This window comes from Gastrolobium bilobum, unplaced genomic scaffold (genome assembly GCF_033153095.1).
Source record: "Gastrolobium bilobum isolate Gb01-03AN ecotype WA unplaced genomic scaffold, APGP_CSIRO_Gbil_v1 utg9213, whole genome shotgun sequence".
NCBI classification, from domain to species: domain Eukaryota; kingdom Viridiplantae; phylum Streptophyta; class Magnoliopsida; order Fabales; family Fabaceae; genus Gastrolobium; species Gastrolobium bilobum.
Genome location: NW_026898495.1, coordinates 260,144 through 382,039, shown reverse-complemented (window position 1 = coordinate 382,039; position 121,896 = coordinate 260,144). Strand labels below are relative to the sequence as shown.

The 121,896-nt window shown below is 33.9% G+C and overlaps 9 protein-coding genes and 1 pseudogene across 13 annotated transcripts; 7 read left to right on the top strand and 3 right to left on the bottom strand.

Annotated features, from left to right (window-relative positions):
• Positions 1–11,224: 11,224 nt before the first annotated feature.
• Positions 11,225–19,842, top strand: LOC133316845 (disease resistance protein RPV1-like). 5 transcript variants are annotated; one of them, XM_061518634.1, is made up of 9 exons: positions 11,225–11,809; positions 12,192–13,263; positions 13,368–13,670; positions 13,911–15,496; positions 17,721–18,219; positions 18,332–18,493; positions 18,627–18,783; positions 19,096–19,266; positions 19,567–19,842. In XM_061518634.1, the coding sequence occupies exons 1-4, from the start codon at positions 11,325–11,327 to the stop codon at positions 15,387–15,389; spliced, it is 3,339 nt and encodes a 1,112-aa protein (XP_061374618.1). In that variant the 5' UTR covers positions 11,225–11,324; the 3' UTR covers positions 15,390–15,496; positions 17,721–18,219; positions 18,332–18,493; positions 18,627–18,783; positions 19,096–19,266; positions 19,567–19,842. The 5 variants fall into 5 exon arrangements, with proteins under 5 accessions (XP_061374618.1, XP_061374615.1, XP_061374614.1 ...); XM_061518631.1 differs by having other exon boundaries at positions 13,368–13,676; positions 18,103–18,219; XM_061518630.1 differs by having other exon boundaries at positions 13,368–13,676; positions 18,040–18,219.
• On the top strand, positions 18,111–19,631 carry LOC133316838 (DEAD-box ATP-dependent RNA helicase 20-like). Its single transcript, XM_061518622.1, has 6 exons — positions 18,111–18,219; positions 18,332–18,493; positions 18,627–18,783; positions 18,835–18,842; positions 19,096–19,266; positions 19,567–19,631. Exons 1-6 carry the CDS (start codon positions 18,111–18,113, stop codon positions 19,629–19,631), a joined length of 672 nt encoding a protein of 223 aa, XP_061374606.1.
• Positions 19,843–21,620: 1,778 nt separating the features above from the next.
• Positions 21,621–25,042, top strand: LOC133316852 (uncharacterized). The gene is made up of 3 exons (XM_061518641.1): positions 21,621–21,769; positions 21,864–22,037; positions 24,339–25,042. Exons 1-3 carry the CDS (start codon positions 21,724–21,726, stop codon positions 24,638–24,640), a joined length of 522 nt encoding a protein of 173 aa, XP_061374625.1. The 5' UTR covers positions 21,621–21,723; the 3' UTR covers positions 24,641–25,042.
• A 2,343-nt stretch (positions 25,043–27,385) lies between these two features.
• LOC133316854 (3-epi-6-deoxocathasterone 23-monooxygenase CYP90D1) lies at positions 27,386–32,359 on the top strand. Its single transcript, XM_061518643.1, has 8 exons — positions 27,386–27,761; positions 28,091–28,415; positions 28,960–29,109; positions 29,193–29,438; positions 30,071–30,160; positions 30,247–30,432; positions 30,514–30,635; positions 31,971–32,359. Exons 1-8 carry the CDS (start codon positions 27,547–27,549, stop codon positions 32,053–32,055), a joined length of 1,419 nt encoding a protein of 472 aa, XP_061374627.1. The 5' UTR covers positions 27,386–27,546; the 3' UTR covers positions 32,056–32,359.
• A 1,502-nt stretch (positions 32,360–33,861) lies between these two features.
• On the bottom strand, positions 33,862–39,566 carry LOC133316855 (calcineurin B-like protein 10). Its single transcript, XM_061518645.1, has 9 exons — positions 39,511–39,566; positions 39,251–39,422; positions 39,022–39,104; positions 38,492–38,551; positions 38,246–38,354; positions 36,772–36,824; positions 36,384–36,464; positions 36,180–36,292; positions 33,862–34,416 (listed from the first exon to the last, which is right to left on the bottom strand). Exons 1-9 carry the CDS (start codon positions 39,538–39,540, stop codon positions 34,329–34,331), a joined length of 789 nt encoding a protein of 262 aa, XP_061374629.1. The 5' UTR covers positions 39,541–39,566; the 3' UTR covers positions 33,862–34,328.
• Positions 39,567–47,626: 8,060 nt separating this feature from the next.
• On the bottom strand, positions 47,627–50,571 carry LOC133316859 (phospholipase D alpha 4-like). Its single transcript, XM_061518650.1, has 4 exons — positions 50,482–50,571; positions 49,811–50,371; positions 48,540–49,734; positions 47,627–48,060 (listed from the first exon to the last, which is right to left on the bottom strand). Exons 1-4 carry the CDS (start codon positions 50,569–50,571, stop codon positions 47,627–47,629), a joined length of 2,280 nt encoding a protein of 759 aa, XP_061374634.1.
• An 8,071-nt stretch (positions 50,572–58,642) lies between these two features.
• Positions 58,643–59,185, top strand: LOC133316837 (PRA1 family protein F3-like). Its single transcript, XM_061518621.1, has one exon. The coding sequence runs from the start codon at positions 58,643–58,645 to the stop codon at positions 59,183–59,185; it is 543 nt and encodes a 180-aa protein (XP_061374605.1).
• A 4,554-nt stretch (positions 59,186–63,739) lies between these two features.
• LOC133316850 (uncharacterized) lies at positions 63,740–67,486 on the top strand. Its single transcript, XM_061518640.1, has 10 exons — positions 63,740–64,016; positions 64,106–64,168; positions 64,536–64,617; positions 64,884–64,958; positions 65,221–65,287; positions 65,446–65,485; positions 65,714–65,817; positions 65,980–66,049; positions 66,850–66,932; positions 67,037–67,486. Exons 1-10 carry the CDS (start codon positions 63,837–63,839, stop codon positions 67,065–67,067), a joined length of 795 nt encoding a protein of 264 aa, XP_061374624.1. The 5' UTR covers positions 63,740–63,836; the 3' UTR covers positions 67,068–67,486.
• A 1,089-nt stretch (positions 67,487–68,575) lies between these two features.
• LOC133316846 (inactive protein kinase SELMODRAFT_444075-like) lies at positions 68,576–72,931 on the bottom strand. Its single transcript, XM_061518635.1, has 9 exons — positions 72,603–72,931; positions 72,119–72,273; positions 71,943–72,037; positions 70,753–71,786; positions 70,177–70,337; positions 69,828–69,904; positions 69,590–69,737; positions 69,245–69,394; positions 68,576–69,030 (listed from the first exon to the last, which is right to left on the bottom strand). Exons 1-9 carry the CDS (start codon positions 72,784–72,786, stop codon positions 68,788–68,790), a joined length of 2,247 nt encoding a protein of 748 aa, XP_061374619.1. The 5' UTR covers positions 72,787–72,931; the 3' UTR covers positions 68,576–68,787.
• Positions 72,932–107,681: 34,750 nt separating this feature from the next.
• LOC133316860 (ABC transporter C family member 8-like) lies at positions 107,682–116,604 on the top strand (annotated as a pseudogene).
• Positions 116,605–121,896: the final 5,292 nt, after the last annotated feature.

Below are 121,896 nucleotides of genomic sequence, written 5' to 3'. Positions count from 1 at the left end.
CAACTAGTGGTGGCAAATTATGACACGTCAGCTTTTTCCTGCGAAAGTGTGCCACGTGTCAAAAAATCATTCGCGAACATAATATGCTACACAAGGTAGCGAATTACTACCTGCTTGACACGTGTCATTTTTGCTGACTGTGCATTCTGACATTACATAATTTGCTACATTGTGTAGCGAATTATTTGCAAGCATATTTCGCTACACAGTGTAGCGAATTATCTCACGTGACATTCTGGGAAAATTTACTGTTGACGTGGTAGTCTGATAATTTTTTTGACCAGACGTGATAAAAAGGTCACTGTTCCGATGACACGAGATTGCATAAATATAATCTAAATTAAGTTCAATTCATTTCTTTTTAGATTCCATAAACTTTTAATACGTATCAGGAGGAAAACATTTTCTCTCAGGCTCCCTTCTCTAGTATGATTCAATCTTAAATAGCAATGCTGCAAGAAACTTCACCAGCTCAACTTGTTCTTGTATGCAGTTCCATCTATTTTTGAGTAGCACACTTCTTGGTCGGGTTTAATTGAAAAGTGACTTCTATCTTTTTTGGTTTGTGGTATGCACTTTTAAACGAGCCCGGATGGTAAAATTATTTTTTTATGATTAAAAGAGTACGAGTTCAAATTGAAAAAACAGTCTTGCATAGTACTATGAAGGAAGAGATTCTTAAATACATTAGGTGCTTAAAAAACCTTTTGTGTGGTACATAATATAACGTGTAAGAGAATTTATTTGAGGAATCAAGTAATAATGATTGAACTCGTGAGTTCTTGATTACTGGCTTTGATATCATATTTTTTTTTTACAAAAAAAATATATACGTAAGGGAACCATCTTATCTTAAACCAATATACCTAAAACTCTCTCCATAAGAGGAAACAGACAGATTATCTGCTTATTCGATGGGAATGCCACTCATTTTTTTGGGCCCTATATTGTAACATATCCAGAAAGTTTTGGCAAGTTGGTGTCCTCCCATACCTGATCCAAATGAACACCCCTGCATTTACTACTTCAGCAGATAGCATTCTGGGCCTCTTTTTGAGTCATTATCCATTTGCCTTTGCCTTATCCATGATGTTGCTGTCATGGTCTATCATTCATCCTCTTTAAAGACCTTTGTGGATAAAATTTAATAAATTAAATGTATTACGCATGTCATATCCAAAAAGAGATAGTTTATTATAGTTGTGTCCCTGCAACTGACTAGGTGCACTTTGATTTACAAAGAGTTTGGAGGGGAGGGGGGAAAGAGAGGTATTGTTCAGAACTTGTGTTAAATCTACCACATTTCTCAATAGAAGTCTCAATTTAGCATGTAGAAGCATAGATTGTCCCAGGCAGAAGCAAAATAAGAAAAACTGAAAAAATAAATAGTTTAAAGTTAAATAGAATTGATTATACGACCCATATACTATTCTTTACCGCAACGTGCATATATCCTTTGCAATGTTCATAAACACACTATCTAAATGGTAGGAGAAGATGTATATGAGTTAAACTATATATTCTTTGGGTTTGGATATCATGTCTCCACCTAAATTTTAAGGTCCCTACAATTGAATAGATACTAAATTCTTGGTTCTTTCCCTATATGTATCATGTCTAGCCCATTCTTTTCTAACTCGAGACTTTTTCATCGTTCACACTTGAATTTCCAACTATCTTCCTCTCAAATGTGAGTTTTACAACTGACAATTTCTCCTCGAGTGGAAGCTTTCCAACTACCATATTCAAATTCTAATATACACATATCAATCAGTGACTCTACTGTGGGTCTAAGCAACACACTCAACTAGGAGTGTGACACTAAAACTCAATTTAAAATCATAAGACATTGAATTTATGAATCTTTTTATTTATATGTATCATAGTTAGTCTATTATTTTTTGATACAAAACTTTTTATTAGTCACACTTAAATTAAGTATCAAATATTAAAGGGTCACTTATAAATCAGAACCAGTCCTAGTTTCATAGCAACTACCAACTACCTTATTGGTTTATCTCATTTTAGAAATATGCATAACGACAAAGCACATTGCTGGTTTCAACAGGCGAGTTTATCTCGAAAGACTAGACAAAGAAATTGAGAGAGAGCTAATGGCAAATTCGTGACTTCATGTTTAATGATTTGGCTTATAATTACAGGCAGCAGTCTTCTTTGAATATCCTAATGATGCCGCTTTCATGGAACAAATATTTTTTTTTTTTAAAACATCATGTTATGGACTATAAGTTTAAAATATTGTACATGCAACAAGTTTATGGACTTTGGCATGGGTTAGCTTGAGCCCAAATGACCCAACAAAATGGTGATTTGGGCCTACAAACAAAAGCCCAATTGTTTGCTAGAGAGAGAAACCGAAAACGCTTTCTTCCTCTTCCTCTTCCCGGAGCAGACCCTGCTCCTGAAAAGCATCATGAGCCGCTACGACAACCTCTCCGGCGACCCCACTTCCTACCGTGACCGGAGGAGGTAACCGCCCCCACCGTTTTATTTCCAGCTCCAATTCTCTATTCACTCATTTTCTGCTCTTCTTCTGGAAACAGACATGCCCATCTTCTGTTCTGATTAAATTTGTTTTATTTATGCTTAATCTTTTTGTACAATGCCTATTTTTGTATAATTTGCATGCCCATTTAGTCATAAATCCACACTCTCAGCTCTAGTCGACATTGACAATTTCAGTAGTTAGGGGTGTGCAAAAAAAGTCCTAGCCCTTGATCTGACTTTGATATAATCCATACATACCTATTTTTTGAACTGAATTTAAATACTGACCCACTTTTATTTGGGTCCGTTTTAGACCTGACTTGTTTTAATAATGATTCATTGACCCAAAACTTGATCCATACCCATTATATGAAAAAAAAAATCACAATTACATTAAAAGAAAAGTTTTAACGTAAAACAATTACGTCAAAATTTTTTTACAGAAAATATTTCCATCAAAATTCTTCGCAAAATTTTTTGGCGAAAGATATTTTCATCAAAATTTGTGACTAAATATAATTCTGTAAAAGAATTTGACAAAAAAAAGTTTTTGTCAAATTTTTTTACGGAATCTAAATTTCGTCAAAATATATCACAAAAAAACATATTCCTCAAAAATTTCGACGAAACATGTTTCTATTGAAATTTTTTGACGGAAAAAAATTTCATCAAAATTCTTTACAGAATTCAAATTTCGGCGAAAGTTTTCGACGGAAACATTTTCGTTAGATTTTTTGACAAAAATTTTTTCATCAAAACTTTTAGCGAAACATATTTCCATCGAATTTTTTTGACTAAATATCTTCGTCAAGTTTTTTGATAAAAAATATTTCCATCAAAATTTTCAACGGAACACATTTCTATCAACAATTTTCGTAAATTTTTTTGACAAAAAATATTTTCATAAAAAATTTTGATGGAAAAAATATTCTGTCAAAATTCTTTAGAGAATCTAAATTTCGTCGAAAGTTTCAAATAAAACATTTCCCTCAAAACAATTTCTGTCAGAACACATTCCCATCGAAATTTTAAACGAAAAACATTCCGTCAAATTTTTTGACGGAATTCTTTTTTCGTTTAAAACATTTGATGGAGGAAATCATTTTCGTCAAAACTTTTGACGGAAACTAAATTTCGATAGAAAATTTATTTTTGTAAAAATTGTCATTAGAGAAAAAATTCCGTCGCTTTTCGACAAAAAGCATTCCGACGAAAAAATAATTTTGTGACGAAATTTTTGTGGTTTGCAACGTAGAAATTTCGACGAAATTTTGTGACAAAACCAAATCAAAAACGGATCAGGTCAGATTTGACCCACTTCAGAAACCAAGTCAGACCCACTTTAGAAACCAAGTCAGGTCAGATCCGAACAGGTTCTGAACTAGTTCAAAAAAATCCAAACCAAGTCAGACCTGACTTGGATCAAATTAAACCGGGTCGGGTCAAAATATCTGACTTATAAAAACCAAGTTGGGTCGAGTTAGCACAAAAACCTGACCCGACCTGACCCATGCACACCTCTAATTTCAGTGATCCTCAAATATAAATTTCCCAGTTTTATTTCCAAATAAACATTTTTTTTGGTTCAACTGAAGCGTCCTTTTTAGGTTTATCCATGGGGAAACTTCTAAAACTACCCGTTTAGTTCATGTAAGGTCCAATGGTATCTTAACTGAATGGTCCAGTGTCAATAAACTCAGTGCATGAATCAATCGCGATGTTAATTTCATTTTCACGGTTGTTTCTTAAGGATTTGTTTGAGAGTTTAGAGGAGAAAAGATCGAAGGAATGAAGGGAAGTAAAACCAAGACTATTATTTTGAGAGTTTTGAGAGTTTGAGAGTTGTAAATATTAGGGGTGTTCGCGGTCTGGATTGGATCGGTTTTGGAAGCAAAACTCATCCAATCCAATCCCTTCAGTTTGATCATGTAATCATCCATTCGGTTTAGATTTTTTTTCAAATCCGATCCGATCCAATTTTTTTCGGTTTGGATTTGATCGGTTTTCGGTTTTTTGAATATCCTAAAATTAGTTTCATGATTATTGTGCAAATAACATCTTTTGTATATATTGGCTTTGTAAAAAAAAAAATTGAAATACAAAAATATCAGTAAACAATACTATAGTTGATGAGACGTGACTAAGTTTTTTTTTGGGTTTAGTTAATGAGTTAATGGGTCTAGAGTTTAGAAATTTTTGGGCTATGATTGGAGAAAGGACAAGTAAGTAGAGGATAATTAATATATTGGATCGGTTTGGATTGGATCAGTTTTTATCAACCCATCCGAAAACCGATCCAATCCAATTAAAATTTGCGGTTTTCTTTCGGTTTTCGATTTTTCGGTTTTCAGTTTATTCGGTTATCGATTTTTCGGTTCGGTTTTCGCGGTTTGAATCAGTTGATGAACACCCCTAGTAAATATAACCTTGGGAGGTATATGTAAGGCACTCTGACACTCAAATTAATAGATATCTTAGATAGTTAAGTCTGAATAGAAATATGATCATACCTAAATTTAGTGCTTCTGTTTATATAGTGGTTGAGCGTCCTAGTTTTGCCATTTTATTATGGTGATAATCATTCTCATTGATGGACAGGAGTGGCCTTTGCAGGTCACACGTGTGCGAGATGTTTAATGTTAGGCTATGTTCTGTAGATGTATATGCATGTGTCTGTCCTTTAGCCATTAGCTATCGAAGAAGTTGTGGAGTCTTGAGTTGCTAATGTCATGTAGCTTGCACAATTGCCAAGGTACGAGGAATGATCATATTTCCTTCTCCTGAAAGTCATAGTCTTTGGACCTATTAGGCTTTTCACTTATTGAGCCTTAAATCCCATATGAGATAAGTGTCCTACGAGATACCTACTCCCCTGCTAAAAAGGAAAGGAAGGATATTTTTATGGGATAGGTCTCTTTCTTATTTAATTGAAATTTACTTTTCATTATATTTTGAAGCATTTATATATATGTAAATTCAACCCATTAAATGGGTTAGAAGCCAATCAAACACATAAATTTTCTAACCCTTCTACACATTAATCAAAAGTATTTGCCACTATTAGGGGGTGTTTGGTAGGAGTTTTATTTATAAATACCCACCCAAGTGACAATGGTATTTCAATTTGTCCATGTTTGATATAAGATTAAAAAAAATTCTTCCATAAAAATGATTTGCCCAAAATTTGTCTTTTGTTTGGAAATTGTGATTAAAAACACTATATAAGAATATCACCTAGAAGATGGTTTTTTGGATTACCGACAAAATGCAAAAAGAAGAGTGAAATAGCTTATGAAAATAACCTTCTTCTTCATGTACTGTGCGTGTTTCCCATTTTATTAGTATGAATTCTACCAGAACTGGCCTTTCGCCTTGATTTGATCGAAGAGTCCCTTTCGCGCTTAGAGGAAGAATGTCTTAACTCTCAAGATTAACGCCTTCAAGCGTGAGCTTCCTCTCTGCATGCAACTCCTCACCAATGGTATACCTTGAAATCATCATCATTCTTTTGATAAACATGCATACCAAACATAATTGACAATGTTCCAATAAACTAAATGCAAAAAGTGCAATTTAATCTCCCTCATTTTTTCTTCTTCTTGTTGGAGCAGCTCTAGAGGCTTCAAGGCAGCAACTTCATGCTTGGATATCAAATCAAGGCGAGAAAGGCCAGTTCTGGAAGAATTCATACCAATAAATCTGACAAATATTCAGATTCAAAATCAGTCTTTAGCCAAGGGTTATTTTTATAATTTCATTTCATTTTTTCAGTAATATTTTATCTTCAATCAAATATAGAGTCAGAAAACTGAAACTAATTTTTTCGGTACCAAATAACTCCTTTTTAACCTTCCAAGAAAACTCATTTTCCCACCATATTTCCAGTAATTGTAATTCTTTGTTAATTTTTTTTTTCTTTTACCAAACGCTCCCTTAAAGTCCTTCCCCATGCATGTTGAATTTTCTTCTCCAAATTTTTTTCTTGTTGTCGTATTAATCCGTTGTGACGTTAGGACAACTAGCTAAACGCGTTTGCTGTTCCTAATATTGATTTATGACGCATACGCAAATTTAAACTATAGTCTATAAAAAATTGTAATAAAACTGAAATCTGGGCATAATCCCTATTTTCTTATAGAACTTATGCATAACGAAGTATAATAATGAAAATTAAAGGTGGCAAAATGGGTCGACCCGCTCCGCTCCGCCCCTGTGTCAACCTGCCAATAACGGGTTAGCCCGTCCCGCCCCGCATTTTGATATGGGTTGAAAATTCCAACCCACCCCGTTTTGTGGTGGGTTGGCGGGTCAAAAAGAAAAAATAAAAAAACATATTTTATTAATTTTATAATGTTTCTTATTTTCATTTCAGAATCCCTTTAAGGAGCGTTTGGTACAGGTGAAATTTTTTTTTACCAGGGAAATGTAATTACCAGGAATCTGCAGGAAAAATGAGTTAGGTAGGAAAGTTAAAAAAAAATTGCTTGATTGGGTAAAATATTACCAGTCAAATTGATTAAAGTTTTTGAAGTCTATGTTTGGCTGATGATAGAATATTGATGGATAAATGGTATAAAATTACAAAAGTAACCTCTTATTAATTTTTTAATGTCAATACAAATATTTTTAATATCATTACAAAAGTAACCTATAATAGAAAGGTAGTTCTGTCAAATCCTTCATTCTATATATCCCATTTGCCTAGTTATCATACAATACCACTTTCAAAGTGGCATTGTTGGTATGTGTTTATTGTTACATTTTGAAATGTTGACCAAAGAAAAAAATCAAGGTACTTCTCAAGGAAAAGTTAAGTAAGTTGAAAAAGGAAAAAGAAAGAATGGTATGCAAAAATGCATTTCAAATGAGAAAAGAAAGAAAACATCTGCAAACAAGGAAAGAAAAGAAAAAGATAGTGAAAAAGGGAATAAGAATACCGAAATGATGAAAAGTGCAGAATTAAAAGACTGAGAAGAAAGTATTGTCAAAAATCTCAGTATTTCATTCTCTCAAATTAATCAGCCTCTTTCCAAAGATTCTTACCCCCAAACCAGGCCAAGTTATAACCTATCCAAGACCTTTTGATCGATGTATGCATGTCAAATGAGTTCCTCAATCTTAGGAATTTGAGAATATGATCAAGCCTATGGAATTACTACTACACTGATGGAATGAGTGTGAAACCTTCAAACACTAGAGTGATGAGAGTTACATATTTATCTAGTGAGAAACATTTAAGTTATGATATGAATTTCTTGATAAAACTGAAAAATATTGTTTAGAGTTTTTCAACAATGAAGTTATACATGCATAGTGTAACGCCTGGCAACTTGCAAGGATCAACGACTGTCCCCACACACTAACACGAGACTTTTCAGCGTGTTTTGTCCTCACTCGCACACTTCCCGGGAAAACTTCCCAGAAGGTCACCCATCCTTGAATTGCTCCAAGTCAAGCACGCTTAACTGTGGAGTTCTTCCGATCCGGGCTACCAAAAAGTAGATGCATCTTGTTAGTATAGGTAGTACCAATTAATTCTTATAAGTCATTCCCAACTGTACCGTCCCATACCAGCACAGTCGCTGGAATCCCTCTTTTTCGGGTGTTGATTCGATTCATTCATGTACCCCCGTCCCTAGAAGCCTGTCAGGAGCCGCTCCTTGTCCGTGCCCTTACGCACCGGCGATCACTCCCCGCCCTCGTCAGCGCCCGGGATGTTACACATAGCAGTCTGATCTCTTAAGGTATTTGTATTCCGTGTTTTCTCTCCACAGAATTCATCCTTGTTTCTACTTTGATCTAGTACATAGCTGATGATAGCAACGTTCAAATCTGGAAATTGTTTGATATGCCTCCAGCATATATATGATTTTAAGCCAAAAAGATAAAGAATCTTGATAAATCTTGGATAAAAAGGGTTAGAATTTTTATTAAATTGAAAAATCTCAATCAGATATCTTGCCACTGATTTTCTTATATTTTTGTATGAAAAAGTACAAGAAAGGGGCCCAATTGAGCAGCAGAGAAAAAGACAAGATTTGAATTAGAGGAGATTGAAATCAAGAGATATGATCAAGATTTGAATCAGACTATATCAGGAAAGATTGGACCCAAGATATACAATGAAGATTTGATCAAGATTTATGAGCAAGGCACAAACTCTATAAATAGAGACTCAGGGCCTCATAGCAAACAATCTTTGGCTGGAGAGAATTGTGAGGATTAGAGAATTGAGAGAATGCTTGGAGACTCGCGCTGGAGATCAGGATTCCGACGGAGTTGAAAATCGAAGACCATTGATCTTCCCTCTTCTTCTTCTTCTTCTTTTCTTTTTCTTTCATGAACAATTTTTATTTTAATTTGTTTAAGCCAGACATGAATATATCTGACTAATTTCTTTTTGTAGTTGGGATCACGGATCCAATGTGAATCCTTTATATTTCCTGTATTGATATTTTATAAGTTTATTAGTTAGTTTGTTTTATTCTACCTGTGTTAATTTTTTTATATCCTGTTTAGAATTGGCCACTCTAAATTATAGGGCTTTGAGGTTAGAATTCACAATAGACATATTGGAGTTTTAATCTGGACAAGGGTAGCATAACAATTTGTATATGATCTAGACATAAGCTCACATAAATTGCAGACTTATAATTCATTTGCTTAATGCTTAATTCAAGAGGGATTACTAAGACATTAGAATTCTGATTGGATTAAAGGGTTGAAATCACTAAGACATTATGGTTCAACTATTTTATAGGAAAATAATGAATTGTCTGAGAAAATCAATCAATTAATTATAAAATACAATATAGGAATATAAGGGAGGATCAGAGGTGAAGTGCATCCTGACTACATCCTTTTTATAAATTTTTCATTAATATTTTCTTACGTTCTTGATCTTTTCTTGCATGCGTTCAAAATCAATTGTTATTAATTTTCTGTTTTAAAGTTAATTGTTTTTAAATTCTATTTTGAAATTCCAAAATCAATTACTTTCACAACTGAAACCAATTTTATTTTTCAACTTAAGGGGAATAGTTAAACTAGTACTTGGTGCATTAATCCTCGAGGGAACGATACTCTACTTATCACTTTATTACTTAAAACGAACGGTATACTTGTCGAATTCGCAACATAATACAAAAAATAAAAATAAAAATAAAAATGGGACCCACTAAGAAGAAAAGAGAAAAAAATAGTAAATTTTACCCACTTTTATGTATATATGAAAAATATTATCTCATGCAATATGAAAAAATACATTCCCCATATATTGTATTTGGATTTGAAGCATTCACAGTCTCTTTGTAATGTTGTCTACATGTTTTGCAGTAAGTCCATCGCTGAATTGCAGAGGTTTTGATTTGATGGTCCTCACTTATTTATTTTTAATCGATTTGAGACTTCACTACAATATTTCAAACAACAAAGTTATTTCATTTGATTAGGTTTTTCACATTTTATAGAGAAAATGAACCGCCTAAGTATTGCCGCCTAAGAAATCATAATTTTATCCTAATTTCATAAATTAATATAATCTAGTAAGATAAGAATAAGGTAATAATTGAAAATTCTTCTAGGTGGTGTTTGTTTGGGAGCTTTTCAGTAGATATCTATGTTTATCAAGTATGACTATTAGAAACACCATGTTTGTTTCAACGTATTTTCACCAAAAATCTATCTATCCAATTTGTATGGATTTATGAGAAACATAGATATCCACACTGTTTAGAAACCCAATTTGAAGGTGGGATTTTTTGAAAAATCGGTTATCTAATTTTTAATGCACTGTTGATTTCATAAAGTTATCTAATTTTTCCAGTAAAGTTTTTTTCCCACCAATCAACTTTTTTTTACCTTTTTTACCTATCTCACTTTATGTATCTTTCCAATCATTTTTCTATCTATTACATTTCTCTACTATTCCAAAAAAAATTTCTCAACCAAACGCCAGTTAGAATATCCTAATTAATGCTGCCATAAGATTGAGTTTTTATTTCGTGTAGTAGGTGAGAGCCATTAGATGAGGAGTGAGTGGCTATTGTTTGCTGAAGGACAGGCTACGCAAGTTCGAAGAAGCTGCTCCGTAACTTCCCTTCACATTACTGAATATGAGGAGTGAGAGTGGCTATTGTTTGCTGAAGCACAGGCTATGCAAGTTCCAAGAAGATGCTCCGTAACTTCCCTTCACATTACTGAAAATTCATTTTGATTCTTAAAAATAAGTAATAATTCTCATTTTAATTGTTTAGATTTATTTTACTTTGTTTCTTTTAAAATTTACTTATTTTTGTTTTTGTTTTTCAAGTTCATTTTTTGAAAAGAAGTGTGTCTCATTTTGAAGGATATAAAATTGTGTTATTTTAAGTGAGAGAAATAAATAGATAAAGGAGGAGAGAGTGTGGACCAAAAAAGTAAAGATGCGTGTCCCATTTCTTTGTGAAAGTGAAATGATACAAATTGTGTCATTCAAAAGAAGGAGATACACTTTTCTCTTGAAATATATACTTTCGAGTTAATAATATTTTTCAATCTTCCCTGTAAAGAGAAATCAAAATATAATTAAATAATAAATACATCTCTGAATGTTAAAAGAAAAAAAAAGAAGTATTTGAGGAACCAAACCAAAATAACAATAAATACATAAATGAGAACGAAATCAGCTATTCAAGGCGTATGGTTCTTCTATATTAATACGCTGCTCTTGATCTGTTTTCTTGTATACAAAAATCGAAGGAGAGAAAGGAAGAAGAAAAGTGTGTTGGTTTTCCTTAGCACTCGCAAATCGCAATAGCTAGTCAGTCAGTCAGAATATGTCTTCTTCCTCCTCTCCCAAAAAGTACGATGTATTCATTAGCTTCAGAGGTGAGGATACACGAACCAATTTCACTAGCCATCTTCATAATGCTCTCTGCCGCGAAAACATCGAAACATACATTGATTATGAGCTTGAAAAGGGAGATGAGGTTTGGACTGCACTTGAAAAAGCAATCAAGGACTCAAGTATATCCATCATCGTTTTCTCAGAAAACTATGCTACATCAAAATGGTGCTTGGAAGAACTCGTCAAAATACTCGAGTGCAGAAAATATCATGGACAGGTAGTTATACCTGTTTTCTATGAAACAGATCCATCACATGTACGTAAACAGAAGGGAAGTTACGAGAAAGCATTTGCCAAACATGAGAGAGATTTCACGAATAGTGGATCTAACCAAGACAAAGTGTCTGAGTGGAAAGCTGCACTCGCTGAAGCCGCCAATATATCTGGATGGGACTCTGACTCTCGTACCCATAGGTAACTATTATATATATATATATATATATATATATATGTTCTTATTTTATACAAGTAAATTTTTGAAATAGTATATTTCAAAAATTTACTTGTATAAAATAAGAACATATATATATATATATATGTTATGAAAAAAAAAGGCTGAATTTGTTATGAACATGATTATTCAAGAGGCTGAGTAATTTTTACAAGTCATCTCTCATGTTGTAAAGAAATTAATTAATAGAGATCTGATGGTATTATTCATAATATATCTTCAATTTAAATTTCAAAATATAGCAAGGTCAGACATGAGTAAATTAAAGCACTCGCACGATATTGAATTGTTCCTCTAATTTTGTTCTTTCTTAAAATCTTATTATTTATTTACTTTTTTGGCCAGGGATGATTCTGAATTCATCCAAAACATTGTGAACGATGTTTGGCAAAAGCTGTCCCTGATGTATCCTAATGAACTGAAAGGCCTTGTTGAAATTGATGAGAGCACTAAATCCATTGAATCATTACTCGATCAAGTTCCAAGAATTGGTATTTGGGGCATGGGCGGTATAGGTAAGACAACCATAGCTAGACACATGTTTGCCAAACACTTTTCACAATATGACAGTGCATGCTTCCTGGCAAATGTAAGAGAAGAATCAGAGAAGTTCGGACTAACATTTACACGTGATAAGCTTCTCTCTGAGTTACTAAAGAAACCAATTACAACATCTCATGTCACTGGATCCACATTCATTAAGAGGAGGGTCAGTAGTAAAAAAGTTTTCATTGTACTTGATGATGTTGATAGTTCTTCTCAACTAGAAGAATTATTGTGTGGACAACTAGATGACCTTGGCCCAGACAGTAGACTCATTATTACTACGAGAAATAGGCATATGCTTAGTGGAAGAGTTGATGTGATATATGACGTCACGCAATGGAAGTTTCCAGAATCTTTAAAGCTTTTTAGCTTAGCAGCCTTCAAGGAAAACCAACCTAAAGAAGGTTATGAGGATCTTTCAGAAAGAGCAGTTGCATGTGCAGGAGGCGTTCCTTTAGCTTTAAAAGTATTGGGTTCACATTTTCATTCCAGAGATACTGAATTTTGGAAATGTGAATTGAATAAATTTGAGAGCAAGAGGGAATCCTTTAAGGAAATTCAAAACGTGTTACATGTGAGCTATAATGGATTATCAGAGCTAAACCAGGCAATATTTCTGGACATTGCATTCTTTTTCAAAGATAGAAATAAAGATTACGTCATAAGCATACTAGATGCGTGTGGTTTCTTCGCTACCAGTGGAATACAAGTCCTTGAAGACAAAGCCCTTGTAACTATTTCACGGGGCAATAGAATACAAATGCATGACTTGCTACAGGAAATGGGTTTGGATATAGTTCGGAGAGACCCAGGAGGACGTAGCCGACTGAGGGATATTGGAGATGTTCGTGATGTACTTAACAATAACAAGGTACGGAAAAGCGCTGGCCTTTTACAAGACTTGAAATTTTGAGATAGAAATTATAATTAATTTGCTACAGGTTAGGTTTATTTAATTATTTCTTATTTTGGTAGGGAACTAATGCAGTTGAAGGCATGGCAATAGATTTGTCTCAAAGAGTAGATTTACGCATAAGTGCCGACACATTCAGCATGATGACCCGTTTAAGATTTCTTCAATTATATGTCCCCTGGGGTGAGGAGAGTTCTGCTGTCGTGAACCTTCCTCCAGCTCTTTTGCCATTTTCGGATAAATTGAGGTACCTTGAGTGGTATGGATATCCTTTGAAGTCTCTTCCATCACCTTTTCGTGCTGAGCTGCTTGTTGAGATTCGCTTGCCGCACAGCAATATTGAGTATCTTTGGGACGGCATGCAGGTGCGTGTATGTGTGCGCATGTATATTGTAAAGAAAGTTAGGATACACCACTCCAAGCTAGTTCAAACCAAGCTAGTTCAAAGGGTGGGAGTGTCCAAGGTCTTATAAACTCCAAATTAGTTAGACATGCAACCAATGTGAGACTATATATCTCAACGTATATGTACACTTATTATTTCTCAGTTTTAAATGAAACTTTAGGATATTCTATTTTGACGTCTCCTTTTTGAATTGTAACAGGAACTTGTGAATTTAGAGCTAATGGACCTAACTGAATGCAAACAGTTGATGAAGCTCCCGAATTTGTCTGGCGCGTCCAAACTCGAATATCTGGAACTCACCAATTGTGCAAGTTTATGCGATGTTCACCCATCTGTTTTTTTTAACGACACACTTGTTACTTTGCTACTTGATGGATGCAAAAAACTGGAAAGTCTAATATGTGAGAAGCATTTGAGATCTCTAGAGGATATCAGTGTTAGTGGCTGCTCAAGTCTGAAGGAATTTTCATTGTCCTCGGACTTAATTGAAAACTTGGATTTAAGCGATACAGCAATCGAAAGATTGTACCCATCAATCGGTCGTCTAAGAATGCTTGAGGAGCTCGATCTAGAAGGTTTAAGACTTGAGAATCTTCCAAATGAGTTGTCTTTCCTACAATTGATTACGAAGCTTTGGATTTCAAGCAGCGACATAGTGACTAAACAGAAGTTACATGTACTGTTTGATGGTTTGCGATCTTTAAAAAAACTATATTTGAAAGAATGTTGTAACTTATCTGAACTCCCAGACAACATCAGTGGGTTAGCATCATTAGAGGAATTGAGACTAGATAGAAGCAGTGTGGAGACGTTGCCTGAAAGCATCAAGGACCTCTCAAATCTAAAAATTCTGTCCTTAGAGAATTGCAGGAAGCTTCAATGTCTGCCAGAGCTTCCTCAGAATATAAAGTTGTTTAATGCAGATAACTGCACATCATTGGTGAGAGTATCCACTTTAAAGACTTCTTCAGAAACAATGTATGTAAAGAAGAAATGCTTTTGTTTCAAGAATGCTATGCAATTGGATGGACCTTCACTCGACTGCATTGTTGAAGATGCTCTATTAACAATGAAGAGTGCTTCACGTGGTAATATATCCCTAGACGAAGACAGTTGGAAAATCATCTTCTACAATTATAACTCTACTGAGGTTTGTTTACCAGGAAGCAGAGTCCCAGAGCAGTTCAAATACCGAACAACACATTCCTCCATAACTGTTGGAATTGCTGGCGGCTTGGGATTGATTTTTTCGGCAGTTGTTTCTGCGTCCTATGGAATGGAGAAGGACTATAATGGTGCTAAAATCGAATGTCAATGCTACTCGGAAGATGGCAGAAAGGTGGGATATGCATCAAGGCCTTATTATATAAAAGTTTTCGATTTGAACTGTGATCATATTTATGTATGGTATGATGCAAGCCATTCTCTGCACATTCTCCGCAACGGTGAATCAAAGGTTTGTTTTGAATTCAGTGTTAGAACTGATATTGGGGAGCGCCATGGCTTGTTCCGTGTGAAAGAATGTGGGGTCCTTCCTGTGTACTTGGAAAGGGTGGACTCGGAAATGGAAATTGAGTCAGAAACAATTGACGGATTTGATGAGAGGAAAGGCAAAGGAGTAGAATCTGTTGAAAAAGAGACACACAATCAGTTAAGAAAGAGACGCAAAATCAGTTGAAATCCATTGATTTCGTCTTTCCACCCATCCCGTCCAACTGGAATATAGAAGAACAAAACACAGGGTTTGAAAGATATAGTCTCTCTATTCCCTTGAATGCATAAAAGGTATCAACCACCTCATCTCTCTCTCTCTCTCTTCATATAGCCCTTAAATTCTACAAGTGACATATATAGGTATTTGTAAAAATCTTTGAATCACTGGCTTGTGTTTGAACCCATTTAGATTGCAGTTGTGCTATGTTTGACTCAGAAATTGACTTTGGTGGCATTTCTTAATGCTACTGATGAGTTGTTTGTATCTTTATTTTCTATAGGCATCTATCTATATTGGAGTTCATGTTTTCTCAAACTCCACACTTTGCGACCTCAGTACAATTGTATAGTTGACAGGAATATGAAGCATTTAAGTTTGCATGTGTCTTGAAATTTTCCATGTCACTAACTCAGCTTCATACCCTCTCCTCTCCCCATCCCCTTAAAAGTAGCAATACTACGTCTCCTTAGTTATCTTTTTTTTCTTCCTTTTTTTTGGGTATTTCTCCACCTTGGTTTTTTCTTTTTTTATTCTTTTAAATAGTTCTCTGTGCTGTCAATTTTTCCATTTAGATATTTTTTTTCATAGCAAACTATTGATATCATGTTCCAGCTTCTATCTTGCTGATAAATCACATTTGTCAGCTATGCATCATGCTATGTACAAATTTTCATATATCGGTTGAATTCCTTCTGCCATCTGATCCTAGTTGAATTTTCTTACCCTTTCTGCAGCATTGAGTGTGAGAGGTCAGTTAGAAAAATAACTTACTCGTGTCATGAACTTTCTTACGAAGTTCTGTTCAGTCAGCAATTTTAGATTTTTGTATTAAACACTGCAGGCCACCTTGCATAATAAGGAAACAAAGAATGTAACATTAATACGGGGAACTATATTGTAACAATCAAGTTGTGTTACTGCCAATTAGGGGTGAAACTGGGCCGGCCCGGCCCACAGGGGCCTACGGCTCGGCCTACGTCAGGCCAAACCTGACCTAGTATATTTCATAAAATAGGCCGAACTTGGGCTTTGAAAAAGCTTGTTTATTAAAAAGGCCGTAGGCCCACTTTCACAAGGCCTGACCTATAAGTCTATAGACCGGCCTATATTGTACTATTTATTTTAAATAAAATAAAATAGAATAAGTATGGCTTGAAAAAAAACAAAAGATATAAATTTAATCAATTGTAATTATTTATAACTTAATTATATTCGATTATATTTTAATAGAAATCTAACTTTATTTCTTATATAAGAGGAACCAACATATCAACATGTTAAATTGTGTATATGAATATATGAAAAGGTTTTTGAGAGAGATTATACTTACTACAAACATCATGATGTGTTGTTGGATTCATGTAATTATTTTAATTTACATAGTATGGATTTGTTTGTTGGATCTGATGAAATATTTGTTATTTAGTTTGAGCATTTTGTTTTTGAAAATGACTTAAATGCAGATTGTATGAATTTTTTGTTGTGATTCATAATTCTGTTTGGATGTTGAAATTATGATTTTTGGTTTAGCAACAGAATTTGAGTATTTTGTAAAGTTGATTCATGGTTCTGTTTGGAAGTTAAAAATTAACAGGCTAATGGGTTAGGCCAGACTATTTGTTTTTTTTATAAACGGGCCAAGCCAGACTAACAGTTAGACTCGTAATAGGCTTGGGCCAGACCAAATTGAAATTTTTTTGACGTAGGCTTTGGCGGCAAAGCTTGGCCCAGCCCAGCCCACTTTCACCCCTACTAGCAATCAATCTCACTGTTACATCGATTGGCAGTAACTTGGTAGTAACACAACTTGTTTGTTACAATATCCTTCCCCCGTTAATATAAGTTTTAAAATATCGTGCATGCAACAAGTTTATGGACTTGGGCATGGGTTAGCTTGAGCCCAAATGACCCCACAAAAATGGTGATTTGGGCCTGCAAACAAAAGGCCGATTGTTTGCTAGAGAGAGAAGCTGAAAACGCTTTCTTCCTCTTCCTCTTCCCGGAGCAGACCCTGCTTCTGAAAATATTGATCTTAAATGATCTCTTAGGAGTGATATTTATATTTCATAATTTGTTTCCTTATTTAATTGGAATTAGGAGTTTGGTATTAGTAAAAATAAGGACTTGTGTATTCTATTTTGTAACACACCATACATCAAGCAGGATTTGTTATTATTAGGATTATTGTTCAGGTTTTGTTCTCTCTTTCCCCTAAATCCCTATAATTTCAGCTGTCACAATCTTATCTATATTTGTTTAAAATGTTTTGCTGAATTGCTTTATTTATTTTCTTAGTGATTCCGGGCTAGGTGCACCTACAGGGTTTGGTGGTTCTATACAAAACTCTTCATCAAGCAAAATAGTATGCTAAAAGGATTTCCCTAATGGTTGAGGATTTGGTTGGCTTATTTTAATTCAGAAGATAGTTTGTGATTTCATTAGGTTGAAGTGTTCAAAACTTCCTGTTTGGAGAAAATAAGGCAAAATAAAGGAGAAAATCATTTTTTTTGGAATTAATTGACTTGTATGAATTATCTTGCAAAAGTTTCAACGAGAAAGAATGGGATGCCATGTTTCAAACAGCTTACTGATTTACAGCCTTGACTTAATCCAGAGTATGTAATGCAAGAAATTACAAAAGCTGGCTTTACTGAACCTACACCCATTTAATCTCAAGGTTGGCCAATGGCTTTGAAGGGGCATGATCTGATAGGAATCGCAGAAACAGGATCAGGGAAGACACTTGCGTACCTGTTGCCTTCCATAGTGCATGTAAATGCTCAGCCAATTCTAGGTAAGGAAATATGGAAACGACTGAGATGGTTAGGTTTCATGTGGAAGGTGCCGTTCTTTGTCTTTGCTACCTTTTCTTTTCTGTCTAATAATTCCTTTAACAATATTTGCAGATCCTGGAGATGGACCAATTGTGTTAGTTTTGGCTCCAACTCGGGAACTTGCTGTCCTCATACAACAAGAGGCTACTAAATTTGGTTCATCGTCAAAGATTAAGAGTACCTGCATCTGTGGTGGGGTTCCAAAGGGACCTCAGGTGCATGATCTCCAGAAAGGTATGTGTTGAAGTGAGGATACAAAGTGATGACTTTGGTTAAATAACTCAACTACGATTGTTACCTCTTTGTACAGTTTTCCTTTTTTCGTAATTATGAGTTTGGTTATGCTTCTGTTATTTTTTGTGGTTAGGTGTTGAAATTGTAATTGCCACTCTGGGAAGGTTAATTGATATGCTCGAGTCAAATCATACTAATTTGCAGAGGGTCACATACCTTGTATTGGATGAAGCTGATAGGATGTTGGACATGGGGTTTGATCCTCAGATACGGAAGATTTTGTCTCTCAGGTTGGCTTTATTCTATAATGTGATCAATATTTTGAAATTGTAAAATTTCAGGAAATGGTGTAATACTGTATTATAAGTATTGTTTGTCATATTCAAGTTGCTGTTCTTAATGCTTCATGCACTCAGTTTGCTATTCTTGCTAAGTTGCTAGTCCATTACCAATAAGGGATGCTGCTACTTGATTACTAGTTAGATTTTGCATTCATTTGTTGACATATTATAACCTTTTTAATTGTTATTTATCAGATAATTACTCTTTCCTATGCATGCAACCATGAATCTTGATCCTTTCTATTGTTTGGTTACTGTCAGATGTGAAGGATGCGAAATATGTGATAAATTATGACTTCCCGGGATCAGAGGACTATGTTCATTGCATTGGGAGGACTAGAAGTGCTGGTGCAAAAGGAATTGCGTACACATTCTTCACAGCTGCTAATGCCAGATTTGCAATGGGATGCGGTGCACAACGTCCGCCTTCAGGTTAGTCGAATGGACCCACTTATAACATGGGCTAGCATGTGCATATACATTTATTGGTTCCCTATCCCTCTTGATTTTTAGTTCAAGTCTTGAGAGGGTATGGTTTAGTTATGCCTGGTTGACATGGGACTATAGCATATAAGTTGATACTTATGTGTAGTTATCCAAAGGGATTTATTTTGTCCTTGGCCTCTGGGGCTCTCAAAATTCTAACATGCTCCAATTGTAGAACTTTGCCTTGTTTGCTGCACACTTTTGGTTCTTGAAATCCTCCTTTATTTTTGTACTGCAATGAATCAGGTCACCGAGGTTTCCAAGACCGTGGGAGGGGTTATATGGCAGTGCTCGTCCATGGAGCTGATTGATTGATGAACGTTAGGAAACTCCAAGAATCCTGTCCTTTATGTTGCTGCTGACATATTATGTTGTCCTACTTGTAAATTAGTGTTAACTTGTAAGAGTAGTGGTAGGAATTCAGTGTTCTTGTTAATTTATTTCGTTCAAGTGTCCATATAACATGTACCATCAAACAATTGTGTATACATCATAGTTCATACAACAACAATTCATTTTGCAGGAAACAACAATAATTGTCAGTTAGATTACCTTCATTTTCCTTCTTATGAACCACACGTTGTTTAGCAGAACTAAAATCTACTATCTATCTACCTATATATATATATATATATATATATATAGTTGCATTTTGCAGTTGGCTGTCTCTGTATTAAATATATTGAAGCTGAAAGTAAGTTGAGTACCAAACAGGTTCTTTTTTCTAGAAAGTCAAGCTAATATGCTACAATGAAAGAATTAGCTACGAATTGATTTTTTTTATTTAATTTTTTATGGGGTTCTTATAAGGTAATATCATTCTTTGATTATGAAACTTCAATTCTAGCCAAGAGAATGAGTTATGCCTCTCCATATAGATTGTCACAAATAATCAAAATTTACCAAATTATAAATAAAATACGGGTAGTTGGCACTCTAACTTTTTTTTTTTGGAAATACAATGAAAACTAAAGCAACATCAAAAAAAGCCCTATACTGGGCACAATCTTGGGAGACTAACTCCCCTCAAGTCATTACGAAGCTATTCCAAACAAGCCGTTGGAGGGACATCCAACACAATCAACAGTCCATCCTGATGAGGTGCATGAGTAGCAAGCAAGCCAATCAGCAACAAGATTGCTTTCTCTATAAGTATGACTAAGCTGAATAATCCAGTCTCTTTGAAGCATACTACGAGCTCGGATGATTAAAGCAGAAAGAGGATGACTTACGTCACACCCTTTTCTATAAATTCCAAAGCCACCTTGGAGTCACCCTCCACAAAGACTCTCTTAAATCCTTTATGCCAAGCCAGATTCATATCTGTCAAGAACCCCTAAATTTTCGCTGAAGTAGAAGTACCACTCCCAAGAAATTTTGTAAAACCAGTTAACCAGTTCCCAGCAGCATCCCTTATGACTCCACCACATGCAGTCCTTTGCCCACCGTCTATGCTGGAACCATCCACATTAAGTTTAACATAACCCTCAGAGGAGAAATTCCAGTGAATAAGACGTTCCTCTCTTCTAAGCTCCTGATGACCAATCTTAATAAGAGTTTCATTAGCCAATTGAATATTACCACAAGTGTAGGTAATGCGCCTAATGAGACTATACTTCGAAGTGCTAGTTTGATCAAAGATCGTCTTATTTCTTTCCCCCCACAAACACCAAGCTATCACCCCAAAATACAAAGGCCAAGTTCGATCAGTTTGAAAAGGACCTTTTAATCCTAGATTTGTCTGAATCCATATGTGAAGATCCGTGGAGAAAAAGTCACTACGGTTATCAGAAGGAACCCAATGCTCCCATAATTCTCTGGCATCAGGACAATCTCTACTGGCCTGTAAATTATCCTCAAGATTATAATGACATCTCAAACACGCTGCACTCTAACTTTCTTATCTGCCTGAGCTAAATTAAATTTGTTAGGATTACGAAAATTTGGATAATTAAATCACATAATTTGTTTCTACAAAAAAAAAAAAATCACATAATTTGTGAATTACTAACCTAAGAAATGTGAATAATTAGTTCAATTCAAGCTCCATTTTTATAATTTGAATTCGAAATCTCTAATTAAGGAAAAATGTACTTATTATTTGAATTGGTTATTAGTTTTTACGTAAATTTCTTGATACATATGTGTGTTTATTATTAAAATAAGTAATTAAAAAGTTAATCTGAAAATAATATCTAAATCAACCAATAATGGAAATAGATATTCAAAAATTAAAAAAGAAAAAGAAAAAGAAAGGTGTCGTGAGAAATAAGAAAAGAGAGATTGGCATAATAGTTCATGGTTTTGCATTGCGTTTGCGTAGAAGGAGAGAAAGGAACTGAGTGTGTGATACTGTGATATAGTGAATGGTTGAATAATAAGGTAAAAGGGAAGAATAGAAGAATGAGTGAAGGTGAACCGAAACTTTATACCAATAAGCCCCGAAAAGGTGAAAATCTCTTCTTTTTTTTTTTTTTCATTCTCCTAAGAAAAATTGTGAAAATCTCTTATTTTTGGTTCCAAGTTTGTGTCTTTGGTAACAGGGCAACACAAACAATTACAGGGGCAACAGAAATCCAACGGTTTTTCCTCGCCGCCGGCGATGGGGACCCACCCCACTGCTCCGCCTCCGTCGCCGCCTCCACCCAAGGAACCCTTTGTTCGCCGCTACAAATTCCTTTGGCCTATGCTCTTGGTTGTAAATCTCGCTGTCGGAGGTGATTTTTTTTTTACCCTAACAACATTTTTTTTTTCAAATTTGGTGTTTTGTACTTTGTTAATGATGCGGGACTTTATGAAATCAGGTTTGGGTTGGAGATTTTCAATATTTATTATTTGTTTGATATTTATTTTTCTTGCATTAGTATTTGTTGTTACACTAGATTGTTGATGTTGGAAAGGAATTAAAGTTTCCTTTTATTTTTACATTCTGAATAGTGATAGCTTTATATTTTGTTTTAGTTGATACTTATTAGTCATATGGTAGGAGGAATTTTTTTTTTTTTTTTTTTTTTTTGGGGGGGGAGTGGGTTTGAAATTTCATGGGTTGGATTCATTGGCATATTTGATTCCATTTGCTGAGAAATGGGGGAGGCTAAATTGACTCTTCGGGTTTGGTGTTGTTTGGTTTGGCCTACCAGTGTTTATTTTGCTCCTCTTATGCGCAAAATGCTCCCTAAAAATTAATGTGCTGATATCGGTTAATGAGGGCAGGATGATACTGCATTAAGCAGCATTTGACCTTTGACGTGTTGATTCATTTGGGTGGTGTGTGAGTGAGATCATAAGTTCTGCAGTGTTGTTTTCTTGGGGAGGGTATTTTTGGTGATCTTCAGGTTCTGCTGTACAACATCCAGTAGGGTGGGAAGTGATTGAGGTCATAAGTTCAAAAGGATGGTTATTTTTTCTAAAGGCCAAAACACAAGTGGCCAAGACAGGCTACCTTATGACTTTATTGCTATGATAGTATGATGCATGCTTGATTATTATTTTCTTATATGATAGTTGAGTTTGCGTGGTAAAAACTGTTCTTTTGTGACTGAAAAGTCATTGATTCAAATTCGGGAAACAATCTTTTTGCATATATGCAAGGGTAAGACTACGTACAAGGATTGCTATCACCCTGCCTTTGCTAGTCGGGGTTTAATGGGGAGTGGTTTTGGTTTTATGATAGTTTGGGTTGCTAGCAACATCATTTCTAAGGTAAGTGTGCTAGTTTCGTATCATTGTAACTTTTAGGTTGCATTTGGAACTGAAGATTTTATGGTTTTGGCAATTATTTTAAAATTGTATCATTTTCTTTGTATTGATTCATTGAATCAATGTTTGACAAACAAAAATATTTAATCTTGTTGAGATATATAGTCCCACATTGGTTGTATGTGCAACTAATGTGGAGTTTATAAGACCTTGGGCACTCCCACCCTTTGAGCTAGCTTTTGGGGTGGTGTATCCCAAGGTTCTTTACATGGTATCAGAGTCTCGCCGCCCCCCACTTTCTCTTGTGGCGTTTCTTAGCACAGGTAGGCTGGGCCTGTTGCATTGTCCACTCTTCAAGCCCTATGGGCTCTTGTGTGAGGGGGCGTGTTGAGATATATAGTCCCACATTGGTTGTATGTGCAACTAATGTGGAGTTTATAAGACCTTGGGCACTCCCACCCTTTGAGCTAGCTTTTGGGGTGGTGTATCCCAAGGTTCTTTACAAATCTCTTACCTTAATCATGTTTAGGACTAATTTCGTAATTTATCAATACGTCATCCTATGTACAGATTTGCAAAAGATCTTTAGCCTTATACTTTTTAAATTTTGCTGAAATAAAAAATATTAAAAACTAAATTGTAATACTTCTCATCAAATGGAACATTACAGTTATTGCCACAGATCTTATGGAAGATGACTGATTGGCTTGTGTCTGTTTCTAATCTTAGTGAGAAACGATATGTGCAAGCCATTTCTCCTCTACATGATTTGGTAAATAAGATAGAGGAGAAAAGGTCTAAAGATCAAAGATATAGAAACTTATCTTTTTGGGTATTATTTTATATATATTTTATGCTGCAGTACTGTTGCGATAATGTGGAATTTGAAGTTAGTTTTATAAGTTATCAGTTTTACGAGCATTCTTTTACAATTTATGTTTTGATGGCTTACTTGTTAAAATGTTTAGCTACAAGTAGGAGTTATGGACTTTAAATCACTTCTTGCATTAGTAACTAGTTTATTCTCTAATGATAATTTAGCCAAAGTCCGCTTCTCAATTAAGTACTCTCTGAACAGTAATGTACTGAAAAATTATTGTCACACTCATTCAATACATTTAACATGAGAGGGTAGTTAATATATTTTGAACGAGTAACTACTCTGCTCTGTTAGCATGCCATAATTTTTGGTTTATTAGATCTTACTCATGCTGTTTTTCTGACCCCAAGCCTATTGTGCTTGACTGAATTTCTATTGTCAAAGTCTATCTTTGTTCTTGTCGCTGTATATTGAACTCATGATTGTCTGAACTGTGCAGCTTATTTGTTTACGAGGACAAAGAAGAAAGATACTGGTGAGGAGGAACAAGCTGCAACTCCCATCTCAAAAAAAGATGCTACAGCTCATGTTGCTGAGACCTCTGTGTCCTCACCGCCCATTACAAATCCTGTGATCAAACGTGAACCAATCCCTGAGGACCAACAACGGGAACTCTTCAAGTGGATATTGGAAGAGAAGAGAAAGGTCAAACCAAAAGATGCAGAGGAGAAACAGAGAATTGATGAAGAGAAAGCTCTACTTAAAAAGCTTATTCGGTCAAAATCCATCCCAAGTATCTAATGATAATTTCCTCTTAGCTTTATCCGCAGGAAGATAACAAAGTTCCTGAATTCGATGTTACTTGAATTGATTCCTCCAATGCTTTCTTTTTTTTTGGTATGATGAATTTTAGATTGTACATTTGTTGGGATATGAGAGTTGAGTCCCCTGATGTCCTAATATGTCATTTGCAATATTAACCTGTGGCTTTCTGGTTAGTGGTTAGATAGTAGTACGAGAAATTGATAGCACTACCAAATGATGGTAGCTCAGTTGACATATGAGAGCTGAGCAGATGGGGTTGAGAACTTGTGTTTGATCTTCCCAGTACTATCTTTTGTGGTATTGGGGGGGAGGGGGAGAGTTTAAAGCTTTAATCCTGGATCCTTCCCATTCCCATGGAGGATACCTGTGGTTTATCCAAAAAGAAATTGATGACACCTGATGTGTATTACCTGTGTTCTTTACTCATAGATGCCATTTTTGTTTTCAATAAATTTATTGGTTTTGTAAATAGAGCCAGATTTAAGTTCGAGCCATCACCACATGGCAACTGGAGAGGTTGGTGAGCAGATTTGCTTAGGTAAACCTAAAACATTAAGATCGGGATACAAAATTTTTTGTGCAATTGCAATGAACTGTGGTTAAATCTGAGTATTCTTACTAGAGGTTTCTTTCATAACAAACGTTCTTCAAGAATATTGGCATATAACATAGTCATAATCAGGTTATTCCAAATGAGCTGTTGGAACACACCATTGTTTTAGAATCTCAGATCTACACTTTATAAATAATAGAAGAGTGGGATATTTTTTTATATATTCCAGCAGCTTTGGTAGGAGGATCAATTTTCTAAATAATATTCTTATGGTTGAGCTAGTCTATCATTTCATGGATAATAATACATTGGAGCTTTTTATATCATCAATTTGTCTTCCTTCAAAGTCATTGTTTATTTCCAATTTCCAAGCCAAGCATATTCTCCATTTTTTGAAGTGGCATGATATTCACCATGTTGAGGCTTGAGAGCTGTGAGTAGAGAGAGAGATTCACATGGGCTTAATGGAAGCATGCACAATTCCCAAAAAGGATGTGGACATAGCTCTGTGCAGACTGGCAGGGTTCCCACAACATGCATGCAAGCAAGCCTCCATCAGGAAGCCACCCACTGAAAACTATATGTTATTTTTATCAACTATTAGATATGTGGATTTCTTTGTAGTTGATGGTCCAACTTCCACAAACTCCAAGAGAATATACAAATAGAGAAAGAGAAGAACAGCGCCGAATAATGGATGTTGATATAATGATATTAAAAGTATGAATGTTGAATTAGATGCCTAAATCCATGTTAGGTAGTTTAACTTTAAACTAAGACATAAAAGCTGAGCTGATGAGTTGAGTTTTAGCATTTCAAAAACTGCATAATCTAGAAATCAGCCACCGTGGGAGTAATATTAAAATAAAAAATAAAAGTAAGAATTGTTTGACTACGGTCAAAGAGAGGTTTATAAAAGCTTAATCAAAATTGTGTAGGCACATGAAATCTTCAACTCGGAGGACACATGCTTCATTATTATTTTTTATTTGATGAAACTAATTATCTTTATGGGACATGTTAGATCCTTTGGATATCCTAGAGAAAGGGCCTACATAGTAACACGATATTAATCTTGAGTCGAGCAACATGACAATTATTTGGCTCTAATTCATGTTTTTTTTAGGGTTTGTTCGATAATTCAAATTCAAAACTACTAATTAAGCTGAAATAATCTTGCGCTAGTTGATCCACGTGCTTGGTGGTGATACTAGCTCTACTACAAAATTGGCACACTTATTTTTTCTTGGTTCAATTGAAAGAATATACTCCCACTGTCCCAATAAATTTTTGAGTGATTCAAATAACAAAATAATATAAGTAATTTTATACAGTATAAGAGAAGTAAAGGTAGATGTGGTCTCTAGTTAGTATATATATTATGAGAAAGGATGGAAATGATGATAACGTGAGAGGTTGGAGAAGATTGGGATTGATGAATTTTAAAGAGAGAAAGATAGAGAAAAATACAGGAGTTATGAGGCGGGGGATGATGATGTTGATGATGATAATAATAATGATGGTGGATGAATGTGGTTGGACTAATGGAGTTTCACATGAAGGCACGAGGTCACCCAACTGCTACAGCCAAAAGAAAAGGAAGGGGGGGGGGGGGGGGGACGCCATAATCCAATGTGCTGCTTCAACAACAATCATGCCCTTTTGTGGGGTACTTCTCCTTATATATTCTTTTCACTATATAATTTGAAACAAAACCATAAACTAAGCAATACAAGACCTGCATTAACGGTTAATATTTCATGATCTCATGATATCAAAAGCTTATTTTTCTTACTTTACTACCTTTGATAATTTTATTTTTTTTCATACATTCAAGTGTGATGAAGTTTCACATTGGTTGATAACAGACTAACTGAAGACTATATAAATGAGATGATTCATGAATCTAATACCATAAAGTTTTAGATTGAGATATGAGGTCGGACACGCTTGTTACAATTCTAATATATTATCAGTGATAGTCTACATAACCTACTGATCTAAGGCCGACATTCCAAACCCGATGTCAGAGCTCCATAAGGAAAATGTTGACGGTAGCACTAAAATTCTCTATGGCTTGAAAATTAAATAATTGAATACTATGCTTTTCTCGATGCATATATAATTATTCTCCCTAAGGCAAAAAAGTTAGCTCAGATTTCACAAAACCTCTCTCCTTCTCCCTCTTGCACGCGTACACACACATGCACATTGAACTCTTTCATAAAGAAAAACGTGGTTATGGCTATGGCCACCATATATATAACTACGCATATTTAAGCCAAAGCTTGTAGTAGTATTATAGAGTGTCTGCGTGTGCGGGAAAATAATGGATAGTATTTGGATTGTGTTTGTGACAGCATTATTTCTCTTGTGTACTATGATCCTTTGCAAGAACAGGCCTAGACTTATGCTCAAGTCAAAACATAGAAATCAGCTTCCATTAGGCACTCTTGGATGGCCTTTTATTGGTGAAACCATTGAGTTTGTTTCTTGTGCTTACTCTGATCGCCCTGAGACTTTCATGGACAAACGACGCAGCTTGTAAGTTCATCTCTAATGATTTTTCATGCACCACTGATTTAAGCATGCAGTTCATTTTACTTGAATTCAGGTTAATTCAATGCTAACTTTTTATGAAACTTTTTTCTGTATTAACTATTAACAATTCCACTCAACAAGTTTGCTTGAGGTTCTGCCATGCCAACTTAAAAGTGTGATGCTGTGACTCTGTGTGTGTGTGTGTGTGTGTGTAACTAAGTAAAGCTTTTTGGGTTGTTAAAAGCTTCATCATCTCTTGGTTTTGTGGACAGGGTTGAATCTATCTAGTTATGTCGTTTTTTACAAGGATTTGGGTGTGTTGCAACTTGCAGGTATGGCATGGTGTTTAAGTCACACATATTTGGAAGCCCCACAATTGTTTCAACTGATGCAGATGTGAATAAATTTATACTGCAAAGTGATGCAAAGGTTTTCGTTCCTTCTTATCCCAAGTCTCTCACGGAGTTGATGGGGGAGTCTTCTATTTTGCTCATCAATGGAAGCTTACAGAAGAGAATACATGGACTCATTGGAGCTTTCTTCAAGTCTCAACAGCTAAAGGCTCAGATCACCAGAGATATGCAGAAGAATGTTCAAGAATCAATGGCAAATTGGAGGGAGGACAACCCTATATACATACAAGATGAAACAAAAAGGGTTAGCTCTGTTTCCTTCTCTTCTTTCTATTTCTGCAGTGGTGTTTGAGTGTGTGTTTGTGCCTATCTTTGTGTTTGCCTCTCTCTCCCACGTGGGGTAGGGGTCAGAATCTATCTCCAAAGTCTGAACTCTTATCTTTACCTGCAATCTCACCGTGACTTCTTGAGAAGAGTTCCATGCAACAGACACAAGATACAACAAAAGATGCCCCTTCTCTTAAATCTATATTTGACATCTTGTTCTACGTTCAAGTTGTTTATATGAAAGAACCTACTCAATGGTTGTATGACAAAGTGACCCTCACTTTCACCTTATGTTTTTGTATGAGCTGTGAAAGTAATACTTGGTGATAGAGTTATCTCTTTGACAGTCTGGCTCCTACTTATGTTTCAAGATGATATATATAACTATAAAGTAAAAATCCTAGTCATCTTTATGGGGTTCATAATCATTTTGCAGGAATTATGCTGCATTGAAAATAAGATTTGCAATTATAATTTACTCTTTTCCAAGATACCAACAATTGCTTCTTTTTTGTTCCCAGATTGCCTTTCATGTACTAGTCAAGGCATTGATTAGTTTGGAACCAGGTGAAGAAATGGAACTTCTAAAGAAACATTTTCAGGAATTTATCTCTGGCCTAATGTCTTTACCCATAAACCTACCAGGAACTAAACTTTATCAATCTTTACAGGTAAGTCAATTAATTAGAGATTGCTTTTTTTACTGTACATACTATGCTTGGCCTGGCAGTAATGACTTCACATTTGGTTTCAGGCAAAAAAGAAAATGGTGAAAATAGTTCGGAGAATTATCCAAGATAGAAGAAATAGTGACAACTCCAAAGTTCCAAAAGATGTAGTGGATGTGCTTCTTAATGATGCAAGTGAGAAATTGACTAATGATTTAATAGCAGATAATATTATTGATATGATGATTCCAGGGGAGGACTCAGTGCCCGTTCTTATGACTCTAGCTACAAAGTACCTATCAGAATGTCCTGCTGCTTTGCAACAATTAACAGTATGCAATATCTTCTCAAACTACTATAATGAAATTCACTTTACCACAAATTGCTCAATTCAAAGTGGTCTCATTTTGTTTTGTTTATTTAATAGTTATGCACAGGACTGCTAATGGTCTAGAAGTAGAATAACATTTAGTTATTTTATTATATAAAAATCATGGGTTCGAATTCAGGAAACAGCCTATTTGCAATTATGCAAGGCTAAAGCTGCGTACAATGATTACCTGCACTCCACACTCGCTAATCGGATTTAACGGAGAGTGTTTTATTATATAAAAATCATATGTTGTGAATGACCATTATGCTTCTTTTCCTCTATGTTATCAAAGATTTTGAATTTTACTTGGACACAATTGGCTAGTAGTGATAGGGTTATGTCCTTTCTATACTAGCTATTTGACTATGAGTCCTCAAAAGAGAGACTAACATCACACTAGTGGAAACGTATGGTAAACAATCGAACATTTTAGTGGTAGATACGTATGGATTTTGTCCTCCCATTTACCTAAGCTTTTGAATAATCTCAGTGGTTGTGGTATATCATATAAGATTGCAACATGTGGCCTTAAGAAAGTCTTCGAAGTAATTTCCTGATTAGCTTTTGCAAACGACTTTTGATTACTCTCAGGAGGAAAATATGAAGCTTGCCAAACTCAAAAATCAGCTTGGGGAGCCCTTGTGTTGGAGCGATTACTTATCATTGCCATTTACTCAAACAGTAAGGAAAACATGGCTCCTCATCAAAGACAAACAAATATAAATTCATAATCTTAAACTTACTTATTTTATGTTCTACTTATACAGGTTATCACAGAAACTTTGAGAATGGGAAATATTATAATTGGCGTTATGAGAAAGGCCATAAAAGATGTTGAAATAAAAGGGTATTTAATACCACAAGGGTGGTGTGTATTTGTAAATTTTAGATCAGTTCATCTAGATGACAAAAACTATGAGAGTCCATATCAATTCAATCCATGGAGGTGGCAAGTAAGAGAAATTCTCTACTCTTTAGTTTTATTTCATTTTTATGTTATTTGTTTAGCTTAAGTTATGGATTGAGGACTTCAGGACAAAGACATGAGCAATTGCAATTTCACTCCTTTTGGAGGGGGACAAAGGCTGTGCCCTGGCCTTGACTTGGCTAGGCTTGAAGCTTCCATCTTCCTACACCACTTAGTTACTCAATTCAGGTAATCATTCTTCATTTAGTTCTAATAAGTGAACACTGAGTCATTATTAAATGTTATCATGCCCAAATTTAGGACCACCTTCCCTTCATTAATATCTCCTTATGACATTGGAACCAAGGCAAAATCATAACAGACATGAAAATTTCTGCCATTCTAAATACCAAGTGGCGTTTACTTGAGCTTTTCTTTTCTTTTAGATTTCCACTCATGCTTTTCTCTTTTCAAACAAAATTTGATAGCAGAAAATCATAGATTCCACATATATGTCTGGGTGGGGTCAATGGCAGAAATGTCTCTTTCTAGCATATGGACAAAATGAGGAATCCAAGTTGTAAAGTTTATGGGGCCAAAAGGCCTTAACATGCTACATCAAAATTCCGAAAAGCCATTTGATCCTAATCTTTGGTGTATAATAATAATGTGTTACTGTCAACAGACTTCTCATAACAATCCTAATTGTGAGGAAAGCTATGATGCTTCTTGAATGTCATGAACTGCTAGAACACGTAACATGAGTCATGACTTGCTAAGCTAGAGGATTTTTATAATAATAATTTTGCAATTTGACACTTACTTTAATGGCATACACAATACAACTAATTGACTGGTGAAGTGCCCGCAATCCAAGTGTTTGTCTTCTAGTTAATGATGACAAGGGCTCACAATCTCCAAGAATCCATTAATAAAAGGGAAGATATACAAGACTGGACCAACATAGACACAAAGAATGTTATTTCATTAAAGAAGTACATTCCACTACTGTCTCTTGGCACTGTTTATTCATTTAATTATTTATTTTCCAGCTTGAAGCAAAATTACCTGTTGTTGAGAACCAAATTTTCATAGCATTATTATTAGGGAAATGATTCGTTTACAATTTTTTTTTACAAATTACAATAAGTATGACCGGTCATACACTCTTGATTGAAGTATAACCGATCATACTTAGTGTAGTTTGTAAAAGTTTGTAAATAAAAAGTTTATAAATATAACCTTCCCCTTATTGTTATATTGTTCCTTAGGACTAAAGGTTTTGAACTCTTATTGGCACATGCTTCTATGAAGATATAGCCTAAAAAAAAAAAGATGCTATCATAAGGAGCGGTGCTGGTAAAATCAGATTAGGTCTACAAAGCTTTTGATGATATCAGTCAGTCAAACACCCTAAAAATTGAGGTTTGCTAGGTCTGCATAATATACAATTCTATAATGCATTTTTATGCTTTTCTGACTGTTAGCATGTTTCAAACTTCTAATTCATTGAAGAAAAAATATTGCTAAGTAATGCCATGCAATGACAACTTCACATACTAAAATTTAATGTTTCAAATGCAGATGGTATGCTGAAGGAGATACTATAGTGAACTTCCCCACTGTAAGAATGAAAAGGAGGATGCCTATATTAGTAAGGAGGGTGTAACCTTGAGCTGCCTTGGCCTAAAAAGTATGAAGCCACTTCTACATATTGGTACAGGACAACCATTATATGAAAAATACAAAATGCCAAAGAGGACAAATGGGGGGGGGGACCCCAGAAAGATTGGCTAATGTGGACACACGTGTGGAGGGCTTCATAAGCTTTTCTGTCCCCTTGCTTTAGTCTCTACACATAAAAACAATACAAAGTTTCGACTTTTGAGGGACCCTTGAATTAGGCATTTACTTTTCACCTATTCTTCTTTTCCCATTTTACCTGCTATGTAAGGGGAAAAAAGGTTGATTGTAAGGGAGGGCACACTTACATCTTGTTTTTGAATCAGAGTTTTTTTTTTCTTCCCCACTTTTTTGTTCTTTTTCCTTTTCCTCTTTCTCCTTTCTTTAGAAGAGGAGGGAGGGATGATTGAATAGGATGAATAAGTGAACGTGGACAATAATTGTTTGAGTTTAAGGGTCCCATAAATTAATGATATTCACAGGGCAACTTTGCTGAAAGTTCATTTTAAATATACATTTATTCGTACTTTAGATTGGAATAATTGAAGAGGGAAAGAAAAGTGAGTAGTATATACGAGGTCCACCGCCTTTCAGTTTGATGAATGAAGTGAAGCAGCTACGCCAGAAAAGGCACTAAAATCAATTATGGGTTTAAGATTCTTGATCCTCCATGAACTCCAATTCGTTCTTGACAAAGTGTACTTTAAACCCAACCCTTCTTTCTTTTTTAGTTCTTATCTTGTTAAGATAAAAAAGAAATAGTTCATAGATTAAATAGAAAACTGCATTACCTAAATGAATTTATTAGTTCACTTTATCAGTTGATGTTAAGTAATATGGATTTCGTTATGAATGCTCTTATCTTTAGTTTTGAATAATGTAATCGGCAGTATACCACTTATGTTGGATGGAATAATTCAGACATAATCTAATATATGGGGTTAGTAATTTAGGTTCATCTTGGCTGCTATGACTGATAAATATATAGTCCTTTTCCTCTTTTTTGTTTTAAAAAAATAAAATAAAAAAGTTAAGGAGGAGAGAATTTTCATTCTATAGTTTGGATATATCCAAAGCTTTAACAAAAGCATATAATAGAACTTATAAACAACTTATCAACAAAAGACCAAAATTGAATTGAATCCAAGACTGTATTTTATTATAAGTTGTCACAAAAATATTTTCATTTTTTTTGTTTGACAAATTTTTTTTGCAAGTTGACATGCAGGTCAACTCTTGACACAAATACACTAATTCGTGTTATTTACCCAAACCTGCACATGACCCTTTTTATCTCATGGGTTGACACAACTCGTATTTTGACGTGTCGTGTCATGAGTCAACCCACGGATCATGACACATTTTGCCATCCCCTAAGATATGATAAGTTATCGTAACATATCATTCTTATCGAGTCCATCAAATGAGCCTTTAAACTATTTTATATTAAAAAATCAAAATTCATTTTTGTTCAAAATAAATAAACATTTATTTAAAAATAAAATTTAGGTACGCTAAGAGGAGCATATCTTTGGTACTACAGGAATAAATACTCTTTTATTAAAAATAGAAAAATATGGGGATGAAAAAATAACTATACAAAAATGGATAAAATAAGAAAATCAAACATATTACTTTTTTCTATATTTAGTAAAAGATGCATCGAGTCTTTAGTATTCTTGTAATTCTGAAGATATTTTCCACTACGAGGATGAACTCGAAAGATCACTGGACTCCAGGCAAAAAAATAAGCTCGCAAAGATATAAGGATTAGACTACCTTCTTTGCCATTTTTATTTACGTAATCTTAAAAAATAAAAAATTAACAATTACAATAATTAATTAAGATATATATTTTTTTTAGATTTATGGACTAGCCCACTGCCAAACCCATTGCAAATCAACTTTGGTCAGTCAAATTGGACCGAGTTGTGTTATCTATTAACATTTTAATCATGATAATAAATATATTTTCAATGTTTCAAAAATGGTTTCCTGAACTGCACAAATAAATTTGGTACCCCGCACCAAACCGAGATGTACAGGAAACATACCAAACCAAACCAATCCGTAATTTGATCCAATTTAGTCGGCTTACTCGGTTTGGATCAGATTTATGAACAACACCACTTGAGGGGTGGTGGTTTGGTCCACTTTCCATAATTTTTCTCTGGTCGGAATGAACACTGGGAGAGTGGAACCGCACAATCAACTTCTCAGAACAGTAACCGCTGATGCAACAGAACAGGCTTCCACTCCTTAACATTTATGATTGACATTGTATTGCCAGTGGGAATCCTCAACTTCGGTGTTGAAAATGAAACTGGTATATACTGTGGTGATGTCCCTGCTCAGTGACCAAACAAAAAGGGAAAACTTCAATTAAGTTCCAGTAAATGCAATGCATACCAAATTAAAATATAATCCAAAGTTTGGTAATGTTGTAGAGAGTTGTTTTCGACTAAATCACTTTCGTTCACTCAACTCATGTCGTAAGAAATTCAACGATTAACTCTAATCACATGAGCTCAAAAGAAGAAGAAGATGATAGATGAGCAGAAGAAGAAGAAGAAGAGGAGTCAAATGAGGACAAATTAAAAGAGAAAGACCTTAAAATAAAAAAATAAATATTATGTTTTACTGGGATTATTACAAAATGGTAATGTCTTTTCGATCCCAGTCACGACGTAAAAGTTTTATCTCCAGGCCATCACCAAACTCTTTAGTCTATCTTTTTTTTTTTTTACTATATTCTTTCTCACATCTCTTATTTTCTTTTTTCTCCTATAGTTTTATATAGTTTATAATGCTTGTGTAGTCAAAGTTGATCATTGAAACTTTAGGAGAAATTTCATGCCCGACAAGTTAATGGAGATAAAGCAATTAAGAAAAATAATTTCATTTAATTATTGACATTATAAAAAGTGGTTCCAAACAAAAGACTGTAGGGGTATCCGCAGATCGAGTTCATGTAACGTTAACTTCGACTCAAAGGTCAAATTGTTAAAACCGAACATTATATATTTTTGTTTGTGGGTCAAAAATTGAAAGGTCACACGAATTGATTGCAAAATTTAATTCTTTTACTAAAAAAATTAAAAATAAAAATAAAAATTTGAATAAAATATGTGATTGACTTATAATCTGCAATGAGATATGTCAAAATTCATCAAAATTTCAAAAAAAATAAAATCATTTTGTATGATAAAAAAAAAATTGACGGATTGACACAATGGTCACGTGGGTCAACCCATGACACTAATTTGTGCCATTTACCCAAATCCACACAAGTCCATTTTATGCCATGGGTTGACACAACTGCATTTTGACGTGTCTCATGGTTCATGACACTTTTGCCACTCCTACATAAAGAAATATATAGGAAATTGAAATAAGAGTGATTCCTATTATAATGACCCAAGTCAGTTTGTGGGCAGGAAGTTAACTTTTCTTCCCCTCCTATATACCTATCTGGAAAATTGCAATCGCAATAAAAAACTTAACATTGTTTAGAGAAGGTATAAGGTAAGTTATCAAGGTGATTAAACTGATTAATTCAAATGTTATGATTGAGACTGCTAGTTTTCCATTCTTTTTTTGTCCCCTGCCTCCTACAGGTCTATCATGTATTTTTCTCTATTAATGTGCAATAGGAGTAAGCATTAAACATTAGTCTTAGCAAGTACCAATTTCTCAAAATTTTCGGATGGTTTGGTCTGATTTTTTATTTTTGTTTTTTTTAATATATTTTCACTAATAATTATAAAAAGAGATATGTTATTCTACTTACCTTTACCTACTACTTTCCAATATAATTAGATCAGAATCTCAACTACCTTTATTATTTCTCTCTTCTATTAAGATTCTGATTTAATGGTATTGGAGAGTAGTAAGCAAAGGTGGCAAAAAAAAAGTAGGTAGAATAACATATCCCAAGAAGCTACTTGTTTTCACTTTGTTTTCTATTTTTAAGAATTTGCAAAGGTGAAAACATTATGTCTAATTCTCAATATACTATTTGCTGATTGATAGACAATAGTGACACGACGGAAAATCAATTATGATGGAAAAAGATATTAGTGAAAGAGGTAAGGCATAGGAGTAAATTACTTCAGATAAGGAAGAGTCAGCGGCTTCAATAGTGTTGGGTGCTGAACAACAAATGCTCTCCACTCTTCTTTGCTTATCCTACCATCCTTGTCAGCATCAGCATCTTGAAATGTCTGATAAATTTTTATTTTTATTTCAAAAGGGTTACTTGAACGATCCAAAATTCCATCAACAAAGAGGGAAAACGTTTCTGCAAACAACTACCTTATCAATAATGGCTTCGAGGACTTCATTTTCCAGATCCATCCTACATTCTGACATAATAGCAACCACCATTTGCTTAACCTGGAAAAAGTTGCAGGTTAACAAAACAGTTCCAAACATCGGTAAACAGGAAAGTGCAGGGCCAAACAAGTTATACAAATAGCAGGCGTTCTCATGGTTATTGAGTTTAATATATTATTCAATGGACATAATAAGATTGTCATACATTTGGACAAGCAGAAACCACCTCCACCACTTTTCTTTATTAAACTTGCCAAATCAAATTGATATTGAACTAAGAGAACTCTAATGCAATATTATTCAATGATAACAAGAATATATTTAAGCCAAAAACATATACATAACCTGGACATGCCAAGATACTCACTTCTTCTCGCTCAATATATCCAGTCTGTCTCAAGTCATACAATCTAAATGCAACTGCAAGCAAACCAATAAAAGGAAATTGATATTTTATTAATACTAATAGCATTAAAATGGATTATATTGTTGAAAATATAGAGATTTAGGTAATGAAGGAAGAAAAGAGAGAGTAAAGACTTAATAATCTGAAATTGATATTGATTTGATTAGAAGGATTTATTATGATGTGATACAAACTACACATCACTAACCCTAAGAGATCATCCAAGATATTGTAGACTGTTCTAAGATGCAATCAAAATATTACGATTTATGAGATACTTTTTATACATGCCAACCCTCCCCAGTAAACTAAAACTTATTAAGCTTTAAGTTTGTTACAAGTGAATTTTTAAAAATAAATAAATAATAAACTAGCATTATAATCTAGGCTCCACAAAACATAGTTGGAAAGGTGCTGGTTGAGATGTCAAAGAGATGAGTATTGCTGGAAAGACAACACAACAAGATGGTTGAAATGATCGTTAACCTGAATAGATGGTCAGAATGTTGCATGACCAAAGAAAAAGAGACTTGGTTGGAATCATCCGTGGAAACTAGATCAGAATCTCAACTGTACACAACAAGAATTTGAACTTCTCCAAGTTTGTCAAGAACAACATTTGGAAACTTCAAGTGGCAGAAAGCTCAGGAGAACCAAAAAAACTGAAATTGAAACTGAGGCTAGTGTGTATCACAACCATTAGGGATTCAATGCTGGCATGACTCATTAGTGAAATAGAAAAAATCAACATCAATATGATTCACAATGGAAGGCTGGTATGAATCACAGACAATTCAATATTAATTCATTACAAAATGACTTATTAGTAAGAAAGATGTCATTGGAAAAGTCGTCGAACGATGAGGTGAGGTCGGTTCAGGTTGAAACCACAGCGAATGGGCTGATATGAAGGAAAATAGTCTGATAGTGTGGTTGTTGGCTGAAAAACCGTCAGAGGCGAGAGATGATGGAGAGGGGGCTGCCAAAAAGACAACACGGCAGTGGGATGAAGTGATAAATGATTTCGGAGTATATGGTGGCAGTAAGAAAAGCCCACTGACTAAGACAGAAACAACACTAACAGCAGTGGAGTGGAAAGATAAAGAGAGGGTGCTGGAAGGAAAATACAGAAAGAGGGACAACTAATTTGAAGGAAGAAAAAATACAATATAGATTGAAAATCTGAAATTGATATTCATTTAATATGAAGAATGTATTATGATGTGATTCAAACTACAAAACACTAATTCATATTTATATTAATTAGACTCCAAATCCTAATTAAATAAGAAAAAAATCATGAAATATAAGAAAAATATGGAAACTTATCTTAAGAAATCATCAAAGGTACTCTTAAACTATTTTAAAATACAAGGACATTTTATATATTCTAACATATAAAAATACAACTGCAAAACGCTTGCTGAAGTCTTACAATCAATTTTCTTTTCCATAGGAGTATAAGGATGAAAGATACAGAGCGCATGCACAAACTCCTCAAATTCTATAACGCCATTTCTTTTTTCATCGAAGAGATCAAACACCTAGAAAAGTTTGCAAACAATAAATGGACTCAATTATACAAGTCAAAAAGGAAGAAAAGCAGTAAACAGCAGATCTTTCTGCAAAGCAAGTGTATCTTTGTGTAACCAAAACAGATAAATTGTGTAAATTCTTATACCCTATCAAGGAAAAGATTCTCGCCAGCTGTGGTATTCAATAGTGCCAATTTGAGCTCTTCCTTCATACCAGCAACAAAAAAGAGTTAAAGGATGCAATCTGACCATAAATTCAACATTAGTGCTGGTAATTATAAACCTAACAGAGTAAACAGCCAACATAGAATTTAGAATAAAACCTTTTTGGATCCCTAACAAAAAATATTGTTACCACTTTCGTCCCTTACAAAAAAAAAAAACCTATATTAGTCATTTTTTATGGACTAAATTGGGTCTTAATTGAATTTACGAGGGATCACATTTTTAAAGAATTGGGATTGTAAAGGGACCAAAAGTTAATTTTTTTTTTTTTTTTGTAAAAGAGGAAAGTAGAAACCGTACTCTTTTTGTTAGTGTACTCTATGATTTTAAAAACAAAATGCACACTACAACTACCACATAGTTAAAAATGGATAAAAATGTCAACTTTTCTAGTACGAAAAGACAATTTGAGAATCAGAGGCAAAGAAGCAGAAATTGCAGCAGTAGTTACCTTGTGTATGAGGCCATCATCAATGATTGAACTACTCAACTTCTTGAACATCTCACGCAATGCCTCAATTTCATTAACAGTAACTGCGTCACCACATTGCCAGAAATCAGTTTTTCAAAAAAAATTAAAAAAACAAAAAAATAAAATTGGCATTTCCAAAACAACACAAACTCAAGGCAATGAATCAAAACATTGAAAACGAAAAATTAAACAAAGAGAGGAGACGAACATGGAGAATCCTTAGCGAGGTTGATAATATCATCAAATGTAGAAGAATAGATCTTCTTTTTAGGACGATAGAAATCGAAGCAACCAGATAAACTGAAAAACAAGGCTTCAGCTATTGCAATCAATGGTATGAAAACCGCACACAGCGTCTCTCCAAACGTCAAGCTCGATCTCTGAGAATCAAAATAATAATAATAATTAGAATTGGTTTTCTCGGTAACCAAACAGAAATAGAAATCGCAAGTAAGAAAATTCCCTTACCAGAGACAGAGAGTTATCTGGGAAGTCCATGTCATTGAAAACTTTCCAATGCAGACCCTAAATTTTCCCAAATTTTTATTTATACCACTAAGCTCTCTAATATAAGAGAACAAAGGTAACAACAAATTAGCGGCTAGTTATTCTCCACGCGGATCTCGTTTTCCTTTGATTGAATCGATGACGTCAAATTGGTATTGATAGTTTTTTTTTTTTTATATTATTTATGGTTTTCTTTTTTTTAAATTAACTTAACCTTAATTATCTTTTTGGACGAGTTGGTTCACTCTCTCGATATCATTACAAGTTTTGACTCTTTGAGTTGGCTAGGCACTAATTCGGCTAGACCCAAATCATTTTAAGTTTCGAGGACGAAACTTCTTTTAAAGAGAGTATAATATAATATCTCAGAAAAATAATAATAATTTATAGTACAATAAATTAATAATAATAATAAATTAAAAATTAGTAGTAATAATAATAATGTGTGTGTTTATTGAATTATTAATTGATTGATCATTTATGCATTAATGTTTGATTGATAATGTTTGATTAGTAATTTGATTAGATATGACAAGTCAGTACTGAGTCAGTAATGAGTTAGCAATATTTTGAGCCATAAAAAATTAAGAATCAAAAGAACGGTTTGTTTTTTCTGATGTTATTTTAGATAACTTTATCTAATGTTCATCAAAACGACGTTGTTTTGAGACGGAAATCATGGTATTTTTATAATTTTAATTTATTTCAGGGTTATAATAGTCTTTATCACTTTAATTTTTTAATTTTTCAAACGACGTCGTTTCGATAAACATTAGATAAAATTTTCTAAAGTAACATCAGAAACTTTTTTTCCTAAAAAGAATATAGTATATGAAGCCAATATCTGAGTCAAATACATTAACGAAGAATAAGAAAATAATTGTACGAAACTCCTATCTGAGCCCAAAACTTCAACTATTAATAGAGACTTAGCTTAAATCTCACCAAAAGTGATATATGTGAATCAAATTGAGACATTTTTCTTTTCAGTTACTTAGTTCTATTGTTATTAACTGAGTTATTATTTACGGTTTCATCCTTTATTTGACTGGTCCAATTCTAATTAGATAGAATGATATATGCCGCAAATTTTTTTTATTAAATTTTAATACAATTGCCTTCTCAGCAACTCGAGATTTGATTAAGCTGAAATAATAGTTGATCTACATTTTCTAATTGGTATTGTCGTGTGAGACTTGTCTAATGAATACGTTAAAGATGAGTACGTTATTCGGTTGCTGCATTTGACTGTATTCAAAATTATGTTAACGAACACGTTTTTTAAAAAAAATTGTTTCTTTACAATTTGTTTTAGCGTGTGGGAGCAAATAACGAAGCTGGACTAGAAAGGAACAAGAACAACCTCAGACCCTAATTAGGTACGAGATTAATTAATAGGTTCTGGATCAGTATTGGGTACGAGATTAATTAATAAGTTTTTGACCAATTATTAGCCATTAAATAAATAATGTGTTGCTTAATTGACATCTCTATGACTCTATCAACGAGTGGGCCGTGGTGACTTTTAAAATAAAAATAAAAATTAATGATCATTTGTGCATTACTTAACTTCAAACTCAAGTAAAATTTAAAAAATATTTAAAGTTATAAAAAAAATATGCATAACTAATCTAGATGAAATATAAAAATTATAGAAAATATTTAATATTGTAAAAAGTATAAATAACTAATTTAAAAATTGTAAAAAAAAAAATTAAGAATGGCATGTTCATTTTTTAAGAGAAAATAAATGAAAAGATTAAATTACTTTGAATAAATCAAATTTTAATTTTAATTTTTTTTCATTTTCTATTGTGTGATTGTTGCACCAGAGAATCAACCGTCCAAGCTCCCTCTAAGAGTAAACAATCGCATGCCTCAAATAACAAAGGTAGCCACAATAAATTGATGCGCCAACGTCATAAAATTATTAGTGCAGACAACAACAACAATAATAATGTGCATCCGAGTAGCTTGTGCGAAGAGGCAAATATATAATACGAAACAATATTCCTAATTAATAAAAAGAACATTTCTTGGTCTTGGTATCCAGCTTTACTCGTTCATCTTTGGAAATATGTATAAAGGATCGATTTTTGAATACCATCGTATGTTCATATTTTGTCTTTCTATCCATTTAGACTTCTTTTAGGATCTCTCCTTCTAAAGGACTTGAGGGTGATAGATTTATTAGATCGATTACAGTCTTAAGGAGTTTGGCATGTAACAACATACTTGAGACTCGCTCTTCCATGGTCCGTTCATCTTTTCGGTTACACCATTCAGTTGATGCGTCTTTGGAAGTGTCTTCTCCAGCTTTATACCTGCAGTACATCTCAAATGGACCTAGATATTCTTCGTCGTTGTTAGCTCAGATGACCTTCAGCTTCCTGCTAATCTCCTTTTCAACCTTTGTATGGAACTCCTTAAATGCTTGAAGTACTCGGTCTTTCATATTTAGCAAGGACACTCACTCTTCTTGTGTTATCATCGCTGAATGTAACGAAGTAATGCGCACTACCTGGATGTTTTTTTGACATATAACACACGTCGATATGGACAAGATCAAGAACATACCTTATTCTTCTAGGCTAGTCTAGTCTCCTAAAAGAAACTCAATATTGCTTGCTGGCTAAACAATGTGTACATATCTCTAGGAGTTTACCTTTCAAGTTCGACAGCAGTTCCTTCTTGGTGAGAATATGCAGACATTTCTCACTTATGTGTCTGTGTAACACCCCTTAAATTTCTAATAATTTTTAAAATATTCTTATAATATAGAAATTGCCAAAATTCACAATAAATTATTTTTTTAGGATCTTATAAATATTGTGAAAGCTAATCTAAACTAATTTGGAGAAATGTTATTGCCGCACCTGTACAGGAACAAGTGCAAGACTAGCTTTATTACATTCATAAATATTAAAATAAAACCAAAAACTATGTCTTATACATAAAATTTAAGACTAGCTAGAAATATCTGAGTCATTGGTCTTACTGCTCACTACTAGTCCCATGCTTTACAACTTGTTTCACTGAAAATTTACTCCCCCGAAGGATCATTACAGCTAGGGATGAAACTAGGCCGGGCCGGCCTACAGGGGCCTACGGCTCAGCCTACGTCAGGCCAAACCTGACCTAGTACATTCGTAAAATAGGCTCGGCTTGGGCCTTGAAAAAATTTGTTTAATAAAAAGGTCGTATGCCCACTTTTACAAGGCCTGACCTATAAGCCTACAGGCCGGCCTATATTGTACTGTTTATTTTAAATAAAATAAAATATAATAAGTATGCCTTGAAAAAAAAAAGATATAAATTTAATCAATTGCGATTATTTATAACTTAATTATATCCGATTATACTTTAATAGAAATCTGACTTTATTTCTTATATAGGAGGAACCAACATTTCAGCATGTTAGATTGTGCATATGAATATATTAAAAGGTTTTTGGAAGATGTTATACTTACTACAAACATCATGATGTGTTTGTTGGATTCATATAGTTATTTTAATTTACATAGTATGAATTTGTTTGTTGGATCTAATGAAATATATGTTATTTAGTTTGAGCATTTTGCTTTTGAAAATGACTTAAATACAAATTGAATGAGTTTTGTTATGATTCATGATTCTGTTTGGACGTTGAAATTGTGATTTTTGGTTTAGCAACAAAATTTGAGTATTTTATAAAGTTAATTCATGATTCTGCTTGAAAGTTAAAAATTAACAGGCTAATGGGCTAGGGCAGGCCAGTTGTTTTTTTATAAAGGGGTCAAGTCAGGCTAACAGTTAGACTCGTATTAGAGGCTTGGGGCAGGCCAAATTGAGATTTTTTGACAAAAGCTTGAGCTTTTCAGGGCAAAGCTTGGCCCAGCCTATCCCACTTTCGCCCTAATTACAACACACAAACACAAATACAAACAATCAGCAAAAGCTAATATTCCTAATACATAACACAATGAGGATAGTCATAAGTTAATCAATAATTATAATCAACCCAAACATCAATCAAGGCAATTTTTTTAGAATAATTATATCTCAATAAACCAGCATAATCAACTCAATGATATTTTAATAAGGATAATCATCAACTAACATATTCAGGTAATCACATTATTACATAGATGATAATAATCACAACTCAAATATTCATTATAATCAAATCAAGTATCAAATCGTGTTAAAGTTCATTTAGTGTATTTAGTGGGAAGAGAACCATGATAGACCTAGAAAATCCTATTGTCAGTCTACCTCGTGACCCGGGAAACCCTGTTGCCAGCAACGTATAATCAAAATTGGTCTTCATCAAAATATCAAATACTAGTGTGCACACCTCTTCCCAAAGTTGCTACTAATACCCCAGAAAATCTTGTTTTCAGATACCATTTTAGGAAGAACGGATAACAACATTGTCACATATCAAATAAATATCAAAGAAATAAAGCTCAAATGTTGTGTTCATCACTTTCAGGAAGTACCATCCCAAAAGCTATCTTCCCACCATTAGTTTATTTCAAACACACACAATTAGAAAAATTCAATCTTGTCACAATGACCATATTTGGAAAATTTCTTCTTTGAGTATTATATTTTCTATATCAGTTGCTCAAGGGCATCGTAATTGTTCAATTATACATAATTTTCCAACATCTATCAAAATTAAGGCCCAAATCATATCAATTATCCATCATTATAATTTTCCAACATCTATCATATCAATTATCTTTCATCATAGTTTTTCCAATTTATTCAAGAATATCATAACTCAAATATCCAACATCTATCACAGAAAACCCAAATCTACTCATCATATCAATTATCTTAATTTTCCAAGGTATCAAAATCATAATTTCCGCAATTATTCAATAGGATCCATATCACGCATATATGGCACATAATTAATTTTTCAAAAGATACTATAATATTAATTTTTGAAAATTTGAATTATTTCCCAAAAATATTATATAATTAATCCCATTATTTTCTAGGATTTAGAACCCAATAAAGTTTCCAACAGTATAATTAACCTAAAAATTTAATCCAATAATTTTCATATAATTAACCTATCTCTAGGGATTAGGATTACTTATTTTCACACACACACACACACATATATATATATGTAAGAAAAAATGTTTCTGCAGTTACTGCCTATGAAGCACCGACACTTCGAAAATTCTAACGTGTCGTGTTCGACACTTCCCGACACTCTCCGACACTTCGACACTCCCCGACACTCCAACACGCGTTATAGAAATTCAAAAAAAGTTTGAAAAGTTGCGATGCGTTGAGTTTTTAGTTCCAACTATTAGATTCGTTGGATTATGATTATCATTTTATTGAGTTTAATATAAATATTTGGGATATCTTATGTTTCTTTGCAAAATTGATGAATATTATAAGTTTAGTTTTATTTTTTTATTAAATTATTGAATATTAAATATAATATACACTACATAAATTAAAAATATTATTTAAAATCAAAATGTGTCCTAACGTGTCGAAATCTAACATTTTTTAGAACTAACGTGTCGGAGTGTCGTGTCATGTCGTGTCACGTGTCCCGTGTCGGTATCAGTTCTACATAGGTTACTGCAGATAAGTTATCTGCATTCTTTCCAAAACAACGTCGTTTTGATATTGAAATCTTAAAAAATTATAAATATAAAGACTATTATAACCCTGAAATAAATTAAATTTACAAAAATATCATGATTTCCGCACCAAAACGACGTCGTATTGAGCTTAATGCAGATAACTTATCTGCGGTAGCTGCAGAAAAAGCGAACCCATATATGTATTACTCCCTAAATATCAGAATCACCCTATCAAATTATCTCCTAGAATTGGGATTACATATAATACATTTCACATAAGACAACCCTATGATATATAGGATTAATTACATTATCAAAATTCATATAAAATTAACCTAAGGCTTTTAGGGACTATGATTACATGTACTAAAATTAATAAAACTAATTTATTACTCCCTATAAATCAGGATCATAACAAGTTTCTTTAAAGTAATTTATTATTACCTAAAGATTTGGATTAGGTCAATCAAAATTTATAAAATTAATATATTATTCCTAAAGGTCAAGATTACATTAGACAAAATTTTATATAAAAATTAATTTATTATTTCTAGAGGATTAGGACACACCTAATAAATTCATGTCATTTACACCTTATGATATTTATTTGTTTTTAAATAAATTCAATTCCTACCGAATTTGACTGTTGTCTTGTGGGTTCACTAACTAGCAATGAAATAATTACCCCCTAAATGGTACATAATTTAATTACTTACCTTTCTTTTAAAATAATCAACAACAATGTAGAATAGGAAAAACCAGCTTTTATCATAAAATAATAAAACTTAACTTTATGTTAAAAAATATATATGTATGATTAGACTATTGTAAAAATTACATAGTAAGATATTATCTTATTTTTTAAACCTTTAGTAAAGAAATAAATAATAACTTAAGAGTCTTAATTTAAGTGCAATCAAGTTTGTAGGATTACATAATTTCATATTCAAATTCCACTAAAAGTTCGTTTGGATGTCTGATTTAAAAAAAAAAAAAGTTACAAAGAAAACCAAAAATTTATTTTTATTAAAAACTAAAAAATTTAGCTTCTAAAAAAACAAAAAACAAAAAACAAAAGCCAAATATTTTTAAAACTCAAATATTTTTTAAAAATCTAAATAGTTTTAGTTCTTATAAAAATAAATTCTAAAATAAACAAGACATAAAAAACACTTTTTTCATAAGTTTATCCAAACAGGTCCTAAAAATGCCGTGTAAGAAAATGAGTAACTACCAATTGAGCCTTGATCAGATCAAATCTTTACAACTGGGCCAATCATGTGATCTTCCTCTACACAAAGGCCTGGAACCTCCTTGGGTCAGAGCATCTTGTAGTTTGGAGTTTGGAGCAGCTTTAACCCATGGGTCTTCTATGGAACGCGACGGGGGTGTACCTGCAAGACACTCTGACGCTCAAATCAGATATGGTTCAAGCAGGTTTTATTATGTAGAAGAAGATGATGTACCTTAGTGTTGATACATGTATTTATAGTGGAGAGATGAACAGCTTGGGGGATGACCAGCTTTGCAAGTGGTGAGACATACTTGGAGGTGAAGTATTCAGACAGATAAGGTATTCAATATTGATGAGCTTGCTTTAATATTGAGAAGCTTGTTTGTCATGTAGCCATTAATGTTAAGGTGCTTGCTGAGATAGTCTTGGTGCTAAAGAGATGAGATAGCAGTATGTATTTATTATGGTGGAGCTTGCTGTCATGGAGTCTTCAATATTATGCAGCTTGCAGCCTTCTTGGACTAAAGTTTTGCTTTATTGTGAAGGCGTTAATTCTGGGCCTTGTATTTGTATAATATTTATCCAGATCAAGCCTATTTATATCTTTAAAGTGAATTTAATTATCAATCAATTTTAATCAAGTCAACCAAAAAATATGTGCCCTTTAATTTGATTGTATATATTTTTTAAAAAATATAGTTCCATCCCTACAGCCTAACAGCAAGGCGAAAAAAAACCTTATATATTATTTCCGCAGTTTCATATTATTATCACCCAATATATATTTTCGTTGATTATTATAAAGAAGTCTTTGTACCCCCAAGTTAAAGAGGAAAAAGAATAAAAACTCCTTTTCAGAGAGAGCAAGCATTAGACAGGAATTTAAAAATTGGTACTGTTAAATGCTTTTTATTTTTATGTTGAATGATTTATAATTTAATTGACATTTTCAAAAAAATTAATTAATTTTGAATAATCTGCTTCTCTGAAGCAATTTATGTGTCCATTTCCATCTCCCCCAAGCCTTGAAATGACAAAACTCAAATTCCATCACCTAAAGCAAATTTAAGTAGAAAAAAAATGAAAAACACTTGAATTCAACTCCAAATTATGTTTTATTAAATTCTTTGTCTATATATCAAATATTGTTGACACCAGCACATGCACAGTGCTTTTATATTATTTAGCTTCCATGTATATTAGAACACTAGTGTGTTTGTGTGGTAATATCTCAACTATATGTCTAAGTTGTTAAGTCAGGGGGCAACATTTTAGATCTCTTCCCCTTAACTAGAGAATTTGTATCAGGAAAATGAATTCCATCAATCATGTCCTTGACATACCCTTCTTGTGTAATCCTCACAGGGTATGTTACAAGGTGAACACCTTTCATGTCCACAATTTCTTCACTGTTGTAGATTTCCCACATTTGATCTCCTATTGAGCGCATCCTCTGCACACATTCCAAACATTCTGGCTTTAAGAACAATTCTTGGGCACTATTGGTGTGCTCATACCATAGTGACATTCTGTATGCATGAATATCACCAAGGCTCATTTGGTTATCAGCTCCATCTTGAGACTGGTAGCATCCTATGGCAATCTCAGTGTCCCTTTCCCCGTCCATGGATCTTTGGTTCACATTAGCTGATCCTATTAAAATGTATAGGTCGTCCACTGATGGCACATGCAAGAAAACAATAGTTGTCAACCAAGAACAGTAATAAAACTTCTACCATAATTCAACAATTGCACACTTCAATTGCATAGATGTTCATCCTTTTATAAATGAGTCATAGAATAAACTATTAGGCAACAATGTTTTTTTTCCGGTAGATAATCCCCGTATAACCTACTTTAGCCACCTTGTCGTTGGAGTATGATCCTAAGAATGACTCCTCGTTAAAATAGAGGATGTATTGAATCACTGTAGTCGAAGGAAAGGTGAGACTAATCTCCCTTCGAAAGAGAAGCGATTTTCCTCTAACCGTAAAAAATTCAAAAAAATTGCTTTGACCAAGATTTGAACTCTGTTCAAAGCAAACCCTTAGGCGCTCAGCTTGAAAACTGAGCTACCCACGGGGGTTACATTGGTATCTTAAATGATAACAACAGGTGGAAAAGAAAATAATAATCGAAGAACAATGCAATAATACCTATCATGAGCTTGGAGTGAACATAAACCATGAATCTCCTATTTTTTTGAGCATTCCAGTATTGTGTTTCAGGATGTGGAAAATCTGGAGGAAGATACTCCCCTTGTCCCTTTTGCTCCCTATTTGCAAGGCAGAAGAAATTCAAGTAGTCTCTTGGGTGTCCTGGTTCCCCACTTTCTTGTATTGCTTCTCCAATCAACCTATACATCATTTCCATTGTTTCTCTAGTCCAATGTAGTATATCTTGAACGGATTCACTTTCAGGCACTCCTTCTGGCCACATTGGTATGACTATGTACACTGCAAACCTCTTCTTTGCTTTAATCTTATTAACCACCTTGAGTGCAATTTCGATGGGAATTAGATTTGTGCAGCCACAATGCCTATCTTTCTCCCACCAATGGCATCCCCCAATGAAATATTGGTTTTCAATGTATATAAACCTTTCAGCACGCCTAATTGCTTCCACATAAGCTTCATGGATGCTCCTCTCCACAGTTAACTTTCTAAACAAGTCACCAGCTGAGACATGGTCAATTGACCTGTATACTTGAACTTTCCAATCCCTTTCTATTGAACTGCTTGTTCTTGTCCTAGGCATAAGATTTGCCAAGGTGCTAGCAGGAACTAGAAGAGAAGGATCACACTGCTTTGTCCATCTTTGCTCAAAATTGGTCAACACATCCCCAGCAGCCTCACCAGTAACACAAGCATGAGCATCATGCCATGGCACTCTTGGCCCTCCTTTGTTGAGGCTAGCTCCTCCAATGTTTGTTTGGTAGAAGTCATAACAATGAGATTCCCTAATGAGTGTTTGAAACAATGAATGTTGCTCTGTGTCATATCTGCCATCACACAAGTCTAATCCACCCACAAAGCTCGTGAGTTCTCTATCATTAACAGATTTGTGTGCTTTGGTGTCCACTGTTATAGTCTTCTGATGGTGAGCAAAGAGTGTGGGAAACTTGTGGTGTAACCTGGGACACTTTCTGCATATTACTTTTGTGTGGTTGAAATAAGCAAAAGCATCCTCATCATGAGTGTTCATTACCCCTTTGTTCTTAATTAAGGGCAAAGAAGTTTCATCATCCCAAAGCATAACCCTCACAGCCACTCCTTCCTCTGCCTTCTTATTCAATAGCTCACCAAACTTTATTCCTCTGGCATGTGGGATTTCTGTATTAGGATCTCTAACCTGCCCAAGGATCATATTAGCTTCTCAAAAATGTTGATCAGAATAAAAAGAAGGTATGAAATGGCATTATATTTACCAGAACCATCTTGGGATTGAAGGACCAGCCTGCAATATAAACTATATACTTTGCACCCTCAATGGCTTTATAAACATCCTCCCATAGGTTTTTTGGAACTCCACATAGATCAAAAGGAGGTTGGAAAGCAGAAGAATGATGAGCATCATGATAAAGTTTGACCTGACAATTGGACCTTTGTGGGAATGTAGCATCCCTCAGCCCTTGAAATTCATCATTGCTTAGTAAATTTGCCCAACTTGGTTCCAGTTCTGCTGGCTTGAAGCATAATACAAACTTTAACTTAAGTTTTGGGTTTGGTTTTCCATTTTCCATGATGAGAGGGAAGAACCCATTGATCAAATTTCCTTCCTTTAATAGTTGCTGGGCCTGGATATGGACTTCCCCCAATATGGAAAATGATGTTTTCAGTGTAATGGTGATAGTTGAATCAGCTGAATGAGCACATTGAATCTTAAAGGTTTGGTTCCAGACACGATCACTTTCTTTGCTTGTTTTTGCAACCTTCTTGTTATCTATCTTGATGGTCACGTAAGCAGGCTTTCCATTGGTACATATGCACTGAAAAAGAAAAGGAAATAAAATAAAAATCCATACATATACACATAGCTATACACACATATATACACATATGCACATACATATTTGTGTGCGGTGTTAATCGAACTCACATTGAAGGGAAATAAAGGTGAGTAAGGTGAGGAGGCATTGAAGATGGTAGCTACGATTGTTCCATGGAGGAGCCTAGGCATTCCCTCCATTGGCTAATTAAGCTTCAAATATTCACAAGGAAGAAATTGGAGAGACAATGAACTATCGACTTTGCTTTACCATATGATGGATTTCGTGTCTATTTACCATTATCAATTATCATGTCACATATTTATAGGAGAGTAAGTTCATTGTTGCATATAAAGAAGCAAAGGGAACCTTGGAATGCAATTGAAAGTTATCAACTTGAGAAAACTTGTATAACTTTGCACAATCCAACCTTCAAGTATTTGCCATCATAAGTTTTAGCTTAAAGTTAAGTTTCTTAAACCCCAAATCTTACATAATTTACCGTAAGTAGTAAGTACGAATCAAAATACTTGATCTCGTATATTCTCAAAACATTACACCATATCCCCTTGCTTTCACATATAGGTTGTTTGACCTATGCTCACTTAACTCTAAGCCACAACAATTCTATTATTATATGTAGGCAAAACTATTTCTGCCATTGTTGAAGAAATAGTTTTGTCTGTTATATATACAAAAAAAAGTATTTAATTAAATTTGATATCGGATTCAAAAAATAAAAAATAAATAAATTAGTGAATCTTATTTTTTTTTGTCTGAGACAGACATCTCTTCTCTGTCACTGCAGAGAAAAACAGGATCCTTATATGTATTATATGTAGAGCATTACTTCTCTTATGTAATATGATAGAAATCTTGTCCGTAATTGACTCAAAAAAATGAGGCCCGTTGATTTAAAAAAAGAAAAAATAATTTGACACGTTTTTTCATATGTCTATAACATGAGATTGCTTTCTCCCGTTGTAGGAGAAAATAATTTTAATTAAATTGTAAATCTTATTATATGACTATATAACAATTTGAACTATTCAATAATAGAGTCAACATTAAAAGAAGAATAAAATGGAAAGGAAGCTACATGCAATATATAATATCTTTTTGGGTTCGTTTTTTTTTGCAATTACTGCAGATAAATTATTTGCACTGAATTCAATACGACGTCGTTTTGAGACGGAAATCATAGTGTCTTTGTAATTTTAATTTATTTCAGGGTTATTATAGTTTTTATAATTAAATTTTTTAATATTTTAATCCCAAAACGACGTTCGTTTTGAAAGTAATCTGATGTAACTACAGGAAATATTTTTCTGTATCTTTATTTGACAAAGCCAAAAGAAAATTCAGAAAGAGTTGGCAACTTTTACCAGCGTGGAGACGTGGCCTTGCTGGCATGGACCCTTCTTAAGTCGTTATTACGTTGTCGTAGCGTTATGATTTGCCGTCCCTACAAGCTTTGTATGATATGGCCTTAATTGTCCCCTGAATAGTTCATTTTATTATCCCTTTAAGGAGGTTAGTTGCAAGTGCGGGATCCTTCCACGGATATAAAATAAAAGCATAGCTATGTTTTTGTATCCCACTATCCTATGATTCGCCATTTTTAGTCTCTGTCATTTTCAAAACAACAAATACTAAAAACCAACTTGGCTTGAAATGAAACATGGAGTTATGAAATTGTTCTCCATGAATATGATCTTAATGTTTTTTGTAATATCCCGTTCTAGAACCGGATTGTTATTATTGCGTACGACATTAAGCGCAGTTACAATCACCTTGGTTCAATTAGAAAACCGGATAAATTTTTCCTTTTTAAACGAGCCGGATTCAAATAACCAAGTGCGTGATCATAACTATATATACTTCGCGGAATAGTGGGACTAAACTTAATATTGTATTCCCATTCTACTTGACAATACGTCGTTAAATGTCTTCATCACTTTAATTATCAAATTAATTCTAAACTCCTTTTATGATTCCCATCTTCTACTATGTTATAGTATTTTTCATTAGCTACGCGTGGGTTCAAACCGCGTTCAAATCGGAGCACCGTAGCCAAAGTTATGCATTTTCTAATAAAAGGGTGCGAAACCTCCAGAACCCCCGCGCCCGGAGCGTGAGATCCACGCCCAGAGCGTGGGAAAACAGAAAGTTGACGCCCCAAGCGTGGATCTGGCGCCCCAAGCGTGGATGCTACTGTCTGATCTCGTAATTTGGCGCCCCAAACGTGAATCTGGCGCCCCAGGCGTCATCCATAGGGCTGGGTGACCCAAAACAAGGTCATTTAACCTACCTATGGTTTTCCACTCATAACTTGAGTTATACTCACTCAAATTATACCATTTTGGTCTCTATGGAAAGCTAAAACTTCCATAGAGACATCAAAGTCCAATTCCATCACATTGGGTATGAAAATTGGTCAACCGGACAGGATGTATTTGTTTTCTCAACATTTCCCAATTTGAACAAAAGGTACCTAATTTAGTTTCCAGTTCAACAATCCAACACTTAATGAACATACATATATTAAACTTAAAGTACTCATCAATATACAAATCATACATCTATCAATGGTCTATGAATTACAATCCTATACTTGTGAGCTACAAAACAACATGTATAATATCAAAATATAGGATCCTCATGCATATGCTAATCCAAATATGGCCACTTGCCACTGGTGGCTCCTGCAGCATCCTTACCTGAAAGGGGGTCCCCATAACACGGGGTGAGATATACGAATATATTTAGTAAACTAGGGGTCCTTGGAGCATCTCTCCACCCCACAGTTTCATATCAGTGTAATAGCAATAACAATAATAATGCAGTAAATACATATCTATGCAAAGTGCAATAACATCTCCAGGAGAAATCCCTCGAGCTCTCAAGCTGTCCTAAGGAAACTCATATGCAAATAGTCCTACTGGCCATCTAACTACCAAGTATGATTTACGCATCGTCATGCAACATACCAACATAGGGAAACACCATCTTATGCCACACCAAATGCATACACATACGTATAACAAAGCATTACACTATTTTATTGCATTTATATACACTATAATCACCACTACCCTTTCAGGGCTTGGTGGAACAATCAAGGGAATTACACCCAAGGTCCGAAGGCTTACCTCAAGCTTCAACTCGACCTTTGTTCACCACCAACAGGTTCCACAGTCAGTCAATTAAAATACTCCACTTCTCAAACAAAACCTACACAAGGTTTAATGCAATTAACACATATTGCATCCAATAACATCTCATAGCTATCAACCAAGCTATACTATTCATACCAAACATAAGCATGAACTTACCTATCCAATGGAGCTAATCAAGCTCCATAACTTGCTCCAATGGTTGATCACTTACGGTTGGTCCAAATGTCTCAATCCTAGACATCACAAGGACACAATCATCAATCAACCATATCAAACCATTGATCTTAGTTGCAAGAAAACTCTTCAACAAGCATGATAATCTTGCAATATACCAAGTATAGTCATTTAACTAACTAGGCTCATTTTTACCGATTAAATGACATTCCTAGCATTTTCCATAACATGCTCTAAGCCCCATTCTTCCTAGAACATAGCTAATTTAACAACATTTCATCAAAACCCCAATTTACTATTCATTGAACCCTAACTCATGCAATTTTTCATGAAAATAAGGTTTAAGGGGTAGAATCTTACCACCAATGGTTGCACAACCAAGGATTGATGGCTCCTCAAGCTTCAATGGAAGTAGAAACTCTCAAAACCCCAAATTTCACCAAATGGGCGAATTTTTGAGAGCCAATATCCCTCTCCACAATGCTCCCCACTCAAAACAAAGCTAGGATTATGAAAGAGGAGGAGATTCTAAGCGATTTAGGCTTTTGAATCACTCAAAATGGTTGAGATTAGCAATCTCTAGGCTTTCCCTCCTTCTTCCTCTCTTCTCCCTCTCTTCTCTTCTCCTCCTTTCTGTCGACGGGTTTCTTGGGGGGGGGGGGGGAGGAAGTGGGTTTTTTTGCATTTTATCACTTAACATAAGTTAAGTGGTAACATGTGGTTATTAGTTCGTCTATCTATTTAACTCCAATAATCACCAAACTTTACCCAAAAGTCTGGAATATTATTCTAGGAATATTTACAATTTTGTTTTTATATTTCGGGTTTCTTGGGGGGGGGGGGGGGAGGAGGAAGTGGGTTTTTTTGCATTTTATCACTTAACATAAGTTAAGTGGTAACATGTGGTTATTAGTTCGTCTATCTATTTAACTCCAATAATCACCAAACTTTACCCAAAAGTCTGGAATATTATTCTAGGAATATTTACAATTTTGTTTTTATATTTTGGGCACTTTCGCCAGTGCCCAATTATACCCCTTAATTTTCACTAAGTACACTTTTTAACTCCAAAGTGACACAGATTCATTTCATTAAGCCTTATGCTTAATTTTACTCACTAAAACATGCTTAATTATTTAATTACATGTCATTTGCTAATTAATTAGGTTAGGCTATTATATTTTTCACCCCTGCTTCAATAGGGCATGGTAGCTAGATTCAGCTTGGTAGAATATGTGATTTAAACAAATGGAGATAGTTCACTTGTCGCATGACATTTGAGTAGGTGATATGAGAGCATGTGTTCGATCCTCCCAATACTATCTTTGGGAGAGATTTAAAATTTTAATTCTAGACCCGCCTCAAATCAGACTAGTCACGAAGTGATAAACGGATAAAATATTTTCAAAAAAAAAAAAGAATATATGTGATTCATCCTATAATTATAAATTTAAGATGTGCAATGAAGAATTCTAACCTATATTAAGCAAGGAAGAAATCGGAATAGTAAAGTTAAAATGTATCACCTTCATCTAACTGTGATTTTATGTTGAAGTAACTACACTTGGTTATGATAGCAAACCACAGTTAATCAAGTGGCTAACAATGCAACTTTTGCCTTTCTGAATAAAATCTCGATAATTTTATTACAAATCGAATCTATTCGAACAATTTCCTTGTCATTTCAACCACCAACAATAGTTGGTATATGGTAATCTGATAAACTTTTGTTTCTCCTAAACGTAATATACATGGAACGAAAATAAATTCCCCCAACCTTCCAATTGAGGTTGTTAATTTCTCCATATAATAAAGCTAAAAATGTATGTCATTTTAAAGGATGTAAAGTTGTATCATTTTAAGAGAGAGAAAGAGATAGATAAAGGAGGAGAGAGAGTTGACAAAAAAATATAAAAGTGTGGATCCCATCTCTTTGTGAAAGTGAAAAGATGTAAGTTGTGTCATTTAAAATTATAAACATTTTTCCCTATAATAAATGTCTCCCTAAAGTAATTATTCAAGTACAAATAGGGTGGAGCCACATAGGTTGGAGGGGCAATCACCTTCTTTTACTTTTCAAAATTAACTACTAGTATTACTAATAGGGGTTTACATTTCTACATGTTGTATATGCAGTAGTTAAATATTTGCTATATATATATGTGTGTGAAAATATTAATTGTGAGGAATCATAACTATATAAAAAAAAATATTAAATATAAAAAATTATAACCATACATCTATTATTGTTGTACGTAAAACCGACATAAAAATAATTTTACCTTATGGTGTTTCAGCTTATGTTATTAAACTCGTACTCGTACTCGTATTCTACCAAAAAAAAACTCATACTCGTACCGAATTGGTTGGTGTCAGGTTAATAGGTAAGCTGAACTGATTGAATTGAAATTATATTAATATATCCAATAAATACTATATAACTAAAGGGAAATCATTTTCTTATGTAATAGGAGATAGTTTTCTCATGTTGTGAGACATCGAAATTCGTACTATCTTTTTAGTTTTTTCTTCTTTTTTAATAAGTGGTGGGCTCCACCACTTATTGTGTCTATGACATAAGAGATAATATCTCATGTGACATGAGAAAAGAGAAGCGCATGACTAAAAGTAATATTACAATTCACAACTAAAGTGGTGTGACTTAATAGTTAGCATTTCACTCCTCTTCTTTTAAGTATTAAGTTCGAATCTTAATAGTGATAAAAATAGTTGAATCACGATTTGAAAATTGAATAAAAAATAGATTTAAATATGATAAAATTAATTTTATTTTCTAACCAATCTCAAATAAATTTGATATCTATCTAAGATTCTGAATATTAATATATAATAAATAAATACTATAAGAAGAATAAAATTAGAATTTGAAAATGTATTACAAAATAAATTTAAATGTGCTAAAATTTAATTTATTTTCTAATCAATCTAAATTATATTCGATATCTATCTAAATTTGTATAATAAATAATTTTTTTATAATAAATTCAATTTATTTGAGTATTTTTATTAATATTGAGTTATATTATATTGTGATTATGGAGTATGATTTATATATTATGAGTGTTCCTATTTAATTGAATAATTTTTTATTTTAATTATAAATTTTATAGGTAATTGAAAGATTCCTCACCCCATAAATTGTGAAATAGCTTCAACATTACAACCCAACTAAGAAAGCTAACGCCAACGCCCACGTGCCCAAAATTTGCTTTGTCCAGAAATTCTTTGGTTTTAGAGAGAATCTCACATTTCCTCCAGCGAATTATCTCATTCTTACTTCAGTGTAGTATTATTCGTCCAATGCACCTTTTACGGCTTTTTTACTCTTATAACCCTTTATTATTAATTAATTATCGATTTGACCTTGATTATAAACTATTTCAAAAATTTAACCCTCTCAAAAAACATAACACCAATCTGCCCCTGTTTGACCGTTGACCACCAAGCCTACCCGGGTACACCCCTCTGTACTCGGGTATTTTTTGAAAATTTTTGTCTACCCGGGTAGGGAGGCGTGTACCAGGGTATTGTTCTTCGCACCTGAGAAATTGCTTGAATTATTTACCCGGGTAGAGAGGGGTGTACCCGGGTAAATCTTCGACCACCCGGGTATGATTACTCTTTGGATCTCCCATGCACTCTTCTTCTCCAAGCTTTGAATATGGAGGCACCCACTATCACATGCTCCGCCTCTGCAACTTTTTTGGGTCTGTAAAGCACACAAATATTTTTCAATGATTATTTTAGAAAGGGAATTCTCAGTTAACACTATAAAAGTAGACCCCATCATAATCGATACGAACAGGGACCGCTTTGATGAGCAGTAAAGTGTTGATGTATGGAAATTCCAAATCTATTCTCAAAGCTAAAAGCTCTTCAAATTGGTTAGGCATGCTTAACTTGATAATACTGATCTATCTCATTAGCTGTAAAAAAGAGAGAAAAAAAAAATTACCATGAAACAATTAATTACACATCCGCAAATATAATTAACTTGTGGTAAAAACAAATAAATCATATATGTTCTTATATCCATCAGCTACAAGTTGCCCCAGTTATAGCAAGTACCAAATGGGTGGTCGAAGATTTACCCGGGTACACCCCTCCCTACCCGGGTAAATAATTCAAGCAATTTCTCAGGTACGAAGAACAATACCCGGGTACACTCCTCCTTACCCAGGTAGACAAAAATTTTCAAAAAATACCCGGGTACAGAGGGGTGTACCCGGGTAGGCTTGGTGGTCAACGGTCAAACAGGGGCAGATTGGTGTTATGTTTTTTGAGGGGGTTAAATTTTTGAAATAGTTTATAATCAAGGTCAAATCGGTAATTAGTTAATAATAAAGGGTTATAAGGGTCAAAAAGCCCACCTTTTACTGTTTCAAGAAATTAAGCTAACACCAACCTCCTTCCAAATTTGAAAAAAGAAAAACCTCAATACTTTTATGTCTTTACTCGTTTGGAAACTACATATCATATCAACTATCAATTATTAAATCAACGTCTTCTTTGATTTATCACTCCCAATTTGCATATTCAGAATGATACACTCAATCATAAAAGATCACGACTTAAAACCCATAATACACTCATAAAAGTAACACCACCTTGCACACCGTAGGACCCAATTGCACTGGAAATTATTGAATTCCACTACACTATTTCATGGTGTCACGTTCCCTTTCGAAGCGATAAATCTTTGGTAGTACAGCTGTACCTAGATTCAGTGCATCTTATCAATCAGAGCATTACACATCAACACATCAGAGGAGAGAAAAAAAATTTAACTGACATTTTCATTGTTGGAATGTACTGAATCTTGGTATATTAAAACCAAAGTTCCAAAACCTCTTTATAATTTATAACCCTCGTTATTCATCACTTTCTATTCTCAAACATGACAACCTACGGCACAATCCCAACCTCGCCAACCCCGAAACTCGAGTACATCCCACGCGCCAAGCAGAGGATCAAAGCTGGCCTCGGAACTCGCCGGTCATGGAAGACCATGTTCGACCTCCGATCATTCGGGGTCCCCTCCGGCGGCGTACCCGTCGCTGTTTCACGGGTTCGGGTCAACGTGGCGTATTTCCGCATGAACTACACCATGGTGGCGCTTCTCATCGTGTTTCTGAGCATGTTGTGGCACCCCGTTTCGCTCATCGTGTTCCTCCTCCTCATGGCGGCGTGGCTCTTCCTCTACTTCCTCCGCGACGAGCCACTCGTCCTCCTTGGCCACCTCGTCGACGACCGCCTCGTGCTGCTCCTCATGGCTGTGCTCACGGTGGTCCTCTTGCTCCTTACTGACGCCACCCTCAACATCCTCGTCGCGGTTCTCGTTGCGGTGGTTGTCGTGGTGGCGCACGCCGCGTTCAGGAAGACGGAGGATTTGTTCCTTGATGAAGAAGAAGCCGTTAATGTTGGCGCTGCTGCTTCTTGACACTTCTTCTTTTTCTTTTCTTTTTCTTTTTTTAATCATGATTTTTCTGATTTAGTGAATTCTGTAAAAAAAGAAGAAAAAAATGCTTAGATTTGGTTTTTTTACGGTTTAGAATTTTGTGTTGTTTTTGTATGCTTAATTTATTGGGGTTTGATTTTAATATGTTAGTATGAGAATTCATGTTGTGAGTCAACTAGTGGTGAGATCCATATTTATTAAAACAAAAACAAAAAAAAGTTTTGCACGCAAATCGAAGAGTCATAACATGAAAATTGAATTCTCATGTAACATGAGAAAATATTTTCCCTAGTTTATTATATGCTAATGAGTTGTTCAACAAGGTGTCATTAATACTTTGAAGCGAAAATCAAAGTATTTTTGTAATTCTAACATATTATAAGATTATATTAGTCTTTATCATTATAGCTTTTTAATCTTATAATTTTAAAACGACATCTTTTTGAGCACTAGAGATCACTTTATTTCCAGTAACCGGAGAAATACTTTTCTCAATAACAATTCATCATTAAGCATATGGATCAATTGATAAAAAATTGTTCTAACTTGGCTAGTAGTCTTAAATTCAAATGTAGAAGAAGGCAAATTTATTAAAATTTTGTAGGACTTTAATATTCAAAACAAAGAAAGAAATAGAAATTCAAGATCTGATTAATCACAGCTGAATTTAAATTCAAATAAAATTATAAAAGAACAAATTTGATTGTAATTTATTTGGTAAAAAAATAAATAATAAATTTAACGTGATATGTGATTTAAGATTTGGAATATGTTTTGAATAATTTAATTATAATTAATTATTTTAATTTTTAATTTTTGTATTTTTGAAAGGTAACTATCATTATATTTATGTTTAGAATTTTTTTTTAGAATTTTAAATTGATTTATATCTAATTTATAAAGGGATGTTTACAAAATCTTATTATGACAGTTGACTATTTTGCTATTTTGATAATAGAAGAACCAGCGTATGTATATCTCTTTTATCGAATCATAACTTTTTATTTTCTTTTTCATGAAAAGAAATCTTTTATAATTTAAGAACTATATATACACACTTGACACTTACAGTATCTTTATTGTATTTTTTATGTAATGAGTTAGAAAAACACATATTTTAACACTGATTTTCTCTTTATCTTTTTGCTTTAAAAAAGAGTAATGAGTGAACTCATTCAAATCGATTTTTTTTTTAAAACAAAAAAACTATTGAATTGATCCATCCTGGCGTCCTGGCATTTGGAACATGCAACCCACACTACTGAATTTATAATTTAAGTTGTATAAACAGATTTTACGCAATTGTTAAATAATTTATTATCACGTTTTTATCCTATCTAGTAATATACAGTACGTTATCAAACATTGAATGATATTATCCTATATAATATATTATCTTATACAATATTATGTCAAACATATTAAAATTTAATCAGATCTTATATAATCAGACCTTATACTATTAGATCTTATCATATATTGCCTTGAACGCAATCGAACTCATGAATTTATATGCAATTTTGTGACGTACTGTTGGTGAAGTCAAATTGCGTAGTTATTAGTCAGCCTCTTTTATCTAGTGGCCATTTAATAGAAATCCAGCAGACATGACCCGTTGAAAGTGGATCAAGAACAAGTTTTAAATCCTTTCATTTACGCAACAGTAGGCCTTTTAAGGACAATATTGCTGCATGATGCTGGCCACCCTTCCATCCAAAACTTGTTTATATAAGATTTTGCAAGTCTCTGAAGTGAAGACTGAGTTAATGATTATATCTTAATAGGAATGGCGTATTATATTTATTCTTTTATGCCTTTTTTTTTTTACTTCTTTTCACATAACTTTCACATTTTCTATCTCCTCCGGTTGTTAGTTAAAATTACTACGATCTAATAGTGTATAAAGAAATAGATGAAATAAAAAATAAACATAATATCTTTAATCAGTTAAAATTGGTTTGAATTCAACTCAATATGACTTTAAGAAAAGGATAAAATAGTCATTTTATATTTAAAAAGTGCTTTTTTATTTAACATTCAAATGACATTTTTACTTAAAGTACTCTTGAAATATTGCATCCAAATACAAAATAACTTTGACTTTTAAAAAAACTGAATCGTAAAAAGTTCTTTTTTCAAAAGCCTATCCAAACTGCTTTAACCAATAGGAAAAAACAAACAAAAAAAATTGCTATAACCGATCGAGATAAAAACAAAAAAGTGAGATGTTATTTTATTTACGGGAAAACTCCTTATCTCCAACAATCTCAAAAGATATTATTCTAGGGTTTAAAAAAAGGTTTTAACCATCCCGAATCGGATTAGTTGCGAAGCAATGAACCGATTGGAATATTTAAAAAAAAAAGGTTTTAAACCCTCAAGAGTAGTTTAGTTGGTAATTGAACTCCCAAGGATTTGTTTGGGTGGTAAAGCTCGATGCACCATCTGTTCCAATGAGAAAGTAGCTTTTGGGGCTATATTCTGAATACAAGGTGACTGGAGGAGGTTAAACGAGGATACCTCCAGATTCATACCATAAAAAATATTTAAATATTTCTACAATACATGTATATAAGTTATCTACATTCACTTCCAAAACGACATTGTTTTGGGTTGAAAAATAAAAAAATTATAATAATAAAGACTATTATAACATTGAAATAAATTATACTTATAAAAACACTTTGATTTATATCCCAAAATGATATCGTTTTGGGCTCAATGCAAATAAATTATCCGCATTCATTGCAAAAAAAACGAACCCTTAAAAAGAGGGATAAATACTTCTCATGTTGTTGTAGAAATATTTTATCTCCCACTGACCCATAAAACATGTGAGGTCTGCCACCTAAAAAAATAATTGAGTCACAAAATTTGATGAGACATAACAGGAAGTGTTTTGCTCTTAAAAAAATGATGAATATTCTATTATATATATATAGGTAAAATCATTTCTACAGCCGTTTTACGTACAACAATGACAGGTGTATGATTATGATTCCCCATATTTAATGCTTTCATCCTTTGTATGGTTATGATTCCTCGTATTTAATGCTTTTAAGTATATATATGGCAAGTATTTGATTGTTGCACGTACAACAGCTGCAGAAATATAAACCCCTTATATATATATATATATATATATATATATATATATATATATAAGGAAAAATATTTGTCATTTTAAGAGAGAGATAGACACAAAATAATATTTATTTGTTTAAAATTTAAATTAAAAAAACCTTCCACTTTCTCTCTTATGATTTTCATTTCTTGTGTCTTAACTTATGTCATTTAAAATGACAAACTCTTATATATATATATATATATATATATATATATATATATGAGTTTTCAAATAGCATGAGATATATTTATCTCCGTCCAATTCAAAACTACGTCGTTTTGTTTATTTATTTCCTTATATCAATTGATTGACCTTTGAATGGTTATAATTTTCTTTTTCTTTTTCTTTCTTTATCACCATTAATTCATCTTTGTACAGTTATGACTTAGTAGTCAGAGATAAAGTTATCTCAAGCAACTTGAGAAACGATAAGTCATATATATATATATATATATATAATATATATATATATATATAGACAGATTATTCTGCTTACTCCCATTTTTCCTACCTTTACCTACCCCTCTCAACACCATTGGATTACAATGTCATCCAACGGTTCAGATTCAAAACATAAATAAAATCCCCTTTACTCTTTTCTCTCTCTCCCCGATTCAAATCCTTTATATCTCTTCCCCTGCCTTGTGATCAATGACTTTATCAACTATGCTTGCATAAAAAAATCATTTTCAACACATCGTTTCTAACATATCATGCTTATTAGTTATCAAATCACCAAATAAAAATACACATCTAAGACTTGTAATTGGAGATGTAATATGAATGAACCTATTAATTTGACCATAGATAAAAATGCAGCAAAATGTCGACTATGGCAATCACATAAATGGCAACTTTTGTGGCCTTTTCACTTGTCCTCCTCGTATACATATACATTCATGAAACGAGTCTAATCTTGTATGGGAAAGATAGTTCTTCACTTTAATTTAACCATTGCACGCTGTAACATCGCATACACAAACAATATTTCAAGGTTGTAAAGACGACGTCTTCTTTGTCGCAAGGGAGGAGATAGAAAGGATCTGAATCATGGGGAGAGAGAAAAGAGTAAAGGAGATTTTATTTATGTTTTGAATCTGAACCGTTGGATGAGATTGTAATTCAATAGTGTTGAGAAAGGTAGGTAAATGTAGGCAAAATGAGAGTAGGCAGAATAACCTCTCTCAATAAAAATACCTTTATTTAAAGGGTAAACATTTACGATTTTCTTATTTATGTATAAATAAATAAATAAATAAAAACGTTTACCTATTTGCATCGATACATGTCGTTTAAGTTGCTAACGACTTCGTTTAAGGGGAGAAAAGCGAAGACGGTAAACGACACTGACACTATGAACGACGATTTCGTTTCGTTCGTACAAAACAAAAGCTAAAACCCCTTTCTGTGGCGTTCTCATCCTCCGTCCTCGTCTTCACACATTCAGGTCAAGTCCTTCTCCGGCCACCACCATCGCAGCCGCAGACGACGGCGCTCACCGTCTGAATGGCTCAGCAGCTGTTCGATCCTTATTACCTGTACCAACAAGATGAGAGGAGCAACATCAACACGCTCTTCGTCTCCGGCCTCCCAGACGACGTGAAGGCGCGTGAAATTCATAACCTCTTCCGCCGCCGCCCCGGCTTCGACTCTTGCCAGCTCAAGTACACCGGACGCGCCAACCAGGTACTCGTTTTCCGTTTGAAGCAGTTTCAACTGACATCGAAATTCGTGAATTTTGAAGATATTGAATGGAAATTCGCTTTTCTTTGCAGGTCGTTGCATTTGCTACGTTTTTCAACCATCAATCAGCAATGGCAGCATTGCACTCCTTAAACGTGAGTGCCTCGGGCTCAAATTTTATAATCCACGATGGACATTGAGAGTTTGGAATTTAGTTACAGATAGCTTGATTTTTATGATAATACTGTTATTTTTCGTAATTATAGTTCCTTAGAATGAACATTTTGGTATCATCTTTCGCTTTTTTTGACTAAAATGATATTGCAGTGACTTAACACACATACTCAAAAGGAAATCCTAAAAGTTAGTGGATTCTATGTGCTTCTAATTCGTTTTTCATTTTTAGTGGTCTGTTAGAGAATGAAGTAATATGAGTCATATTTAATGATAAGATGTTTACACTTTACAATTTCTAGAAATTGGTCTTCTATCTTATTTCTTTTTTGCCTTGATGATCATCAGGGTGTGAAATTTGACCCTCAATCTGGATCTGTTTTACATATTGAACTTGCCAGGTCAAACTCTAGGAGGAAGCGTAAACCAGGTATATATATTATCCGTGTTTGGTAGAGATGAATATGATATGACGTATAGAAGAGGAATGGAAAACATCAAAGTATCAACTATCAAGCTATAATGCATGTATAGAATAATATATATGTCTTCTCATTTTCATTTCTGTTCCATTCCCTTTTTACTTCAAGCAACTTTTTCTTCAATCCCCCCCCATGAATTCTGTAGAAATTCAATGTGTTTTACTTTTATGGTTTTCCGCTTCCAGGATGATTATTGGACTTTTATTTTTTGCAGGTGGTGGAGCCTATGTGGTTATAGATAAAAGGTCAAAAGGGGAGGCTGATGTTCAGGAATCATCAAGTGATGATGGTAATGTTACTTTGATTATTAAGTTCAAGTTAAACTAGATATCTTATATTATGAAATGACTATGATCCAGCTTGTTACTATTATTTTGTATGAGTCTCGTGTGATACACCCAGAGCTATATGTCCCTTTCTTTTAATTTAAATTGAGTTAGATAAGAAAGGGGAAAAGGGGGGAGGAGTTGGACAAGATCACAAGAAAGATAGTTTTCATATTCTTTCCCCTTTTGTTTCTTTGGGCTCACCTGCACATCTTTCACATTTAGGTGACAGTGACCCTGATGAACCATCGGAAAGTGGTGACAACCATGGTGATTTAGCAACCACGAAAAGGTTGAGAATACAATTAATTTTAATAACTGTTTTCCATAGTTCAAAGTTCAAAGTTTTGCAAATTGTTGACAAACAAAAAATGAATAAATAAAAGTATTCAACTATTTTGAATATTGTAGTGCTTAACTAAGTCTATTATGTTCTCTGCTTCTATGCAGTGGTGAGACTACTTTTGGTTCTGACAACGCTGTACCTGTGGTAAGTTAACTGAAAACCAGCAATGTGTTGGAGTTCTTCAACTTAGTGCATTTGTAGAAACCATTCAATATTTCCTCCCACATTATATTCAGCACATAGAATTCATTCTCTGTGTTTCAACCAGATCATTGACATAAAACAGATGAAAAAATGTGTAGTTTGCGACCAGTGCTGCTTCCTTTTACCATTAAGAACTTCTGTACTATAATCTTTTCAAATTGGCTGCAGGAGCAATATGAAAAGCGTGGTAATGGAGGACCATGTTCCACAGTCTTTATCGCAAATCTTGGTCCAAACTGCACTGAAGATGAATTGAAGCAAGCTTTTTCTGTGTGAGTTGCTGCTTCTATCTTATTAATGAATCTGCTAAGGGTCTTTACTCTAGCATTGTTATTCAGACTGGAGCAGTGCTGAACATGCTGGTTCTTGTTATATCTAGATCCTTCAGTGTTCATCATATACCTGATTTTGATGTCTTCAATCTGTTTTTCCAGATATACTGGATTCAACATGGTCAAAATGCGTTCTAGAGGAGGAATGCCTGTTGCATTTGCTGATTTTGAGGTAAGTCACTGTTCTTGCAGGAAACTATAGGCATCATTGATAGAATAGTATGCATTTTTATATTCATACATTGTGTGCGGATGTCAAAGGGGAGGGAGAAGAGAGGGGGGGAGGGGGTTAGTAACCTGTAGCAATTTGAGGGTTACAACATTAAATTTGTTTTCTTCTACTTATTTCCACAAGTTCTTATGTTACTGTCACCAAATTCTTTTCTTTGTGAGGTGTTGGATTCTTTGAATAGAATAATATGATAATATGATAATTGATCATTGTCTTCAAGTCATTTCATCAGTTTTAAAGCATGTTTCTCGAAAATCTAATTTTCATATCAATGTCAGTTTGAGGTAAGAAATCCATCTGTAAACTATACCTGTACATCCTCAGCTGACCATAAATGTCTAGTGGAACTAAATATGATCAAGGGGAACTCAGTGCACACAAATATTAATTGGGCAATCTTGTGCTGAGCTGTTATTTTCTCATTATACCTGAACGATTTTCTGTTAATTAAAAATATGAGAACATCATGGCATAGGCATACTATTAAATGGGACAAGGTTGTTCGATGGGTTTTTTCAGGTCAAAATATCTTCTATTGCTTTGCTAGTTGGCATTTATTAACAAGAAACAAGATATTGTCAAACCTTCTCTATTGACTGCAATTACCTCCCATACACTCATGCCCCTCTTCAATGCTTTACCACCAAAGTATAGTTACACATACCATATCTATCAAACAACCTTGCCCTGAATTTTTATTCATTTACTGATGATCTTATCAACCTTTCTTCTTTTGACAGGAAATTGATCAAGCTGCTAAGGTCATGGAGGAGCTTCAGGGCAGCTTGCTGCCATCATCAGATCGGGGTGGCATGCACATAGAGTATCTCCTAACCTAATGGGTTCTATTAATTTTTGTTCTTCTATGATTGGATTTTTCATCTAACTTTCTCTTCTTCTTTTTATCTCTCTTACCTGTGTCTCTAGATATGCAAGGTCTAAAATGAGGAAGCATTAGAAGAAATGGGAGCTAGATAAATTCCAGATAATTTGGTTGTTGTTGTAAATGGAAGCATTGTGTTTACTCTCGACTAATTGCAACATTAAGGGAAAGGTTGGGAAGGTGTCCCCATTTTACAAAATGATTACAGCAGACATTTTTTTGTCGTGCCTGGAACCATGTAGTCTGATGGAATTTCTTGCAGAGCACTTCTAAGTTTTCAACAGTCTAGCATACCCTTGTGCTTTACAAGTTCCATTCGCGGAGAATCATTACAAAAAGATTAGTAAGTCTAGAGGTTTAGTTCCTTGCAAGTGGAACAAAGAAGTACGTGTCACCTTTATTTTTGGAGAATGCAAGACATTTAGATTTTGATGATTGCAAACTTAAAAAAGAATAGTTGAACAGATTAAGCGAGAACAAACTTTCAGACGACTTTATGCAAAAAAATTATAGAATTGAGCTAGTGCATGCTTCATACTGATTAATATTAAGTTTTTTTTTTTAAAAAAAAAAATCTAAAATTTTGTACACAAAATAAACTAATTTAAAAGATCCATTTAAATAATTGAACCATGATACAGAGCTATGGTGGTGTAGCCAGGAGAGGCTTCGGACAATGTAAGATGGATGCGTGGACACTGGCGGTGCCTATGATTCTCAACAATTAAGTTGTCCGAATAGCTTATTATTTCAGCATATAGTATCTAGACACCCATGTTTGGATGCGGCCTTCAAACATTTTTTTGATATAGTTGTGGTACTGAGATTCAAACTTTGTTATCTTATACAATTTTTTCAATTTCCTTAACAACAACTTAGTTCTATAGCTTTTCAAACTTGTTTTATCTAATAGTATAATATATACCATTACAAATGTACGGAATTGTTTAGATGATTGAACTGAAAAGGAATAATTATAACCAGAAGCGAAGTCAAGATAAAAAATCTAGACACACGAGGAGAGAATAATACGGAGGTGTAAATAATGTAAAAACATAAATTAGGAAGCATCAAAATAAATAAAGAATTAGTGCCCTCTGGCCGCTAAAATGACAAGTTTGTGAAAAGTATAATAGAGGCTAACATAACAATGGTATTGGTGGAAGACTCAAACCCATAGATTCTGCAAAGATTTTTGTTGATGTTGATCTATAGTAAGATATATGGACAAGAATCAGACACGGATGCCCTCGGGATAAGGTATGGAGTCTCTTTGTTTATTACTTGCCAAAACATAACTGATGAACAAGACACTTGACATGTCTCTTGATCCTATTATGTCTGAATCACTCAGCCCCTGTCATCATCAGCCAACCAATAAATTTGGTTTTACATGCTTCAAAATTCAAGAATTCAAAATAATGACATTATCAACATGAGCCAACCAAGGTGATTGACTTTATGTGCATCATAAGTTAAAAATTCATTTGAGAGAGAGAGAGAGAGAGAGAGAGTTGAGACCACCTTACAAGAAGCTATTTCATTTTCATCCATTTGAAGAACATAGACAGCTCTCAAGTGTGATCAAGGTCATTTAGGCACTAGTTTACATAATTTCCCAAAAAAATTTCAAAAGCTTCTATATATACGTATCCTACTTTCACTCTGCTATACATACAGATGTAAAACTTAATCCCATTGCAGAAAGATAGAAAGGAAAACAACAAAATAGAAGGGGGCAAAGCAACAAACATATTTAGCATAACAAGAATGCAATTTTTATCATCAACCACTTTTAAATGTTATCTTCACATGGAGCCCTCTTAGTCCTAGCCTTGTCCCTATCCCAATAGGAAGGCTTGTATTTGTCAAGAGATAACTTCCCACTGAATGAGTCTTCTAACAAGGGACCACTGTAATGTTGCTGTCTCTGTAGTGGCTCTGACCAGATTCGACCACTCCTGTTTCCCACATCATAACCTGGTGTTGAAATGTAATTTGTGTCCATCACCATGTCACCCTCCAGTATTCTAAGAACCTTGAATAAACAACCACAAGTATGCCATAGATGTTAGGTGTGGGAACCAAGGTACAAAGCCTTTTAGTCTTCAGCATATTATATTAGATTATTAGAAAAACTATTGTCACTAAAATGTGTTCCCCAAGACAAGCCATTGAACTTAGCATTTAATGGTAATTGCAACAAATTATTTAAATATCACACATCCCTAAAGTAATATCAAATTATTTACCTGTGACATGCGTGGTCTAGAATGAGGATCTCGTCGTATGCATAATGATGCAGCATGCAGCATGCAATAAACCTCATGTTCTAAATAGTGGTTACCCAGCATTGGATCAATCAGTTCCTCAATGGCATATTCTTCTAACAGTGGTCGTGCCTGTTTAATATCCAAAGGTTTACACAATTAGTCAAGGATAGGCATGAACAACAAAAAAAGAAATTCAAGCTCTTTTTTTTTATCAATTGGAGTTTCATTTTTCTCATGAATGTTAACTCTTGAAATGGTGCCAATATCAGACAATTAAATATCATAACAAGTTAGATGTTATCATACTATAAAGTCTTAACTTACCCATTCAGTAAGGCACTGCTGTCCCTTGGGCCTAGTGAGATCCACAGCTTTTCTACCTGTAACAAGCTCTACTAGTACCACCCCAAAGGAATAAACATCTGCTTTTTCAGTGATTTGGCCGCTTTGAGCATATTCAGGAGCCAAATACCTACACAGAAGCAGCATAGCTTAGTTGCAATTTCATATTGCACAGATTAGTTTGACAGTGAAACTAATTCAGGATCAATACAAAACGTACCCAAATGTTCCAATTACTCTAGTTTCCACACCCGTGTCTCCATCAGGCTGCCATCTTGCCAAGCCAAAATCTCCAACCTTGCATAATTCAACACAATACTATATTGTTAGAAAATGAAGCTGCACCTAAAAACACACTTCAGGTTGTGACCATAGGAAACTAAAAAAAATCCATGGCCTTTATCCTTTCGTAAGTAAACTTTTAAAATGTTAAAAGAGTCCACAATTATTTTAATGAGCTAGAAAAAAAAAAAAGGACTGTATACAGATGAATATGCAAATAATGAAGTAATGGTGCCTTTCATTGTTATGGAACTGCATTGTACAAAGGAGGCAAAGTACTACCCTACCAGAGGTTCAAAATCATGAGTTATGAGAATGTTGTTTGGCCTCATGTCACGGTGGATAATACAACCCACTCTGCACTCTTCATGAAGATATCGTAATCCACGAGCGGCTCCGACAGCAATTTTTTGCCGTGCAGACCATTCTAATGGATCCCTTTGTCGCCCTGAAATACTTCAAAGTATTAGATCAATTTACAATCAAGTCAGTTTCAGTATTGCAATCATTGAATGTAACATGAAAATATCATGATATTATCATACTCTGCATGAATATAGCCTTCAAAGACAAGAATAATCCTACTTTATCCCATGGTTTTAGTTGGCATATGGATTAATAAAGCTGACAACATCAAATTATATATACAAGTAAGTCACATCTAATAGTCTCATTAGTTTTACAAAAATGATTTTGAAAATATTCATTCCCATTTTCCAATTGTTTAATGACACTTAGATATATGATAAACATATAAGAACTGAGCAGTTTATGGACCATATCAACATTGCATGCTGAATGTCTTAATTAAGTTAATATATTTCTATGATGAGATAATTTGGTGTGGGAGAAAGAGAAATCACCATATAAATGTGAATCCAATGATCCATTGCATATGTACTCATAAACCAATAGTCTTCTCTTATCCTCTATACAAAACCCAATCAGCATAACAACATTTCGGTGCTGAGCACAGCTCAGGACTTCTACCTCTGAGCAAAATTCAACATCACCTTGAGAACTAGCCAATTTATGTTGCTTGACAGCAATGACTTGTCCTTCTGGTAGAACCCCTCTGTGAACAGATCCAAACCCTCCTTCTGCCAAGAAGTTGGCTTTTGAAAATCCACCAGTTGCAAGTTCTAACTCAGCATAGCTGAACCACCTTGGAGGTTTTCCAAAAACAGGTGCCTTGTGCTGACATATTGAACACAATGGAGGTGGACCAGGTGGTACATTTCTTGATAATGCTATTGCTTCTCTCAAATTTCCACTGAAATCCGAGTCAGTTCTATAGGTTGAGATTTGAATTCCAGTTCCTCCATCATGCCTAGAAAACTTTTCTAGCAAACCTCTGGTGGTAGATGCTTGAGGCATGTCATGAGATATCTCTGATCTTTCTTCATTTTGTTGAGATGATTGTTGGTGTAAAATTAATTCTGTGATCCATGGCTGGAATCTCAAGCTTGCTGAAGATGTGGACAGACTTTCACTTTCTGTGTCTGAATTAGTATCACCAGGTTCTTGATTTTCCATGATAGTTTCCTCTTTCTTTGACTCACCATTCATCTCTGAGATAAAGAATGGTGAAGTTCCCGGATCAGAGCTTGAAACTGATGAAGTACCAGCTTCAGTTGCAGTGAAGGGTGTCCCTAGCTCAGGGCTGCTAGTTGGAGTCACAGCAGGTCCTTTGATGGAATTCAAGTAATCAATCTTCTTTTTGGTTCTCTTTTCAGGCATATCATCTTGCTCAGAAGGTGATAAACCTGCTTCTTCAACACCCTTCTTTTGTGGTCCAATCAAATTCAACCTTAGTACTTTGGGTTGAGAACGCTTCATAACCACAATGTTACATTGCAACTCTTCCATGCATCGCTTTTCCTCATGTTTGAGCTGTCTACAAAGAAAGCAACACCAAATACCAACAACACAAACTGAATTATAATCACATATCAACAACAAAATAATAAACCAGAAACGGAGATCATTAAGTATCATAGTTACAATAGCATGCTTTTCAGTGGGGAAAAGATAAAGAGGGACTATTACTTACTTGTCTAATACAACCCAGTTGGCTTGTGCTTTCTTGGCTTCTGCAGCCACTGCTCCACACGGTGATCCAGAAACAATTTTAATCCTGACATTTATCTGTTCAACAATTGGCATATATAAGGATACAACCTCAACATTCAAATTTGCATGAACCTTTCATACACAAAGGCTACTAACCTTATTTGGATCATAGACATCATGAAGCTGAAGGATCATCTGAGAGCAACAATCTGTTATATCACTCTTCTGCTCTGAAATTGTTCCTGGAGGGTACTTCTTCATACCACTGGCACAGTCACCAGCAAATCTCGGAAAACCCCATAATCTTTTGCCTGCGTATGAGTAGAATAACAGCCAATTACACGATAGAGTAGTGAAGGTTCAAATGCCCCATGAAACAAACACTAACAAAGTCCAGAGTTTGTCAATGCAAAACTACACTCATTTAGAATCAAGGGACTTAAATAATGCACTCAGAATGCAAAACCAAAAAGCAATCACTATATGGTAAAAGAAGGGATGATATATATGGGAAACAACTGACCATATCACATCTGAATCAGAGGAATCAAATCACCATTTTTCCAATATGACAGAAAAACAATATCTGACGAGAAAAGAATAACAAAACTAAATAAAATGCAGAAGAAAGATGAATCACCTGAACTTTGTGAAGGCACAACCACAAGCAGTGTAATGCAATCTCCAGGTTGAACAACATGAGTAAGGGACCAAACAAGAGCAGTCTTTGGAATTTCCCTTGATGCCTTAACGGCAACAATAACCTTCTCAGCACCATCAGAACCTTTCTCTTGCTTCCCCCGCTTCTGTAGCTCTCGACTCATCACCACCGATAATAATGCCACAAAAACTACCTTGCTCAAATTATTCAACTCTCAACAACCATCAAAAGCATATATGTTCCTAATTCCTATGTAGGAGAAAGTGAAGAAACACAAGAATGAGTTTCAATAATATTAGCCTGCCCCACCAGTACAACTATCATTTATCATCAACATGCTTGCACATTCCACCTGGCAATAACAAAGACAAAATCTTTTAACCAAATTCAAACCTCTTCCTAACGTTCACAGAATCTTGTTTCCTTTTTTTGTCACCAAAAAGAGTGATTCTACAAGGAAGTTGCCAAAGTAGTATCAAATCCGTGAAGAATCAGATACCCCTTTTGTGGCTCAGAAAGCAAGACGTTGTTGCAGAAGCCCCCAACTCAAAATGCAATAATATGCATTTCAAGCCTTTCTGAAATTCAACAAGATTCAAAAGCACTGCACACTGCTTAGTGAGAGATTTAAAAAGACAGTGCCAAAGAAGACCCTTCACTCCACTAGCTGTGCTTTCTGTGCCTTCAAAATCACCTACCAAGTCAAAATAGTTGAAAAGAAACAGCTTCAAAAAAGGTAAAGGGGGGTGTGTGATTTGGATCCAACTAGTTGGCTCTACTATCGAAAAACACTTTGAAGGAAAACTCCACCAAAGATTCCTCTACACAAATATAGTATCTTGTCTTTCCCACTTCAACAGAAAACGATCCAATCACCACTGACATGACATATATGACTTAAGGTATTGTTTGTTTATCTCTCTGGCTCCTTGAAAGTTCAGCAGCAATTTTTTAACCTGCACAGTCCCAGATTCAACGTAGATCAGAAAATGAAAAATAATAATAACAACACTGCAAAGTTAAGTGTATGAAACAGAAATGCACAACAACAAATACATGTGCAAACATAAGATATGATTCACTAATCACTTGCAACCGCCATTTTGTTGGTTTAGAAGGTCAAAAACATCATTGGAGACTAGAAAACAAAGAAAGATAAAGGGAAAGCCGGAATAAGATCCAAACTTCCAAAGTCCAAACCTTTCATTTTTTTTTTATTATATTTAATTATATTATATTTGTCTCTCAATCAATCTCTGTGAACAAATGAACATCCAGCGAAAAAACAACAAAAGGGAATAACAAAACACTTTTTTTTTTTTTTATGTTTTTACTTACAATTATTGTCATCAGATTCTTAAAAATTTGATTTCCAGCAAAAATCCAACTTCAATCAAAACGCCTCCTTCCCAATAAAATATGAAAATGAGGTGTCTAAAGGCAAGCACAGTGTAACACCAAAAATGAAACAAAGTTGGGGACTTTAACAACAAATAAGCCAACCCAAAAGGAGAAACCAATGTTGTTTTTTTTTTTTTTTTAGTACAAAGAGAAACCAATGTTGGTTGAGTGGAAAAAGAGTAGTAAGTACAAAAATAGTTTCTGGGAAAGAAAAAAGATATCAGCTTTGTTGTGAGTGAATGGATATGAAGATGGAGATGGAGACAGAGACAGAAGAGAGAACAAAAGCAGACAGAACATGGATTAAATAGTAAAATTTTAGTCTTGAAATATATACCGTATTAGTAGTAGTATTTGAAAGATACAAAAATAGCACATAAGCTTTTGAAATATATATTCTGTCAGGTTAAATTTATTATTATTTTTAATTACCAATTGTCCCAAAAGGTCCCTTTAATTTGATTTTAAATTTGAGTCTTTTTATTTTTTGAACAGGTCAAATTCTGATATCTAATTGAAATATCTCTATACCAACAATTTTTTGGGTGTTAAATTAATTTCTAGGTTATGATATTATGAACTAGTTTAATTGACCAAATGAAATTATATAATAATGTTAATCTTTCACAAACTAATATCACTCATGTTATATAACTGGGATACTAAATTGATAATTTACTTAAAAACAAAAGTTATAAAATTAAAGAAAAAATATTTTAATATTAGTTTTCTTTTTTAAGAAAAATAAAAATTTTGAGGGAAAAGGCAATAATGTTGTTCCTCTTTGGTTTGGGGTACATAGTACAATGTAACGTGAAATGCAGAGACCTCAGACTAAGGCAACTCATCTATCAGTTTTGTTTTTGCAGTGATATCACCTTTGAGGGGATTAGGATATGGATATGCCCCTCTTTTTTCCTTTTAATTTCGGAAATGCCACTGAGTTTTTGTTATGTATAATGGACGGTGTCGTTTGAGGTGTGAATGTGATAATGAGAATTTTTAATTTTTAAATGTTGTTGCTTGAGCGGGATCTTAAAGAAAAAATGGTGTCAAAATCTATAATGGTTGCTCAGTTCTGCACGGCGGTGACAGTGTTGTTGTTATTTATGACTTATGTCATTAATAAAGGGCAGTGTCGTGTTATTGTTATTGTTATGGTTATTATGACAAATGAAGAAATGGTCATTTGGAGCAATGGGGAACATGATGGTGAGCTGGGTGGGCCTACATGATCTTGTAGGATTTGTTTTTTCTTTTTCCTTTTTTCATCTTTTGTGATATCATTTTAAATTTCAAATTAAAGGGTTTTGTTTTGTGGTGATTCGAATGTGCTAAAGTTTGTTTCTTCCTAAAGTTGTATCCCAAATGAGACCAAAATAATTGGGAGGGAAATCTATGTGACATCAACTCAACTGAGATGGCGTGGTTTTGTGTACTTTTTATGATGTATTTTGATCGGTCTCATCATTATCGAAATTAAAAATTAAAAGGGCATACAACATTGTTATTGTTCCTTTATCATATCTTACCTTCATGATTTAACTTATGATTGGTTTCATTGCCACGTCAATGTTATGAATGGCATCTAATTGACATTTTATAATCGTCATATCCATGGAATGATTAAAAAAATGGTTAGAGAAAAAAACACATATAGGATCCACTTGTATTTTGTGTCTGCGTAAGATATAGTTCTCTTATATAGTAGGAAAGAGATATAACTCTTAAAAAAATCAACACATATTCTAAGTTTTATGTAAAAATGAAAATCAGTAATTACATGGGATAGTCTTTATTTTTTTAATATTATTTACTGATTTTTTTTATTTTATGACCATAATTATTCTTTTTAGGGCGAATTAGATCTCTCAATACCCCCATAATCCATAAAAAGAAAAGGATTCGTACATATATAAAATTAATCTCGAGTCAAACGATATAACAATGATTCGGTTATGAAAAAAATATTCCAAAATTTAATAAATCCCTGCTCTTTTAACAATTTTTTCTGGCTCATATTATCACTTGACCGAACTAGGAATTCTCTAACTCGTTTTTTAACATGAAATAAAAAAAAAAATCGCTTTTGTTTATAAGAAATTTTCATCTTTACTACTTAAATGAAATCCAAACGAAAAAGAGAGAAGAATCCTTTTATCTAAGGCAGAAGCACGGAGTGCAAAAGCAGTCAAAGAAAGGTCACGAAGTTCTAAACGGTAATAAAAATTGCATTAACTGTTCTGTGGCATGGCCAAGTGTGTGTTCTGTGTGATTGTGAGCAGAAACAAACGACATCCCATGATGGTAAATAGCTCAACAATGTTGTCGTTTTTCTCTGATCCGATTCAATGATTTTGGACATTGCCATAAATGCTACAGCGGTTAAACTTTTAAAATGCACCGTCACGTCACCGTATGCATTTAACGGTTCATCTCTCGCTTAGACGCTTACAATTTTCCTAACCACTAACCAGGCCCCCACTCGCTGTTTCTAACACAGGTCACAGGTTCTTCTACATGTTCACATGGATTAAACTCCGTCTAATAAAATATTAATATATTGTATTATTTTAAATTACACTGTATAATTATACAAAGAAATATTATTTTAAAATAATTATCACTTTCACAATTTTAATATATTTAAAAAAAATCATTTTAAATTTTGGAAATACATTAATTTTTAACTTTACCTTTATTTTTAGTGTTCTTAATAAATAAGTCGCTGGTGACAGTTTCTTTTTTTACTTTTTCCAGCGCTAACATGCAATTTTTCTTTGGTATTATTGTTGCACCCTATGCTTTAAAATATTTTAATGATGATACAATTAATATAATTAAATTACAAATCCTAACAACCTTATTTGTTGATCAAAAAACAGGATGATTTTTGTTGGGTGGTTACAGCATATCAAAAGATTGTTGAGATTCCAAATCTGAAGATAAGATAAAGCTTGAAGTTGTTGCAGTCAATTGAAGATAAATGGCAATCAAAATTTGAAATTAAGAGATAAGGATAAAGTCTAAACAGCATTATCATGGGAGCAAAAGTTTATGAAATTTTTTTTACTATATATATACCCATGCTCCAATAGTCTTATAGTGAAGAAGCAAATGAGATCTAAATTTTTAGCCTAAGACTTGTGTTCTTTATTAACTTTTTTTACAAGCTTAGGTTTTAAGTGCTTCATCGTCACCTTTTAGCTTTTCTAGAAGTATTAGTAAGGAGGTTCATTTTAAGTTGATTTTTCTCCGTGTGTGGAGACTTGCTATTGTTGGTAGTAACAATAGGTGTGGGCTTATCGGTGGATAAGTGTAAACTTTGATTTAAAGGGTTGAATCAAAGTAGTGTGCCTCAAGAGTAGATTAGGATCTACTTGTACTTGAGTATTTTGGCAAATTAGTGAAGTTTTTTTTTTAAATCCCATTGGATTGAAATCCAAGTGGGTCGTGGTTTTTTACTCCTATTGAGTCTAGGAGATTTTTCCACGTAGAAATCATTGTGTTTTTTTTATTTGTGCATCATTCTTGTGATTTCCTTTTATTAGCAAAAATTAAAAAATTATATTAAAAATTATATTTAAATAAAAATAAAAAGAGAGATAGGTGCTACTACTCAATTCAACCCCCCTATTGAGTACCACTGGGACTAACAATTGGTATCAAGAGCGTGGTTCTCTTTATTTTACAGGTAATTCCTGAAGAGTAGATCCAAAAATAGAGTCAATCCGAAGAAGGGTACTCAACTCAAAGGCCACCGCTTTTTGAAGAAAAATTCTTCAATTACTGGAAGAATCGAATGGAGATTTTCATAAAAGCCGAGAATTATCAAGTCTGGAATGTAATCGAAAATGGTGATTTTGAAATCACTAAAATGAATGACAAGGGAGACTTGATACCAAAGCCAATCAATGAATATATTGATGAAGACTGGAAAAAATTAGAATTCAACGCTCAAGCCAAAAGACTTCTTCATTGTGGTCTTGGCACACAAGAGTACAATAGAATTATGGGTTGTCGTACAGCAAGGGAGATGTGGAATTTATTGGAAGTTACCCATGAAGGAACAAATGAAGTCAAGCAGTCAAAAATTGATTTGTTGATGCATCAATATGAACTTTTTTCCATGAGCCCCAAAGAAAACATACGGAGCATGATAACACGATTTTCAAATATTGTCAATGAACTTGGTGCATCGGGAAAAATAATCCCAACTGATGAGCAAATTAGAAAAATACTACGCAGTCTACCTCATGAAGATTGGAGACCAAAAGTGATTGCTTTACAGGAGACAAAAGATTTTAAAATATTTACACTTGAGGAGTTGACTGGATCACTAATGACTTATGAGATGCAACTTTTATCTCATAATGAAACACTCAAAAAACACGACATTCAGCTTACACTAGTAGGCCTGACATTGTGTTTAGTGTAGGCTTATGTGCACGTTTTCAATCCAATCCCAAAGAATCCCATTTGAAATCTGTTAAACGGATATTAAGATACTTAAAAGGATCTGATAACTTAGGATTATGGTATCCTAGGGGTGCTAATTTTGATCTAGTGGCATATAGTGATGCAGATTTTGCAGGTGACCTTGTTCATAGAAAAAGCACTTCAGGTATGGCTCAATTTCTTGGTCCTTGCTTGGTTACTTGGGGTTCAAAGAAACAGAATACTATTGCATTATCCACTACTGAAGCTGAATATATTTCTGCTGCCCTTTGTTGTGCTCAATTGTTATGGATAAAACAACAGTTAATTGACTTTGGAATAAATGTTGGTTGTATGCCTATCCTTTGTGACAACTCAAGTGCTATAAGTATATCAAAAGATCCAGTGTTGCATTCAAGAACAAAACACATACACATTAGGCATCATTTTTTGAGAGATTGTACAGAAAAATGTTTAATCAAGTTGAATTTTTGTCCCAATGAATTTCAAATAGCAGATATTTTCACTAAGCCGTTAAATAGAGATAGGTTTGAAAAATTGAGACTAGAACTAGGCTTGATTAGTTCTACATAAGGATTTATGTGACCCCCAATATGGATGCTTGAATTAGAACCAAAAATTTGTTGTCCCGTCTGCATACTTATCATCACTTCTATATTTTTTTTTAAAAAAGACCCTATTCCACTTCATAAAGACAACATCACCTACACAAGACAAACTCTAGGTCCTTCTGACTATACACCTAGATTTCCATAGCATTTGGTGACTGTGTGGAGCATGATTCAATGGATGTGGTACTGTTATGCATACTCATGAAAAAACATGTTAGTTAGGTGACCAAGTTTTGAGTGAAAACACTACTGAGTGAAAAGGTACTTCAAAACTTGTATAATTGATCTGCTTCTTTTTGGTGGAAAAGTGCATTCTGATTTATTGATTACTGTCATTCACTTTTTTTCCCATTACTTTTTCTAATCTCTATTTGACATCATACGAACCATTCATGATCAGAAAGATAATTCTGCATATTTTTGTTCCACTAGTATTAGCAGAAAACTTACATCATATTGTGAAGAGTATGTCCAGATATATATCCTATTTATCTTTGATCCACATGTCAAGTTGAGGGGGAACAACAAAAAAAAAGGAGGAGGAAGAAGAAGAAGAAGGAGAAGATGATTAAAAAAAAAAAGAAAAAAAAAGAAGGAGAATAAGATGAACAAAAAAGAAGAAGAAGAAGAAGATGATAAAAAAAAAAGTAAGGAGAATAGAAAAAAAAAAATTAAGAAGAAGAAGAAGAAGGGGAAGAGGATTAAAAAAAAAAAAGAGAAGAACGAGAATAGGATAAAAAAAAGTTATAAAAAAAGGGGAGAAAGCTTCAAATGTTAATTGTCTCATGGCATAATACAACATCCAAACAAATGTCATTTTTTTGTTGTTCTTTGCAACCTGAGTCATCTTGCCAATAACACTCCCAGCTTCTAACAACTAAGAGAGTTCTTTAATCCTTCCATTTTCTATCATCTTTTCCTTCATGCTTAAATTTTTCATAAACTTTATTCTACTTGCACTTTTCTGGTTAAAAGGATTCCTAGATCATGAATTACAAGTCCATGAAGCATCCTTGAAGGTGAATAAATTGTGAGTTAAACACTTGAGTGTCTTCTATCATGAATATTGCAAAATACACCATGCCATTGCAAAGTGCTCTGCTGCTTCCCATTTGCTTTACTCTTTCTCATACATCTCTTGCTCCATTATGCCTAATATTTTCCAAAGTTTGATGATGTCAAAAAGGGGGAAACTAAGATGCCTTATTTGAGTTAATTAAGTGTTGGTTACTAGTTGAATTTGTCAATATTATCACTGTTTAATTACTATTGTTTAAATATCTGGTTTTGGATTCGGTATCAATTATTCAACTTGATCACGTGACATGCTACATTGTTGTTGTTGTATACAAAACTAGCTTGTTGACTATGAAAATAGTTTGTTATTGCTGAACTTCATTGTTGGATTGATCTGTCAAGCTACTTGGATTTCTAAGGCATCAATTGTTTGTCATCATCAAAAAGGGGGAATTTGTTGCACCCTATGCTTTAAAATATTTTAATGATGACACAATTGATATAATTAAATTACAAATCCTAACAACCTTATTTGTTGATCAAAAAACAGGATGATTTTTGTTGGGTGGTTACAGCATATCAAAAGGTTGTTGAGATTCCAAATCTGAAGATAAGATAAAGCTTGAAGTTGTTGCAGTCAATTGAAGATAAAGAGCAGAATCAAAATTTGAAATTAAGAGATAAGGATAAAGTCTAAACAGCATTATCATGGGAGCAAAAGTTTATGAAATTTTTTTTACTATATATATACCCATGCTCCAATAGTCTCATAGTGAAGCAGCAAATGAGATCTAAATTTTTAGCCTAAGACTTGTGTTCTTTATTAACTTTTTTTACAAGCTTAGGTTTTAAGTGCTTCATCATCACCTTTTAGCTCTTCTAGAAGTATTAGTAAGGTGGTTCATTTTAAGTTGATTTTTCTCCGTGTGTGGAGACTTGCTATTGTTGGTAGTAACAATAGGTGTGGGTTTATCGGTGAATAAGTGTAAACTTTGATTTAAAGGGTTGAATCAAAGTAGTGTGCCTCAAGAGTAGATTAGGATCTACTTGTACTTGAGTATTTTGGCTCATTGAAATTAGTGAAGTTTTTTTTTAAATCCCATTGGATTGAAATCCAAGTGGGTCGTGGTTTTTTACTCCTATTGAGTCTAGGAGATTTTTCCACGTAGAAATTATTGTGTTTTTTTTATTTGTGCATCATTCTTGTGATTTCCTTTTATTAGCAAAAATTAAAAAATTATATTAAAAATTATATTTGAATAAAAATAAAAAGAGAGATAGGTGCTACTACTCAATTCAACCCCCCCTTCTTGAGTACCACAGGGACTAACAATTATGTGAGTACCGAATTCAGTACTTTCGTTTTCTTAAAAAAAAAAAGATTTTTATCCTTATTTAAATCAATATTTTTATCTTTATTTTCATCTAAATTCTAATTTTTTACTTTTGTTAACTAGATATATAATATTACAGAAGTATCAATGATTTGTTCGCTAACATGACAACATGTAGGATGAACCAAACAGTGGATTCGATGGGTTAAGGGGGTGATGTCAGCTCAACAATTTGTGAATGAGACAGGTTTCGTGGGACAAAGAATGCGCATACCTAAGGATTATGACTATGTTAATAAATGTATGTCTCGTAGCTTACTTCAAACCTATGAAACCATATCCTAAGAGATTGAGCGTGAGCTTTTGCATAAACATACAGGTAAATCACTTACAAAATAAAATATAAAATGTTTTTTAGATTTTTAACGGGTAAAACTAATCTTATGTTGCTTGTTGTAAAACAAAATCAAGGTAGGTTTCATCTTAATTTTTTTTATTTTTTATTTTAGTGGGTCCCACCTTAGATTTTGTTTCACAACATGAGGTACACTATTTTATGCAACATAAAATTAGTTTTATCCATTTTTAATATATTAAATGTTTGTACCATTTATATAATTTTTTTTTTTGTTTCTTAACATGAGCCATTACCATTACACATTACCAAAACCCATAATGTATTTATCAACTTGTGTTAGTTTGAGTGAAAGAGATCTGGTCCCTTAAAAAACCAAAAGGTGAATAAAACATGTACATGCTCTAAAATTATTACTTGGAAATAACGCATAACAAAGAGTGAATTCTAAATGCATACTAAAAAAATGATGTCTCTATTTATATAAGGATACATAGGTTTATAATTGCATTTGTCCATCATAGTGTTTTATAGTTTAATGAGCTTATAATAAGACGTGCAGTTGGTTTCTCTAAGAATGAGCCCGTTAGATTAAGGTAAGAATAAGATACACAATGCACAATTTTTTGGAGTGGTTTAAGACAATAATATATGACTTATATATACACGCACAGGATAAAATATTGCAATTCGTAATGGAGTTGGTTTCGCTAAGAATGAGCCCGTTAGATTAAGGTAAAAATAAGCAAAATGCACAATTTTTTGGAGTGGTTTAAGACAATAATATATGACTTATATATACACGAACAAGATAAAATATTGCAATTCGTAATATTTATATTTTATGGATTCATAAATATTATTGTATTTAAAATTAGTATAATTTATTGGGGTATGCGCTAAAGACAGTGATTATACGACGACGTCTTGGTCTACTCGATTTTGGCGCCACGTATCCCGGATCGTGTCCTGTAGTTTTCGAACCTGCGAAACGTTTTTTTATTTGCAACCTCTGATTAAAAAATCATCATTCAAAATATAAACAAAAGATATATATAGAGAGAGAGAAAAAAGGCAACTAATACTTTTAATAACCGTGATAATTAAAATAATGAGTAAGCAATTAACTATTCTCCTTTATATATTAGGAGTGTGGAATAATATTTTGGCTTAAGCGGAAAACAAGTTAAGGATCATATAAAACCAAAATGAGCATGCTGAATTAGCAAGCATAAGAACGTGTCAGTCAACATGTTTCTGCTTTACAAAGCCATGATATTTTTATATTAATCTATATTTATGACTAAAATGTAATTACAATTAAATATGTAGCACATGGTACTTTCATTTTGGGGAATCGTGCTCAGTTAGTCTTTGTTTTGTTGTATGTTTATGTGACGTGAGATGGGGAGGAAATGATAAATTGAAATCGTTAATTAATTAAAAGTTTGGGAAATCGTGTTTATTGTTTAAAATATTAGTTTTAAATTTTGTTCGTTCCCGAAACAACAAGTGCATGAAAATTAACAATACTAGTGCATGTTCATAGGCGTTCCTTGTTATCAATGTTATAATGTTTTGTCACTTTGTGAAGTGTGTGTTTCGGTCATTTTTTGTAAATTTAATTTTAGATAATTTTAATTTATAAAATTGATTTCAGTTAAAAATGTGTTGCAATTAGTGAAGTGATTTTTATTTGAAAATCTCTATGCTAAAAACAAATTTATAATCAAACTTAGTATACTATTCTAGACCCGACTCAAAAGTTATATATATTTTTCCAATTTTAATTTAACATGTTTTTAGAAACAAAAACAATTTAACTTGAAAAATGAAAACAACCAAATATAAAAAGAAATGCACAAACTATATATGTTCTTTTTTTTTTGAGACTACGCTTTTATTTTGAAACACACATTAGAAACTTAATCGAACCAAACATGCAAAGCGCGTGTTTCAAATTTAGTGTGCAAAAACCACTTAAATAAATTCTTTCATATTAAGTATCACTATAAATGTCATTGATCACTTCTCTATCCAGAACCCATTAAACTAGGTTAATAGCTTGACTGGCTTAATGCCCCCAACTTTTTATGCGAATTATTAGATGATATTATTTAATCATTGGTTTCATTAATGATTTGATTCATATAATTTCACTCAAAATTCAATTTAGTTCTTCTAATTTAAAATCATTCAAAAAAATCCTTATTATTTTTAAACATTACGAAATGGTTTTTATTTGTTGAAATTATTTCTTATCCATCCTTTTATATTAAACAAGAATTCGGAGGGAGATTAAATCTTTTAGTATATTATTCCTTAAATAATAATACCTATATTTTACTTTTGATTAATTTCTCTCTCTCTCTCTCTATTTTAAATTCAAATTCTTTTGAATTAATTATACATATCTTTTACATAATCTTAAACATTTTTCCTATATTCTTTTCTTTTAATTTATATTTTATATTTTATTTAAATTAAAAACATACTTATATAATTTACTAGATACTTATTATTGGTTTAAAGTAAATTTATAAGAATCTAATTATAAGGACTATTTTGTATTGTTTAAAAATTATAAGGAACATTTGACATTGTTCGAATATCAGAGAAACTTGTATAGACAATTTTAAATTATAATGACTAGATTAAATTTTAAGTCGTGAAATTATAATAATCAAATGAATACTTTAATCATTATTTTGTTAAATTATTTAAAGCATAAGGAGTGAGGTATCTAATTCTCCCCTGGCTTAGTTTCGACAAGTGCAGGAATACATAAATAAAAAAAGTGTTAATGTCTGTTTGCAAGATTGTTTAGCATTTAATTTGATTTTTTATTAACAATTTTTTTTTTTTTACTAGGAAAAAAAGAAAGCTCTATAAATGTAGGGTTTTATAATTCTCATTTAACATGAGAATTCAAATTTTCCTACACACCATTCGATTTCCGTGCTAACATGGGTCCTACATATAATTTTTTATAACACCTGAGTCCCACATGCTTTTTATCTCTACAACATGAGAATTGAATTCTTATTTAACATGAGAAAATCAAACCCCATAAATCTATCATTTAATAGAAACCTGCAGACAAAGCGTGTTCTAGACTCAATGACAACAATGTACTAATATACGTATGTAACGAGGTTGATCCAACCCTTTTTCTAGATACACTTGTCTAACTTGAGCACCCAACTATACATTATTAAAATAAAATAGTTTGTCTAACGTCTATAGTATCAGCAATGCGATGGTGATAATAATAATAATTTGCACTTTGCACACAACTCTAAAGTGATAAACTGTCTAACGTCTATAGTATCAGCAATGCGATGGTGATAAGATTTTAAGTAGAAAACTTAAATCCGTTGCCATGCCATGCCATGCAGGGCCAAGGTGTCTGCTATTCTTTATTCCATCGCATAAACAAACATAAACCCTCAAAAAAGACAAAATGGTCTCAATTTCATAAATATTATTTTAATTAAATTCATAGTCCAGAGTACGTTAATCTTAAGTTTGTCCAGTGCGCTACTCATACTCCTAACCTATGCATAAATTTTTTAAACTTTTATAAGTTTATTTTAAAATGTTAATAATTACTTTAAATATATATATATATATATATATATATATATATATATATATATATGTGTGTGTGTGTGTTTTTGTGCATGAGAGGGATTAATATAAGAATAAGTATACGGGTGTGACAGAAATTAATTTCTCTGTCACTGATAAAAAAATAAAAAAAATAAAAGAGAGATAAGAGAAAAATTCACATCAGAGGAATAATTTCTGCCGCAAGTGCAGAAATCATTCTCCCTAATATTAATAATTGATTTTACTTATATTTAACTGGGAACAGTGATCATTGTATCACTGTTCCAAGACAAATTTACCTAAATGCCACGCCAAAAAACAATTTTACCAAATTGCCACGAGAGCAAGTTCGCCTAGCGCGAACTTCGTATGCTGATGTGTCAGCTTCCTGGTGGTGTCAGAGTTCGCTTCTGACACAGGCGACCTCTGCTGCATGCAAGCCATGTGGCCTGGCAGTTGAGGCATTAATTTCAACCGAGGTCGCCTGTGTCAGAAGCGAACTCTGACACCACCAGGAAGCTGACACATCAGCATACCAAGTTCGCTACTGTTCTGGGCGAACTTGCCCTCGTGGTAGTTTGGTAAAATTGTTTTTTGACGTGGCATTTAGATAAATTTGTCTTCTAACAGTGGTACAAAGGTCACTGTTCCTATGTAAATTTTCATTTCTATTAAATTAAATTTATCAGATACAAGCAGAATTAATTAATGATTAATAGTAAGTATTTTTATTTTTATTTTTACAGTAGTATAAGTTCATCATCCTATTTAAATGTATGTATATAGATGCACATAGGGTGCTAATTATTGAATTTGAATCATTAATTTGGTACGGGGTGCTGAAAAAGGGGTCCAAACTGCAAAATTTCACTGTATGAACAACTTTTAAGGCAGGCATTGATTGAACAATTATTTTAACTTGTTGGACATCGTTTTTCGTACACAAATGACAAAAAGGATTAGATGACAAATTAGGAGCTGTTTCAAGGAACATGTTAGGTGAACTAGCATACACTAATTAAGGCTATTTTCGTTTACTTCACTATGCTGCGGTGTGTGCCCTACAATTGTACAATGCTTCTTATCTGATGCAATTGATGCTGGTTCTATCATGTGTTGAAAATACACGATTGTATGATTCAACTGTGTAAAACTCATTTTCATAAGAAACTCATTTGCAATTTATACCTGGTTTAGTACTCCATCTGATAAAGTGGGTTGGACTTGTTAATGTGAAAATTGATGGTGTATCATATGAGAAAAAACGAGCTTAATCATGATTTAGCTACCAATTTGACTGATCTTAAAGGGAAAAGGGTAATAATAACAATAGTAGTTAATTCATGTTGATAACTGATTGATGAGTGATTGGGACAGCTAAATTGTGTCATTAGTTAGTTAATTCCATATCAATTGGTTCTTATTAGTAGTTTGAATCTTTTGATTTGGTAAATGCTTTGAAAGGGACATGGAATAAAAAAAATATTAGAGAGACAAAGGTCCCCAAGGCTTTATGGGTTTGTGTTCAAGTGTATCACAGACTCAATAAGTCAAGCCCTCATGGGTGGGCCAATTATGTTCACATGAAATTTCTCCCATGTAGGGTATTGGACATGTTACATCTACCATATGTTTCACCTTGTTCTATGATGTGATGAGAGGGTTGGAGGGCCCTTATTGCTACCTGCATTGCATTTAACTGCTTTATGTCAGTCTCAATTCTGAGATAATGATTTCATGGAAATAAAAAAAAAATGAGAAGATACATGCAAAAATTGTTGCCTTGTAAGATTTTGCCCATGCTGGCTCTTTGTGAATCCCAAACCCAATAGCACATAAAAGTATCAAACCTTGTCTGCTTATTATGATTATAAAATGTCTTGATTCCTATCCTTCATGACATCTAGGGATGGCCCTTTTCTTTTCCTTTTTTTGGTTGGATTTTTCCTTATCCATCTCTTGTTTTCATGTGATCAATATAATATTTTGGCCATCATTTCACTATTATGTACTATATCAATTGAGTGCAGACTCTGCTAGCAAGACAAATTTAGCTCTTTAAAGAGACAAAAACATAAAAAAAAAGTATTTTGCAAGTGTCCCTAAACCAATATTTTCCCCCGACGTTTTTTTTTTTTTTTTTTTCATTTAGTGTATCATCTGCTTGTTTTGTTTATCACTTATTTGAGTGACACTCTTTTCCATAAAACTCTTCACATTTTGCAGTTTTAACTTTTAACAGACTACAATTTGATTCAGCAAAAATGAAGGGAAAAAAACTCTATTTCCTATGTTGGCAAACCCTTTTGACTAAAATTGATAATAGAAAGCAAGAAATAATAATTTGATGTGTTAGAGAATGTGAGGTTGGCCCAAAGGAAAATCATTCAATCACCCTCTTCTATCAAAATATGAAGTCTCTTAGTTTGGGACGCTTGAGAAATGCCGGCAAAGTCAGACCCAAAAACAGAGAAATAACGACAGTTAAGCATTAGGCCCAACTTCAATTTTAATGGGCCGTAATTAAGGAAGCCCTGCTTAACTTTCCATTTATTGGTACTTTATAAAATGCCAATCCCCCTCTCCCCAACAAAAATAATAATAATAATAAAATTATTTTTAGCTTTCCATTTTTACTTTTCTCTTTCTCCTCTACATATTTTCTTTTAAGAAATATTATATTTTTTTTCTACAAACTCAACTATGTATTTCTAGGAATACATTCACTCACATTGGTACTCCCCATAGTTGATGTTGTAAACAAAACAAATTGTAAATTTAACGACCTGGAACGGAGAAGCAAAAAAAATTTGATTTTTTTTTCATTTCATCGTAGGAATAAAAAAATAAACCGATTTTACCAAACGAGTTTTTTTTATCCATTTCCATTCCCGAAAATAAAAAAAAAATAATAATAATTCTAGAAAGATTTTCATGCACACCCATATAAAAATTCACTTTATCAGTAAGTCCTGCATTGTGCATAAATTTCAAATGAGAATGATTGTTTATCATTTAAACTAGTCTTATTAAAAATATTCAAATTTTGGTAGCAACTAAGAATCAAACTCAACTCATTGGAGTAACTGTTCAAAAATTGCAACTAATGGGGCTTGAACCCTTAGTTATGGGTATATATATCAAGGGAAAAACAAGTATAATGTTGTAGGAAAATTTTGTTGTCATGTTATAGAGATAATTAGTGTGGGGTCTACTATTTATAAAATAAAAAAAAGAGAAAAGAAAGTACAACACAAATATCGATGTATGTGTAGGAAACTTGACTCTTGTCATGCAACATGACAAATGCAAAACCCATTTATCAAAGTACTCATCACTAAACTACATTGTGTTATTTTTTAAATTGCATCATTTAAAATATTTATTATATAATTAAGTATAAAATTAAATTTATATCTGGTCATACAATTCAATCAATAACTCATTGGTTAAACCATTAACCTAGTAACTCAATACTCCGACTGAGTCAATAACGAATTCGGTTATGATAACATTGATTCAAACACAAGATATAGATAGAACCATGTTAGTTAAAATTCTGATTTAAATATGTGATTTTATGATTTTACAATTTTTTTAATCAAAACGATTTCATCAAAATTTCAAACACTTTTACAATTTTACAATTTTTTTTACGTTAAGATTTTACGTTTTATGATTTTTATCCTCTTTTCGATTTTAGGTAAGATCCCGATTTTAACTAACCATTTTACCTTATATGTGAAAAATTCGAATACAACCAACAACATCAGAATCTCTGTCTGTCCTAGTAAGTCTAACGTTATAGCTCATGACCAAGCCTATTTTATTCCTTTTTTCGTTTAACCTATTTTACCCCTTTTCTTACTATTTTTTTTTACCTTTATTTATTTATTTTTTGAAATTTAAAAATGATCACACCACATTCTTTATTAATGCTCTCTGTCTGTAAAATGTAAACTTAATTTTCAGCATCTAATATCAAATCAATAAATGAATAATAGTTTGTGCACAAGTTGAAATTGTTCACTGCATATAACACGAGACCTTCACCTACCATGAATTTTAAATGGGAATGATTGTTAATCATTCAAACACAACATAGATAAGAATAGAAAGAAATAATTTACAATGTGTGAAATTCCAACACAACCAAAAACAGCAGCCAACAATCTCTGTCTGTCCTACCATTTAGCTTCGTCATATGATTTGTCTGATTCCTTGAGAATTATCTGATCCATCTGGAAAACCTTAATTACCCTTTTCATTTGGCTTCTTTCATATAATGTGATATGCCAATTCCGTAGATAACCTGTTCCGGTGGCAATGAGGTCTAACATTACGGCTTATGACCTGAATTATTTTATAGCAATGACTAGCATCTTAATCACATTTCCTAATATCTTCAACTTGTTCTATCATCCCTAGCAATAAAATATGAGGTGGATATAATTACTATTATTTTTTCTTCCTACCTTTTACTATTAACGGTTGCAAAATAACATCAAGTGAAAATCATTGATTTAATTTTGATCAAATGATAACAAATTTGATAGTAAGAGGTAGTAAGAATATGTATTTTAAACCCACTCTTTTAGCTATCACTGTGTATACACCCTACCCTTTGGCTATGCCATTAGTATTATTGTGCACAATGATCTGCTACCTTTAGAGGGCACATAAATCCTACAATAATATCACCAATATCTGATTGAACATATTTGTCATCATGACAAAACACATGCCATTTGTTTTTTATTTAGGGTGTACATCACAACAATTTTGTAAATTGGTTTTATTTTTGAAAGAAAGAAAGAAATATTTATATTTTTAGAATAAATTTATGAAAAAAAAATTTGATAACATATTTTATTTTTGTACTTGAAGAAAGTATATTTAATAAATAATATTTTTTAAAAACATTATATATTTAAGGCTTCAATGTTTCTGTAGTGAATGTAAATAAGTTATCTACATTCAAATTCAAAATGACGTTGTTTTGAGTTAAAAGATTAAAAAATTATAAAGATCTAGATAAAGATTGTTATAACCTTGAAATAAATTATAATTACAAAAATACATTGATTTTAGCCTCAAAATGATATCATTTTAGCCTCAATGCAGATAACTTATCAATATTCACGGCAAAAAAAATAAACCTATATTTAATGTTGATAACACATTAATACTTGTATTTAATGATTTGTGTGTAATGAAACTAAAGAGAAAAAAAAAGTATTTCTTATTTCTAACTATTTGTGTTTGAGGACAATTGTTTCATAATGTGAAACAGAAAAATAAAACGGTTTTAAGAAATATTTTTTCTAATTATTTTTATTGCTCAAACTTAAAAAAAGCATTTTGAGAAACATTGTGATGCACACTTTTTGAGACTAGTTTGTATTTGTGATTAATTATGGCGGAACTAAAAAATTTTGTGACAGGGGATAAAAGATACAAAATTCACGCCAATTAATACGTTGGTGTCTCGGATACGTAATCAAATTAACAAAGATCAAAGGAGACAGATTTACGTTAAACAACTTGTTTTTTTAATTTTAATGTATTCTAAAAAAAATATGTAATAAAATTGAAAGGGATTATTGTCGCTCTAATATAATTTTAGAATAAATTAAAATTATAAAAATATTTTTTTAACTCCAAAATAACATCGTTTTGAATTTACTGAAAATAAATTATCTCAATTGATTGGAGATACACTAAATCCTTTCTTTGATACATGAAAAATACACAAACTAAAGGAGACAGATTTATGTTACACAATTTTTAATTTTAATTTTAATGTATTGTAAAATAAATATTTAATAAAATTGAAAGGGATTATTGCTGCTCTAAACCCTTCGTGCGATGACACCCCTTTCACCGAAATGTTAAAACCTACTATGTATTGACATTTCAAAAAATTGATGTATCGTTTCTGACATTTCAACATGCATTGTAGAGACTCAAAAAAAATTCAAAGGTTACGTTTTATTGTGTTTTTAGTTCCAACTTTTAATTAGACTTGTTGAATTATGATTATCATTTTATTGAATTTAACATAAATATTTGTTATATCTTACGTTTCTTTGCAAAATCAATAGATATTATAAGGTAAACTTTATTTTTTTGATAAATTATTAAATATTAAATATATTATATACTACATAAATTAAAAATATTATTTAATATTAAAACCTGTCCTAAGATGTCAAATCTAAGATGGATTTGCTCTGAAAAATTTAAAACCTACTATACTACATAAATAGATATTATAAGGAGACATTTTGGATTAATGCTTCGGAATGACATAGAAATGTTTATAGGATTGCTCTGAAAAGAAAGAATAATTTGCATGCAAGGATTAGGGTATTGATAGATGTCTTAGTTATCAATACAGTCATAGCCTTGAGATGTTGCAAAAGGATCTATGGAGGGAACTAGACAAGATTTATCTTCAAGAGGAAATCACTTGGTTTCAAAGATCGAAATTAAATTGGTTTGCTCTTGGAGATAGGAACTCGCGTTTCTTTCATTTTGTGACGGTTGCCAGACGTAGGAGGAATCACATAGATACGTTGAAAAACTCGGAGGGAGTTTGGATTGGTGATCAGCAGGTTTTAATGGAAATGACTGTTTCCTTCTTTGAAAATCTGTACACAAAAGATCCATTACCTAAACCGGCTTTTCCAGTTCGTGGCTTTTTTCCAGTTATTGAAGCGCATGCTTTAGACACGATGAGTATTATGCCCAACAGTAAGGAGATCAAAGATGTAGTCCTCTCTTTTGGTCCATACAAGTCGCCTGGGAAGGATGGGCTTAATGCTCTTTTCTTTCAATCTCAGTGGGATAAGGTGAGTGAGTCAGTTATCTCTTCTGTGAAAGGTGTGTTCCTTCATCCGGATAATATCAAAGAGGTTAACCAAACTTTGATTTGTCTGATTCCTAAGATTGATGTGCCTGAATTACTTAAAGATTTCAGACCTATTCGCCTTTGTAATGTTATTTACAAGACTGTAACTAAGATTGTGGCTAATAGGCTGAAATATCATATGGCTCACTTGGTTATGCCTAATGAATGTGGTTTTATTAAGGGTAGACAAGGAGCGGATAATATCATTGTGGCTCAAGAAATCATCCATTCCATGAATAAAAAGAGAGGAGGTAAGGGTTGGATGACTGTCAAAGTTGATTTAGAAAAGGCTTACGACAAGATTTCTTGGGAGTTTCTGAAAGACACGCTTGTGGATGTTGGTTTGCCTGAGAATATTATTTCTCTGATCATGTGTTGTGTCTCGTCATGTACAATGAATTTGTTATGGAATGGATCAACTACGACAGAATTTTCTCCTAATCAAGGTCTTCGTCAGGGAGATCCTTTGTCTCCTTATCTTTTCATCCTTTGCATGGAAAGACTTGCTCATTTGATTAATGTAGCAGTTCAGGAGGATGTTTGGAAGCCTATCGGATTGAATAGAAAGGGACCACTGCTTCCCCATCTATTTTTTGCAGATGATCTTCTGCTCTTTACAGAAGCCACAGAAGGGCAAGCTGTTATTATTAATAAGATTCTTGATTGTTTTTGCAGGTGCTCTAGTGAGAAGGTTAGCAAGGAAAAAACAAAAGTCTTCTTCTCCAGAAACGTTAATCATACCCGAGTGCAGAATCTAAGCCAGTTGATGGGCTACTCTCCTACAAATGACTTGGGTAAATACTTGGGTATTCCTCTTCGTCATAGCTGTGTTACAAAGAGTACGTTTGGCTATATCTTAAATCGTATGCAAGCTCGTTTAAATGCCTGGAACCAAGATACTCTTTCATTTGGCAGGAAGATCAACTTTGGCTAGTCAGTTCTTACTGCAATTCCTCAATATCCTATGCAAACTTGTATTATTCCTAGTGGTACGTGTGATCGTATTGGGAGTGTAACTAGGAATTTCATTTGGGGATCATCTTCTGAACGAAGGAAAGCTCGCCTGGTTTCTTGGGAGACGGTCTGTTTGCCGAAGAATGTAGGGGGCTTGGTTTTCGTAAAATTAAAGAGAATAATATGACTTTTATCATGAAGCTAGGTCACCGTATCATGACTGATCGTAATTCATTATGGGTTCGGGTCCTTCGTAGCAAGTATAAGGTGGAGGAGACACTCATGCCAAGTATCTTGGCTTCAGCAAATGATTCTGGTTTATGGAAGGCTATTGTTAAGTATTGGCCTCAAACTCTAGAGAATTCTCGTATCATTTTAGGGGATGTGGTTCATACGTCTTTTTGGATGGATTCGTAGGTGCCAGGATGTCCTCAACTTGTTTCTCTGGTCGTTCAACCTATTCCTCCTATTATGACCCATTGGTCTACGTCTCAATTTGTAACTTGTTATGGTAATTGGGACTGGCCTTTATTCCAGCACCTTCTTCCTACTTCAGTATTAGACAAGATTTGTAGTGTGCTCCCTCCTACAATGGATCCTTCTCCGGACCGTGTTATTTGGGCAGGTAGCCAAGATGGGGTTTTTTTCAGTGAAATCAGCTTATGACTATCTCATGGGTACCTCGCATTATCATCAGGATAGGATTTGGAAGGTAATTTGGGCTTGGCCTGGTCCTGAATGTATTAGACAATTCTTATGGCTTCTCTACAGAGGTTCTCTTTTAACTAATGTTCGTACAGTGCATCGTCACATGGCTACAGATGCAGCGTGTCTGAGATGTCATTATAATCTTGAGGATAGTTTACACGCCATTAGAGATTGTCCTGGTGCCAGGGAATTATGGGAGCATTGGGTTTCTTCTGATAACCGTAGTGACTTTTTTTCCATGGATCTTCACCTATGGATTCAGACAAATCTAGGATTAAAAGGTCCGTTTCAAACTGATCGAACTTGGCCTTTGTATTTTGGGGTGATAGCTTGGTGTTTGTGGAGGGAAAGAAATAAGGCGATCTTTGATCAAACTAGCACCTCAAAGTATGGTCTCATTAGGCGCATTACCTACACTTGTGGTAATATTCAATTGGCTAATAAAACCCTTATTAAGATTGGTCATCAGGAGCTTAGAAGAGAGGAACGTCTTATTCACTGGAATTTTCCCTCTGAGGGTTATGTTAAACTTAATGTGGATGGTTCCAGCATAGACAGTGGGCAAAGGACTGCATGTGGTGGAGTCATAAGGGATGCTGCTGGGAACTGGTTAACTGGTTTTACAAAATTCCTTGGGAGTGGTACTTCTACTTCAGCGGAAATTTGGGGATTCTTGACATGTATGGATCTAGCTTGGCATCAGGGATTTAGGAGAGTCTTTGTGGAGGGTGACTCCAAGGTGGCTTTGGAATTTATAAGAAAAGAGTGTGACGTAAGTCATCCTCTTTCTGCTTTAATCATCCGAGCTCGTAGCATGCTTCAAAGAGACTGGATTATTCAGCTTAGTCATACTTATAGAGAAGGCAATTTTGTTGCTGATTGGCTTGCTACTCATGCACCTCATCAGGATGGACATCTGATTGTGCTGGATGTCCCTCAAACGGCTTGTTTGGAATTGCTTCGTAATGACTTGAGGGGAGTTAGTCTCCCAAGATTGTGCCCAATATAAGGCTTTTTTTTATGTTGCTTTAGTTTTCATTGTATTTCAAAAAAAAAAAAAAGATGTCAAATCTAATATTTTTAAAAATTAACGTGTCATAATATAGACTAAACCTAAAAGTCACTTTTTGGTTAAAAAAATTCAAAATAGGATAATATTCTGTACATACAGTCACACACCATGATTTTAGCACTTACGGGGCATATTCTTCCATTTCTACCCGTAACAAAAAGTAAAATTATCATTTCATTTTTTTTTTAACTTATAATCATGAGTCCTTTTCAAGTTTGTGATGTGAACTAACCAAGATGTTAAAGTCACTCTTTGGCTGAAAAATTCAAAGTAACATAATAGTTTTACTATGCATGTTCTGTTCATACACGAGAATTTTAATATTAACTTCATGTGCATATAATTGTACGAGCACATCAATTTCTTTAAGAATGCATAAAAAAAATTTAGGCCCAAAAGATTTAGTGAGGTAGAATTCAATCAGTACCAAAATTGTATTATTTTTAAAATAAACCTGTTAAATAACGAGAGAGAAGAGAGGAACATTTGAAATAATATTGTGTGTATTAAACTGATGAAGGATGTACAATATATATAGACAAACTAATAGGCTAAGCCCAAACCTAATATAATCAGACCTAATACAAAATAAAGAAACCATAATTACAATATATTTCTAACACTCCCTCTCAAGCTGGAGCGTATAAGTCATATGCACCAAGCTTGTTACATATAAACTCTATTCGAGGACCCCTCAAAGATTTTATAAACACATCTGCTAATTGCTCATTAGAGGGTACAAAGCTAGTTTTAATTTCACCAGCAAGAACCTTTTCTCGAACAAAGTGACAATCTATTTCTATATGCTTGGTTCTTTCATGAAACACTGGATTTGATGAAATGTGCAGAGCTGCTTGATTATCACAAATAAGAGTTGTCTGTCCAGTGTCTCCAAACTTAAGCTCTCTGAGAAGCTGTTTAAGCCAGATGAGCTCGCAAGTCGTAGTCGCCATGGAGCGGTATTCTGCTCCTGCACTTGATCTGACAACCACACTTTGTTTCTTACTTTTCCAGGAAATCAAGTTGCCTCCAACAAAGACACAATACCCAGAAGTAGATCTCCCATCAGCTGGACAACCAGCCCAATCAGCATCATAGTACCCAACAACTTTATCATGACCTTTATCTTCATATTCAAGGCATTTTCCTGGAGATGCCTTGATATACTTAAGAATACGAATGACTGCATTCCAATGTTCTTGACATGGAGAATTAAGAAATTGACTGACAACACTGACTGCAAATGAAATATCAGGCCGAGTGACTGTGAGGTAGTTCAATTTTCCAACCAATCTTCTATACTGCTCAGGATCTAAAAAGGGCTCCACCTGATTTGGTAGAAGCTTGATACTTGGATCCATAGGAATATCAACAGACTTTGAATTTAACAGAGCAGTTTCTTCAAGAATATCCAGAGCATATTTCCTCTGCGATATCACAACGCCAGCTTTAGATTGGGCCACCTCGATTCCCAAGAAGTATCGAAGTTTCCCAAGATCCTTAGTCTAAAAATGATGACATAAATGTTGTTTTAATTGAGTGATCCCATGCCGATCACTAACTGTGATGACAATATCATCCACATATACCACCAGGTAAATAGATCCAGAAGCGGAATGACGATAAAAGAGAGAATGATCAGCTTCACTCCGAGTCATGCCAAATTGTTGAACAACACTGCTAAATTTTCCAAACCAAGCTCTTGGAGATTGTTTGAGGCCATATAGAGACTTACGAAGACGATAAACAAGACCTGACTACCCCTGAGCAACAAATCCAGGAGGTTGCTCCATATAAATTTCCTCCTCAAGATCACCATAGAGAAAAGCATTCTTGATGTCAAGTTGGTAGAGAGGCCAATAGCGAATATCAGTCATGGCAATAAAGAGGCGAACAGTAGACATTTTCGCCACAGGAGAAAAAGTATCAATAAAATCTAACCCAAACACTTGAGTGAAAACCCTTTGCTACCAAGCGATCTTTAAGACGATCCACTTGACCATCAGGTCCAACCTTAACAGCATAAATCCATATGCAACCAACCACTAATTTTCCAGAAGGAAGAGGAACCAGATCCCATGTGCCATTATGATGAAGAGCACTCATTTCATCAATCATAGCTTGTCTCCACCCCGAATGTGAAAGTGCATCACCTGTAGTCTTAGGAACAGATACAGAGGACAAAAAGGAAAGGCATGCAAAATATGATGGAGAAAGACGATGGTAACTAATATTGACTGTATACCTGGCTGGAGGGCATGTATCACGAGTACCCTTACGAAGAGCAATGGGGAGGTCACTATCCGAAGGTGGGACCGAAGCCGAGGGAGGAGATGTAGTTGAATGTGAGTCCACAGATACATCTGACGAACTATGTTTGATCTCATCAGGAGAAGTGGTGATAGAAGGAGAGTCAGAAACTTGGACTGGTAAAGACGAAAGATATTCAAAAAAGTCGACTAGAAAAGATGATTGTACAGAATCAGTGTCCACAGGAATATGAGAGGATCCAAAAAAGGGAACTGATTCAAAAAAGGACACGTCTGCCGAGATAAAGTATCGACGTAAAGTTGGAGAGTAGCAACGGTAACCCTTTTGAGACCGAGGATAACCCAAAAAGACGCATTTATGAGACTTGGGAGCTAATTTATCCAAACCTGAACCAAGATGATGAACAAAACACGTAGAACCAAACACATGTGGAGTCAAAGGATATAACACTTGATGGGGAAATAAAATAGAGTGAGGCACCTTATGATTAAGAACAGATGATGGCATGCGATTAATGAGATAACATGCAGTAAGTATAACATCACCCCAGAATGTGTATGGAACATTGCCATCAATTAACAAAGCACGAGTGGTTTCAACCAGATGGCGATCCTTGCGCTCGGCTACACCATTTTGTTGGGGTGTATGAGGGCAAGAGGTTTGATGAAGAATGCCATGAGATGAAAAGAATTGTTGAAATTGATGAGATAAGTACTCACATGCATTATCACTACGAAAAGTACGAATAGGAATACCAAATTGAGTTTTTATTTCATTATAGAATAACTGAGAAATAGAAAACAACTCAGACCGATTTTTCATTAAAATAACCAAGTACATCTGGAATAATCATCAATAAAAGTAACAAAATACTTAAATCCTAAAGTAGAAGAATGACGACTTGGTCCCCAAATATTAGAGTGGACCACAGAAAAAGGAGAAACAATTTGACGACTAAGATGACTCGGGAACGTACTACGAGTATGTTTCCCAAACTGACAAGACTCACAATTTAAATTGAAAAGAGACGATAAATATGGAACCATCTTCTGAAGCTTTGCAAGACTAGGATGGTCCAGACGTGCATGTATAGTAAGGGGAGAATCCACAGTGGAGCAAGCTGAAGAAGAGGAAAATAGTTGATAGAGGCCCCGAGAGTCACATCCTTTGGTAATCTCCTTCCCCGAATTCCAATCCTGAAAGATGACAGAGGTTTTAGTAAAAGAAACAACATAGTCAATGGATTTTGTCAAACGACTAACAGAAAGTTAGTTAAAAGGAGAATCTGAAACATAGAGAACATGATCTAGAGATAAATTAGGTAAAAGAAGAACCGTGCCAATCCCCCGTGATTAGACCAGAGACCCATTGCAGGCCATAGTAATAGTGGAAAAAGAACTAGTAGTATAAAGGGAAATGAATAAGGACTTATTACCAGAAATGTGATCAGAAGCCCCAGAATCAAGAGTCCAAGGGCCTATAGAGTGCAACTGAGAGATTCCAGCAAAAGAATTACCAGTGGGAGCAATAGATGCAGTGGGACCTAATGTTTGCTTCTCAGACCACCAAGTCACAAATTCGTTAAGAAGAGCAGCTGGAGGTTGTGCACCGGAAGGTAACCCTGGAGCAGAGGTACTAGAGAATGCCCGAGCAACATGAGCATTCCGAGGAGGTGGAGGTGGCCTGCCATGAAGCTTCCAACAACGATCAACAGTATGATTGGTCTGATGACAATGAGTGCATAACAACTTTCCTTTAGAGAATTTACGTCCACGACCATAACCTTGAGCAGCAAGAGCGGAAGAGTCAACAGAATCCACCGGAGGTGTATGCATCATAGGAGGTGCTGGTGACGTAGAGGGCTTGGATGGAATCCTAAGCAAGGTAGACATCACGGAATCCAGTGTAGGAACTGTAGCAGATCCCAAAATTTGATCCCGATTGGCAGATAAATGGTCATGCTAACCATATAAAATGAACAACATAAAAAGTGTATTACGTTGTTCCTGTTCCTTAGTAACATCACCAGTGAGAGGTAGAAGTTCGTTAAGATCATGAAGTAGACTTTGAGCTTTCCCCAAATATTCAGTCATAGGATAATTGAAGTCCCGAGGAGCAAAGGTAGTCATCAATTTCTGACACACACCATAGAGTCTATGGGTATCATTGATGTACAATGCTTTTGCCTGACTCCAAATAGCTTCATAAGTATTAGCAGGTCGAAAAATCTGCTTAATTGACGGATGAAGAGTAGCTTTAATGAGACTACACAACCGAGCATCAATCATCTTCCATCGTGTGCGCTCATTGTCCGCCACAGATTCAACCTTAGTGGTGAGATGAGATGTATAATTCTGCCCGTCCAACCAAAGTCGCAGATCGGAAGACCAAGTATCATAGTTGGACCCATCCAATTTATCCACACTCAACGGAGCAAGGATATAATTTGAAAAAATAGTAGACTCCGACTTTTGTCCAGCCGGAGTCCCAGAAACAGTGGAGACAAGAGAGCCCATAATCAAGATCAGAAAAAAAATCAGCAAGTCAGATCATACAACTAATCGGTAGAGGAGGGATCTGTGCGTCAACGCAAAAAGAGGTCCAAACACTAAAACAAGACCAGATCCAGAACCTACGCAAGGAGACGAGAAGATCGCACTAGCCACGGCCGGAGAGGAGCCTCCACGTGCCGCCACGCTTCGCCGGTGTGAAGAGAGTGGCTGAATTGTCACTCGCGCGTGAGGGTGCGTGTGACCTTGTTTGGGGACAGGACCGGTGCCGTTGGAACCGCGCTGCTGAGACGAGCACGCCGATATGTGGATCGCCGAAAAAGTCACCGGACGGTGGTGCTGGACGAGACAGAGGTTCTGGCGACTGTATACGGAGAGAAAAGCGTCCGGAAACTGACAATGAGACAGCTCCAGAAAAAAAAAATTAACGACGATGAACAGTGGGTTCACCGAAAAAAAAATTCAAAGTTCTTTAGGCTCTTAATACCATCTTAAATAACGAGAGAGAAGAGAGGAACATTTAAAATAATACTGTGTGTATTAAACTGATGAAGGATGTACAATATATATAGACAAACTAATGGGCTAAGCCCAAACCTAATATAATCAGACCTAAGACAAAATAAGGAAACTCTAATTACAATATATTTCTAACAAAACCTGTACCATAAATTAAAAAAAAAAATTATACACTTTTTGAAAATTAGTTGATGCCTTGCTACCAGGTGGCTGTGGCATAGACACCGTGAAGTTTGAATAAACTCCCACCAAATTTGAATATATGCGTGTTACTTAACTTGCCATAGACGAGAAGTTTGAATGAGAGAATGCATAATTAACCCCCAATTCTTATATGAAAATTAATACTCCCACCAAAAACATAATGTATCGCTAGCCATATAAAGAAAGGGTTTAAATTGTCTCCTTTTATAGAAGAAAATTATCTCATGTTAGTGAGACATAAAAAGTTGTGCTACTCTTTTTTTTAAAAAATAAATAAATGGTGAGACCCACATAACTTGTTTCTATGCATGAGATAGACTATCTTCTATTAAAGGAGATTAATAAATCCCATAAAAATAATAATAATTTAAGTCTCAAATCAGATAAATATTCTGTTGAGAATCTACGCCGTTAAATTTAATGATAGAAACCACGTGGCTTATATAAAACTAACATAAACCAAGGAGGTAGAAACTAACATGCCAGAGCTTCTCCAAAAGCTATAAATTAATAACAATCAATAATCAATTCCTGCCTGATTTCAACCATGAATAATGCTATCGTATGTATGGGTCGGGAATATTTTATATAAGTGGGACTTACACTCTCAAACCTTGATCTTTGATCTTATTTATATCTAACAATTTTAATTTATTAGATATTTGAGCTATTAGATATAAGTAAATCAATGATCCAAATTTAGTATAAGACTTTTTATTCTTTTATATATATATATATATATATATATATATATATATATATATATATATATATATATATATATATATATGGGACAATTATACTTACCACCATATTAGGCTTATCACTCTTACTAATAGTTTAGTTATTGTTAGATCAATTTAAAATCAACGGTTGAAAAAGTGAAAAAAAAAACTAACTGTAGTTGATTTTAAATTGATTCAACGGTAATTAAATAGGTAGTGAGAATGATAAACTTAAAATGGTGGTATATATAAACTGATGTAATCGAGTTGAGACTTAAAATTTCTAATTAAAATTCTACCTCTGTTAATATATCTCAGGAATAATATAAAGAAAATAACATTTGTCGTTTTAAGTGAAATTAATGTGTTTTTGTGATTTTTTATTGGGTAAAGTGTGTGTCATTTTAAAGGATGTAAAATTGTGTCATTTTAAGAGAGAGAAAGAGATAGATAAAGGAGGAGAGAGAGTTGACAAAAAAAATAAAGGTGTGGGTCCCACCTCTTTGTGAGAGTGAAAGAATATAAGTTGTGTCATTTAAAAGGATAAACATTTTTCCCTTTTTTATTTTCTCTATAATACACTCTTTTTCTGATTTTGTGGAGGAAAGGAATGTTGGGTTTGGGTATGACTCATACTTCGCATGTTGATGAGGGCCCTTGTATTCGGGGTCAGCACAAAGGCAACTGGGGTTAGGGATGTGCATGAGTCGAACCGAACCAATTTTTTTGAAAAATCGAACCAAATTGGTTTAAATAGTTCGATTCAAAATGGTTCAGTTCGGTTCGGTTGGAAACGGTTTGGTTTGGTTCATAATTGGTTCAGGTCGACCCTATTTTGAAAAGAAAAAAAATTTAAAATTTAAAATATAAAAAATAAAGTTATAAAAATCAATTTAGTTCGGTTCTAAAACGGTTCGGTTCTTAAACTAATTCTAAAAACCGATTTGGTTCATGAACTGGGTCTTTAAAAACCGGTTCGGTGCATGAATTGATTTTTAAAAATCGATTATTTTAAGTGCAGTTTAGTTTGATTCATGGTTCAGTTCAATTTTTTGGTTATTTTGCATATCTCTAATTGGGGTCCCGCTCCCAGGTGAGCGGACAGGGGTCCAGGGGAGCCGCACCTCATACCCGTAGAGGCTAAATACTATTGTAGGCCTTTGAATAGCTGCTATTAGGTATAATTATATAATTTAAAATGATAAATATTTTTTTTATAATAAAAACTTCGAATATTATTATGATTCTCCCAGTTATCTTCAAATGTATGCAGACAAACACAAAATTCTACCAGCGTAAACCAATAGAACTTAAGATTCGTAAAACACGAATGCTACGTACCAGCAATCTTTGTCTGTCCTATTCTTTTTGGTTTCGTCAGATTAAGGGTCTGATGCCTTATATATCATTTTCAATTGTGAAAATTCATTTGGCTTCTTTCATGCATTGTAATGTGCACACATGCTGTGACAGACCTGCGTACGTAGATTACGGGAATATAATAGATTGAAGTCTTTTTTTTTTTTTTGTGCACCACATAATTATTATAGCTATATTGTAGTCTTAACATTTCTACATTCTGTTTTGGTTTTTTTCATCCGAATGATTGATATCTTTACAGGAATTGCACACGTCGTCCACACATAAATTAAGTCCCTTTTCAAGCGCGAGGTGCTAACTTATTTGTCTGTTTCCTCAATGGTGACTAGCGATATTATTGCTACTCTTATTACTGATAAAATTAGAAGATATTGAAATATTTTGTAAATAATCAATTTAATTTAAAGTATAAGTTCAAGTTGATGGATGAGCAAAATTATATTATTGACTGAATTTGAAGAATGGATAATATATATATTTATTTACTTGTACTAATTTTTTTTATAATACTTAATTAATTATTAATTAAATAAAAGTAGTAACGATCTAACCCGTTATCGAATCTCATGCAAAAAAACCAATTAAAAATTTATGTAAAGAATTAATTCAACCCTAAAATTTAAACTGATTGATAAAATTATATTAATAGTTTTTATATATCTCTAACATATTTAATCATAAGTAAAATGAAATACAATAAAAATAAGATAAAATTATTACATTATTATTAGAATAATTTATCAGAAAAAAAGAAAGTAAATACAATGATAAGAAAATAGTATTAAATAATGAATTAATTTTATCCTATATCAAAATCAAATCAATAATTTTTTTATGTCATTTTATATCATTTATTTGATTTAATTTAATAGTAAAAAAATAATTATAAAAAATATAAAGAAAAAGAAGTATTAAATATAACTCCTCTTAAAAAAATTTCAATTTCTTTTTTGAATAAAATCATTTTAATTTAAATAATAAAAACAACAAAAATTAATATATTCTTTCTATCCTTTTCAATCAGTGCAAACATACCTTAAATAACCAAGTCACATGTTATCAAAAAAAATAAAATAACCAAGTCACATACGTCAAAAAGACAAACACGTCATCCACCATATTTTATCATAATTAATTAGAACAGAGTGTTTAATCACACCCTCCAAAGTCCTTTTCCCTTCTATTTATAATTATTTATCACTTGCTCTAGTAAAGCTTTCATCATCTAATCACCTCAAACATAAACTAGTTGTTGTAATTGTCATTAATCATTATATACTATTATTATTTTGATTGCGCCTGCAGTTTCTTTTGGCAGTCAAACATGAATGATGCGTTAGGACGCCTCATTTTGGTTGCTTATAATCTATGAAGCACCGACACTTCAAAAACCTTGACATGTCGTGTCTGACACTTTTTGACACTCTCGGACACTCCGACACTCTCCGACACTCCAACACGCATTATTGAAATTCAAAAAACGGTTCAAAGATTAAATTGCGTTGAGTTTTTAGTTCCAATTGTTAGATTTGTTAGATTACGATTACTATTTTATTGAGTTTTAATATAAATATTTGGAATATCTTATGTTTCTTTGCAAAATTTATGAATATTATAAGTTTAGATACGTTTTTTTATTAAATTATTGAATATTAAAGATAATATATACTACATAAATTAAATATATTATTTAATATCAAAACGTGTCCTAACGTGTCAAAATTTAATATTTTTTAAAATTAACGTGTCGGAGTATCGTGTCGTATCGTGTCCCGTGTCAGTGCTACAGCTTACAATTCACATTTTCTATGTACATGGCATGGGTTTAAGTGTTTAACCATATCGATGCTCTTATTTTTTAATTTTTTTTTAGAATGGGGAAATTCTAGTTTTCTTTTTAATTGCGATTTGGTTTAAAATATTTTATTTCTTATATTATAATACTTACCACTAAACCAACTCTATTTGTTGATTATAAAACTTCTATTTTTTATTTATTATATTTTATTCAAGTGGTTGACTCATAACCTACTTATTGAATTGGTGACTTATTGAACAGGGGCGGCCGGTCTGAAATTGATGACACTAAATTGAGAGGTCCAAAATATATCTAATATATTAAGAGTAATTAATATCTACAACTTATTATATCATCTGTACCAAAATTCAAAAAGTCAAAATTCACTTTAAATAAAGTTTTTGGTTCCTATATTCTATTAGAGTCGCGAGCTTGTTGTAGTCGGTCCGTGAAGGGAGAACTTGCTGCTTACTTGCTATATCCCCGCGTTCTTGCACGGCTCGTTCTTCGAGCCCTGCTTCTCCCTTCCCCTCAAATAAGTCGTATCTTACTCAGACCGATAAATAGAGCTGAGGTTATAGTTAAAATCGCCAGTAGAAAACCGAAATAACTAGTTATAGTGGACATAAAGAGGCTGAATGAAATATGTTCTTTTTATACATATATTTATAAAGCACTTCCCTAAGTTTCTTAAGTTTCTGTTTTTGATACAAAAATATAGTATGGATTTAGATTTTTATAACTTTTAAAATATCATTCCATATATTTTTATTTATTTAAGTTTTATTTTCTCAATAACTAATATCTTAATATGTGAAAACTTAAAAAACAAACGCTTAATACAAAATAAAATCTAGCACCTTAATGAGTAAATAATACAAAAAATAATTACTTTAACTATCGGACTAAAATTTAAATAGTTAAAGTATAAAGCTTAATATAAAAGTACAAAATCTTAAATTTAAATAAATAAAAGTTACATATACTAAAATCTTATTTAAATATTTTTACTTTGTAATCTATTTTTAATTCAGAAGATCAGCAGGGTTTATGGAGGCTAAAAAATTAAAAAATTATTATTTTATTAAAAAATTATAAAAATTATTTTGACGGTGAGAACTGAATTTGCAAATTAAAGAGAGAAGAAGAAGGAGGTGACATGGATTGAAAATGAATGGGAGAAGAGGCGGTTGTAATATGATAATATATTTTATTTGCAGTCTTGTTTTCTCACTATTTTTACCAAACAAATAATTTTTTTTTTTTTCCTCTACTTCAATTTAATCTTATGCTACTGGAACTTTTTTTAACAAAATAAGTTTTTTTTTTAACTTTAATTTTTAAAATATTAATATTTTTAATTATACCTTTTTGGCCTTGGGAAGTTGATTTCTCTCTCACCCATGTTTCCTGTTTTTCTTTTGAAAAAAAATAAATTAGATGTGATCGTAGGGATAGTTTCTTCGAAATTAGAGAGAAACAGTAGCTTACCAAAAAAAAGGAGAAGAGAGAAACCGGATACTGAAAGTTCCAAGAAACTTTCCCCTAAAGGCCGATTCTTATATAAAATATAAAAATTTACGGGAAAAAAAATTAAGTTTTGACGTAAGGATATCATAAAATGTGATGTAATCCACATATAGTATATGCACGACTTAGTAAGCATGTATATTCAATTGCAGACCCATAATTTCATAAAATTATGAGAGAGGCAAACAAAATTTCAAAATTTGCAAAAATTTAAATGGGGAATGTTATAGTTATTATCTCTTTTTCTTATCACTTGTTACTAGGGGTGTTAACGGGCCGAGCCGATCCGAGCTTTGATCTTAACGGGCCAAGCCTGTATTTAAACGTGTCCGACTGGCCTTAGCCTGTTACCTGTTACGAATATAATATTGGCCTGTGGCCTGGTTTATTTACAAAAAATAAAAGCCTGTGTGAAGCCTGTCTTAGCCTGTTAGCATGTTAAAGAATAAAAATAAGAGAATAGAATTCCACAAAAAATTAATTTCCAGATAGAAACCTTAGCTTCCAATTTGCAGCAATAATTTACAAAGTCTACAATAAATAAATAAAATTAAAGTGAGAGAAGGTAGATAACAGGTTATATTATCTTAGTCCATTATAAAAAAAGTGCCAACAAAAATAAAAATAGAATAATAAAATAAATTGACACAAACGAGCAGTGAACAGTGGAACGAATGAGTTTTTGTGAGTTGTTTGTGTGAAGGAGGATGGAGGATAATATAGAACAGTACTAGTAATTCCATAAATATACATAAATTCAATATATATCCAAATAGCATAATATAGAACAAAATCATCCAAAAAGTCTGTTAAACCAATAAAACGGGGTGAAATAAACTGATGAGAGAGAGTTATTACAAGTAGTATAAAAAGTATAAATAAATATTTATATACTAGGCTAGCCTGGGAGGCTTTAAGGTCGAGCTTCTGAATTAGAGTCTGAGGCCTTTTTATAAAACGAGCTTTTATACACGTCCAAGCCTGGTTCCAACACGAGCTTTTATTAAACGAGCTCAGGCCTTTACGAGCCGAGCCAAAGGCCCCTGAAAAGCCCCTGACTCGTTTACCACCCCTAACTTTTACTACTAAATTGTAATCGTTGATTTCCGTCAATATAACAGTTATAATTTATTGAAAATTAATAATTAATTAATAAATATGATCCAATAAATTATAACCGATAGATTGACGGAAATCAACAGTTACGATTTAGTAGTAACATATAGTAAGCAAAAAGAAGTAGTAACTATAACCTCTCACAATTTAAATAGTCAGATTTTAAAAACTCTCTAATTTGTTTTTTCATAAATGAGAAATAATAAGGCAGGAGAGCAAGATTAAATTACACTATTTAATTTAATTTTATGAATATAGTATGAGATAAAAAATTGATGAATTTGAGAACAATCACCCATACATCTGAACCTTTCTCCTTCGATATTTGGAATATCTGTGATAGCAAGTTTGACTACGGCTCCGCCTATGTGTTCGTACATCACAATGATCCACCTAAATTTCTATTCCATCCGCGTTTTTTAAAAAAAAATAAAAAATAAAAATGTCATTAATGTTATCAAGAAACAAAAAAATGAATGACCACACAACGAAAGAGGCCTATCATGCGCCAAGAGTTAATAGGCAAGATGTTAAAAAAGGGGAGTAATAATAATGTTGTTAAAAGTATAAAGGGCAAGTTGTTCTGTGAGTACTCTTTTTAAAAACCTTGTGCTCCCCGTGGCTGTTCTGTTGCAAAAGGATCACAAACCATTCAAATTCAAGCTCCAAAAATGGCCTTCTTTGGAGATTCAATAGGTACGCAGTACGCTACACTTACTTTGGTGCACTTAAGCGAGTTATGCAATTATTATCTGCTTTTGCTCTAATATGAAATGCAAGTATTATCTTACTTTTATATAATATGTTTGTTTTTTTATCTCACAGTTCATGCCATAAAGATATCTTGTTCATATAAATCATGTCTCCTCTGGGCCTCTGGCTTTGGTTATTGAATTGGATGGGCAGTTTCTTATTAAATTCTCCAACTTAATTTGAAATGTGAAATGTTTTGTGTAAAAAAAAAAAAATGTGATGAACTTTGATTGTTTCTCTTTGCTGGATATGCTGGGGATTTTTCATGGGTTTGTTGTATGAAGGAGTCTGATTTCAATTCTCTGTTCTCAAAAGAGCATATAATATATTGCTCGACACTATAATCAAACAGGTTGATTCAAGTGATACATATTTAATTTCGCTTAAGTAAAATTTTGCATTTAGGTTGTTATGAGTATAAAAAATTCCCTTAGTCTTATCATACTGTGGATATTCCTGATTTGAACATAACTTTTTATTTGAAGGATACATGTGACTTATAAAAAAAATAAAAAAATAGCCAGACACTATAAATCTTCGTTTTTTGCCTTTGTCTTTTACACTTCTTTGCTTATTGTTTTAATCAAAATAAGTTCTACAACCCACGCATATAAAAAGAAAAAAAAGTGGAATTTCTCAGTTGTCTCCATGATTGTTTGGATATTATTTTTGGTTTTTAGTTTATCTTCTTCTTATAAAAGCAAAATTTAATCCAATCAGGTGCTGGTTTTTACTAAAATTCTTATAGTAAAAAGAGATTTTTTTATAATAAAAAAAAATCAAAAGTCAAAAGCTCTTCTTATGATGTTTTTTTAGAATTTTTATCGGCTTTTCTTGAAATGAAATGAAACGTTGAATTTCTCTTCAAGATACACTGGCTCAGTTTGCAAGGAACGAGTTCAGCTTGGACTCCAAAGCCACCATTGGTGTCGAGTTTCAGACTCGAACTTTGGTGATCGAGCACAAGAGCTTCAAGGCTCAGATCTGGGACACTGCTGGCCAAGAACGATTCTCTTCTTCTTTTGCCTTCTTTTTAATTATACACACACAAACACACTATCCTCCTTTATTTCTTAGCTATTTCGTTTTTACTGTATAGTCTTCGATTTTGTTTCTCAAAACCTAGATTTCCTTATTTTACTTTATTTTTAGGTATTTGTGGATCTTGTTATTGTTCAGTTTTCGCTATGTATACAGTATACGCGTTGCTGTTACTTATTGTGTTGTTGATTTAGCCTTCGTTTTGTTTTTGCTGATCACCAAATGTCTAAATTATTAAGTTAAAATGTTTATAACAGTTTTTTTTTTTTTAGCTTTAACTTAAAAATATATCCAAACTCTGTCGTATGATTAATTAGCATTGCATTTTTAGTATTGGCTTGTGGAATCTCATAGCCAAAACAGGTGATCTCATAACATCCGCGGTGAGCGAGGGGTATAAATGAGTTAGAGTAGCCTACTGGGACCTATAATCTAGTTTATACATACTAGATTTGGCCTATTTTTATTATAAAATAGAACATGCTCATACTTTAAAAAAAAATTATTTAAAAAACAGGTCATAGACTTTTTTGTACATGTCAGGTCTATAATCCTATAAGTCGGCCTATATTATTATTTATTTAAAAAAATTATTATTTTAATAATTTTGAATAATAAAATAATATTATAGGTCAAGACTTTTATTTTTTAAATATAGGTTAAGAATTTGAGGCCTACACAAGCCAGGCCAGACCTAATATTTTTTATACACATCTGACTTATATAAGCCAAAATCTAACTTATTTACACCCGTAGTGGTTAACATCCCAAGCCATAATCTATTATATATATATATATATATATATATATATATATATAAATTCCATGTGATATTATAAGGAATTATTTAATCATCTTCGTTTGATTAGGATTTAATAATAAAACATTATATTTAGTTTAAATTTGATTACATTTTTTTTTATTTACTTAAAATTTAATTTGATTTTAGTTATCTCATTGTTAAATTATAATTTGTTTTTATATCTTATACAATATACATATTTAATAATAATAAATAATACTTTTTTTTTTCTGTATTTCTTCTCTGCCATTTATCTATTTATTACTATTTTCATAACATGAACTTTATTATTAAAAAGAAAATTATCCTCACGAAAGGCTTGCCTGCAGCAATAAAAGAAGTGTATATTATGGGTAAAGATTAACTGATGCCGACATGCATATGATAGGAGCTCCGCTGTTTAGATATAAATTAAGAATTATTTTTTTTTACCATTTATTTGAATGTATTTTTTTTATCACCGTTAATTTATATTTTGAAGATATAGATCCTTTGATTCCTTTCACAAGAGCTTATGTAATATGAATTCATATCTATTTCATCCATCACCACACCATCAGTCACATGCAAAAAAACAATAATAGTAATAATAATAAAAGAAGAGTGAACGAGAGAGAAATTCAACTCGTCACATATCTCTATAAGAAACTTGACTTGAATCATCTTATTTTACGTAACAGTTACACTATCAGACTTTAGAATTGTTAAATCTATTAAATATTACTTGCACGTAAATAAATGTTGGGAGAAATTTTGAAAACAAAATATAAAGTCAAGTTCTTCAGTGAGTCTTCTTAAAATAACTTGTGCTCCTTTTAGTAGGTTGATTTGCTGCAAAAGAAGCACAAAGCATTCAAATTCAAGCTCCAAAAATGGCTTACTTTGGATATGCAACAAGTATGATACACTTAATTTGTTTATCTTTTCTACTTTTGTTGGTGAGTGCAAGTAGCTGCAGTTATGTGAGTTATGCGAGTACTATCTTGCTTTTCTATAATATGTCAGTTAAATTTTTATCTCACAAATCATGAGTTCTCATTTTATAAGAAATAATGATATATTGTTCATGCAGATCATGTCTTCGTAATCTCATTTCTTTGTTTATTGAATTTCATGCAGAGTTTTTTTATTAACTTTTCCAACTTTGTAAGTGTAAAAATGATGAACTTTGATTGTTTCTCTTTACTTGATATGCAGGGGATTCCTCATGGATTTGTCTGAAGGATTTTGATTTGGCTTCTTTCTGTTCTCAAAGGAACATAATAGACACTATAAATCTACTTTTTGCCTGTGTCTTCTACACTTCTTTCCTTAGAAAAAGATCTACAAGTGGTAGCAACATAAAAAACTTGATTTTCCCGGTTGTCTCAATCTGTTGTGCTCTCATTGGCATTGCGTTTTTCAGTATTGGATTGTGGAATGTCATAGCCAAAACTGGTAACTCTGAGCAGCTGAGCTGGTTAGCTTGCATTTTCAGAGGATTCATATGGCTTTCTTTAACAGATTCTTTGCTTGTTCAGAGACACAAATGGATAAAAATTTCAAACTCTCTCTGGTGGGCATCTTCTTGTGTATTGGTTTCAGCTCTCAACATTGAAATTCTGTTTAAAGAGCATGCAATTGAAGCTTTTGATATCGTACAATGGCTCGCACACTTCCTTCTTCTCTTCTGTGCTTTCCAAAATGTTGGTTATTTTGTTACTCAAAGTACCCCAGAAAGTTTATCTGAGCCACTTTTAGCTCAGAATGTTGAAACCAAAAAAACTGGACTAGGCCATGCTACTTTTCTCAGCAAGTTGATCTTCTCTTGGGTCAATTCTTTACTCATTCAGGGTTACTCAAAGCCACTAGCTCTTGAAGACATTCCTTCTCTTGTTTCTGAAGATGAAGCTGACTCGGCCTACAAAAAATTCTTGCATACATGGGAATTTCTTGTAAGAGAGAGGAGCAAGAACAATACCAAAAACTTGGTTCTTTGGTGTGTAGCTAGAATGTACTTAAATGAGAACATATTAATAGCATTTTACACATTACTTAGAACTATTTCAGTTGTAGTTTCTCCTCTATTGCTCTATGCTTTTGTAAACTACTCTAATAGCACTGAGGCAGATCTCAAAGAAGGTCTTTCCCTACTTGGTTTTCTGATTCTGACCAAAGTGGTTGAGTCTTTGTCCCAGAGACATTGGTTTTTTGATTCGAGGAGGTTAGGGTTGAAAATGAGATCAGCTCTAATGGTGGCAGTGTATCAAAAACAGCTAAAGCTTTCTAGCTCAGCTAGGAGAAGACACTCAAGTGGTGAAATTGTGAATTACATTGCAGTTGATGCATATAGAATGGGAGAATTTCCATGGTGGTTTCATGTAACATGGGCTTCTGCATTGCAACTTTTTCTCTCCATTGGTGTCCTTTTTGGTGTTGTGGGTCTTGGTGCTCTTCCTGGTTTAGTCCCTCTTCTCATATGTGGACTTCTCAATGTACCATTTGCAAAGTTCCTACAAAATTGTCAGTCACAATTCATGATTGCACAGGATGAGCGTCTGAGATCAACTTCAGAAATTCTGAATAGTATGAAAATCATTAAGTTACAATCCTGGGAGGATAAGTTCATGAACTTAGTTGAGTCCCTACGTGCTAAAGAGGTCGTATGGTTGTCTAAGGCACAGATCTTGAAAGCTTATGGATCATTTCTTTATTGGATGTCCCCTACCATTGTTTCTTCTGTTGTTTTCCTCGGATGTGCTCTTTTCAATAGTGCACCATTAAATGCTGGAACCATTTTCACAGTTCTTGCAACGTTGAGGATCATGGGAGAACCTGTTCGAATGATCCCAGAGGCTCTATCTGTTATGATTCAAGTTAAGGTCTCCTTTGATCGTCTCAATAACTTTTTGTTTGATGAGGAGCTAAGCAATGATGAAAATGGAAGGAATATAAAGCAATGTTCAGTTAATGCTGTGGAAATTCAAGCTGGCAACTTCATTTGGGATCAGGAATCAGTGTCACCAACTTTAAGAAATGTGAATTTAGAAATCAAATGGGGACAGAAAACAGCAGTTTGTGGACCAGTTGGAGCTGGCAAATCATCTCTTTTGTATGCAATACTTGGAGAGATTCCCAAGACTTCAGGAACAGTTGAGTTATTATCCGATCTTTTTCTTTTTTATCATTGTTGAGATATATAAAACCATGTAATGTAACCTCACCCAACAGCTTTTTTATTTTATTTTATCATGTTATAATCTTAGTATCTTACACCCTTTTTTGCAGGTTAATGTAGGTGGCACTCTAGCCTATGTTTCTCAATCTTCTTGGATACAAAGTGGGAACGGTTCAAGATAATATACTCTTTGGCAAGCCAATGGACAAAACAAGATATGAGAATGCCATTAAAGTTTGTGCCTTGGATAAGGATATTCATGATTTTAGCCATGGTGATCTCACAGAAATAGGTCAGCGAGGGATTAACATGAGTGGAGGACAAAAGCAAAGGATTCAACTAGCTCGAGCAGTCTACAATGATGCTGATATCTATCTTCTTGATGACCCTTTCAGTGCAGTTGATGCGCATACTGCTGCTATTCTGTTCAATGTAAGAACATATCACTTTTAGATTCTTAAATTTTGATAAAACTGTTACCCTCACAGCCTCACTTCAGTGAATCAAACTTCGTACAGGACTGTGTCATGACTGCTCTAAGAGAGAAAACAGTTATTCTAGTGACTCATCAAGTGGAGTTCCTCTCAGAAGTTGATACAATCCTGGTAAAGTATCTCACTTGGATGCCTAATATATACACATATATTACATTAGAACATAATTAATATGAAATATTATAACTCAAATTCTAGGTAATGGAGGGTGGAAAAGTTATTCAATCAGGTAGTTATGAGGATCTCCTGACAGCTGGGACAGCCTTTGAACAACTTGTGAGTGCCCACAAAGAGACAATTTCAGAGATGGATCAAAATAATGAAAACAAAGGAGGATCTGAAAATGAGGTTGTGGCTCATCCACAGGAGTCTCATGGTTTTCATCTCACTAAAAATCAAAGTGAGGGTGAGATCTCTACCAAGGGTCAACTTGGGGTGCAGCTTACACAAGAAGAAGAAAAAGTGATTGGTAACGTTGGATGGAAGCCATTCTGGGATTATATTTCCTTTTCCAGGGGATTATTCATTCTGTGTTTGGTCATGTTAGGACAATCTGCTTTTGTTGCTTTGCAGACTGCATCAACTTATTGGCTTGCTATAGCCATTGAAATTCCAAAAATAACTAGTGGCACCTTGATTGGAGTTTACTCTTTAATTTCATTTGTTGGTACTGCTTTTGTATATCTAAGGTCTTACTTGATTGCACTTCTTGGATTAAAGGCTTCTTCAGCCTTCTTCTCTAGTTTCACTACAGCTATCTTTAAGGCTCCTATGCTGTTCTTTGACTCAACCCCTATAGGGAGGATTTTAACCCGAGTAAGTTTTCTTCACTCCCAATGCGAAAAAAAGGAAGAAGAACCTATATAATTTCCTTCTCATATTCATTACTATTTAATCATCCCCCATATTTATGTCAATTTTTTCCTCTCTTGCAGGCTTCTTCAGATTTGAGTATTTTGGACTTTGATATACCTTATTCCATCACTTTTGTATTGCCTGTGGCAATTGAAATTCTGGTGACAATTTGTGTAATGGTTTCAGTCACATGGCAAGTTCTCATTGTTGCTGTTCCTGCAATGATTGCATCAAAATATATTCAGGTTTGTCCACTTTCTGATTTTTCTTGATTTTCCATTCTCCATCCCTGCTTAGATCATGGAATTAGCAAGTTCTTAGTCTCTCTCCCTCTCTCTCTTATTTTTCTCTAAAAGGGATATTATCAAGCCTCTGCAAGGGAACTAATAAGGATCAATGGAACCACAAAAGCTCCAGTCATGAATTTTGCAGCTGAGACATCACTTGGAGTGGTTACTGTAAGAGCATTCAACATGGTGGACAGATTTTTCAAAAACTACCTAAAGCTTGTGGACACAGATGCAGCACTGTTCTTTCATTCTAATGTGACCATGGAATGGTTAATTTTAAGAATTGAAGTACTTCAAAATTTGACAGTCTTCACTGCAGCTTTGTTACTTATTCTACTTCCTCAGGGATACGTGTCCCCAGGTAATATTACATAAAAGGTTCATTACCATGGCAAAGGTTTTGTTCATGCTGTTAACATGCTAAGAGTTCTTGGCAATTCTCCTTGTCTGTGCAGGGCTTGTAGGGCTTTCTCTTTCTTATGCTTTCACATTGACAGCATCCCAAGTATTTTGGACTCGATGGTTTTGCAACTTTTCAAACTATATTATCTCAGTTGAAAGAATCAAGCAATTCATTAACATACCAGCCGAGCCACCTGCCATTGTGGAGGATAAAAGGCCTCCATCTTCATGGCCTTCTAAGGGTAGGATTGATCTTCAAGCCTTAGAGGTAAAGTTACATCTTTGTCTTTTTTTCACCTCTACTTTTTTTATTTCTGACAAATTGGACAGAAAAATTAGTCTGATCACTGTTTTTTCTACATGTTTTCAGATTAGATATCGTCCAAATGCTCCATTAGTTCTTAAGGGTATCACTTGTACCTTCAAAGAAGGGAGTAGAGTGGGAGTTGTAGGAAGGACTGGAAGTGGAAAAAGTACCCTTATAAGTGCTTTGTTTCGCTTAGTTGAGCCTGCAAGAGGTGATATTCTTATAGATGGGATTAACATAGGCTCAATGGGGTTGAAGGATTTGAGAACAAATCTAAGCATCATCCCTCAAGAACCAACTCTTTTCAAGGGCAGCATTAGAACCAATTTGGACCCTCTAGGCCTGTACTCAGATGATGAAATATGGAAGGTGAATGAACTAGCCCCCCAATTGAAAATTATGTTACATTTGAATACCATTTTCTTCTACATGAGTTTTTCAATATGCAAAGGTTTGATTAGATTTAATTTTTGTATACAGGCTTTAGAGAAATGTCAGCTTAAGGAAACAATTAGCAGTCTACCAAGTCTCTTGGACTCTTCAGGTGAGTTAACTTCAAAAACTTGAAGCTACAAATCTGATATAGGAGTAACTTCTGGCTATTGAACCTCAATACAAAATTAGCTATTTCAATATCAAGATTTTGGAACAAATTAGCTATTGAAGTTTAGTTCTGACTAGTTTTAATTACAGTGAGTGATGAAGGTGGAAATTGGAGCTTGGGACAGCGCCAACTGTTTTGTCTTGGAAGAGTACTACTTAAGAGAAACAGAATTCTTGTTCTGGATGAAGCTACTGCCTCCATTGACTCTGCCACAGATGCTATTCTACAAAGAATAATTAGACAAGAATTTGCACAATGCACAGTTATAACCGTGGCTCATAGAGTTCCAACTGTAATAGATAGTGACATGGTCATGGTCCTGTCTTATGGTATGTTAATTACTTGTTCTTTTCAATTTTTTCCTTTTTGTCAAATACACTACTTCTCTGTCTAATTCTGTGTCTTTCCTCTCTCTTTTTTTGGCGGGTGAATAAAGGGAAAATGTTGGAATATGATGAGCCTTCGAAGCTAATGGAAACCAATTCTTCATTCTCTAAGCTGGTTGCTGAATATTGGTCTAGCTGCAGGAAGAATTCCTCCCAAAACATTAGCAGTAGGGTGTAAATGGGCCAGACTAGGCAAGCTTAGGTTGAGCCTAGCCTATCTTGGTCTTTCTGCAAAATAGAGTAGGCTAAGGCTTATAAGTTATAAGAAAGCATTTTTAACAAATAAGCCATAGGTCATCTTTGTCCGGCCTGGCCTATTTAATTTTTTAAAATAATAACTTGAAAAAGGGTATTCTAATATATTATAGAATTGTAAATTATATGTACAAAAGGGTTCTCTATTTATAGAGAATACACGACCTAGAATACTTGACCTAATGGGCTAAGCCCAATACAACAAATAATAAATAAATAAATAATAATATTTACAACACTCCCCTCAAGCTGAGGAATAGATATTTATCATTCTCAGCTTGCTAGTAAGTTCTTGAAATCTGTCTGAAGGAAGTCCCTTTGTCAATAGATCAGCTAATTGACGCCCAGTGGGAATGTATGAGTGGTAATCAACCCGCTATCAAGTTTCTCTTTTATGAAATGGCGGTCGACCTCAATATGTTTAGTCCGATCATGTTGAACTGGATTATGAGCTATAAAAATAACGGACTTATTATCACATAGCAGCTTCATAGGTCCCTCACATTTTATTTTGAGATCATCAAGTACAATTTTCAGCCACAGTAACTCACAAATGCCTTGATCCATAGCTCGAAATTCAGCTTCTGCACTTGATCTGGAACCACATCTTGTTTCTTACTTCTCCATGTCACCAAGTTACCGCAAAGAAACATGCAATAACCAGTGGTAGAACGACGGTCAGTCACGGATCCAGCATAATCAGCATCTGTGTAGACTTCTAAAGATAGATTTCCATCACGTCGGAATAATAATCCTTTACCAGGAGTACCTTTAAGATACTGAAGAATTCTCTCTACTGCCTGCATGTGTTTTTCCTTTGGATTGTGCATAAACTGACTGACAACACTAACAGCATAAGCTAGGTCTGGTCTAGTATGGGCCAGATATATCAATTTCCCAACTAGCCGTTGATATTGTCCTTTATCAACTGGAGGACTCTCTTCTTCATAGCCCATCTTGTGATTCTGCTCAATAGGAGTATTAGAGGGTTTACACCCGAGCTTTCCTGCTTCTTTGAGAAGATCAAGAACATATTTCCTCTGCCTAATAAAAATTCCTTTGCTTGAATGAGCTACTTCTATTCCTAGAAAATATCTCAGTTTCCCAAGGTCTTTGACTTCAAACTCAGAGGCAAGCCGTGTTTGCAGAATCTGTCTCTCCACAAAATCATCACCTGTGATAATAATATCATCAACATATACAAGGAGCACAGTAAGCTTCCCATTTTGGGAGTGCTTGAAGAAAAGAGTGTGATCTCCTTGACTCTGTCTGTATCCTAAGGTCATCATAACCTTAGTAAACCTTCCAAACCAAGCACGAGGTGACTGCTTCAATCCATACAAGGCCTTTTTTAATCTACAAACTTTATTTTCCCCTTCAGAGAATCAAAACTAGGCGGGATTTTCATGTAGACTTCTTCTTCTAACTCACCATTGAGGAAAGCATTTTTCACATCAAATTGATGTATCTCTCCCAATTGTAATAGGCAGCAAGGGATAACAAGATTCTCACTGTATTCATCTTTGCAACTGGAGCAAAGGTTTCTTCATAATCAATGCCATAGGTTTGAGTGTAACCTTTGGCCACTAATCGAGCCTTGTATCTCTCAAGAGTGCCATCAGAATTATATTTCAGGGCATAAACCCATCTGCACCCTACTGCTTTCTTTCCGTTGGGTCTATCAATAACCTCCCATGTTTTATTTTTCTCCAACGCATTCATCTCCTCTTGCATGGCTTGAGCCCAATTCCCATCTTTCAAGGCTTCATGTACTGATTTTGGGATTGCAATAGAATCTAGTGCTGAAACAAAGCTTTTGTGCTGCACAAAAAGATTAGCAGAGGAAACAAAGTGGGAGATAGGGTATTGAGTACAAGAGGGACAGGAGGAACAAGTTTTCTTGTGACAAGATCTTTTTCCTTTTCTAAGAGAAATAGGTAAGTCATCAGAAGCAGAAGCAATGGGTAAGTCATTAGAGATATCAGAAGAAATAGACAAATCATGAGAGGAAATAATATTAGAATCAGAAACAGGAGATTCAGGAGACTTAGAAGAAATAGGAGATTCAGGACTTACCAGTGGTTCAGACGATTGAGGTTGCTGGTGAGACAGTATGTGTTGTTTCCTCCTCTGATATACCAATTCAGGTGTCAAAATTTTCCGTATCTCAGGTGTATTTGAAGGTTCTGACACACCAGGAGCAGACACACTAGGAAGAGAGAAGATTGATCCAGACTCAAAGAAGGAAGGGGACGAGTCTTCTGAAGAACTGTTCTCCCCCTGACGATGAAGACCCAGGAAATAAGATCAAATTCTTGAAAAGTGACATCCATAGAAACAAATTTTTTTTGACTTGGTGGATGATATCACTTGTACCCTTTTTTATAAGGGGTATAACCAAGGAAGACACACTTAAGAGCCCTAGGATCCAACTTACTCCGATGTTGTTTATGAAATGGACAAAGGCAACACATCCAAACACTCTTGGTGAAAGGCTCTGCAATATGGGAACAGAAGGAAATAAAGAAGTCATGGAATGAATAGGACTGATATTGTTAAGGATCCGTGAAGGTAAACGGTTGATCAAAAAAGTTGCAGCTAACACTGCTTCTCCCCAATAAGAACTAGGAACAGATGTCTGGAAAAGTAGAGCTCGAGCAACTTCAAGGAGGTGACGATTTTTCCTTTCAGCAACCCCGTTTTGTTGAGGGGTATCAACACATGTGAGCTCATGAATCATACCTCTGTCTGAAATGAATTGTGACAGGCGTTTATTGACGTACTCAGTACCATTATCAGATCTTAGTCTTTCAATACCCTTACCAAACTGAGTCTCAACCATGTGATGAAACCGAATAAATATCTCTGGTACTTCAGACTTGTCTTTCATCAAGTATATCCATGTTACCCGAGTATAATCATCAATAAAAGAAACAAACCACCTTGCACCTGAAACACTGTGCACTTTAGAAGGGCCCCAAACATCAGAATGGATAAGAGAAAAAGGTTCCCTGCTTTTAATGGTGCTAGAAGGAAATGACACTCTATGGTGTTTTGCAAATTCACAAACATCACAATGAAAGGTCTCAACCGACTTATTGAGAAACAGAGAAGGGAACATAGACTTCAAAAGACTAAATGGTGGATGCCCCATACGCTTGTGATGGAGCCAAATGATAGACTCTGCAGTAGAAGGATGACGTGTCATTAATAACTGATTTTTGCTAGCATGGTCTGGAAGGAAATGATACAACTCATCCTGTTCATTAGCAACTCCAATTGTTTTCTTCGTGGTAAGATCCTGAATAACACAATGAGAAGGAAAAAATGAGATAGAACAATTCAAATCAGTTGTAAGTTTTTGAGTGGAGATAAGATTAGTAGAAAGCTGAGGAATATGAAGAACATTTTTAAGAAACAAGGAAGACTGAATTTGAATGTTACCAGAACCAATAACTGATTTATGGGATCCATCAGCTACGGATATAGTATGACTACCAACAGTAGGATGATAAGAACAAAACAACTCAATACGACAAGCCATATGATCAGTTGCACCAGAATCCAAAATCCATGAGGTTTTAAAATCAGTGCAAGAAGCAAGAAGAGATATAGAACGTGTGCTCTTACCAGATAAGATCAAAGAACTGCCATTCTCGGCCATTCTTCAATAAAAAAGTTAACAACCAGCGATAAAATCAACCAAACAGATATCAAATGAAGTCCGATCAGTGAAATAATCACAGATCCAGACAGAGAACAAGGAGACGAGAAGAATGGCAGTGGTCCGGTCAAAAACAACCGCCGCACGCGCCTCCACGCGCCAGAGAAATGGGCTGCGCGTGGGCTTCACTCGCTGGGAAAGAGTTGGCGCGTGTGAGCGCGTGGAGGGGATTTTTCGGCTGAAATTTTTCTGGCGTGGTCGTCTGGTGAGCGCGCACCTGTCTGTGGGTGGTCGCGGTTGAAAAGTTGCCGGAAAGTGGTCCAAACGGTGAAGACAGATCTGATTGGAGGCGGTCGGAGGTGTTTGGGTCGTTTGTGGCAGAGGAAATGTGCGTAGAATGATAGATTGGAGAAAATAAAGGTCAACAAAGGTCCCCTTGGTCCAAAAGGTCCCCGGAAACTTTTTCCGGTGGCAGCTGATGGCGGCAAGAGGCAAAGAAATTAAGGTTGTGTTTTAAAAAAAAAAGACAATATGTGCGGAAGCAGAACCCTCAGATCGAGAGCTTTGATACCAACTTGAAAAAGGGTATTCTAATATATTATAGAATTGTAAATTATATGTACAAAAAGGTTCTCTATTTATAGAGAATACACGACCTAGAATACTTGACCTAATGGGCTAAGCCCAATACAACAAATAATAAATAAATAATAATATTTACAACATAATATAATATATATATTCTAGGTGGCAAAGTACCGACCCTAATTTCTTCTGTGCACCACTGCTTCTAGGTGACTTTTCACTCTTGTCTCTAAGTTTCGTCTTTGGCTGACTCAATAATTGTATTTCTTTCTTATTTTCCTCATTTCTTTGACTCTAATTCCTCTTTGATATACATTCTAGAGCTGGGGTATTATGTTGACTCTTTCTTGTTTATCATTTTTATTTCTTATGAGAAGTATTAGTGCATACATGAATGGAACTTTCTTTGTTCTATATATTATATAATTATTTTTTTGGCTCAGTATCTACAGTGGGAGGCCTACAAGGCATGTAGGCCATATCAGACTTTTTAATTTTTAAAAATAGGCCAGACCTGGCCTATAAACAAAGCCTTTAATAAGCCAATAGGCCAGGAAGGCTAAAACCCAGCCTAACCTGGCCCATTTACACCCCTAATTAGCAAGCAACAACAATGAATAATAACACTGGAAAAGGAAGATCACCATATAAATTGAAGGAAAATGATTGACAGGAAAACCATCATGCGAGAAAATTTAAGTCTCTTCAAATTTTAAATGTATGTTCTTTATACAATCCAACCTTTGGAATTGCATTTTTTTGTCTTATATTGCAAAAGAGATATATTTTGTTTAGTTATTTATTAAAAGAACAAAATTAAGAACATGAAGAGAAGATGGAAACTTCAAATACAATTGCTTCTGGCTACCAAAATTTATTATATGCACGTGTCTGAAATATGATTCTAAATGTGAAGTATTTTTTTTTTGTGAAAAAATGTGAAGTATTTAATGTTAAGAGATTTTATAATAATTGTGGGCTTCAATCAATTGTAGTTTTTCTTGTTTTAATAAAAACGGGTTAAGTCATGATCCATATAGGGGTGCAATATAAAGTCCAGTTAATTAGTGATCCTTTTGATTTGGGCTTGGATATCTGTAAACTGATTAGTGTGGGTAACAGTGTAGGCCTAACCCATAAGCCCATGATGGGAAGGGGACTAGGGTTAATAAGTTTAGCTAGGTCCCCTC

Coding starts and splice junctions, on each gene's coding strand:
- LOC133316855 (XM_061518645.1), bottom strand. CDS start 39,540: ATGGACTTCCCAGATAACTCTCTGTCTCTG. Junction 38,552..39,021: donor ATGATGGCCTCATACACAAG/GTAACTACTGCT, acceptor GCTGGTATGAAG/GAAGAGCTCAAATTGGCACT. Junction 38,355..38,491: donor AGAATCTTTTCCTTGATAGG/GTATAAGAATTT, acceptor AAACTTTTCTAG/GTGTTTGATCTCTTCGATGA.
- LOC133316845 (XM_061518631.1), top strand. CDS start 11,325: ATGTCTTCTTCCTCCTCTCCCAAAAAGTACGATGTATTCATTAGCTTC. Junction 11,810..12,191: donor TCTGACTCTCGTACCCATAG/GTAACTATTATA, acceptor TTTTTTGGCCAG/GGATGATTCTGAATTCATCC. Junction 13,264..13,367: donor ATGTACTTAACAATAACAAG/GTACGGAAAAGC, acceptor TTATTTTGGTAG/GGAACTAATGCAGTTGAAGG.
- LOC133316852 (XM_061518641.1), top strand. CDS start 21,724: ATGAGTGAAGGTGAACCGAAACTTTATACCAATAAGCCCCGAAAAG. Junction 21,770..21,863: donor TACCAATAAGCCCCGAAAAG/GTGAAAATCTCT, acceptor CTTTGGTAACAG/GGCAACACAAACAATTACAG. Junction 22,038..24,338: donor TGTAAATCTCGCTGTCGGAG/GTGATTTTTTTT, acceptor TGAACTGTGCAG/CTTATTTGTTTACGAGGACA.
- LOC133316846 (XM_061518635.1), bottom strand. CDS start 72,786: ATGAGTCGAGAGCTACAGAAGCGGGGGAAGCAAGAGAAAGGTTCTGAT. Junction 72,274..72,602: donor TGTGCCTTCACAAAGTTCAG/GTGATTCATCTT, acceptor ACTCATACGCAG/GCAAAAGATTATGGGGTTTT. Junction 70,338..70,752: donor ATTGGATTCACATTTATATG/GTGATTTCTCTT, acceptor GAAGTATTTCAG/GGCGACAAAGGGATCCATTA.
- LOC133316837 (XM_061518621.1), top strand. CDS start 58,643: ATGACAACCTACGGCACAATCCCAACCTCGCCAACCCCGAAACTCGAG.
- LOC133316859 (XM_061518650.1), bottom strand. CDS start 50,571: ATGGAGGGAATGCCTAGGCTCCTCCATGGAACAATCGTAGCTACCATC. Junction 50,372..50,481: donor CACCTTTATTTCCCTTCAAT/GTGAGTTCGATT, acceptor TTTCTTTTTCAG/TGCATATGTACCAATGGAAA. Junction 48,061..48,539: donor TCACTCCAAGCTCATGATAG/GTATTATTGCAT, acceptor ATGTGCCATCAG/TGGACGACCTATACATTTTA.
- LOC133316854 (XM_061518643.1), top strand. CDS start 27,547: ATGGATAGTATTTGGATTGTGTTTGTGACAGCATTATTTCTCTTGTGT. Junction 29,439..30,070: donor CTGCTTTGCAACAATTAACA/GTATGCAATATC, acceptor GATTACTCTCAG/GAGGAAAATATGAAGCTTGC. Junction 30,636..31,970: donor CACTTAGTTACTCAATTCAG/GTAATCATTCTT, acceptor TTTCAAATGCAG/ATGGTATGCTGAAGGAGATA.
- LOC133316838 (XM_061518622.1), top strand. CDS start 18,111: ATGGCTTTGAAGGGGCATGATCTGATAGGAATCGCAGAAACAGGATCA. Junction 18,220..18,331: donor AAATGCTCAGCCAATTCTAG/GTAAGGAAATAT, acceptor CAATATTTGCAG/ATCCTGGAGATGGACCAATT. Junction 19,267..19,566: donor TGCACAACGTCCGCCTTCAG/GTTAGTCGAATG, acceptor GCAATGAATCAG/GTCACCGAGGTTTCCAAGAC.
- LOC133316850 (XM_061518640.1), top strand. CDS start 63,837: ATGGCTCAGCAGCTGTTCGATCCTTATTACCTGTACCAACAAGATGAG. Junction 64,959..65,220: donor GGAATCATCAAGTGATGATG/GTAATGTTACTT, acceptor TTTCACATTTAG/GTGACAGTGACCCTGATGAA. Junction 66,050..66,849: donor TTGCATTTGCTGATTTTGAG/GTAAGTCACTGT, acceptor TTCTTTTGACAG/GAAATTGATCAAGCTGCTAA.